General features: G+C 37.3%; 6 protein-coding genes, 1 long non-coding RNA gene and 1 pseudogene across 11 annotated transcripts; 5 read left to right on the top strand and 3 right to left on the bottom strand.

Annotated features, from left to right (window-relative positions):
• Positions 1–3,392: 3,392 nt before the first annotated feature.
• Positions 3,393–31,148, top strand: LOC122033607 (DNA-directed RNA polymerase 1B, mitochondrial-like). Its single transcript, XM_042592667.1, has 19 exons — positions 3,393–4,504; positions 6,851–7,066; positions 7,154–7,287; positions 7,372–7,438; positions 7,537–7,595; positions 7,733–7,850; positions 9,046–9,159; positions 9,268–9,399; positions 9,497–9,913; positions 22,152–22,202; positions 25,485–25,555; positions 28,460–28,544; positions 28,790–28,942; positions 29,043–29,117; positions 29,581–29,670; positions 29,767–29,814; positions 29,950–30,064; positions 30,169–30,272; positions 30,512–31,148. Exons 1-19 carry the CDS (start codon positions 3,632–3,634, stop codon positions 30,620–30,622), a joined length of 3,033 nt encoding a protein of 1,010 aa, XP_042448601.1. The 5' UTR covers positions 3,393–3,631; the 3' UTR covers positions 30,623–31,148.
• A 2,810-nt stretch (positions 31,149–33,958) lies between these two features.
• On the top strand, positions 33,959–36,479 carry LOC122034562 (protein C2-DOMAIN ABA-RELATED 11-like). Of its 2 annotated transcripts, none has more exons than XM_042593862.1 (4): positions 33,959–34,117; positions 34,537–34,659; positions 35,013–35,108; positions 36,075–36,479. In XM_042593862.1, exons 2-4 carry the CDS (start codon positions 34,537–34,539, stop codon positions 36,381–36,383), a joined length of 528 nt encoding a protein of 175 aa, XP_042449796.1. In that variant the 5' UTR covers positions 33,959–34,117; the 3' UTR covers positions 36,384–36,479. The 2 variants fall into 2 exon arrangements, with proteins under 2 accessions (XP_042449796.1, XP_042449795.1); XM_042593861.1 differs by having other exon boundaries at positions 34,515–34,659.
• Positions 36,480–45,263: 8,784 nt separating this feature from the next.
• LOC122034985 (eukaryotic translation initiation factor-like) lies at positions 45,264–50,968 on the top strand. Its single transcript, XM_042594343.1, has 9 exons — positions 45,264–45,655; positions 46,241–46,312; positions 46,627–46,722; positions 47,234–47,437; positions 48,204–48,298; positions 48,521–48,608; positions 48,692–49,042; positions 49,128–49,370; positions 49,513–50,968. The coding sequence occupies exons 1-9, from the start codon at positions 45,476–45,478 to the stop codon at positions 50,536–50,538; spliced, it is 2,355 nt and encodes a 784-aa protein (XP_042450277.1). The 5' UTR covers positions 45,264–45,475; the 3' UTR covers positions 50,539–50,968.
• Positions 50,969–51,153: 185 nt separating this feature from the next.
• LOC122034791 lies at positions 51,154–51,842 on the top strand. 3 transcript variants are annotated; one of them, XM_042594147.1, is made up of 2 exons: positions 51,154–51,328; positions 51,435–51,842. In XM_042594147.1, the coding sequence occupies exons 1-2, from the start codon at positions 51,160–51,162 to the stop codon at positions 51,644–51,646; spliced, it is 381 nt and encodes a 126-aa protein (XP_042450081.1). In that variant the 5' UTR covers positions 51,154–51,159; the 3' UTR covers positions 51,647–51,842. The 3 variants fall into 3 exon arrangements, with proteins under 3 accessions (XP_042450081.1, XP_042450080.1, XP_042450078.1); XM_042594146.1 differs by having other exon boundaries at positions 51,154–51,334; XM_042594144.1 differs by having other exon boundaries at positions 51,154–51,334; positions 51,423–51,842.
• A 1,661-nt stretch (positions 51,843–53,503) lies between these two features.
• Positions 53,504–55,289, bottom strand: LOC122035394 (annotated as a pseudogene).
• A 2,986-nt stretch (positions 55,290–58,275) lies between these two features.
• Positions 58,276–64,185, top strand: LOC122034962. The gene is made up of 4 exons (XR_006126845.1): positions 58,276–58,660; positions 58,755–58,915; positions 63,502–63,708; positions 63,864–64,185. It is a non-coding gene; the product is annotated as an uncharacterized LOC122034962 (long non-coding RNA).
• LOC122034961 (transcription factor IBH1-like 1) lies at positions 59,731–61,011 on the bottom strand. Of its 2 annotated transcripts, none has more exons than XM_042594316.1 (2): positions 60,258–61,011; positions 59,731–60,130 (listed from the first exon to the last, which is right to left on the bottom strand). In XM_042594316.1, exons 1-2 carry the CDS (start codon positions 60,806–60,808, stop codon positions 60,076–60,078), a joined length of 606 nt encoding a protein of 201 aa, XP_042450250.1. In that variant the 5' UTR covers positions 60,809–61,011; the 3' UTR covers positions 59,731–60,075. The 2 variants fall into 2 exon arrangements, with proteins under 2 accessions (XP_042450250.1, XP_042450248.1); XM_042594314.1 differs by having other exon boundaries at positions 59,731–60,083.
• Positions 64,186–75,343: 11,158 nt separating the features above from the next.
• LOC122034445 (D-3-phosphoglycerate dehydrogenase 1, chloroplastic-like) lies at positions 75,344–78,827 on the bottom strand. The gene is made up of 5 exons (XM_042593699.1): positions 78,161–78,827; positions 76,961–77,337; positions 76,568–76,678; positions 76,317–76,412; positions 75,344–76,239 (listed from the first exon to the last, which is right to left on the bottom strand). Exons 1-5 carry the CDS (start codon positions 78,762–78,764, stop codon positions 75,568–75,570), a joined length of 1,860 nt encoding a protein of 619 aa, XP_042449633.1. The 5' UTR covers positions 78,765–78,827; the 3' UTR covers positions 75,344–75,567.
• Positions 78,828–125,075: the final 46,248 nt, after the last annotated feature.

Below are 125,075 nucleotides of genomic sequence, written 5' to 3'. Positions count from 1 at the left end.
AAACGAATTCATTTGTAAACCTACAAAATAAAGCAATGATTATAATTCACAGAATTTAATTAGAGAACCATATAATCATCTAAATTAGAAAAGCATATAATTGTCTTGACTTATAAATTAATTACATCAACTATGTAATTCACATACTTTAGTTTCTCCAACACTTTTAACAGGTACGCCACATCTTGATCTTGTTTTTTTCTTCGAAGTCTTGCTTCTTCACAAACTATGCCCATCAACATAAAAGAATTTTAATTAGCGAATTAAATCAAACAAATTACTATAAATTTTGCAAATATCTACTTACATCAATGACTTGTTTCCTCATTTGGTTATGTGAGATAATCCTATCTGCATCATTCTTTGCCTCTTCTTCAGATTCATCTTCCTTCAATTCTACAATCTCTCTTTCGTCTTCCATATCATCCACCTTAATTTTTCCTTTCCACTTTTCCAGGACATCATGTCCCTTTAAACTTTTTTCCCCTCTCCTTCTCTTGAAACGTTCTCCGCAGGTTCACATATTTGTATATTTCTCCGCTGTCTCTTAGATAAAATTTGGAGCCACAGTGGACTATCAATTGAAGTATCCCTATAATCATAACGACTTCTGTCACGTCATCTCCTACTTCTAGTTGCAAAAGCTACTGCTTCACATTGAGGAACGTCTACAGACTCGCTATATTGAGATTGCATGCCTTTATTTTCTAATATTTTAAGTAACTCTTTCACCCTATCATTCAAATGCATGTTCTTCATTGTTAGCTCCTTAATTCTGTTTGCTTGAATAATACAATTACAACATTCCTGATTACTTTGCCTTCCTTCTTCCTTTACTTCAAACTGTGATGTCACCATTTCACGTGTAATGCCATCAACGTCAACAAGGTTCTCAACCAATGAATTCTCATATTCGGTAGGGATTAGGTCAATCTGAACCTGTCAAAATATTAAAACACATGTTTAATAAATTCCTTTTAACCAAACTAAAGTCACAGTAAATCAGTAATTAAAATTTACCTCTTCAGATGAGACTCGTTCGAACAAATCTCTCACCTTACTAATATGTGAAGGAATACTCCTCCACTTATTTATTCTTGCTCCTTCTATTTTGTATGATTTTTGGATTGGAACATGCTCCAAAAACCATGCCTGATTCACCATCACAAGTGTTAACTATTCATACATGTCCGCAAATTATTGTTAAATTTAACATCATTTTTAAACTTACTGCCAAAAGACCAGCAAAGCCCTTTAGGTAAGGGGGGTTGGTGTTAGAATGTGTTGTCTGAGTTGAAGAAAATATGCCCCTAATCTTAGGTAATTGTGGAGCCATAAATTTATGGATAGCTTCAACCCAGTTGAATCTAGCAAGATTCTCAAAATCATCTACTATATCTATAAGACATAACGGGACCTTATATGTACTAGAAGAAAATAAGACAAACAAATATATACAAAATATAGAATTTGTAAAATAATAAAACATCATCTTCTCCTTCAACGCGGTTGCCATAAAATCTAAGCAACTCCTCAATTCTTGATCTAGTAGCTTCTTTTTTGTTTGAGAAGTATGTTAGAAAGAGGCCACCGCATGCTTTATTTGAATTGATCGGAATCGAAGCTCCTCAGTCTGCAATACCAAGGAGCAATGAAACGTCTCTTCTTGTGAAGGCAACCGGAACGCCTGACCAAGTTAAATGATTAGTTGACATCTACAAACATATACATAAGTATTTGCCACACGCTGGGCCTGATACGATATCGTATCAGGCCCACGTTAGGCCTGATACGATATTGTATTAGGCCTAAAACCCCTCGTTTGCAATAAGAACCCACTATCACTGCCATTAGCTGACTAGATTATTCACCTTTGCAAAATATTTGATTTTACTATACAACTACTTCGTAATAAAATTACATTGTACCTGAGAATCTGAAGGTTTGAGTACTTGAATCCCAATTTTGAAATATATTGACCAAAATACCATGGATATGTTGCATATCTTGTATGTCCAAAAAAATGCTAAAGGGTGACTGTTTGATCACTGCTATGTGTCGGTCATGTAAAATCACATATCCATAATGCCTTCCTTTCTTTGTGGATGCTTGAAAAAACTTTTAAAGTGACCTAATACACTGTTCCAATGCAGTTTCTGACCAACATCCACTGAACCCTAAATTTTGAAAATTTAAATTTTTTTAAATCATACTCGTTGAGCTTTTCAAAATCATAGAGTTTTAGATTAACAAAGTTTCGAAAGGTGATACCTTTACAAATAATTGAAGTGGAGAGGACGATACACCGGATCCCTTTCTTTGCGCTATTATGAAAGAAGATTATTGACGGAAACCCTAAAACCCTACACCTGAGCCTCGCAAACGTTGGATCAGAAGGTCTAAATGCTAGATGCCGCTTGATCAAGGTACGAACACATTACTTAGGGTTTCACTAGGGGGACGATTTCGCCACAATATTGGAACTGAAATTGGAGACTTAGGCATGACCGAGTTGACAGACGGAGGGAGAAAAATGAACGCAACATTATTTTTAAGTCAAAATAATTCAAATTGTGGGTCGGATACCTGGAAATTCACAACGATGGAGGGGACGTTGGCGGGAGGGTTAAAATGGGAATTTCATTAATAAATTTAGCAATTTGGTAAAAACTAAACTACGATGCGCCTTTTGGTAAATCTAATATTCAAGACACGTCTTTTGATAAATTATCGTAGTATAAATCTTAAATGATTTATATATATATATATATATATATATATATATATATAATTTTTTGCTTATAAAATATTATCTTAAAAGAATCCAAAAAGAAATAAATTAATTTTGTAGATGTAAAAGTATGTTAGATAAATAAAAAATTGGCAAAAGAAAACAACACATAAACTTAGATAATTTTAAAAATGAATAGTCTCTCCTCATTCATTATTTACTTAGAATTACCGAAATAAAAATTTAGATTTTCTAAATATTTTTTTGTGTAGCCGAGATAGAGACAGTTATTTTCAACGGTGTCATATTATTTAATTTCCGACGTAAATATTATTTTAAATTATTTCGTATTCTTTATTTAGGTAAGATCGTTCAACTAAAATTGAACAAGTTTTTTTTTAATGTGTGAACTGTCGAAAGAAAATGACTCTAACTTTTTACTAAACGGTAAATTTTCCGTTTTACTAACATAGATTTAAAAGTGGAAATATATAAATGAGAAAAATTAAAACAAATTAATTTTACGTGAACATTATACGAAAAAACTTAATTTGAAAAATAAATTTAGTCTTCTTCTGTTCATTTGGCGTGATTCTGTAAATACCAATAATTTATGGAACGAAGCGAAAATATCTCTTCCTAAACTAAAACACCGAGCTGAGATGAGAGGGTTTAAGGGGCTTCGGTGCCCATGAAGGCGGCGCCGCCTCTGTTTTTCTTCCTTCTCCCCGACGAGCCACTTCCACCGCGCCGCCTCATCAGCCTCGCTTATGCTCCTCTTTCGTTCGCCGATCATCTCCTCTCCTCGCTCGGTATTGCACCCTCAGATTTGGGCACCTTCTGCGGACCCATAAAATTTTGAGAGGTCACGATTCCAATTCGTCGCCTCACAGAAGAGGTATGTGGCGTAACATTGCAAGAACGGGACTTCGATCCTCTCGAGACCCCAGATTCTTTGGTAGGCGGTCGGACACGCTCCCTTCTGTCTCGGGCTTTCTCGGTTCCTCTCCAAATTCAATTCTTCCTGATAAAAGTAAGTCCTTTAACTCGCCGGTTGCTGCTCGATTCTTGGACGCCGAGTTCCGACAGAGTGGAGAGGGTTTGCCGTATCTATTTCAAACGAATTCGTCAATTTTGGGGCCATGTGGGCTTATTTCGGATTCCAGGAGCTTCGCCAGCGTCGCGGAAGCTGTATCTTCCACTGATTTGGGTGAGACGGAGACTGTCTCTTCTACCGATGCTGATGAAGATGCCTCTACAAGTGAGGAGGTGGAGTGCTTGTTTGAGTTGAAGAATAGCGACATCAGACGAGGTAAGGGCAAGGAGGGCGGGGTTGGTTCTGAGATTAAGCTAAACCAGCAGTTTCAGTACGCACCAAGGAAGGTAGCAGGAATGGGTGCAGCCAGACATACAGCTCTGCGTCGGAGACAAATAAAGATAGAGACTGAAGCTTGGGAGCAGGCGGCAAAAGAGTATCAGGAACTCTTGATGGATATGTGTGACAGAAAGCTTGCCCCGAATTTGCCATACGTTAAGTCCTTGTTCTTGGGCTGGTTTGAGCCATTCAGAGATCAGGTAGCTTCAGAGCAGGAGAAGACTAAGGATATCAAATCTAGGCTACCACATGCTCCATTCTTCAATCATCTTCCTGCAGACATGATGGCAGTCATCACTATGCACAAGCTTATGAGTCTTCTAATGGTTAGCAGCGGAGGTGGGAGTGCTCCCATAGTTAAGGCTGCATGCAATGTTGGGGAGGCCATTGAGCAGGAGGTGCTAATATCTTCTTATGATCTATTTTCAAATTTCTATTTTAGTTTTTGTTTTGGTGTCCATGGACTATCATCTGGATTTATGTCGCACACACTAGGTTAGCTTTTATATATTTCTAGTAAATTCTTGTTCTAGTTTTTGATCTTTTAATTATTGAAGATTAATGACGGAAAATGAAAAACAACCGGACGTGGAATTGAAGCGAAAGTGTAGTGATATTGTTTGAGATTATGGGGTGTTGTATTGTAAAGAAAAAAGAGATTGGATCACATGCAAATTGTGTAAGAGACTTATTATGGGAGGAGTTTATCGGATGAAGCATCATATTGCGGGTATTGTATGACAAGTTGAAGCATGCCCTAAAACATCAGATAAAGACAAAAAAAAAAAGACTAAGAGCTTATCTTGAAAATAGCAAGAATTAGAAGCGAGAAAGGGTAGAAGAACTAAAAGAAGAGATGACGGAAGTAAATATAGGGGTTGATGTAGAGGATGATGATTGTCAAGTGGAGGGAGATGCTTCTAAAAAGAAGTCAAAGCACCTCGGGCCTATTGATAAGTGGATATCCGCAATCGCTTGTTGCCATGTTGGATTGAAACTTCGAATTTTAAACTTAGGCTTTTGGTAAAAGTAATGATATTACTTTTTTAGTATTAATATGGTGATAAATCTTTATTAATATCTTGTTAGTTGCATTTATATATTTATTTGTAGCTTATATAAATTGTACTGTATTGTATGAATCTTATTCATGCATAAAAATCATTTAATTACATACATTACATAAAGAATGATGACTATTTATAATATTATCTATAAAAAAGAGTAAAAAAAAAAAAAATTTAACTGCCAGCCAAGGCAAAACGCGATCCCTGCCACCGCCTAGCGCCTACCGCTATTTATAACACTGTTCCTTTGGAAAATCCTTTTCTGTCCAATTGATTTTAAAACATATTGAGCATCTTATTGAGTAGCAGAAAAATCATTAGAAAACCTTATAAATATAAGGGCATGGATTATTAGTATCACTGAGGGGGAGTGCTAGGAATTGTGCTTCTTATTAAGGTGCAGTTTGAATGAAGGTTTGTGTATGCATTTCTTGTAAGTTGGGGAATCTAGATATACTATATATCATGTAGAATACATTATAGTCATCTGAATTTAGACAAATTCAAATTAAAAGTGTATTTCAAAATGAGTAGTTAATTAAACACCCTTGAGTGTTCAATCATTTCAACTTTTCTGTCTCTAGAGGTTTACAGCTTCTACATAGCTCATTTCTGGCTGTCCTGTTTTGTATGTTCAAATCTGATCATAAGATCATATTTGGCTATTTCAAAAATATCTAACACAAACCTAGATTTGATCCTAAAAAGGTGGAGCTTGCAAGCATTATCACTTTTGACACAACAATTTTCTATTTTATTTTATTCAAAGAAAATATTTACATTTACTTGTCAACTATTAATTAAGCTTAGAAGAACTCAGACAAAAAAGGGTGGATCACCCATGACGAGGCATTGTTTTAGTGGATTTGTGTGGAATAAGCAGCCAACTGCCTTTGCTTTTCTTTCTTTAAGGAAATATTAGTTTTTGGTGCTCATAAATGAGACAGGAGCTTTTATCAGCGTAAAGTTTGATTTGAGATCGTACAAGTTGTTATATAACCTCCATAAGGATCTTAGCCAGCAATTCAAATTTATCTTATGAGGAATGTTGTTGATACCCTTCCCTTTAGAAAACTTGAATAAAATGTGCATCCATTCAAAAAATGCATAGGTCTTAATGGTATCAGAGAATGAAATACCTCCTTCCCTATCATCTTAGCCGACTTGTACTAGAGGAAAGTTTATCAAGACCAAGTACACAAATCTTCCAGTTTATCGCTGAATGAGAATTGTACCTCATTCCCATCAGCTTGTCCATTGGTCCCTTGTGTATCTAATTGAAGCTGCAGATGTTTTTAGTACTATTGACCACAGAAAATTCATCATGAAGTGCTAAAACCTTCAATTAGAATCGTAATGGGATTATTGATGCTGCTTCAAATTGTAATATTTCTGCCCTCTTAATGGTTTGATATTGTAGTTCTCAGAGGTTTTTGCCTTGTACTTTCTAGATTTCTTCATTTTTATTCTAGTTTGTTGTGGACAGCAATTAAATATTATAAAATTAGTTTTGGCATTTTGATAAGCTTTATGTTTCTACTTATCATTGAATTGTATACTTGAGATATGATGTGGTAATGCTACTATAACAACTTTTAGTTTCATTGGTTAATATGTAATTGATTGTGCTTGTTAAGCTGTGCTGGCCTCATTTGGGAACACTTCTGGATGGATCAGGTTAGAATTCACAGGTTTTTAGAGAAGATGAAAAAGAAGGATGACAAGGAAAAGACAACTGAAGAAGCGGAAGGTGATGACACCGTGTCAAAGGATCCAGAGTTTTTGTGGAAGAAGGTAAATATTTTGTTGAAGCAGCAGAGGCCTCATCAAATAGGGAGGATCCTCAAGTGCCAAGATGACTGGAAACCTTGGGGTCAAATAGCCCAGGCCAAGGTATAACCTTTTATTTTATATTTAGAAATTTTATATTGCATTAGCTGTATGATTTTAGCTTCATTTTACAAACTTTTTTTTGGTTAGGTTGGGAGTCGTTTGATTGAACTATTAATGGAGACAGCTTATGTACAACCTCCTGCTAGCCAGTCAGCAGACAATAATCTAGATATTCGACCTGCATTCAGACACACCCGTAAAGCTATTATAAAAGAAGAAACGTAAAACTCTTGATCTTCATTCTCCTTTTAAATTGGTTGAAAACCATTTATTTTCCCACACTGATATTAGTTCTTCATCTACAGGAAGCTCAGGCGAGTTTATGGGGTTATCGTATGTGATCCACTAGTTCGTCAAGGATTAGACAAGACAGTTAGTTTGTTTATTCACTCATCTCCCTTTTGTGATATTTACACTTATGATGTTTCTTACAAATGTTCATTTGCTCTAAAACAAATTCTGTTTAACAGCCAAGACACATGGTCATGCCTTACATGCCTATGTTGGTGCCTCCAGTAAATTGGACAGGGTATGTGCTTCCCGGTCAGACAGTTACTGACAATGCTTGAGTAAACTCTGTTGATGTAACTAATCATTTGTTCTTATCAATATAATAACATATTTTGAAAAAGAAATATTCCTAATGGCTTTATTTTGGGTTTTTAGGTATGCCAAAGGAGGACATTTATTTCTATCATCTTATATAATGAGAACACATGGTGCAAGACAACAAAGGGAGGCAATTAAAAGGGCTCCAAGACAGCAGATGCAAGCTGTTTTTGAGGTTTTATATCATGAAAACTTATTAAACTTGTACATTGCTTATGCAACCGTAAACTCAAGAATCTTTTCAAATATATATATAGATATAGATATAGATATAGATAGATAGATAGAGAGAGGAAATTTACCCTGCACACCCTTATCCTGCATACTCATAGGCGATTGAGTACAAATCTGGGCGCTCGGAAGCCTGTCCGGGCATCCCGATCCACTTTTGTCGATCGGGGCACCCGGATTTATACTCAGTCGCCCATGAGCGTGTAGGATAAGGGTGTGTAGGGTATCAAACCCATATAGCCTTGTCTATTGATGCTTATGTCTATTGGTGCTTAATGTCTGATCAAATACCACATCATCTTATATTTTCATGATTTTTTTTCTATTAACATTATTGTTTGCTTGGAACTCAACCTAATTCTTTTGGTTTTTCTAATTATTGATATATGCATCTGGAATCGTAAAGTTTCAATTATATGAGAAATGAGAAAAATTTTAAAAGGAGAAAAATCCACATCATAATAACTGCTGTACCCACTTTCTCTTCCATGGATAATTATCAAAAATTATAAAAACCATTTTAGCTGAAATTAAATAAACTATTTGTTCAATTTTTATTATTATAAATGAATTAAAATAATTAATTTATTTGGACATTATTATCTGCTTATAAAATATAAAGTGACAATAAATTTTCAACTTTTAAATTTTAATATTTTAAAAACATAAAGAAGAAAAATCCACAACATGATAACTGCTGCATCCACATCTTAATTTCTATGCAATATAAGAACTACGGATAAATTTATTTAAATTTTTTTATTTAATTATTCATGCATTGTGTGGGTCGAATTCTAGTTTAGTCTGAATATTGAAAGTGGTTAGTCCTTTTCGTTGTAACCTTATGGATTCAGTATTCTTTGATCCTTTGCCATTTTGAAGTGCTTTATATCTGTTGAACTACCTTACCTGGCTTTCACATTTGGAAATGCATTATTGGAACATGCTTGAGCTTCTCAAGATACTTGCAACATTTTGTTAATGTTCTGTATTGCTGCTAGCAAGAGCCTGCTTAGTGACATTTTTGTTTATCTGCACTACAGCTTGCATCTACTAAAGCAATTTTGGGATGGTTATTTTCTGTTGTCCAGGATAAGTTATTCTTTGAATTATCAGAGAACTAATCACACATATTTCAGGCTCTGGACACACTTGGTAGTACCAAATGGCGGATAAACAAAAGGGTACTTAGTATTGTAGAAAGAATATGGTCTAGTGGAGGATGTATTGCTGACTTGGTTGACCGTGAAGATGTGAGTTTATCTTTGATATGCAAACTTTAGTTCTAAAGCGTTAAGCTCTTGTCACTTATGACAATGTTACTTGTTTGAGTCTCATTTTTGATAATTTTCCAACTCCAGATCCCTCTTCCTGAGAAACCTGATACAGAAGATGAGACTGAACTTCGGAATTGGAAATGGAAAATCAGATCTATTAGGAAGGAAAATAATGAAAGACACTCTCGACGCTGTGATGTGGAACTTAAGCTCGCTGTAGGAAGATATATGTTGTATTATTATCATACTTCCATACATTCCTCTTACTAACATTTTTACCTAGATATAAGTTCACCTCCATTCTTGAAATCAGGTAGCGAGAAAGATGAAAGATGAGGAGGGATTCTACTATCCACACAACTTGGACTTTAGAGGGCGTGCTTATCCAATGCACCCCCACCTAAACCATCTTGGTTCTGATTTATGCCGAGGAATTTTAGAGTTTGCAGAAGGAAGACCACTTGGAAAATCTGGGTTACGCTGGTTAAAGATTCATTTAGCAAATTTATATGCTGGTGGAGTGGACAAGTTGTCTTATGATGGCCGATTAGCATTTACTGAAAGTCATCTGGAGGATATATTTGACTCTGCAGATAGACCACTTGAGGGTGAGCGTTGGTGGTTAGGTGCTGAAGGCCCATTGCAATGCCTAGCAGTTTGTATTAATCTTGCTGAGGCATTAAGAAGCTCTTCTCCTGAAACTACAATTTCACACATATCCGTACATCAGGTACATGAAAATTCTAGATTCATTTTCTTTGCTTAAAGGAGTGGTCTCAGTCTCTAATTAGGATTCATGCTTGTTTTGTATTAGTTCTTACATTTCAATTATCCTCATGAATTAGGATTCTATAATCAATGGGATGAACAAACCTATGGGAACTTAAGGTATGTTGGAAGCAAGGTTTAAAATCTCGACCTGTGCCGAGGTTTCGGTTCCAGACTGGAACGATATAGTTTCAATATTGTATCATGTCATGCTGATATTGTTTTGGTATTTTATATATATATATATATATATATATATATATATATATATATATATATATATATAGTAATTATTAGATAAATATGTTTATTGTATATAATTTAAAAATAAGTTGTATATTGATTTTATATAAATTCTCAATCATTGAACAACTTAATATTATTAGATAAAATAATTAAATATAATTTTCTTATAACTTGAATTAAAATTGATACATCATAATATGTTACCTTACTAATACCAAAGAAGTGACATGAATAAGATGGAAGCATTGGTTCTTGCAACATTCTGTTTAGGTTAACTCTGTAGTTCTCTAACACCCATGTTAAATAATCATCCCATGACATGCAATGTTGATATTGATTTCTCCACATGTCCATCAACGTGCCTCGATTAATCACCGGATGTTGGATTTGAACTGACACCACTGAAATCAGAACGGATACGGGTACAAACACAGGATAAGGATAAGCATACGTCCCTGAGCTCTGGTATGATGGATCACCATATGATGCATCAAAGTTATAATAAGAAGATTGCGAGTATGATGAACTTCGACTAGAATCAATCTCAGCTAAACTCTCCCGCATATTTTGATAATTATGAGCTTCCTTGTGTTTGTCACCCTTATATCGATATTGATATTGAATAACGCTACTTCTAGCTCCATGATCATAATTTTGAGTTGCATGTGTGTAATCTATTTCACATGTCCATGGGTCCGATCCTAGAGTAGGGGGAACATAATTTTTACTACTAGATGCATCACCACTGTCATCACTTCCTTGAGTACTTGCACTGTTATCAATATTACTATCCTCATTTCGAACTTCTTGTCGGACTATTGTGTCAAAAGGTAATGATGTTTCATCACTGTCAACATGTTCTTACTCATCAATTGCATCGAGTGAATTTTCTTTAATTCTCAATTAACCCATTCCAGTAAAAATAGGAGGTTTAACTTTTTCTTTCTTTTTAGTAAAAATTACAGGAGCTTTGCCATTGCTTTTGTCTTTATCTATGAACTTTGGTTGGATTTGGGGTTGGGATATTTGAGAACGTCGAGATCGAGATCTAGAAAATCAAAATTCTTGATCAAAAGCTTCATCATCATCTTCCTCATATATATCTCCTCTAGCTTGTATTTTTTCAATCTGTTGAGTAAGAAATTGAGATGGCTATAGTGGGTCTCCTGCTTCATCAAGTAATGGATTCTCAGTCTCAACAGTGCTCCACCAATCCATCATTGGTTCATTCTCAGTTTGGACAAATCCAATATAAAATGAGTCTACATCACCAGACTCTTGTTCTTCATTCTCTTATGCTATTGCTCTTAGTTGAAGATGCATATTATAATGAACTTAGACCATGTTTTCCAAGCGACGATAAAAAAGACGATTTCGTACTTTTGTATGAATGAGGCAGAAAGTTGATCAATTTTTTTTCACAACCACCTGAAGACGTTGTCTGCGAGAGAATTCGTACTGTAATGTTTTCAAATTTGAAGTTGATCCTTCATATTATAAGCATAACTCAGCTGTAAGATAAATAAGAACAAAATTAAAATAGTATTTATATTTGTTGACAATAATTAGTAATAATTTTTACTATATTTATCTGCATCTAATTTATGTCTGCATGACACTGCAATAGAATCGCTAAAAGAACCATACGCCTCTCGAAATAATTGACTTTTATTAATAGTCTCAGAATTGATTCTCTATTTGTATGTAGTCTTGATATTACATGTGGGCCACTAATAAATCCTCATTTGTGTCAAAATTATGACGGTATTGAAATGCCGGATTGAGATAATAACCTACGATAATTAAACATATATAATTTTTAATAACAATATTAAAAAATTCTTTATTATTAAAAAATACGTACGATCAAATGAATATATTTTCCCATTTGATCATCCTATCTTGAAGTGATTATATCAATGTAATGTTGATACTTGGTTGGTGATTGTAAACGCCTCTTAATTTTCTCTTTTGCTTCATGAATTAGGCGGTAAACATTGTCCATTTGTGGTTTCTTGTCCATATCGACTTTACGTAGAACAACGTACAATGGTGCTATTGTTATAAGAATATTTGCGATATAGTTCCAAAATCTGACAAATATAATAATTTTTTTGCACCTCTTTACCTTCGGCCATGTTAGAATATCAAGAGGCTTCCTCCTCAGAAGAGAACATGACCTTCAATCAGACTTTTTTTGATTCAACGATTTTAACAGGAGAAAGTGAGTGACAAACTTAGTTGCTCCTGGTTGTAGAATCTCTCCATCAATAAATTTTCGCATAAATCCATGAACCCAATGATAATTATGGAGGAATTTTGTTAAAGATTGACCTTTTTTCACTACCTTCTTCACTATATCGAGCTTATCGATATCTTCCATCATCAAATCAACAGTGTGCTGCGCATGATGTCCAAAATAATGTTTAATGCTTTTGCTCCAATAACTCTCCAACCCTCTTAAAGTTGATACCATTATCTGTAATCCCTGCTAGTGTATAAAATACGGTTCTGCGGCGCCGATGGTGTCGCCGAAAGCGTCCGGCGACCCTTCCGGCGCCGCCGGAGGCGTCCCGTGGGATCGCGGGCGATCTCGCGTACGCCCCTTTTTTTTTTTTTTTTTTTAATAATTATTTATTTTATTTAATAAATTTAAACAATTCCTAAGGAGGAGTGTGATATTCCGAAGAGGCTTTTACAAACCTAATTAAATTATCCTAATAAAATATATAAAAAATATATTTAAAATTAAAATAAATTAAATAAATTTTATTAATTAATATTCTGAAAAAATAATGTTTTAAATTTTATTTAAAAATTAAAAATATAATAATTCTTATTTATATTCTAATATATTTTTTATTATTTTAAATTTCATTTAATTTTTAAAAAAAATTCTAAATTTTTTTAAAAATTCTAATAAATTATATTTATATTCTGATTTTTTTTATTATTTAAAATATATATTATTTAATTATTAATTAATTAAATGAATAAATAGTTATTTTATTTATTTAATAATAATAATAATATTATTATTATTATTATTGTTATTATTATTATAGATACTTCCATTTTAATTTGAATTATTGTTATATCAATTCTATTTAAATAAATTTAATTTTAATTATTTTTTCTAACAATATTAAATTATTCAATAATTGAGAACTTATAATAAATCAATATACAACTTATTTTTATATATACCATAAACATATTTATCTTATAATTAGATAAATAAAAAATACCGAAACTATATCGGCACGGTACGATACCGAAACCGTATCGTTCCGGTCTGACCGAAACCTCGGCATGGGTCGAAATTTTAAACCTTGATCCCTGCACTATATGTTCTGCACCTATCTCTTGAACTACACTATCCATTAAATGATATATGTATGGTGCATCATGATAGTATATAGTTGCATCAATAGATTTATGAAATATCACATTTCTATTGCAATATAGTATAAAGTTAATAATGCTCTTCCGTGTAGTTCTTATCTAGCCATCACACATCAATGTAATCCCATATAAGCTCCATTGCTTCTTGCATGATAGGATCCAAGTCTTATCTCCTCCACTTGTTCATTTAAATATTGACCGATAATTTCATATCCAGTCAGATGTTTAATACCAGGACTAAATTTTTGGATGTTGGACACCATGTTATGGTAGTATGTGTTGTTTACTACATTAGAGGAAATATGATTAAAATAAAAAAAATTTAGCAATACTTTTACCGATTGATTTCTTCTCTTTTAAATATGCATCATCAATCCTAGTTTGTTTGCTAGTTTGGTTTGGGAATGCTAGTGGATCAATATGCACATCTTCGTCCAATAGAAGAAAAAAAATGACCAATACCACCTTGTGTTAAAGTAATACGAACACTTGCACTTCTTCCTAACATGTTGCATATTTTGCTCATAGTCATATTGAGTTCGAGAGGCACTGAGAGCTGCTTAAAAAGTCATCATTTGGAATTTCACCATGACCTTTAAATTCATCATAGATTGGTTCTTTAGAGTTTCAGCTATCAACAAGTTTATGTTGTTGTTGTTTTACTTTAATGTTGTTTTGCCATCAAGTTTCTCTTTCATTGCACGACGAACTTCTTGAGAAACTTTTGGAGAATTAGAAACATCCGGATATCCACTAGTAAGATGTTTTAGGTTTGTGATCCCAGCGCCGCATCCAATCATATCGCAATACAAACATTGTCAATGGAATTAATTTTCTAATATATGTGCGTGTCTCCAAGCTGGATCATGAGATTGTTGTTTTGGTGTCATTGCCTATGCATTATAAAAAAATTAAGAATAATACACATTTTCAGGTAATGGTCATCATTTTATAACGTCAATAATATATTTATCATTGTAAATTTACAAATTAAGTATATAAACTATAAAGATCAACTTCCTGAAATTTGAAACAATCTTCTAAAGATATTAATTCACTTTTCTCAATTTAGAATTATCAGAATTGCACAAAATTATAAGTGTTTTTATTAGGAATCATAAATTTGATGACATACCTCTATCAAAATTTCTAAAATAAAGGATTGTAATGTTTCCTAAACAAATCAAGTAAAGACATTATAGGACAAAAATATATATGACATATCAGTAGAAGTATTTTTTGACAAAAATATATATTTCGTATGTTCAAGAAGAAAGAATCATAAAAGTACAAAAATACAATATGTTAATATTCATGGATCCAAATTTTAAATTAATTCTAAGATAAATATTATCTATAATAAATATATAAATTAACATAAAGATATTAGTTTATATATAATAATTATACAATTTAATTAATTATTTATCATTTGTAAAAATATAAAATAATAAAATATCATAATATAAATTTAATTTATTAGATTTTTTATTTTTTTAAAGAATATTAGAATATAAATATGAATTATTATAATTTTTTAAAATTTTTAAATAAAATTTAAAATAATAATAAAATATTATAATATATATTTGATATTTTATAATTTTTTTGAATTTTTAAATGAAATTTAAATACTAAAAAAATATTAGAATATAAATAAATCAGATTTATTATAATTTTTTTAAAAAATTTAAATACAATTTAAAACATCAAAAATAAGTTTTCAGAATATTAATTAAAATTTTAATATTATATATATATATATATATTTTATTGAGATAATTTAATTAGGGTTTATGAAAACCTATTTGGAATATTACACCTACTTGGAATTGTTTAAATTAATTGAAACTAAAATTTAATTTATTTTCTTAAAACTAGGGCACGACAACGGTGGATCGCAGGGGTCCGACGGCGCTGAGGGCGTTGCGGGATGCCTCCGGTACTGCTAGAGGCGTCCGACGCCGCCGGCAATGCATCCGAGACGGGGATGCCGACGGATAGGGGAAATCATACCTCCAGAGTGGTCGCTTCTCTTGCCACCGCTGCTCGCCTCACCGCTCGCTCTCTGGTGCCTTTTTATAGGTTTTTTTTAACATTTTACTACTGGCGATCGATTAATCGCGACAAAAGGAATAAAATCAATTCCTTCTGTAATCGATCGTGTGACAAAAGGAATCTGTTGGTGCAGCGGGGCTAGCAAGAGGGGTGAATTGCTTGCAAAATAAAAATTAACCATTCTCGATCTTCCAACTCTGACTAGTAGCACAATTATAACAAAAGAAATTGAACAACTAAAAAATAGAAGAGGCTAAAAAATTAACTTGGTTACAACCTAAATGGTTGTTAATTCAAGGCAGTGAAGGACACTAGTAGATCTCTTTCGTTGCAGGCGGAGAAGCCTCTTACAGATGTTGACAACTCAGAAAATAGACTAGGAAAGATTACAAGAGTTGTAGTTACAGTTGTTATTTATTTCCTAGCTTCAGGGACCTTTTTATAGTTCCTGAAAAATCTTATCCGAGGGTGGAAGACGCCTTCAAGAGGGTTTAAGGCGCCTTCAATCAATTAAGTTTTATTCGTGCGAAGATAAAACTTTATCTTCGCTAACGGATGTCGAAAGGCGCCTTTAAGGGCTGAAAGGTGCCTTCGTACCTTCCAAGCCTTTGAAGGCGCCTTCAGTACTGTTCAGAGAAGGCGCCTTTAAAGCCTTTGAGTGCGCCTTCAGCAGTGTTCATCCGGAAATGGTTAACTTCCCTTGTTAATCATTTTTTGCTCCGTTCGCTTGGGTGATGCTCCGCCCATCCAAAGTTGAGTTCACCCGAACCTAACTCCGGCCTTCTCCTCGAGCCGATTGTTGGACCTCGTGGTTGTTTTGATGTGATCAACCAAGTTAAGTTAGATCCTGTTTTGGTTTGATCCCTATGTCTAAGTGTGTAGGAGCTTAGGAGTACAAGAAGTCGAGCGGAAGACGTGACTAGCGAGAAGGACGGCATGGGAGAGCCGACGGGTTCGATGAGTCCGATGGACGAGATGCTGCGGAAGAATACACTGGTGGACGAGAAGGACGTGTACAACGTTCGAGGGATGAGAAGCCGGAGCGGAAGCCTGCTCGAGGAGAAGGCCGGAAATTGAGTTCGGATGAGCCTTATTTCGGTTAGCCGCAATCACCCAGGTGATCGGAGCAGCAACGGAGCAGACAGAGGCTATAAAGGCTGCTGAAGGCGCCTTCTATGGGAATAGAAGGCGCCTCGAGGCGCGCCTGCGCCTCTGCCACCTTCAGGCGGAAGACGCCCTCCATAAGCATGGAGGGCGCCCTCCATGAGTATGGAAGGCGCCTTCGACCAGTCAAACTAGCCGTTCGCAGTGGATAAAGCTTTATCCACTGCGCTAGGGGCGCCTTCCAAGTCCTTTGGAGGCGCCCTCAAGCTTCAGATGAGATTTTCTAGGGGATATAAAAAGATCCTTGAACCTAGGAAATTCAGAACAATTGTTGTAATCAATTTCCTAGTCTTTTCTGAGCTTTTCATAGATTGTAAGAGGCTTCTCCGCCTACACGAAGGAGATATTTCTAGTGGAGTTTTGCAACCGCCTTGGATTAACAACCACCTAGGTTGTAACTAAGTTAAATATGTTAGCCTATTTTAATTGTATTAGTTGTTCATTTGAGTTTATATTTATTGTGATAGTGCTACTAATCTTAGTTGGAAAAACAGAGAAAGATTTTGTTTTTTTTTAACAAACGTTCGCCCTCTTACCGACCCCGTTGCGCCAACAAGTAGTATCGAGCCCAATCGCCTCGAAGGACTAATCGTGGATTGAAGCATAAAGACCAAGACGATGGTCGGTGCAAGCATTTACCCACCAAAATTCAAGGGAGATTTCGCACAATGAAAATGTCGAATGGAGGTATTCTTCAAAACAGATTTCGAAATTCTATTAATAATGAAATATGGTTTTATAGTTCCAAAAGACAAAGAAGAATATCGGTGGACGAAGAAGGAACAAACCGATTTCGTGGCGAACATTAAAGCAAAATTCCATCCGCTTAACGTTCTTCCGTCCCAGGAAGTCAATCGAATCGGCAGCTACGACTCTGCCAAAGAGCTCTGGGAGAAGTTCCTAGAACTTCACGAAGGCACCTCGGAAGCAAAGTTAGCAAGACGAGACATTCTCCGAACCCAGCTAACAAACCCGAGGATAAACAATGGAGAAAAGGTAGCGCGCACGAATCAAGGAACTGATTACTCGGTTAAACAATCTCGGAGAATCAGTAACAAACCGAGATTCAATCCGTTATGCGCTCAATGCCTTCCCGAGAACTTTAGAATGGGTGTTCTTATTGGATGCATACTACATCTCTAAGGATCTTGAGGTAAGTACGCTAGAGAATTTGTTTTCCACTTTTGAACTTCACAAATTGCAGATCCTAAAGAAATAGAAAAGATAAATCTCAATGTTGCTCTAAAAGCAAAGACGGAAGATCAAGACTCCGAAGCATCCATCGATGAAGTCGAAGCGACTCTTATAGTAAGAAAGTTCAATAAATTTATTAAATCTATAAATTTAAATCGTAGATGAGAAAACATCTTTGAAATAGAAGGATTGTCCGATGCTACAATTGCAACGAAGAAGGACACATTAAAGATGACTGCCCGAAACTGAAGAACAAAGACAAGGAAAAGAATAAGAAGCCAGCACAACCCAAACATAATCTCAAAACTACGTGGGACGAGCTGTCATCCTCCGAATATGAAATCGAAGCATACACTAGACTAGCCCTAACATCAATCCTTCAAGAAGAAGATGAGACTAACTCAGAGATGAGCATAAATGAAGGGGGAGGATCATCAGAAGAAAGCAACGATGAAGGGGGAGCATCAGAACTTAAGATAAGTGAGGTACGTGCTCTTTCACCCGAGCATTCATTTCAGTTCATTAAAGCACTTTCGAAAGATTTAGTAAAATTGGAAAAAGAGAATGTTGATTTAAAAGGACAGATAATTTAAAATCACAAAATGATAATTTAAAAATTCAAATCAAAAGCTCAAATGATCATGCATGCTTGAAATTGAGCAGTTGTCAAAAACCAAAGCATGGAAAGTATAGTAGATTAAATTGGTATATTAGATATCACTGACAACTTAGAAGAATTCCCAAAGGATATATACCCCCTAAATTTTTAATTAACCCAGTAGGAAGGAACCTATATCGGGTTCCAAAACCTTACTTAGATTAAACATTTTTTTTTGAATTTAAGACTTTCAGAAAAATTAAATGTTTAAATTCTTTAAAAGGCTTTGTTTAGAAGTGGTTGATGATCCAATAATCAAGAAGGCCTAGTACCTCGCCACAACCTGGAAGTCAATTACTGAATTGAATATTTAATTGTCAACTGATAAGCTTGTGAAATTAGATAAATAATGCTTTTAATATTTGCCAATTATTTGAAAACTTCATTACTTAGAAAATTTTTAATCTCAAAATTTTTAAAATTATTGTTTTACCCTAGTTTTTTGATGTGATCAAAGGGAGAGGAACAGATATGGGGAGTTACATTTTTTTATTAATTATGTTTTGTCATTTCTTTTACTTACAAATTATACTCAAATTTTCAATTTTTTATATTGCAACTTAATACTTAAAATGTTTTACAAACTTAAAAAGTTTGCAAATTTATTTATTTATTTTTTGTTTGTTTTACCCTAACTGGAACTTGGGTTGATGCACATCAAAAAGGGAGAGATTGTTGGACCCGTGGTTGTTTTGATGTGATCAACCAAGTTAAGTTAGGTCTTGTTTTGGTTTGATCCCTGTGTTTAAGTGTGCAGGAGCTTAGGAGCACAGGAAGTCGAGCGGAAGACGTGACTAGCGAGAAGGACGACATGGGAGATTGCCGACGGGCTCGGTGCTTCGAGAGACGAGATGCTTTGGAAGAATACACCGGTGGACGAGAAGGACGTGTGCGACGTTCGAGGGACGAAAAGTTGGAGCGAAAGTCCGCTTGAGGAGAAGGCCGGAAATCGGGTTCGGGTGAGCCCTATTTTGGTTGGCCGCAATCACCCAGACGATCGGAGCAGGAACGGAGCAGAGAGAGGCAGTAAAGGCTGCTAAAGGCGCCTTCTATGGGCCGAGGCGTGCCTCCGCCACCTTCAGGTGGAAGGCGCCCGCGCCCTCCATGAGTATGGAAGGCGCCTTCGGCCAGTCAAACTAGCCGTTCGTAGTGGATAAAGCTTTATCCACTGCGCTAGAGGCGCCTTCCAAGCCCTTTGGAGGCGCTCTCAAGCTTTGGATGAGATTTTCTAGGGGATATAAAAAGATCCTTGAACCTAGGAAATTCAGAACAATTGTTGTAATCAATTTCCTAGTCTTTTCTGAGTTTTTCATAGATTGTAAGAGGCTTCTCCGCCTACACGAAGGAGATATTTCTAGTGGAGTTTTGCAACCGTCTTGGATTAACAACCACCTAGGTTGTAACCAAGTTAAACCTGTTAGCCTCTTTTTATTGTATTAGTTGTTCATTTGAGTTTATAATTATTGTGATAGTGCTACTAATCTTAGTTGGAAAAACAGAGAAAGGTTTTATTATTTTTTTACAGACGTTGCGCCCTCTTACCGGCCCTGCTGCGCCAATGCAGATTTGCTCCCCGGCTTCTCGTCTCTTGGACGTCGCGCACGTTCTTCTCATCCACCGGTGTATTATTCCGTAGCACCTCGTTTTTCGGATGCACCAAGCCCGTCGACTCCCTTCCCGTGCCATCCTTCTTGTCAGCTGCGTCTTTCGCTCGACTTCTTGTGTTCCTAAGCTCCTGTACACGACTCAAGGATCAAATACAACAGGACTTAACTGAACTTAGTTGGCCATATCAAAACTACTCCGGGGTACTTACAGAATCAATTTGATTCCTTCTGTCGCTCGATTAATCTATTGCGACAACGCGCGTGCTGTTGCGGATGTGCGTGTATCACGAGCCGAAATCATAGCGTGTCGGGTGCCGATTTCGGCCGGGCGACGAAACGGTAAAAACCGTCTGTGCTGCTTGGCATGGAATGACATTCTTTTCCTTGGTTGGAAGGGAATAAAATGAAAGAATAAAAATATATAAAGCATAAAACATAAAAGAAAAGATGAATTGGAGGGAAGAGGCGTATGGATACCTTAAGTATGAAAGGAATTGATTTCTTGCTCCAACCATTCTTGTCATCCCTGATATCACAAGGAAAAAGATGATTTAATATGGACTTGCGAATTTCGACGGCCAACATTGTCTGATGGACAATTACTTGGTGTCAAACAGATTGCAATTGGTAGACCACTCACCACTCTATAATTAACAAAGCATGATTTGTATGGAGTAAATGCAAAGATAATGCTCCAGTTTTTCAGACAAATTTTGCTTTTCCTTGAGTGGACGATAGAGTCAAATGCTGAGATACTTTTGATTCACTTTTTAAAGGAGAGAGATTTAAATAGTTTGGTGGAATCCAAGGTTTAAAATTTCAACCCTTGTCGAGGTTTCGGTCTTGGACCGAAACGATATAGTTTCGGTACCGTATCGTGTCGTGCCAATATAATTTTGGTATTTTTTAAATATAAAATATATTAATTAAAAAATAAAATATTTAACATAAATATTAAAAAATAAAGTATATAAAAAATAATCTTTAAAAAAAGGAAAATAGATAATAAATAAATAAAAATTTTATGAGGGTTTAATAAAACCTATTTAGATTATCTTCATTATAACTAGGAGTTGATTAAAATAATTAACCTAAGTTTAATTAAACAAAATCCGAAATCCAACACCACTCACAAGCTCGCGCTACTTCGGCGGTGCTGCAGAGTTGCGCAACCCCTCAGCCATGGTCACAGGGATCGCGTAACTCCTCCGGGGCGACCACAATGGTCGTGTGACCCCTCTTTAGCAGTCATAGGGTCGCACAACGTCTCCGTGGCGGCAGTGAAAGGGTTATGCGATCCGTCTACTGTTGTTGTGAGGTCGACCAAGGCCTTCGCTGTGACCACGAGGTTGCGCAATACGTCGCAACTGCCGTGGGTATGGTGCGGGGTATGGGGTCACACAACACGTCGCAGCTATCGTGGGTCTGGTGCCGGGGTCGTGCCGGTGCCGGTCGTCGAGCGGAACGAGAAGTTTCGTTCGTTTCGACTGTCTCGGCACGACACTTTAAATCATGGTGGAATCAATTGATAGGAACATTTTGAGTTCTACAAAACATAGTGACTGAGTAACTTATTTTGGAATTAGTTACGACCATTTGGAGGGGGAAATAAGGCAAATAAATCCTCCAATGTTAATAGTGGTGTGCTGATATTTTGTTTGTGAAAATATACTTATTTGTGCATGGAAGTTGAGAATATCTTAGAGTTTTGTAATGTGTTTTTCTTTTTTTGGACAATTTTGTTATTCCATCTAACTATGCTATTGGTAATCCTGTGAATAATCTCTTTGGCTTTAACTTTATTTTGTTACTAAAAGTGGGTATTCTGTACAATCAATAATTAGTGACTGAAAGAATTCTTTTTTCAGGATGGATCATGTAATGGACTTCAACACTATGCCGCTTTAGGAAGAGATAAGGTAGACTCTCAATTTATCAATTACAATTCTATTCCTGTATTGGATTTGTGATTAAACTATTTTTTTATCAAGCCAGAATAAAAGTGCTAGAATAGATCTTTTGATAATTTTTATATATTTCTGCTGTGATTTTTTGTTAAGCTTACAAAAAAACACTTATTAAAATTGGAAGCCTTATTTTCATCATGTGTTAAATTTTGTTTGCATCTTCAATGTTCAGTTAGCTGTTGTATAGTGTGTTTGAATAGTTCAAATGTAAATTCTATTTCAGGACACATGTACTTGATGTTTGGTTCTGCTTGAGAGAGTTTATCTCTTTTGGTATCCCAAACTTGTGATGCCGTGGTTCAAGCCTAGATCACTGAATAATACCTTGTCCATTTCTTTTGAATATAATTCTCAGTTTCTTCATTACTTTGATAATAAAAATTGCATGAAAGAGAAAATAGATCAATAACTCCATTTGTGTGGGATAATTTCAATACCCCAATTCTGGTACTTTTATGATTAACATAAAGAAGGGAGAGAGACTAGATCTTTCTTTCACAACTAATCAGTCCAAATCATGCAAAAGCCCCCTTGTTTCAATTTCTCACTTTGCAATATGAAACTATTGAACCATGGCCTGCAAACCATTACCCACCAACTAGCTCTTCAACCTCACTAGCTGCCGTGGTTGCCAAAGGTTGCTGATATTGATATGGATCATTTTTACAAGATAGTTATTGAAAGGGAGATTCAACTTTTTCCAAGAAAGCATGTTTTTTTGAAAGTTCAACAGCTGAGTGGGAAAAGGAGATTAAAAGAAAATAGCTAAAAACACTGTTTTAAAAGTGGTTTAGGCAACCACCTAGGTTGAAATGGAAAGAGACCACTTTGCTCATTGCTTAGGTGGCCTATTTAGGAAATTGTTCCAAAAAGCATTCTGTCTTGGTGACCCAGACAGTCTATATGGCCTGCTTAGATGGCATGCAATCTAGGTGGGTTCTTAAAAAAAATGGTTTTTGTTATCTAATTGGTCCTCACTGTGTTAATGGCAGTTTAGGCCATCATCTAGGTTGAAATGGAAGGAGACCACTTTTCTCATTGTTTAAGCAGTCCTTTTAGGAAGTTGTTCCAAAAAGTTTTTCTGCCTTGGTGACGCAAACAGTCTATATGGCCTGCTTAGATGGCACACATTCCTGGTGGCTTATTTAAAAAATGGTTTAGTTATTTAATTGGTTCACTTGAACAAAACCATAATTACCTAATCACACCATATTCTTTTTTTCTGGTTGTGCTATATATCAATCTATGGTGTTATGTATCATAAGTATTGTTATCTTGTGGATTCACACACTAATATATTTACAACTTTGGACCAACCATTGCATGAAACACATTGATATTAATACGCCCAAAAGTACTAAAAAGGGAAAGTTTATTTAATAGGTGGGAGCTTGTTGGTGTATGTATCTGTATATGTCATTTGTTTATCTACCCTTCTTGATTTTAAAATATTATTTTAATGTTGATTGCCTAGGACTTCGCTAGGCTCCCACCTAATGTCTAGGCCCCTTGCAGTGGGTCAGACAACGTACCACTTGAAATTGTCTTCTTTTAGTATCTTGGCTAGAAATGTGTTATATTCCATCTACTTTTTAGTGGAAAGTATGAATTAGTTGAAAATTGGTTAAATTCGGTTAATTTTGAATCATTCAGCCTATTTGCTCATAGGGTTGGGCACAATTCTATCTTCTAGTTGGTTGGGAAATTTGAAAGGAATTCTAAATATTTTGGTTCCAATCAAGGTTTAAAATTTTGACTCGTGCTGAAGTTCAGTCCTAGATCGGAACAATATGGTTTTGGTATTGTGCTGTGCTTATACGGTTTCGGTATTTTTTTATTTATATATAGTAATTATACGATAAATATGTTTATTGTATATTGATTTTATATAAATTTTCAATTATTGAACAACTTAATATTGTTAGAAAAAATATTTAAATATAATTTTTTTAAAGAAAATTGATCTATCTATAATAATAAGTATATAAATTAACTACTTATTCATTTAATTAATTATTAATTAAATAATATATTTTAAATAGTAAAAAAATACAAAATAATAAAAAATTACCATAATATAAATCTAATTTATTAGAATTTTAAAAAAAATTTAAATGAAATTTAAAATAATACAAAATAATAATATATATATATATATTAGAATATAAATCATAATTATTATAATTTTTAAATTTTTGAATGAAATTTAAAAAAATTAAAAACAAATTTCCAGAATATTAATTAATAAAATTTATTTTAATTTTAAATATATTTTATTAGGATAATTTAATTAGGGTTTATAAAAGCTTGTTTGAAATATCACATATAGGAATTGTTTAAATTAATTAAATAGAAAATTTAATTTCGATCGGGAAAAGAAATGCTCCCGTGGGGGCGGGGGTGGGTGGGGGTGCTTCTGGCACCGCAGGAGGCATCCCGTTACTCCTTCGCTGTTGCCTGCGACACATCCGAGATTGGGACGCCTCTGGTGCCGGTTTCGCTTGTCCGACGGAATGGTAAAGCTGAAACCATTCCAAAATGATTTAGAACCAAATTGAGTCTTTGATTTTGTTTAGGTTCAATTTGACTTATACTGAAACGACAAGAACTGGATATATATAAAGGAAATTCAAATAAACACTTCCCTTAGATTCAGAGTCTGTTGCTTATAACAATGGTATTCAATCAAAATACAAGTTAATAATAAGAGATGCATATAAAAAGGGCAGCCCAGTGCACGAAGCTCCCGCTATGCAGGGTTCTGGGGAAGGATCCATTATACGCAGCCTTACCATGCTTTTTGCAAGAGACTGTTTTCAGGATTCGAAGCTCCCGCTATGCGGGGTCCCGGGGAAGGATCCATTGTACACAGCCTTACCCTGCTTTTTGCAAGAGGTTGTTTCCAGGATTCGAACCCGTGACCTTTTTGGTCACAAAGCAACAACTTTACCATTGCACCAAGGCTCCCCTTCAACAAAAAAAAAGCTAATCAAAATTGTGTCACATATTCACCAATACCACTTGATATAATTGAGACTTAGGTTTTTGCCCATCCAATTCGGATGCTAATATTGATTTGCCAAACCTTGTTAGCAACTCTTGTCATTGTTATGCAACCCGTGTCTATCTTGGTGATGATTGTCTATGCTGTCTGATTCTTTTCTTTTTATATAATGTAGCATTATTTTTAATTTTATTTTTCTAAAAATTAACTCAACTTCAAATTTAATTTAGTTGGGGGCTATTGCGGTAAACTTAGTTGATGGAGACAAGCCTGCAGATGTTTACTCAGGGATAGCTGCTAGGTACATTATTATGCTTCAATAGCTTGTTTTATTGTCTTTGATTCATTTATCTTGTCTCATTGTACTAGTCTTATTCTAATAAGATAACCAACATTTGGTTTCGTGAGTTCTTTCGTCAAACCTCCATGGATATCTTTCGTCAAAACTGATATTTTATAAATGTATATGTTCATAAGAAATTAATAGACCACTTTATTTCCTTAATCATCATGAATCATACAACTGCATCATGTCATTTTCTTGCTGCTATGTTTACAATCATGTCAAGTCATTGATTTCCATTTTCATTGCTTCATTATTTTCTTCAGGGTTGATTTTTTTGCGACTGAGTTGATTTTATGTGTGTTGCTTTTTTACTTATCCTGATGTTGATATTTCTTTTGTTCTTTAAAATTTATTCAATAATGTGTTATCAATTTGATATCAATACTTGAGGCTTGGGCAATATTAGGTTTGATTGATAAATTTTATCTGGGCATGTCTGAATATTTAGAAGCCAAGCAATTTATGGTTAGTTTACATGGATGGAAGGTCTGAGGGGGATGAGGAAAGTGGTACAGAAGATGTACGTAATGATTAAGTTCCATATGTAATTTTGTGAGGTTCTCTCTCCTCCTGACTTCCCATACAAGCAAACATAGCCTTAAACATTTCTCTTCTATGTTCTATCCCCGGCAATACTCTATATGAAGCGTCTCTATGGTACTCAATGCTGTATAATCTGCAGATGTTTCTGTGGTACTAGCTGTTAGAATGTCTTATTAGCATTTTTGTAATGGCCATTATAAGGCAGTAGCTCAATAAGATGTCCATAACTCAGACCAATGGAACTGAAACAATTGTGATTGTTCAGTCAAAGAACAATGTTCAATCTAGTGGTTAGATCTAAGGATTAGAATTTGGTAATGGAGTTGTGTAGAATGGAACATTGTCACAGCTCAAATGGCATCTGACCAGTGGGATGGAATCCATTTGTTGTCATGACAATTCCGTTGCTATCCTCATGTTGATCTGGGTGACAATGCATCACATTTACACGATGCGATCTAAAGCTAATTACCGGTATTGAGCATATGAATGGAAGTGTAACACACTCAAGTACATTTATTCAATCTAAAGGGGTATTCAGGTAAATACTGAGAAGATTAAAACAGAAATAAGGTAACCAACCAACTACTAAGAGAAACACTTAAATAATTAAAACAGAGATAAAACAAACAACAAATCCTCAACGAGTGATAAATTTCAAAAAAAAAAAAAGATCAAGTTCAGTTATGGAGCATGTCTAGTAGCAACCTAATATCTTGACACACTAAATACTCATTTTGTGTAAATTTTGAAGACTAGATAACAAGGATATTACCTAGGGAAATAGCTAGTAGGAATGCTATAGAATGTCATTGCATAATAGCAACAAAGTGAACATTGAGAAATCATATAGAAATTTTCAGCATAGGTAGTAAATCAAGCAAGGAGATAGATTCATATAACTGACCCCAAATGGTGGTACAGACTTGATGGTGGTGGTGGTAATCATAGTTTGTAGGATCGTGATCCTACATAGGCTCGATTTGGAGTCAGGATTGGATCAGTAGGATCGGATAGGTCATGATAGTAGGATTGGATGTTGATTTCGTTGATTCGAACACCAGGAAATAGACATCCAAAACTCGTAATTTTAGGAAAGGAATGAAAGAAAATATTCGTGATGATCAAAACTGCCGAACATCAAGTAAACACATGTTTTAAACAGTCTCAAACCCTAACGATGCAAAAGATGAAAATAACCCTAATACAATGACAAAAATTGTTAGGAAACTCTAAAAAGGCTTTCAACAATGCTTTTTGGGCCTAAGACTGGGACTCTGGGAGGTTATGTGCTACACCCGGTAATAAATGTAGATATTTGAACGAGCTTCGATTAAATATATTATGTGTCCTATGATTCAATCCAAGTCACAAGTTATGACCTCATAAAGTGTAGAATCGTAGGATTATAGAATTGTACCAATCCCACCGATTCTGTACAATCCCAGCGATCCGCTCCGATCCCACTACAAAATCCGATTCCAATCGATCTTGGATCGATTTAGTGCTTGATCCTACAATTTGGATTGTGATTTTGCAAACCATGGTGGTAATACATTGTTGATTAATATTGATTGATATGGGTTTTCCATTAGTTGATTGACATGCATATTTTTCCATGTGGAAACATGGAAATATGAATTGGATGTTGATAATTATACTTTACTGGCTATGTGCTAGTCAATATTTATCATATAAAGATTTATTTAATAATTTTTTAATACTGAACACATATGCACCACTATCCTGCCTAATTGATATGCAGAGGGTCGAGACACAATAATGCACATAAGCATTCTGACACCTTGGTATGGACATAAGAACCATTCTTCTCTGTTGATATGCATGATTATCCCCACCTGTGTTGAAATGGTTTAAGCATGTATCCAGCCACCATATTTTTCTACCTTTTTGTTTTTCCTTAAGTGGTTCTGTTAGTTGGATAACATAAGCACACTTTCCTAAGGGAAATTTATGCTGTATCAGCAACTTGACCTATTTTCTTCTGACCTGTGTGCACTGCACACAGAAAGGGTTGCCTGCAGCAGCAAAATCTATGCAGTTCTAGAATTTAGGAATTGTTTGGATCTTTGAGCTGAATTAGTTAGTAAGATGATTCACATATTTGAAGCTTATTTTGATTTCTTTGCATCTCTGAAAACTACTAATTAATTACAAATTCCACAAGCTGCTGTTTGAACTTATTAAATTTTACCACTACCCCTTTGACTGGAAAATCTTCAAGGATATTATCTAATTGAAATTGGTTTTGGTTAGCTTTTTGGAATGATGAAAGAGATCATTTATATAATGCAGGGTTCATGAAATCATGCAAAGAGATGCACAAGAAGATCCTGCTAAAAACCCAGATGCTTTAAGGGCAAAACTATTAGCTGCTCAGGTTTGTGCATTACCCGGGCTGCATCGTACTAATACTTAGCTGGTTCTAGTTTGAATTTTGCAGCAAGAACACCTTTGGTTGTTCACCTATAGATCGTTGATTCTAATTTGGATTGATATTTCTTTCTAATGCTGTGGATGCCATGTTTGCAAGTCCATGTGGAAATGGGGGCTTACTTTCTTGTTAACCATGCATTAAATTTTGATTGCTCCTTCGTAATTGCTTTTTCTTTGTTTTTTATTAAGGTCGACAGAAAATTAGTGAAGCAAACTGTCATGACATCTGTTTATGGTGTAACTTTTGTTGGAGCTCGAGAGCAAATTAAAAAAAGATTGAAAGAACGCGGTGTTATTGCTGATGATAATGAGCTATATATTTGTTCTTGTTATGCTGCCAAAGTAAGAAGTAATCCTTTTCTCAGTTTTTTCTTTCCGTTGAATGCTTTAGGTTTAGTTGAATGCTTTTTGTTTATCTGAGAGTCTATTATCATTTGTACAGACAACGTTGACTGCATTAGGGGAGATCTTTGAAGCAGCACATAGAATTATGAGCTGGCTTGGTGACTGCGCGAAGGTTTGTATCGGTTAATTAATCATGGACGCTGCAAAGATTGTAAGATGAAATTAAAAATCTAGTATAGTAACTGATTAAGACCTCCTTCTGGAAAGAAATGTTGAAAATGCTGTTAAATCATGAAGTGTGGTGGTGAGATTAGTTATCCACATTGCTTATGATAGTAATCCAGTTCACCATTATATCTATTAAAATTTCAAAAATATATCGAGACAGAAATAAATTTCACATATTCATTGAATTTACATAGCTTTTTGCATTTTCTGAATGAATTTCATCAGAATATTGTGTTTCCTTGAATGCTTAAATTTCCTATAAGTTGATATAATATTAGGTGTTAGCTTCTGATAATTAACACTGATGATTATTCAGATGCTTTTTCATATTAAGAACATCCACTAAAGTTCACTATATCATTAAGTGCTAAAAACTAGGTAATGAACTGAGTTATCTTGTCCTACAGATTATTGCTTCAGAAAACCATACAGTGAGGTGGACTACACCTCTTGGACTTCCTGTAGTTCAGCCATATCGTGCATTAGGACAGTATTGTGTAAGTCATATTTGAAGCCATTGATCCAAGATTCCACTTTGTTTTTCTTTGTTGGGTATTTACTAGTCTTCCATATATATTAACAATGTTGTGCAGGTTAAAACATCTCTTCAGATATTGACCTTGAAAGTGGAGACTGACAAGGTCTGCTTCTATAGTGTTCTATTCCTTTTCCCTTTTTCTTTTTCCTGTAGCTGAAGTCTTAGCATAATCTTCTTCTTTGATCCGTGATCAAGATTTTAGATGGTTAACTTTTGAACCTGCCTGTTGCTCCTATAGGTCATGGCGAAACGGCAAAAAACAGCATTTCCCCCTAACTTTGTTCACTCTCTTGATGGTTCTCACATGATGATGACTGCAGTTGCCTGCAGAAGAGCAGGATTAAATTTTGCAGGTGCATTCTTTTGTTATGGATGATAACTTTACATAATTAAATAAACACTGATCTCTACGGTAGCATGAAGTTACTGATTATACATCCTTTTCATTATGTTGCAGGAGTCCATGATTCGTACTGGACACATGCATGCAATGTCGACCAGATGAATGTAATTCTTCGTGAAAAGTTTGTGGAACTCTATCAGAAGCCAATATTGGAAAATGTAATACCTATTTCTATATGCCTTTATACTAACGTCAGAATAGCTTTAATGTAGCAGTTTTGCCTGGGTGCTACTGTCGGTACTGTCAAGCATCAAACACTCGAATGACCAATTGTTTTAAACTTCAAACTCACAAATTTTTTGATCACTTTGTTGGTTTCTTTTTATTAATGCCGATTGCTTAATCCTCTCCCTTTTGAGTTCAAACTGTTGACATGCCAGATGGTGCTTCTTTGCAGTTACTGGAGAGCTTTCAGCAATCCTTCCCGACATTAAATTTCCCACCGTTGCCCGAGCGGGGTGATTTCAACCTGAGAGATGTTCTGGATTCTACTTTTTTCTTCAACTAATGCGGCAGTTCCCTTCCAACTCTCCACTTTAATGTTCGTTGCATACAAACATGACTTCATCTCCGGTCGAGCAGGTCCATCTCTTTGCCTTTGGCGGAGCATGGCAAGGGCGTTGCTTCTTTGTGCAACTGAATCCATTATAGGAACTCAGGCAAGGTCTAAGTTTGATGAGGTTGAATGTTAGTCCCTGCCTATTTACCAGGAAAATTGGGGATCATCCAACTGATTGATTTATGTGAGCAAAATAAGCAGCAGATACGCCAAGTTGATCGTGAACAGCATGAATTCTTAGTCATACACCGAGCTAAGCTTGAGAATGAGCACGCCAGTTCAAGCAATGAAAATTTTGATAACACCTCACAATAAATGGCAGGATTGCTGGAGATCACATAGATCTCCACTAACTTTAGAAAGTTTTATTTCCAGAGGTTAATGTGAAATAAGATTTTATCTTTTCTTATATTTATGGAAAAGACTTGTTGGATATATTTATAGAGCTGATTCAAATTATATTTTCTTTCAACAAGTCCACCTGTGGCCAGCTTTTTCAAATTTTAGTGTTAGTATTGCTCTTCATTGACATCTAAGAACAGAAGGTGTTTGTGCCTTTGCCTCCACCAAAGGTAATGTCACCTTTGAGATGAATGAATGGCAGGCAGTCTTGTAGCTTGTAAGTCTCAACGAATTTTGTTCCACAGATTAGCAAAAGTCCAAGTATTGTCGGAAGTTTCATTTCCCTTTTCTAGGGTCCTAAGAGAATTAAATGTTTGTGAATAAATTTGAAAAGAATTTATTTATGTTCGTTTGAAAAGGAAATAATATGAATAAATTTGAATAATTATAACTTTTTGAATTAAATGAATAAGTTTGAATGTTTATGTGTTTAATATTGTTCATGAATATAAATTAAATGAATAAGTTTAATAATATTTAAAAAATAAGTTTAAACTATTATGTTTAATATTGTTCATGAATATAAATTATGAATTGTCTGTGAATAATATTTATAAATACAATTTCTACGTTATATTCATCAATAAAATTTTCTCAATATAATAAATAAATAAATTCTAAATTAATATGAATAAATAAATTTATATTATCAAATTTGATAGTAAATTAAATCAGTTTAAAAATATAAAAAAATTACATTCTCAAATAAATTTGAATTTAAAACTTGATAACATCTGAATAAACAAACCTAAAGCCAAGATTGAATTAACTCAAACTCATAAAATAGAAATCAAATCTTGAATAATTATTTTAATTGTTTAATTTATTTTAATGGACCTAGAGAACTCAAAATGACATTAAATCTGAAATTATATATTTGTCTAGTTTTCTTAATTTGACATAATACAACGAGAGTAGTGATTTTTTAAACATAGATTAAATTTTTTTTAATACATTCATATTAAAAAAAACACTACTTTCAATATAGTATATCAAATTAATATATTGAGCACATGAATATAATCAGAAGAATTAGATAAATACATAGAACCTAGTTTCAAGCTCTCTAGCTCTATTAGTCGATTTTGACAAGTTTTGGCCAAAATTGACTTATTGGACTTAGAGAGTTCAGAATTACCTGAAACCAGGTTTATATGTTCGTCTAGTTCTCCTAATTATATTTATGTCATCACACATCAATTTAATACACTGTATTGAGAGCAATAATTTTGTTAATACGAATAAAATTTTTTAAACATATTCGTATTAAAAAAATCACTACTCTCAATATAGTGTCTTTTTGGAGGAAATTAGACGAACACATAGGATATGATTCCATATCATTTTGAGTTCTCTGGGTTCAGCAGTCGATTTTGATCGAAATCGACTGATGAACCTAGAAAGCTCAGAACAATATGGAATGAGATCATGTGTGTTCGTCTAATTGTCCCCTCGGGACAGAACGATGGTTGAGAAATGAGATATTGCCACATGAGATTTTAGGATCGAAACTCGACGCTTCTGAGTATGCATTCTCTTATGTCTTGGTTATCTACACTAATATCTAGTAGTCACCATAATTTGTCTTCTTTGTCAGGGCCGTCTCAAGATTCTTTGAGGCCCTAGGCAAAAGAAATTAAAAAACAAAAATTTTTAATATATTTTTAATTTTCTTTAACATTTTTCATTTAGATTTGGGACCGAAAATAATAATTTTAAAAAATATTTTTAATATTAGTTATTAAAAAGAATTAAATATTATTTTTTAAAAAAAACTAATTTTTGATTTTTTTAAAAAAAAATTTAGTTTTCTGACGAATATTTTTATAATAATTTTATTTTTTATTAATAAAATTATTAAATTATTTAATCTTTTTAGTTAGAATGTCAAATAGACTTTATTAATTTTAATTTTAAAAAATTTATTTTTACTAATGCATTTACTTTGTATTTTATGATAAAAAAATCTCTAATTCATATTATTACCGAGAAATAAAAAGAAAGAGCGAGGAAGAAATATTATCGGCAAAGGAAGAGAAGGACGTTCTCTGCGAGTATCATCGGTTAGGAAGGAGAAATATGTAAAATCGCTGATAAAAAGGAAAAGGGCAAAATGCACTGATGAAAGAACTATTAGGAATTTTAAGAAATATTGAGGAGAAAAGAATTGGTTTTATAAGAATAGTATTACTAATTGTAAAATAAAATGGGAATAGAAGTATCATTAATGAATTAGCAAGACATTTATAATTAATTAATATTAATGATGCTAATTTAATTTTTCAATATCTTTAATTAATTAATCAATGGGCTCCAATAAAATTGGGGCCCTAGGCATATGCCTTAATGGCCTACGCTGGGGTGAACAAATTATCTTTTACTATATATATATATTCATCTAGTTCTCTTAATTATATTTATACTTTTAAATATCAATTTAATAAAAATAATAATTTAATCTAATTTAGATTTAGGACTAGAATTATTCCCAATGGAGGAATAAATTTATAGTTGATTGATATACTGTAATAATTGACCGGTAAGTTCGACACAGGGAGTAGGTAATGATAATTTTAGAACTTTTAATCCTCCTACCGTTTCCACTGTAAAGTCGGACTGTCGGAATAAACGTGATTTGCATTAGAAATCAACTGCACGTGATCTCGAAGCAAAAAAAAACAGAGACCTTCGACAAAGGCACACCACCGACGAAATCCGTCCACCAGCCTAACGCGCTTCCCGATCATCGCCCTGCCAGATCGCCCAAGTCATGAAGGTTCATGCGTGGGACCCGCCTGGTGAGTGATGAGGTAGCACCTGACTGCCGTCTTTTGGAGCACGAGGTTAATGCGTGAGAAGAAGGCATGGACCATGCTCCCTCCTGTGGGTCGCACGCTCGACCGCGTCCTCCGCGGCTGCCAGGGTTTTCCAATTAAACGCGGCGAGCTCCAGCCATAATAATCCAAGCAGCCATCGCCCGATCGATCGCCGCTCGCTTTCCTCGGCGCTCCTTCTTTCGCTCCTCCCTCCTCGACACTCGAGGTAGTAGTATTCCTCTTCTTTCGCTCGTTGAAGTTTATATTACACACCGATCGTTGAGTCCGGAGCTGGAGTTCGCTTGTTTAGGACGAATTTCATGGAATTTTGAGGATTTTATCGCTGATTTTCGCTCGTCAAATGGAGTTTTCTTCTACAACTCGTACATTTTTGGGGCAAAATAAGTTTCTTTACGCGAACGATCCAAGTGAGAAAAGAAAAGAAAAGAAAAACAGATTTTGCTTAATTTCTAGATTCTTCTCCGTTCACTTTTTTTTTTGTCTCTTGGGATTATTTGGGGGTTTTGCTGAATGTGTCTTTCTGCAAAGATTTATATGTGAGAGTTGATCGAGAATCGCCGTTCGTTTGGCATTTACTATGGTCGATTGTTATGCGTGGTCAGCTCTTCGTCGGATCTATCTCAGATGAGGGAAACCATGGAGCAAGGTGCTGGATTTCTCAAGGTGATCATTGTTGAAGGAAATGATCTGGCGATCAGGGATTTCAAAAGCAGCGATCCTTATGTCGTGGCGAAGTTAGGGAAACAGGCAAGTCAAGCGTGTTCTTCTCTCTCTTTCTAGGCTTTTTTGGCCACCATTTTAGCTATACATCACTTGAGAAAAGCTTCTTTGGCTTTTCTTGGTTCATTGTGTAGAACCATCAACTTTAATCTTCCTGAATCCTCAAAACTTGCAGTTTATGATACTGTGAAGGGTGCATATTATATGAAAACCCTAAAAAAGATATTTCTTTAATCCTCAAGCTTGTAGTCGATCTTGATCTTTCTCATTATCTAATGATTCTTTTCTAAATGAAACCCTGGTTAGCATAATGTTTTGGTTTAAGAAACATTTCTATTAGCTGTTCTTCCTATGAGTAATACCTTTAATATGTTCTTCAGACTGCAAAGACAAAGGTTATTAAATGCTGCCTTAATCCTGTTTGGAATGAAGAGTTGACATTCCGTGTAAAAGAGCCAGTTGATGTTTTAAGATTGGTAAGTAGGATATGCTACATTAAATATTTGCTGAATTTGGATTGCGGCTACTACCACTTGGTTTGATTGATTCATAGTTGACTCCCTACTGCTTATTTAAATTCATTTCTTGTGCCTTGGTTGGTATGATATTGACCAATTCCGGTCTTTCCTTGCTATAAACCAACCAACATGTTGCAAGCTCAGACAAAAGAATGGTCATTTAATTCTATCTGCAATGAGGTCAAGGGATATTAGACGATATGCTAGTCAAACAACGCCATGCCCAACTTGATGCATTAGAATCTGGAAACTTGTACTAGTTGGAATACTTCATAGTTGACTTACTTCTGTCTAGTTTAATTCATTTATTTTGTCTTAATTGGTGCGATTTGACCAATTCAGAACTCGTCGTAAACAAACCCAAGCTCAGATAAAATAATGAGCATTGATCTTTGAAATGATCTCTATCTGCAATGAAGTCAAGAATATTAGGTGATAATCCCAACTTGATACACTTAGTCTAGATTCCACAAACAATCAATGTTATTTTGCATTTGACAGACCATTGAACAGTTAAAAAGAACATGACTTGCATGATCATCAACATGCAGCTCTTAGTTATCTCTGACTTATATAGTCTCTGCACAAACAATCTCTAATCTGCATTGTGATCAACATGTTATCTTAAGAATGTTTTTACTAATTATTCCAAAAAAAAAAAATAACGATTCTATGACAAAACTAATTACCATGCAAGAGAAGCCATCGAAAGTCTTTCTGAACATGGTAAAGGTTTTGGCATTTGGATTGATACCCCTCCCATTTTGTTGAGATACGAACTTTAGAGTTTGCTATGTGGCTCACAAGATTAGAGATAGAGGAGACAGATTTACTCAATTTGTTCTTATCATTTTCTTTTAGAAATGTCTTGTGAAAGTCTGTTTTCTAGCACTGACTCAATTCGACTCATCGTGCTTCTCTCAGGAAGTTTTCGATTGGGACAGATTTAAGTTCGATGACAAGATGGGTCATACCTTCCTTGATCTTCGGCCGCTGGCCTCTTCTTCAAAGCTGAAACGAGCACTGAAGCTCACCACAGGAGAGACCAAGCTAAGAAAAGTGACCCCTGATTCCGATAACTGCCTCTTGTCGGACAGCTTTATCAAATGTGTAAATGGAGAGATCGTACTGGATGCACGGTTGAGGCTTCGCGATGTTGAATCTGGCGAGTTATCCGTGTTGGTTAAGTGGATTGATAGTCCAACTACTGCAGTTTCTGCTAAAAAATGTTAAATTATGGTATCTAATCTTCTGAGACAGAAGTAACACCATGTGAGTGCTGAAGACATTGTTTGTTAATCAGGGTTATTGAAATGACGCCTTTAACTAGCGTAGATTGTGCAGATACCATGGAGAATTTTGGAGAAAAACATGTTTTAACTTTTCATTATATTCTTATATGATTGAAATAATCAAGTCTCAGACAATTATCAACAGAGATGGGAATATCTAGCCAATCATGGAATAAGGTTTGCGACTGAGGATATCAACTTAAGACAAAGATGAAAATTGAATTTGTTAAAATCAAATTAATTAAAATTTTGTTCTGGCAATCGTATTGATTGTTTTATAATATTGAAATTGAACAAATCAAATTGATAAAAAAAATGATTAATTCTAACAATGAATTAATTGTTTTTTAAAAAAATATTTAGATTTTTTAATAAAAATTGAATCAGTTTAATAACAAAAATGAAAATATTTAATATTTATTAAAAAAAATATTGTTTAATAAAAAAATTAGTCTAATTGATTTAAAAATTATAGTTGAAATTGAATACTTAGCTGAAATAATCAATATTATTTTTAAAAATTGAATTTTTAAATAAACTGAATTTTCAATTATTTTGATTGAATCGAAATTTTGTTCATCCTAAAGATAATAGAATAAATACGATTAGAATGATATCTTTATAAAATGAATAGAGATGTTGGCTATCATACACGCCTTACAAAATGAAGATTATATCTTCTTGATCAATGCTTTCAAATATGAACTGACGATAAAAAATTTAAGTTTCTTTCGGAATGTATCTCTAACATGGATCAATGGAAATGAATCAAGAAGCTTGTGATATGATTATATAATCTTTATAAGAAAAGAACCCGTTTCACTTGGATTATCTCTAACATGAATAAAAAAAATGGATCAAGAAGCTTTAGAGATATGATTACGTGTTAGCACCAAGGGGAGCGACAAGAGGGAGGTGAATAGCTCGTTCGTTTCAATGAAAATGATTTGCAGCAGAATACTTGAAGCGAAGAACCCTTCAATGTTAACATAAGGATTTACTTGGTATCCACGGATCCACCTCTTTGAGATGACTAATACAAGGATCTGCCCCTCTCTCACACATACACTCTGAAAGTGCTCATTCTCGGATAGCTCATTCTCAGAGGGAGAGAAGCCTTGTACAAGCTCAAGAATAAGAATACAACTTGAAACAAGGAAACAAACACAAATACAAATCAAAACATAACTTAGCACTTTGAACCTTGATTTGTTTGAGCTTTTCTAGCTTTGGAATGTCTCTTCAAAGTGGGAAATGTAGCAGCACTTGTCTCATCCAAATCTCAAAAACTGGCGTGTAGAGCTCTATGGAGAATGGTCACGAAAAACCCTTTTCAAGGGTTACCTCGGACTCTTTAATCGCTTAAGCTTCTCCTTAAGAGATTACCATGTTAGCAACCTACTCAGAACCTGCAGAACAACTATATTTCCAACCTTAAGCGATTAGCCCAATCGCTTAAGAGGGGTGGAATTGATTAGCCTGATCGATTCAGCTCCTTTCTGCTCGATCGCGAGAAATACGATAAATGATTAAGCTTCCTTGCTTAATCACTTACCACAGGTTCTGTTTCGAATAGAAGGTTTCTTAAGCGATTACCTTAATAGCTTAAGGACTGCTGAATCGCTTACCCTGGGTAAGCGATTCAGCACCCTTTTGTTCTCGTGATTTTTAGACTTAAGTGATTAAGCCGGAGCTTAATCACTTAAGATTTGCCAAATCGATTGTCCCAATCGATTTGGCAACCCTAGCTCCTAAACCCGTGACCTAAGGGTCCTTGTCCAACATTCAGTCAACCATGACCTATTGGAACCTCATTACCTAGCATCCGGTTACCCTTGACCTATTGAGACTTCTCCACCAAGTGTCTAGTCAATCTTTTGACCCACTTAAACTTTTCTCCTCGTGCCAAATGTCTTGTCCTTCATGACCCATTTGAATTTCCAAACACCGGGTGTTTGGTCAACCTTTTATGGGTGCAATCAATCTAAGTTTAGTTTTGATGTGTGTGTCAAAGAGTTTAAGTTAGATTTCATATGTGTTTGAGTCGTACAGACTTGGTGAACCACACATGAGAAACTTGGTGCGGCTAAGTTTGGTAAAACTCATCCTATGACTCGAATCCTTGAGATCGGCGAAGGATGATGCATCTGAGGGACCGCCGGACAAGGAGCAAAGGAGTGGATTGAGGGAAGCAGATTTCAAGGAATGTGAAGGATGACACATAGAGGAGTTGGGGGCTCAAGTGCGTCTAAGAGACGAAGACTGAGAAAGAGGCTTCAAGAGCAACTCCGGAAAGGATGAGTATGAGTGATTATAAGAGACCAACCGACTGGTCTAGGATCACGAAGGCACAAAATATTTTTGTGCCCAATCGTTACGAAGACTAGTCGACTGATGGAGGTGCCAGTCGATTGGTAAAGAGTCGTTGAATAGAATCACAGATTTTGTGGAGTACCGTTGGCTATATCTAACGGCTACACCAGTCGACTAATGAATGGACCAGTCGACTGGTGCATGAAATAAGTTGTCTTGTAATTAACTCTTTCCACTTTATTTATAGGAAGTTTGGGGCATGAAGGAGGTAACTAATTCTTATTGAATACTCCTAAGTGTTTGCCCTTAAGCTTCCAAGTCTATTCTCTTCCTTCAAAACTTAAGTCTCCATCTTATAAAGAGGAAGAGAGCTTTGTGAGAGGTTCCACTCCACCGAGAAGGAGTAAACTTTAGCCAAAGTTTGTTGGGAAATTATTCACCAACGGATAGAGATTGTCCACCTTACGGATACGCCGTGGAGTAGGAGCTTTATCTTCGAATCACGTAAACGAATGTGTAGTATGGTTTGATTTCTTGTCTTTTGTAGTATTTAGATTAACTTCCTTTATATTGTTTATTTTTTCGCTACCTAACTAATCTTGTAGGAAGTTAACAACTTAGGATAAACGACTATTCAACCCCCCTTTTAGCCGGGCCACGATCCTCAAGGCCTTTGACCCACCTGGATTTTCTGATGTCTGGCTTTACTCACAAGAACTTCTCTTCACCTAGCTTCACTCACTAGGATTTTCCCACCTGACTTCACTCACCAGATTTTCTCACTACCTAACTTCACTTACTAGGACTTCCCAATTATTTGGCTTCACTTACTAGGACTTTCCAATTGCCTGCCTTCACTCATCATGACTCTCAATCTGTTTGACTTCACTCACTAGGATATTCTCACTGTTTGACTTCATTCACTGAGACTTTTCATACCAAGTGTTTGGTCAACATTGGCCCACTTGGTTTTTCTTTTTCTGCCAACCATGCCGTTAGTCTTGTCCTTGCCTAATCTCCAATTAAGACTTTCTTAGTTAAGTATTTGGTCAACCATGACCTACTTGACTACTCTCTCATATCAAACTGGTCAACCTTTGACCAGTGGAAAAATGCACCAACAATCTCCTAAATGATAATTGCACGTGTAATCTTCATATATTATCAAATATCAAAACTCAAGCTTGAATCAAACTGATCAACTTTGACTCAAGGATAATTGTACCAATAAAATTTACTATTTTATCTCATTTTTTTGACCAAATGGAATTTGATGCTACATAGACCATATAAAATAAAAAGAGAGATAAAAGAAAATTCAACCGCCAAGCTCTCCTGAGAAAGCATACTACAACATTCATCACCCGCTATTCCTTTAGGCTACGTTTAGTTAGGTGTAATGTAATCAAATTTGTAAATCTTAATTACATTACTACGTTTGATAATATAATGTATGTAATCTTTGATTACAAAGGTAATTACATTCTTTTGTTTGATATCCATTATTTTTTATAAGGAATGTAATTCATATTATTATAAAATTACAAAAATATCCTACTACTTCTACCGACGGCCGCCGCACCTCTGTCGGAGTTTGCGTCCAGTGACCGGTGACCGCCGGCCGGTGGCGACCGGTGGCGGCGACCGACGACTGACGTCGGCCGCCGACAACTGGCGACGGTGGTCGACGACCGGTGGCGGCGGTGGCCAGCGACCAACTACGGTAGCGACTGGCTGCGGTGGCGGCCGAGATGGTCGGCGATCGGCGGTGGCGACAGGCGGCAACCGGGCGGCGGGCGACGGGCGACGGGTGATCGATTGACTAGGGGTATATTCGGCATTCAAATTTTGGTTAAACAGTGACCTTGTAATGTAATCGGATTACATAATATTTATTTTGTAATGCAGATTACAAAACTTCACTACCTTTTGTAATCGAGATTACTGATAAAGCCTAAAATCTATATTAAATGTCACAAATAGGCTTATCAAATTAACAAAAATTAAGAACTCAATTAACTAAGTAAACTCGTGTAATATGGAGTCCCAAGTCGAATCTCATAAGGAAACTAATAGTAGAATGTTTGTTCTTAGACTAGAATTATTTTTTTTTCCTTTTGAAGTTTTCTCAATGTAAAATGGGATTGTTTAATATTGATTTAAATCCTAAGTTAAGAATTGAAATGCAATTAATGAATCTGATCTTCAGTAATGATTAAATGCTAACTAATGAAGACTAACATACTCTATAACTAAGAAGCTAAAAGGACTATGACAGAATTAAAATTGTAGAAATAACATATGCAGAAACTTGATACGAAACTGGAATTTGCAGGAAGGAAAGTTGCAAAAACAAAAATAAAGATTCTCAGCTAGAGAAACGAGAGGAACATAATTTAATTGCAGAAATGAGATCTAAAGGAATAAATCTATAACTATCAGTTCAGATTTCATGAAACAAGAAATTCGACAATGAAATCTTAAGAAAACTAAAATGCAGAAACAATAAACTGCATAATCAAAATCTAAACCATCTCTAATCAAATCTACTCTTTTAACAAGCCTCTCCTTGCCGTCACACAAGAATCCTTGATGAAACCTCACTTCGGACTTGACGAAAGAGCTCTCAACCACTGAATTTAGTTCAATCTCCTGCAGCACCAGAGAAAAACTTCCTGGAAAAGCTGATGAAGAAATGAACTGCAAGCATCGAAATTCTGCAGATCTGAAATCTGCATTCTCTGGATCGATGCTCTCTGATGGAGGGCGAGCCACTATCACCAAAGAATCCCTCCGATGATGGCTGAAACAGAGAAAGCACACGAACAGATCTGTGCTCCAGAGAGAAAGTCGCCGGCGCGAGCAGATGATCGAGACTTGGAAGCCAATGGATGGAAACTCCAACGCCAATGAAGCTCACTGAAAAGTAGATCTGGAAGAGGATGGGGCCGAAATCCTGAAGAAAACGCCGGGACGCGGAGCTAAGCGCGGAGGAATCGACGAAGAAACTGGAACACTGTAGCTTCTCATTTAAACAGATCTCAGATTTGAACCAACGGCTAAGATTGATTTGGAGCTAAATCAACGGTGAAAGTTTGCCTAAAATATGATCCAAAGGTGCTGATGTTGATCTAGGGTCTGGATCTACTCTCCTGTAGGTCGGATCGATCAGATCATCACTGGATGGCCCAGATCCGCCCAGTCTTAAATGAACGGTCCAAATTTATTCGGCTGGATCAATGGCTGGATGAACTCAGATCTGGATCAAAACTTCTGGATCTTCATAAATGGCTCAGATCTGCTCCCCATTAAGTTGGATCGGCCAGATCTTCAACGGATGATCCAGATCTCTCCTATTCTTGATGAACGGCCCAAATCAACTCAAAGCTTGATTTTCTCGTTTAAATTCCGATCCGAGCCCAATTTCAGTCCAAATAGACCCTTTGATGCCTACAAAATAAGAGTTAAATATTAGCATCAAATAACACCAAAAATAATATGATTTGCAATTAAATCCAAAATCTATGCATTGCACAAAAAATGTAATGTAACCATGATTTAAACTATGAAACCAACATCAAAATCATGCATAAATGAATCAAAATAATACAGTAAAATCATGGTTATCAATTACATTACATTACAGGTTTAAAATTAAAACAAACAAAATAATCAACCTTACAATGTAATCCTAATTATATTATAAGGCAGATTACACCCTACCAAACGTAACCTTAATGGAGAACTATAAAAATAAATTTTTCCTTTCAACTCTTCCTTCCAACAAACTCAAAGGAAAAGAGAATAATATTAAAGGAATTTCATTCTTCACCGATTGTGGGAATTCTGTTTTCTTGTGCACCTATAAACGAATTCAAGGTTTTTCTAAGGGAAAGGAATGAAAAAATATATCAAAAATTTGTTGTTGAATGTCATGTATATTAAAGAAAAAAAAAACAGTAGAAAATGTAGCAAGATTATTTAGGTCTTCTTCAAACCTTTTCATACTCTAACAAATATTGACAGATATGTCTATGAATTTTACATCAGGGTTACCAATATCACAAGGACAGTCATTGATTGCTTCTCAAAGTCTCAACGGGATAATAAGTTGACCAAAAGATGAAAGACTTATTATAATAGATAAGAGATTAATTCTCAGCGTGTATATGTTCTCAAAGAAAAAAATTTCTCCCATCCCTAGTTAACTTAACGACCGATTATAAGCTGACCCCTCCCTTCATATAACTTGAGAATAAACTATAAAAAATGTCTGAAATGATCATAATCATTTTTTACTATAATTAATTACCTCATAAAATATATCCATTTTTATCCGTTATTGCATCCTTAAATAGTTATCACCCACGTTGTCCAAATATTTATTGATCATATAATCAAGTTATTAGGGATGATAATTTTTCTCACTAGTTCGGAACCCTATAGGAAAAATCCGAAATGGAGATAGGGATCTCTGATTTATTCAGGGATGGGGACGGATTTGGGACGGGTATGAGAATATTGTCCCTATTCCCGAATCTGTCCTGATAATAATAATAATAATAATAATAATAATTTTTAAAAAATATTAATAATAATGCCATTAAATAATATTGATAATAATATTAATATTTTTTAAAATATTAATAGTAAAATTATTATTATTATTATTAATATTGATATTAATATTAATATTATCATTAATATTAATATTATCATTAATACTAATAGTAAAATTATAATAGTATAAAATTAATTTCGGGGATGAGAATCTGGATGAGAATTTGATCTTGTTGGTTCGGGTTTGGGATTTCTAGAATCTAAAAAGATAGGGATGGAAACGAGGATGAAATTTAGAGACGGGGATGAAGATGCAGGCCCGGCTGAAGGCATAGGTCAATAAGGCCTATGCCTAGGGCCCCAATTTTATTGGGGCCCATTAGTATTAAAAAATTTTAAAATATATTTAATAATTGACAGTTAATTTTAATTAGAACCCTATTCAGTATTGACACTTCGTGTTCAAGAATGCGCTTCGATTTCTGTGCACAGTGGTGCACACTGTACAGTCATTTATTCCATGAACTCACTTCAATTTCTGTGAATAGTAGTGCACACTGTACAACCATTTATTCCAACGGAAAAGAAACTTCAACTAATTATATATTAATTATAATCATTATATTCTCCTGGAATCCTATATAAAACTAACACTACATAATTTGATTTGGTCTCATCTTTGATCCTTTATAATCTGTATTTTTTTGTCCCTCATTGTTTCATCGGTGATTCTTTCAGTCTTAGAATACGACAAGACACCCTTGATAATATTTTTTTCAATCTTTTCTTAAATTTTTGAAATGTTCTTTATTTTTCTGTATAAATAATAAATTATGGATGAAATGGACTCAAATATCGTTGGAAAAATATATTATTAGCAATTGTATAATTTTTTTTTCTCATTTTTCCTCTATGCAAACAAATTGCATATATACACTTAAAAAATCATATATTTTTAATAATCCTTAAGTACACTTATCTGATTTATTATATATTCGTTAAGTACAGTTTATTATAAAATATAAACTACTTAAATTAATGGATTCAAATAAAATTTAATATTTTATATTTTTTTGTTATATTACTCAGCAATCAGTTTGAAATATCATCAACTTAAAATTACAAGGCGTAAATCAAATTTTATGAACTTAATTTTATTTTGATAAAATATTAGGCATTTATATTTTCTTTTTTATTATTATTTTAATATAAATATGTCTATGAAAATAATATGATTCTGAATATATGGAACGTATGAAAAAAAGGAAAATAAAAAAATTTATTCAATCTCAAAAATAGAAGAATTTATTTTACATAAAAATTTATTTTAAATTAATATTTTATTTTTTTTAAAAAAAATTTAAATCCACTATTGTCAATCCCAAATCTGAATGAAAAAGGATGAGAGAATTTTTTTAAAAAAAAAAATATTAAAAGCCTAATTTTTTTTTTCCTAGGGTCTCATAAAACCTTGAGACGACCCTGTGAAGATGACAAATCCATCTCACCACCCATTGTCATATGAACTATCAAAAAAATATTGTCACTAATCCATATTTATGAATAAATTTTGAAAAAAAAATTATTTTAATTACATGACACTAAATTTAATTTCAGTATATCCTGCTACAAATAGAGGTGAGGTGAGTAATTGATATTTAAAAAATTATTTACGTTGATAGGTGGGGTGGTGCCATCCTTCACTAAATATATTCAAATAACACTTTCAAAATATTTTTTTATATTTATTTATTTATTTATTATTATATATATATAAATACTTTTTCGTTATAAATAAATAATTATTTTCGTTAGATTTTTCCTCTTTTCCGTTAAAAAAAAATCCTTATATATATATATATATATATTAAAAAAAATCGTTAGATTTTTTCTCTTTTCCGTTAAAAAGTCCTTTGTATCTATATAAAGAGAGACTATGTAATCCTTAGGCACACACAATCAATACGATTGATTAATCAATCCGATCCCCCTCTCACCCTCCGACTCTCGTTATTTCTCCGATCAGGCGAATAGCTTGCCACCTCCTTTGCCTTTTCTTTTCTTTTCTTTCCCCATTGCGCTCTCATCGGCTCGCCTGCGTGATTGCATCGCGGTCCTCGGATTGTTTGTTCGTGAAAGAGAGACAAGAAACGATAGGAGATGATTCACGGAGATATGCAGCTGGATTCCACCGTGATCAGCTTGAGGCCCGGCGGCGGAAATCGAGTCGGCAGAATTTTCGCGAATCGGTTCGACTCTGCGGCCTCTGGAGCCATTGATTCCTCCAATCTCCCCGTCCTTCGCCCCCTTGGCGGCGCTGGCGAGGGCCTTTCGCTCACGGTAGGTGGGGAATGCTCCCCAGAGATATTGAGTTTTTTTTTTTTTCCGATAAAGGTCGCGTCTTTGAATTGCCTGCTTTGATTTTCGAGATGGGTTCTCTTGTCAAATAATGTGCTCCTAGAAATATCGAACAGGGAGAAAAAGGAAGGCAAACTAATATTGGTTGCAATTTAAAACAAGTAATTTAAATCCTTTCAGATGTGATTGTTTCCAGCGTTATCCATAAAAACCACAGCCTCTAGTTTATTAACTTCATATTAAGGCCTACTGTAAGAAGTTCTGTTTTTTCCCCCAGCATGAGGCATGATATTGATTGTTTGATCTATTCCTTTTTGGCTAACTGCATATGTAGTTTGTTTGCCTCGTAATTAACTCATTGCGACATGTTTATGGAAGATTCTTGCGTCTACTGCCACCGATACCATCTGTATTTTGTTGAACGAGTTGGGCTTACATGATTATTATGCTATATAAATTTGACAACTGTAATTTTGGTTTTCCATGAATCAAATCGTCATTGCTTTTGCTTCAAGAGATGTGTGCTTGCTTTACATGTTTCCTTAAAATGTATATCTGTTTTGACAGATTGGAGATTCAAGATTTGAAAGCCGTGAATGCATTCGTTACACTACTCAGCAACTTCTACAACTTCGTGAGGTACACATCCAAATATTTAATTGTTTTGATCTCTTTATTATATCATATTATAATCTCTTCAAGTTGACTGGATTCTGTTTTTTATGCCATTTTAGTCTCTGATATTTTTAGTGCATATATTTTTTACACTTTAGCTAATTGAGGTGACTATTCTTAGGTAAACTAGCTTCCTCTTAAGTGATTTATACAATATGGTTTATCATTCTTTGATAATCATCAGTCCAACTCAGTGACATGTTGTTTTTTGATCAATTATGAATTGTAAAAAATGATCTTTTTTTTCAGGACTTTAAATAAGTATTTTTGTTTGACAGGCTGCTCGGATCACAGATGATATTTTGAAACTTAAGCAGGAGATAGAGGCAGAATTTTTTCCTGAAGGTCGAACTTGGGGTCATCGTGATGCTAATGTATGATAATTTTTTCTATATATATTCTTTTGCTGTCACAACTTAACTCTGAACTATTATGCATCTTAAGACGTTTCCCTTGCCAAAATCACTAGAGTTATTGAACTGATGTGGAATTCCAATCATGTAGGCTGGTTTTGCAAGTGCATATTAGGTTACAGGTGCTCTAGACCCATAAGTAGATAATACTTCTTTCCTTTGAAAAAATGATTGGGTGAACATGTTCAGCCAGTTTACTTCTGTCCTAATCAAAGTGTATGACCATGTAACTCTGTTCCTGAGGAAAGACTCTCCAAAGTTCATTTGGAAGAAGTTTGAACTCTCCTTGTGATTCTTATTATAGCTAATATAAAATGTGGAGCTAATTGAGGCTCTCATAAACTGTTTGGTCTTTTTTTCCGTTGTTGGGCAATCTTAGGTAATACAGAAAATAGATCATTTTCCGCTCCAGTTTTGTTTTTGTATGCTTCATTCACCTCTACTAATTTTTTTGTATGTCTTTGCACTCCAGCTGGTAAGTCAATCACAGAATCACAATTTTGAGCTGGACAGTCGGGATTGGCGTGATCGTTCTAGGCAATCTACTACACATATAAATGAAAGGTCTTGGGATACACTACGCGAGCATAAAGAATCAATTACATTGAACTCCAGACACCAAGAAATAAGCCAATTCAATAAGCAGGGTTCTCAATATGCTTCTTCTACTGCAATGGTGATATGTCAAATCAACTCAATAGAAATTTTACTACTTTCATGTCCTTCTCCTAACCCAGTAACATACATTCATACAGTTAGAATGATTTTTCTGCTTTTTGAGTTTAATATTATTGAATTACATCAAGTTTAAAAATTGTACTGTTGCCCCTTGTTGTTCTAATGTAGGTTGAACTTGAATGTCTGAACCATATAAGATTCCCACCCCTACCACCCATGAGAGAATAAGGATATCTTTATATCTTCCTAATGTGCCTAGTCCTTCTACATTTGCATAATTTTGCTAATGCGGTTTAAAATTAGAAGGTTAAATTTGGAAATTTGAAATATGAAAGTTTGTATTATTTTTTTGTTCTAACTTTTATTTTGAAGTAGTTAAGACAAAGTAAGGAAAATTATATTAATAGGATAAGTTATTTTACAATTGATATATGTTTTCCAAGCAATTAGGGGATATATTTTTCATTATTAAGTTTTTAGATGAATTTTGGAGCCTTTTTTTTTATATAAAAAAAAACCTTAAGCCTTTGTTTGTTTAATCTTCCAACCAATAAAATTAGTTTGAGTTCTCTCTAAAGTCTATTTTCTCCATGTGATTGTTCATCCTTCTTGCTACATCACTTGCTTTTAAATTACTTCCACAATTCCCATATTGAAATTGGTTGTACCGCCTTAGTTGTATTCTTTTATACCGTTTCTTATCTTGCAATTTAAATATTTTTGTTTGTATGCTGACATTATCCCTTCCACTGGCAATATATTAGGCGGGACCTACTACTTTACTCAAGGCTGAAGTCCCATGGTCTGCTCGAAGAGGCAATCTCAGTGACAAGGATCGGGTTTTAAAAACAGTCAAAGGGTAATTAAACTAATCACTAGTAGTTGCAAATTTTATTAATTTTCATGATTTATTTCTTCTAGATAAGAAAGTAGTATATCATTTGCATCACAGAAGTACTCTTCCATTTCATTGAGGCTGATTTTTCTATGCATTTTGTTTTATGATATATTTATATTATGAAGTTCACAAATTGTATTCTTTATAAAGTTTTCGGTTTAAAAATTATGATTTTTGTTGCAGTATACTGAACAAGCTAACGCCAGAAAAATTCGATGTTCTCAAAGGCCAATTGATTGATGCTGGAATTACGACACCAGATATTCTCATGGTTTTTATCTTGCAACTTGCTCTTAATCTCTACTTTGTGTTTAAAACTTCTGTAAATTTCATTCAATGAACACCTTTCTGCAGGATGTCATTACTCTCATTTTTGAGAAAGCTGTATTTGAGCCAACATTCTGTCCTATGTATGCTCGACTGTGTTTTGATTTGAATGAAAAGCTTGATACATTCCCTCCTGAAGAAGGAGGTGGGAAGGAGATCACATTCAAGCGTGTGCTCTTAAATAATTGCCAAGAGGCATTTGAAGGCGCTGACAACCTGAGGGCTGAAGTGAGAAAATTGACTGGGCCTGACCAAGAAATGGAACGCAAGGATAAAGAGAGAATGCTGAAGCTCCGTACGCTTGGTAACATTCGTCTGATTGGTGAGCTTTTAAAGCAGAAAATGTTGCCTGAGAAAATAATTCATCATATAGCTCAGGTAGTTTATGCTAATCCTATTTCTTGTTTATAATTGAGATGTACTCTTTCAAGGAAACTTTCTTAGAGAGTTACACTGTGTACAGGAGCTTCTGGGGCAAGATGGGAAAACCTGTCCAGCTGAGGAAAATGTTGAGGCAATTTGTCAGTTATTTAATACAATAGGTAAACAGCTAGATGAGAGCCCAAAGTCTCGTCGATTTAATGATGCCTATTTCAACCGGCTGAAAGAACTAACTAGAAATCCACAACTTGCACCACGGCTAAGATTTGTGGTTCGTGACGTGCTCGACCTTCGTGTAAACAGTTGGATCCCTCGTCGTGAAGAGGTAAGATTTACCTGGTACCCTTCATTGAGTTTAAAGTTCCACTTGCAATTTAATCTAAGTCTATATGATTGCATAACTAGGATTTATATATTGTTTGGAGATTCTAGTCTTCCTGAGAAATGGTTGTTTTCCTGATTTTCAGGTCAAGGCCAAAACCATAAGTGAAATTCATTCAGAAGCAGAAAAAAATCTTGGGTTACGTCCTGGTGCAACTGCAAGTTTGAGAAATAACCGTGAGAGTGGTGCTTTAGGAGGTACGGGTCTTACTGGGTTTCCTAACAACATACGTGGAACTGGTGGTATGATGCCTGGTATGCCTGGAATGAGAAAGATGCCTGGAATGCCTGGTTTAGACAAGGATCACTGGGAAGTTCCACGCAGCACGTCCATGCAAAGAGGTAAAGCTAACCGTGGCCATGGTCCATTGGTGGCTAATTCACCTTCCATCAACTCTAAGTTCTTACCTCAAGGTAGCGGTAGCACTATCTCCGGAATGACTAGTACATTTTTGAAGGGCAGTGGCATGCCACCTTCTACTTCTCCCCTTGTCTCAGGCAAATCAGATTCCCGAGATCAAAGAGTAGTGTCCACAAGGCCTGTTGTTCAAATATCACATCCAATGCTTCAAGAAAAGCCATTATCAACATCAAAATTCAATCCTAATGAGCTACGAAAGAAAACAGTTGCTCTTCTGGAAGAGTATTTTCACATCAAGATTCTAGATGAGGCACTTCAATGCGTCAAGGAATTGAAGAGTCCAGAATACCATCCTGAAGTTGTTAAGGAAGCCATAAACATAGCTCTGGACAAAGGCCCTTCATGTTTGGATCCACTAGTGAAGCTTTTGGAGTACTTGATACATAAGAAAGTGCTTACTCCAAGGAATTTGGGGACAGGTTGTTTACTTTACGGGGAAACTCTGGATGATGTCGGCATTGATTTGCCAAAAGCCCCTTCCCATTTTGGTGAAGTTATTGGTCAACTGCTTCTGTTCAGCAGAGTAGACTTCAAAGTAGTGGAAGAAACTCTCAAGAAAGTAGGAGATTCCAGTTTTCAGTCTGCAATTTTTGACGCTGTGCTGAAAACTCTTAAATCAAGCCCTAGTGGCCAGGTCATATTAAATGCACAAGCAGCAGGCATGAAGGTTTGCGAGGAATTGTTAGAATGACCAGCGATACCCCTTCTCGTGTGTTACCACATTCAGCCAACATTGAAACAACTCTGGTTGCATGGTGAGGTTGCATACATCAATCATCCTATGCTGACTGACATTGGCAATATACTCGTAACTTGTCCCTATTCAAAGACGAAAACCATGAAGGCTGCTCCAGCTCAAGCAGTTATGTGCCTCTCTATTAATAAGTGGCTACGTACAAATCCATTTTTCCTTCTCTTTATGTATTCCATCTTTACATATAAGATTGAGAAACATACAGTGCATTTTATTCTGTGTGGTTCTGTGAGCAGCTACAAAGCTTAAAACTTGTACATTATTGTGAAATCTTGTAACACGTCTGAAGATTAACAAATGTCATGGCTTTGATCCATGGAATATTAGTTATGACTTGTTTAGTTATTAACAAATGACTTCCACAGTATGTTTTTTCTTTTCCATTTTATGTTTTACTTCTCCAACTTTTGAGGCTTATTGGGGAAAAAAGGACATGATTCTTTTTGCAAATTGAACGTGTCTGCTTAAGCATATAGTTATTCTCCACTAATGAAGCATCATAATACTGTTTCAGAGAAGATCTGAACAGCAGCCTTTAAGTCGCCCTTAGTATTCCACATGCTTACTGCAAACAATTCAGCACCTAGAATGAAGCTTAAGCTTCTCCTCTTTGGTCTCCTTGTGTTTGTTCAAGTCAAGTGGATTGTGGCTGCTACTGATGACACCCATGGAGGGAAGGATCAGCTTCACCAGATGAGGCATCTCTTGGAAGACCAATCATTTCATAGTAAAGGTTTTTCTTTTGTTCATGAAATAGATCAACTCAACTCAAGCTTTTTATAAGTTCACAAGCTTATTTGTATCCAAATCTATCGAGTCAGTTTTCTTTCCAGGCTTAGATGATAAGAAAACTGAGAAATTTACAAGGGAGGACTCCGAACTTAACGACCAGAAATGGCGAATCGACTCAAAAAGGAGTGGCTTGACCAGAACGCCCAGATCTCATAACAGCTCTACATCCATGAAACAACGTGACTATTATCATTATTCTCTTTTGCCACTGGATGCCTTCGCTTGCCTTCTGCTTCTGCTTGCCTTAACTTGAATAAGAGCTGTTTTGAAGCATCTGTATCATCACTTTTGTGTCGCCAGCCAATCAAACAGTATTGAAGTTTGGTTTGTGTTGCTTGTTCATAATGGTTAAAGGCTGTATATATATATTTTGATTGTATATTTCAAATATGAAGAAACGATCTTTCTTCATGTTTCGATGATTAAAGTTGATGTACGTTGCTTGGTGATACAGGGAATTACGAGTAGACCGAGGTATGATGTGACAGTCAAAGTCAAGATGAGATAAGGTGATGGTCAAATCAAGGGGAGGTGGCAGCTAGTGGGTTACTCTCAATAGGACTATTGCTCCTCTCCAAGCGCTAAGACTTTCGGTACGAGGATGACCGGCCAAAGAGTTAGTCGAATTCGAGGGACCTAGTGATTTACTCGTGCTAAGACACCTAGTATATATCTGGTCAGCCATTAATCGAGCGGGTTTAATAGATGGCCGCCCTGCCATAAACTCGATTGGACTTATATTCGGTTGGATTCAGGGGGCTTAGCTTCCCATTCCCAGAGCATAGCTCTTAGCATATGGTTGGTTGGCCCTGCAGCTGGTCAAATCACAGAGACTTGTAACTCCACTCATTGCCAAGACACACAAAGTGAGTCTGATCGACCTTAACGTGCTAGTCGAGCATACGAGATACAGTCCCCACTGCTACAGTATGATTCTCAGTATACAACCGGTTAGTCATAATGTCGGTCGGGTTTATACAGCTCAACATTCCTGTCTCCTAAATGAGTGCAAGACAGATACCAGACAATTCTCATTACAAATATGACCGGATAAAAGTATCGATCGGATCTTGCTCGACTTAGTTCCTCATCTTTTAGAGACAAGTAACCCCACATATGGACGGTCGGTCATAGAACCGGCCGGGCCTATGAGACTTGGCTTGCTTGCTACAATATCGGAGTTTAGCATCACACAATAGATAGCCGATCGGCCTATTGGTTGAACGACACGTTAATTATGTATCGATCTGTCAATATAATATGAAGTAGATTGGCTAAAGGTTCGACCAAGATATATTTAGAAGATAACATTGTCAGAGAATTATAACTACTTGTCAAAGAATAATAATTATTTGTCAAAGAATATTCTTCAGTTACAACATATACATTCAATGGAACCTTCTTACGAAAGTGACTATACAACTTCTATCATTATTATGGAGGTTATACGACTATTTATATATATACGTGTAACGGAAGATTTCTCAGAGAATAACTGTTTATATACAGTTATACGACTATATAACTGTTTATATATATTTTTCATTATCCGACATCTTCTGACATCGAATATTCTTTACAGGTCTATTGCGAAGATTATGAGAGGTGATATACAAGAGATTTTCTTCATTGGCGGAGCTACGCAATACATTCCAAGTCAACTTGACCACATGCACTCACATTTTTTTACGGTTCATCTTCTTCATATTTAGCTCGGCGACTATACTGATTTACAGGTCAGAGGACCTATGCCAAGGATCACTTTCCTGATTTTTACCGCAACATTATATTGACTTTTTTTGAATGTGCGCAAAAAGGAGTCAAATGAAACACCAAGTGTCATCATCTTTCCCTAACCCTAGCGAAGTTTACTCTAAATCAACAACAGTGCCACCTCTCTCGGCATGTCATCTCCGCAGCTTTCATACTGGATCACTTTTGGAATGCCATGCAATCCATTTGAAGACGAGGATTTGGAAAGGTTAACAGAGGAAAGCTATGAATAGGAACACAGGATCAAAATAAACCTCCATCTGTAGGGGATCTTTATTTACGATACATTATATTTGTCGATGGTCAACTTCTCAAATTGGCAATTTCCATGGCGAACTGTGCGTAGGACTCTATTGAATTCCTTTTATTCGAAATAAAGGATCTCCCGAACCAGCCAAAGGTGGCCGATCGAAGTTCTCTGTTCTTACACGATTCTGAACAGCGATAAGCTTAATTGACTATGGCTAATGCAGACAAGATCGGCCAGAAGAACTTTTCCCGGCGACGATGATTCATTGGCCGCAAGCCTCTTCTGCGAATCCAATCCTGGAAGACAGCGTATCATACACCACCCTTTGATTCTTCTGCTGGTAATTCCCGATGATCCCAATTTGACCCTCGTACTGCAGGCTGGCCATCGCCAGGCAAACCTGTGAAGCATCCTTCTTGACGAAGTAGAAGATGCCGGTGACGTCCACCGTCATTTCGCCGCCGCCCTCGAACTCCATCCTCACCCTGGGAACTGCCACCTCCTCCAAGCCAGACAAGTCGAAGCAAGTATCCAGTATGGAGAAGCTCGGCGCCGGAGGATGACCGGAGAACTGTTTCACGAACTCGGCTTTGAATGCCCGGTAGACCGACGGCGGGAGTCGGGTTATCACGGTTCCCGAATCGATGAGGATCTTTCCGGTGGAGAAGCCGGCCTCCTGGAGCGGCACGCCGCCGACCGTCATGCCGGTGAGGTTGAGGAAGTAGAAGGGAGTTAGGAAGCATTCTCGTGTAGGAGATTGGGGTGGAGTTCTTGTAAGCCGCAGGGTCATCTCCGAGGACTAAAGAGCCGTAGGAGCTGAGCAGCCTCGTGGGGAGGCAGTAAGAGAAGACTCCGCCGAACTGAGCGGTGGTTTGGTGCACCAGAGAGAGTGGGGTTCTTCCGAGCCCCATGATCCCGGCAGTCCCGCCGAAGAGCCCCCGGTTCTTGAAACCGCATCCGAACACGAAATTCTCTATGATTGTCCCACCGACGTCGATCCTTTCGAGCGCCAGCAAGCCGCGGGAGTAGGAGCCGTCGCCGTAGTCGACGAAGTAATTGCAGCGGTGGGCGCCGCAGACGCCGGCGTTCCCCGTGGCCTCCTGCAGGGAGAGGCAGGCGGTGGAGTTGCAGGGGATGTTCTGGTAGGAAGTGGAGGCGGATGGGTCGAAGAGGGGGTCTCGCTGCGCGTAGCAGGAGGTGCATGGCTTGCATTGGACCCAGGTGAGGTCGCTGCCAGTGTCGACGATGACGGTGGCGTTCTTTCCGGCGACCGCGACGGTGACCACGTAGTTCAGAGTCTGAAACTTGATTCCTGAAAAGAGAGGGACTTGCGCTCCGGACGAGTCCTCCGCCTTCTCGGAGATTACATTTCTGATTCTGGATTGAATCGACGAGACTCGAGCTTCGTCGGCGATCAGAATCTTTGGCCCAGGAATCTTTTGTCGCCTCAATTCCAGTTCTACTGCACCGGTATCTGCTAATCGAAGTTAGAGAATTGAACGTTGAACGACAAAAATTAAGGCGCCAATTGAACGTGCATGAGGAAGAATGGGAGCTAACTTTTCCCGGGAGTGGAAGCAAATCGGCGAGGACGGCTGTTCCTTCCCCATCGCAGCTCCTGCACGGATAGTGATTGTTTAACTTCCAAGCAATCGGCGAAGACGAAAACAGAGACGACGCCGACGACGATAAGAAGGCGAAGACGGTGGCTGGTCAGCACCACCATTGCAGGAGGTATGAAGGTGAAGATGAGAATGGGGAATCGACGGCGTTGGAGTTTACCTTGGGAGTTGGCAAGAGAACAAAGGAGGAAAGGTTGGCTGCTTGGATCGATTAGCTCAGAGTATGGAAATGAGTGGAGCCGAGCCTCACGGGTTGCGGAAACAATAATCTTGGAAGCACTTGAAGTATTTTAAAATTTTTTTTACTTAGAACTATATCTGACTTTAATTCTGAGAGGGTCGCTGGAATCTATGCAAGTTTTCCACCGAGTTTCTCTTTAACTTGCTCCAACAACGGCGAGGAACTGTCTCTTGATAATTATTTCATACTAACTTGATTTGAAAATACACATTGCTATGATATCCAAAACGTATATCACGTAGCGATTTCTAATTAGTCGATTAATGATATTATATAGCAATCAAGTTGATCTATTTGTAAATTTACTGTCTTTTATTTGTTATCTGCCTAATCATTTACTTTGTTTGATTTGTAATCAGTGGCTGCAGGATCATAGTTCTCTATTGATAAAGGATATATAGTTCTCTGGTGGTAAATGGTTAAGTGGCTATCTTAAAGGCCTTTCGAGAAGGCTCCACATACTCTAAACTATGATAAATCATAGGGTTTATTTAGCCTTAGCTAAGTAGTCTTCCTAAACGGGGGCATGACATAATCCAAAATCAAATCATGCCTCTTTGATGATAAGTCCGTACCAACTCGATTACATCTACGGAGGCATTACATAGTTCTCAAAAGCATTTAAAATTGTGTTAATTTCAAAAATTTATATTTTTCTATGAAATCTATATTTAAAAGCATGATTATATTCAATGTAAGAAATACCATGAACTTGGTAAAATTCGTTATTCCTGGTTGAGATCGTTGACGAATAAGTGATTGATGAGATATCTTCGATGTTGACTCGGTTATTGAACGCCAAGGAGGGTTGATCGTCGGGAGAGCTCGCTAAGTTAGAAAGAGAGGAAAAGAGATTAGAATGGAGACTAAGGATGTACCGACTCAGCCACTTCGACTTTCAATTCAACATCCAATAAAGGAAAAATGGAGAAGATAAATAATAATGGATTAATGATCATGTATATGGGATGATCTAAATGTACCTTTACTTGCAGATGAAATAATATTTCTTTTAATGACCGTCATATCACAATAAAAAAAATATCATATTAATATATCGTCATAGTATCATCGCCGTATTATATCGTCACATCATCCACTTACTTTTACAACCCTTGTGGGGAGGATTACACTGGCTCATAGAATATTGAGATAATTGAGTCTAAGCGGCCGATTCAATGTGGGGAGGAATAAAAGGGCATAATTAGAAATGACTATGTGATTTGATAAATATAAAAAGTTGTGTATAATTTTGAGTACTAATAAAAACACTAAATCAACACTAAATTGCCCTTGAAAATATAAATCTAATAGCTAATTGGCCCTAATTCTTTTCTCAATTAATTCATACTCAACAGGGCTGGGCCTTGGCCCATAGTTGTGTCTGGCTTGATTTTGGTTTCGGGTGAGTAGAAATTCAGAAAAATCGAATTAATCGAATCGAACTAACTGAATTTAAAAATTTAGTTCGGTTAATTCGGTTTTTGTTTTTTGTTTTTAAATTTGGTTCAATTTTTTATTAATTTGGTTCGATTTCGATTTTGAATTTTGTAATTCGGTTAAATCGAATAAACCGAATAAGAATATTATTTTAATTAAATTTTATTTTAAAATATAATTAATTAAATAAAATCTTTTTTTAAAGATAGAACCAAATAGGATTTTAAAATTCGGTTAATTCAGTCAATTCGGTCGAAAACCGAATTAACCGATATCTTATCGGTTCGTTTGATACGGTTTCATAGGGAAATTCGGTCGGTTCAGTTGGTTGAAAAGAAATTCGGTTTATTCAGTTTTCGATCTATTCGGTTGGGTCTGTTCGATTTTGATCGAATGCTCACCCCTACTTTGGTCGAGTCATGCTTGACTTGACTTTATTGCTAGAAAGTGCCCAATTTCCCGCTGTGGGCTGACTTGAACCATGGTTAAGTCATGCTTTACGATACTTTGGTCGCAACACGAATGTAGTCATCCGTAATTTATCTTCTCTATATTGATTTAGGGACGGATTAACGGAAATATTAAAACTAGGGATGATAATTTTCTCCATGAATTCGGGGCCTCACGGAAAAAACCTAAAACTGGGACGGGGATCCTCGATTTATTTAGAGATGGAGACGGGTTCGAAATTTTTTTTCTGGAATGTGGCAGATTTGGGGCGGATATGGGGATATTGCCCCCATATATACCCGAACTCGCCCATAATAATAATATAATATTTAAAATATTATATTATTAATAATATAATATTAATAATAAAATTAATAATAATATTATTAATAATAAAATAATAATATTTTAAAAATATTATTTTTTAAAAATTAATAATAAAAAATAATAATAAAATTATATTATTATTTTTTTTCCGGGATGTGGTAGATTTGGGGCGGGTATGGGGATATTTTTTAAAATTTTAAAAAATATTAATAATAAAATTATTATTAATATTGATATTAGTAAAATAATAATAATATAAAATTAATTTGGAGATGAAAATTGGAAGCGGGATGAGTGTGGGGATGGAGATTTGATTACTGGTTTGGATTCGGAAATTATTCGAACCCGAAAAAGTGAGGATGGGGATAGGGATAAGAGCGAGGATGAAATTCGAGAGCGGAGATGGAGATAACAAACTCGCCCCCACCCGTCTCATTGCCCTCCATAACTGGGGCGAGCGAATTGCACGGAGAATTTAGGGATATTTTTTACCAAATTTAAGATATAAATATTCATATTTATATAAAATGTAAAAAAAATATAATTATAAATATCAAAATTTTAATTAATAATTCTTTATAGATTTTTTAGTTCAATTGTAATTAACTTCGACTTAATGCAAGTGTTTAGAATATATTTGTAAATGTCATATAATTTTAGCGAACTAATTAATTTCTTATGATTAAAAGTTAATAAGATTTAATTATTATATATTAAAATTTAAATTATTGCCTTTTGTTCTTCCACTAATCATTTTCACAACTCTTTTATCTTCCATTCTTACTCGATTTCATTTGGCTTCTTCTACTTCTTCATCTCGATCGTTCTCCGCTAGATCGAAGTTGTCATCGGATGAAGAAGAACGAACGAAGCTCGACTTCTGCAGCTTACATGTGGCGAGATCAAGCAAACCCCGAAGTACCTTAATGGCAGACTTCGTTCCGACTTCGGTGACAACAATTGCGAAATTAGGGTTTGATAGTAAAAGAAGAGGAAGGGTCGTGGAATAGTAATGGGGGAAGCAGCGCTGGCGTCCAACACTCGCGGTGGGGGCCCTGTCTGGGCCACGATAAACTTCCATAGTGCAGCACAGCGCGGTCGGCCATGGCGGAGGCAGATTACCCCATCTAGGGTTTACTCTCTGCTGCGCCCTGTCACCGTACGGTGCGTTCCTTTGCCCCCACATAAACGTCCTTTTCTCCTCGCCTCACCGTTTCCCCTACCTTTTTTTTCAATGGAGATGTTTTGTAAATTGTAGATTTCCCCCGCATTCTTGACGAGAATCCCGCAAAGTTCCCATTTTGCACCCTTTCCAACGCATTGATCTTTGTCTCCTCGCTTCGTTATTCTCCGTTGAAGATTTCATTAACTTGGTTCGGAGAGGACATTGATGAATGAGAACGCCCTGATGTTAGCTGGGTAATAATCTATTTCTGCCATGTTAGAATGTAGCTTGATTCGAGTATGGTAGTGTGAAATTCGTGAGTTCAGTTAATATGCAACTCTGTAAAGATCATATTAGACGACAGCCAGACTAGGGTATTTTTCCATTTGTGCTACTTTTTTTGCAGGTGGTCTCAACTGATCAAGTTTTTCTAGTAGATATTTTGTTCCTTTTTTTCGTGTGTGGACCATCTAGTCTTTGTCTGGTCTAACTTTCTGAAATATGGGTCGTCTTCACATTTGGAAATTTTGTTTCTAAATGTTATCTTTTGATTTCTAGTTGAAAAATTGTCTGAGTGACACAGAATTAGGATGTTGACATACATTAGGTAGTAGGTTAGGCAATATTTATAACTTCTCCATCCGTTCTTTTCTCCACTCATAAATTAGTTGGCCATTATCCAACATTGGAGGAGCCTTGGTGAACATTAGGCAAAGTAAGTTTGCCAACTTGACGTCAAAGTAGTATTTTTTGAGTGTAAATATCATCTGAAAGGCGCATAAAGACTTGCCTATGCATACTTGTATCTTGAGCTAGTTGCCATTTTTCTACACAAAGGCAACAGTATCAACTATAGTTAGGAGTTGTTTCCCTTTCTGTTCCACACCTGTACCAGACTGATATAACTGTGGAAGATGTCAAACTGGGAAATTGCAATAAGTTTTCTAGTTTGTTCTCGCTTGTATTTGTTCTTCATGTTTGATCGATGACAAATGCAAGTGTGAGATGTAGATGACCTGCAGATCTGTCTCATGTAAGATTTGTTATTGTTCTCCTTGCAAAAGGCTAATTTCTTTCAAATGTTGTTGTGTCCGGGAGATGGTTTCCCATTTATCACTAGGATTCATATTGAATTTAGCTAGTGACACCTACTCCCAGAAATAAACTCCAACTTAATCCTCTCTTTAATTACACTTCTACACTGCTATACGACCTCAAACATTGGACAAGTTGGCCTTCATATGACATTTAACATTTTGCAGCAAAGTTTGAATACAGAACAAAGGATGGCCAATCCTAGCTATCTAAGTTTCCTTCTTGACAGAAAACATGCTTGCATGTGGACTTTAGGCTTTGTGAGGCCTTCAAAGATGACCTCCGGCTGTGAAATCTAAGCCTCCTTGTCCCCAAGCTTTCATTTGCCTGCAAGTGATGGCTGCTTTACTTGCATTGTGGATTCTGTGGGGGCTCTAGTTTTGCAGGTGATAATAGATGAGATAGAGAGATCATATGATGCAGAACAGTTAAAAAAAAATCCATGGCTTCATCACAAAAGAGATGAAGATTGTAGCGGAGGAGTAATGGTTCATCACTTACTTGATATTCAATGAGGCTTTGGAAGTTTTCAGAAGACGTCGCATTACATCAACCTGTGCTTTAAGAGACATAGCATAGTCCAAAGTTTCATCTAGTAAGGAGAACCCATCCATAGACTCACCTCCAGGTACAAGCTTTTTAAGCACTTGGATCCTCTTCTTGGCCAATGCCTTTGCAAGGATGCTTTTACAGATATGCTGTGCTCTTCCTGCCTTCTTCCTCCTCGAACACATCCTTAAGCACCTTCTGAGTATCTTCTTCGATCTAGGAATCTTCAACGAGTTGCCGCATGGCTTGCGTAAGTTATCATACTCCCTTCCTAGGAGACTTTTGAGTATTTCCTTGTTCTTCTCATTCTTGGAGAGGTTTGTGATGAGACCCTGAGACCATCTGGTTCTGCCTCTAGCAAAGGCTATTGCAGCGTCAGCTGAGAGCTTGATGGCATTTTTCCTCTCATGGAAGCTCATGCTATTGGATGAAGCATCAGATAGCAGAAACCCCCGGAGCATTTGTTTGAGAAAAACTAACTTGAATGAGCTTGTGAGTTGCATGTTGGCTGCTTGCAAATTCGAGAGTGGAAAAGCAATGTAAAACTTGACACTGAGTTAAAGGCTCTCTTCGCTTATATCGAGAGAGGAAGAGAGACAATGTGTGTCTCCAAGTAGGATTTCCATAGAAGCATAACATGTGACATTATTTCTTGAGGATCCTATACCTTTTTATCCCTCTGGCTTCTCATCTAACTGAGATACATGTTGGTATATCTAATAGAATGAAGAGAAAAGGATAAATAAGATGGTTTTTTGTCTAAGAGCTTCACATGCTAACATTATTTTAAGATGTCTAGTAACTCAACTTTTCTGTTTTCAAGTGCAAAAAGGAAGATACAATCTGTTATATCTGCTGTATTGATGGATGGGGAAAAGTAAGACAAAGTAAATCGTTGTGAGTTTTACATGCTAACTCTGTGTTGTCTAATGAGAAACAGAAAAGGTGAAACTCCAGTGGCGTATTTAGGTAGAGAAGTTGAATTTGCTACCACAGGTTCAGAAATTAAAAAAAAAAAAGGTTGAAAAAGTGGAGTTTAAATGAGCCTGTCATGGGAAGAAGATATGATTAAAACAATTTCATTTGTGAGCAATAGAAAGAGGGGCCTACTTGGCAGAGACAGGCCACATGCATGCACATGGCTGTTAAGACCCACAGTTGCAAACAAAGTCTGTGAGCTCCTAAAGATTAGCTAGCTATGCAGATATTCACATCAGGAAGAAAAAAAATAGTTAAGCATGATGTAGAATTCTTAATCCATATTCATCATTATTAAGGGTTATTTTGTCTTCTTAGTACATAATTACTTTTCTGACATGGCTAGGTGAATGTGGTCAATGCTACAATGGCTCAGGCTGATATAACAATGTCAGAGAATGCTAATGGAAGTTCAGATCATATAGAGGCATAGGATTAGCAGTTATGTTTAGCAAAACACTGAAGCATTTCTCTCAAAAACTCAACAAGCAACCCTAAGCTAATCCGACCTTCTGCAATAGTGACTGGTACAAAAATGATGCAGCAGAGCCATTTGTGTCTGTTATTGTGGTCTGATACAATAATGCCAGTGGACTCACATGTGGAATCATGACTCCAAATGTCATATGAAATTGTCATCTCTCTCTGTTGCGTATGCACCTCATATTGAATTAGGGTCTTTACTGGATATTCTTCATATCCAGAGACTAAACAACTGCAAGAATAAACAGATTGTTAGTGCGAAATTAATCAGTGAGCAAGGTTTTACAGGAATTTAGCTTTCACTATTTAGGAAACTTGGGCTACTGTTTATAAGGATGTTCAGAATAAATTTGGTGACCAAACCATCATGCCTCTGGATGGTGTTTGTTTCCTTGAGACACCGAATCCATCATCTGTTTTGATTGATCAATTAGATTGATCTCCACGTGGATGTGACATGGAAGAGTTGTTCAGTTCATGACAAGTCTGTAAATGTAGTATCCATATTGATTGACCCCTCCATTACATAATTATCATAGGGAGGTGACAAAAATTAACTGATCACACGTCTAATGACATTAAACACCAGAAATAGGTGTGAAGTAGTAACTTAATTCTAGCTACTTAATTTGTCAGAGAGACTCTGTGTTAAGAGCTGAAGGCCCAGCCAAGGGATTGTTCTTTGGTATCTTGAAGGGGGGATGCACCATTTGGTTTCACAACTTGGATACTGCAGGATCCGCGAAACATGGTGATGAATGTGGTGCACTCTTTTCAGCCTATCTCAGATGGCTTTGCCAAAAGCAAGATATTTCCCACATGGTATCCACATGGGAGCTTCTACTCTCTAGGCCTCCACATGATTCCCTCTTTCATTATGTTTCCAAGTACAGCTTTTCACTATTCAAGCTTTTAAATTTCCCCTAGGGCTGGAAATGGCCTTCAATGCTGCTAGTCATGCTTCTCGTTCACATACCGCTGGGGTCATGTAACCATCAGCTAGAGAACCTCAGTCTCTTTGAGAATTAATTATTGTGAAAGACAAGTTTTGTCAGTGTAAACGTTATGGTCACAGTGTTGTAGAACTCACACAAATTAGTTTAGTTGATAAATTAATCTTTTCTGAGACACTGAAAGATTATATAAATCCTACATCAAAATTCCTAAGATAGTTATGTTTCTTGCCTGTTATTAACGTGCATTTGTTTAAGCATTAATTGAGTGTTATGGTAATTTGGTTGATAGACAGATATCACCAGAAAATGATCATTTTAACAAGTTGTATTTATTTCTTGAATTCATACAATAAATTTGTCTTGAACATAAACTGATGAAACTGACTGGAAATCTGCAAATTTATTTTTCTTTTCAGAACATTATATGGAAGTAACATTATTATAGTTCACAAATTTAATGCTCTGCCATCAATTCGAAATCAGAATTAAATGGTCTTAATTTTGGGTGATAAGGTTACATTGTTAGGATGTAAAGCAGGGTGGTCAGAATCCTAGGAAGAAGACAACCTTATCCCTGTGTTTATAGAAATGGACATTATCCCCTATGGTCCACACTAGTTTTTATATTATTTTGATATAGATTCTTGCTAGATTTTTTTTGCAATAATCTGCTCCCTGCTGTTGGGATCGTGACGATAAATTATGCCTTGTATCTACTAAGATTAATTCTCAGTTGAACAGTATTAATTTGTCATTTACCTTGTTCGAAACTATATTAGCTGTTGGGAAAAAAAAATGACCCTCTCCGGCAAATTCCCTGATAGTTGCTTTTCACAAAGCTTCCGTCAGAAAGCCAAAAGCCATGATTTGCATCACATGAACATGATGCAGTTGCAGTGAACATCACAGCACTTCTGTACAGAATTAGGAGAGTATGGTGGCATGTGAAATAGTTCATTATAGCAGAAAATGCAGTTGAATGATAGGTACGTCATCCAACCTTGAACCATGGTCTTCGACTATGAGGATTATTGGAAACTTTCTCTTTATTTTTTCCACTTTACCTTTTTTTTTCTTCCTGTGTGGGACTCAGCACAGATGGACTGCTAACCACAGTGCTTGTTTTGTTTTGTAATGACAGGGTTTTGGTTTGTCAATGGAGGTGGGCATTGTGGCTGTCCTTGAAATAAGTTTTGAATTGGGAAGGAAATGGATAAGTGAGGCACCATGGAAGAAGATAAACTCGATCCAAAATCTCACAAGATGTGCCCTAAACAATGGTCAGCTCTTTCCTAGGACACTAGGGGGAAAAATGCACATGCCCCCATCCATCCTTATTTCCTGGAATCCAACTAAAATTTCAGAAAGGTGTCAAATGCCAACTGCCAAGATATGATATTGTAAGACAAATATGAAAAGGCAATGAAGGAAATTTAAAACAGCAAGATATTTGCGATGTAATGAGAGAGATTATTTCCTTGATCATTTATATTTGGATAATTCAACTCACTTTGGCAGAATGATCATTCTACTAGACTAGCGGAGCATATATTACTTATACCAAGTGATTCAATATCGCTGGTCCTACGATCACATTTAGACAGGTAAATTATGGGGGTATTTTATCCTAGCACAGTGATTTTTGTTGGGTTTTTTGGACCGCGAGAATCACTTTTCACGTCGCGGAAATCCCGAAACCCCCAGCCATGGATCCGTGCGAAGTAAAAACTTTCGAAAAATTTACGAATACGAGTTTCTAAACCTCGATCTACAGTAGATCTACAAAGAAAAAAGGTTATACCCTTGATGCGAAGCCCTTTGCAATCCCGCTCGTCCTCGGTTCGCTGGATTTCGAAAGTGTCAAAGTAGACACTTCTCTATGTGTATCCACACAAGCAAGAGATGGAGAAAAATCTCTAAGGATGTGCTAGCAACATTAGAGATCAGTAATGGAGGAGAGGGAGAGCAAGAAGAAAGCTAGAAAGGAAGAATATGAGAGTTACAACAAAAAATGAAACTCTCCACATGAAATCAAAGTGGCCGGCCACTTTAGTGGAGGTTGTAACCTCCATGGGATACCAAGAGTCACAACTCTTGGTAACTCCCGTGAGGTGGCATCTCACTTAAGTAACCATGATGATGTGGAGCATTATCATTGGCCCACTCAATGCCAACTCACCAATGAGGTGACATAAAGTCAAGTCAAACTTGACTCTTCATCTTCCTCTCAAGTTAAGTCAAACTTGACCACTTCTCTCCCATGGTTGATCAAATCTAACTATTGGTTCAAGTCAATTTTAATTTAATGAATCTCTATTCATTGAATTAAATTGATTCAATGAGTCTAAGTCCAAATTAGACTCACTTAACACATGAACCAAATTGAGTCCAACTCAATTAGCATAATTTGGATTACTCTTAATCCAATTTGGTTCATCACATGAACCTAATCCTTTAGGTTCATCAAATGAACTTAATCTCCATCTAATTGCTCTTTGTGTATGACCCTATAGATTCTTATAACGTTGGCAATGCTCCTAAACTCATTTAGAAGCATAAGTAATGAGCGATATCTAGCAACACATCATTACTACCCAAGTTATAAGAATGTTGAGATCCAACATCACCTTGTGACTACTAATTGTGACTCCACACAATATATGACAAGTGTCCTTCTATCAAAGACATCTAGATTGATCAATGTGAGGCATAGACCGTGTCATCCTCTAATCAATCTAAATCTTGAACTCCAAGTAGACTCACTAAATCAAATGAGCTCAATATCTCATATTGACTCATTTGGGCATGACCATGCACTTCATGGTCTCACTCTATCAAGAATATCGATGTCGCTCCCGTCATATAGGAGGGATAGATCCCATCTACATCACTCACATCCCTCTGCATAATTCGTTACATACCCAGTAATCGCCTTTATAGTCCACCCAGTTACGGGAAACGTTTGACGAAACCAAAGTACATAACTCCTTATGTAGGGATCCATGGTGACTTCAGGTCTAAGGACTAGTAGTCATACTAATAGCTGCATGAGAAAGTATATGATACTCATATAATGATCCATGATACTTTCTCATGGCGGGTCATTCAGTATACATTCTCTAATGCATACCCATGTGTCAACTTGATATCTCTATATCCATGACTTGTGAGATCAAGTCATCGAGTTGACCTACATGCTAGTCTTATTGCATTAACATTGTCCCTGAATGTTAATACTCGACTAGGAATGATTAAGGGTAGTGTTCCCTATATCATCTCACTATCGGTTCAACTAACCGATTGATATAGGTAAGAACCCTCTACTCAAGGACGCTATTATACTTAGTTTATTTGACACCAATACAAATAAATATAATAACCAAAAAATCAAATGCCTTTATTTATATAAGAATATGATACAACAAGTCCATAATACAATCATCAAATGATTGGCTCTAGGGCTCTAACTAACAATCTCCCACTAGCACTAGTGCCAATCAGTGTAGGTTCTAAGCCCCAATGACCTAGTGTGACCATCATGCTTCCTCTGTGCCAAAGCCTTGGTCAAGGGATCTGCGATGTTAGCCTCTGTAGGTACTCTGCATATCTTCACATCTCCTCTCTCGATAATCTCTCGAATGAGATGGAAGCGCCGTAGTATGTGTTTGGTCCACTGGTGTGAGCGAGGTTCCTTCGCCTGTGCTATAGCTCTATTGTTGTCACAATAGAGCTCAATAAGGTTAGCGATACTGGGAATCACCCCAAGTTTAGTGATGAACTTGCGGATCCAAACTGTTGGAGGATCGGTGGCCGGCTTGAAGGGGGGTTGGATAGCTAGGCCACCCCCAAATCGATTTCTTCTCTACAATACGTTAGTTTGCGCAAGCGGAAATATAGAAACTAAAATAAAGAAACACAAACAAGAATACAAATGCTAACACGCTCGATGTAACGTGGTTCGGAGATTGCTTGCTCCTACTCCACGACGTGTCCTTGAGGTGGACGAGCCCTTGATCCTTTGGTGGATCAGTCCCCGGCAATCTCCGGCTAAAGCTTCTCCTTCTCGGTGGAGCAAACCTCTCACAAGATCACTCTTCCTCTTTACAAGATGGAGTTAGAATTAGGAGGAAGAGAATTGTCTTGGGAGCTTTGGGCAAGATTCAGAAGGTTTACAATGAGTATCAGTCACCTCCTCAATGCCCCAAAGCTCTCCTTAAATAAGAGGAAAGAGTTGATCATCAATCAACTCAAACCCTGACACCAGTCGACTGGTCCATGCACCAGTCGACTGGTGCTAGCCGTTAGGCAACACCAACGGCTCTCTTTAGAGCCCGTTTTCTGCCAACGGTCATGTACCAGTCGACTGGTCTTAGGACCAGTCGACTGGTCCCCTTAGTCGACAAGCACAGAATGCTTCTGTGCATTCTGTGAAGCTGGATCAGTCGACTGGTCCCATGACCAGTCGACTGGTCCCAGTACATTCACTCCTCTCATCCTTTCCGGAGTTGCCTTTGAAGTCCTCTTCCTCGGCCTTCGTCCCTCAGATGCACCCGAGCCCGCGGCTCCTCTCCGTGCCATCCTTCACGCTGCCTTGAAGTCCACTTCCTTCGGCCCCACTCCATTGCTCCTCGTCCGCGCGGTCCCTCGGATGTCTTCCACACCATCCTTCATCGACTCAACGATCCGAGCCCTTGGATGAGCTTTCCACACTTGGCCGCACCAAGTTCTCATGTGTTCCACAAGGTCCTGCAAGACTCAAACACATATCAAATACATATGAAAGCCTAACTTAAACTCTTTGACACACACATCAAAACCTAGGTCGATTGCACCAACACAAACTGCCTCCTTTGTTGCCTCTGATGCAGCAATGTACTCAGCCTCTGTCGTAGAATCAGCTACTGTGTCCTGCTTCGAACTCTTCCAGCTCACAGCACCACCATTTATGCAAAATACGAACCCTGACTGCGATCGATAATCATCCTGGTCGGTCTGGAAGCTGGCATCACTGTAACCCTTTACAGCTAGCTCATCATTGTCTCCATATATCAAGAAATATTCTTTAATCCTTCTTAAGTAGTTAAGAATATTCTTGACCGCTATCCAGTGACTTTCACCTGGATCTGACTAGTATCTACTCGTCATGCTCAAAGCATACGAGACATCAGATCGAGTACATAGCATAGCGTACATGATAGATCCTATGGCTGAGGCATAAGGGATCTGATCCATGCTGTCTCTCTCTTCTCTAGAAGAGAGACCTTGAGTCTTCGAAAGACTCACACCATGTGACATCCGCAGAAATCCCTTCTTGGAGTTCTGTATGGCAAACCGAAGGAGTACCTTGTCAATATATATACTCTGACTTAGGCCAAACAATCTCTTAGATATATCTCTATAGATCTGTATCCCTAGAATACAGGATGCCTCACCTAAGTCCTTCATTGAGAAACATGTCCCTAGCCAAGTCTTGACAGACTGTAGCAAAGGGATGTCCTTCCCAATGAGTAGTATGTCATCCACATATAATATGAGGAAGACAACTATATCCCCTACAACCTTCTTGTAGACACAAGGCTCATCTTCGTTCTTGGTGAAACCAAACTGTTTGATTGCATCATCGAATCGAAGATTCCAGCTCCGAGAAGCTTGCTTTAGTCCATAAATGGACCTATGTAGCTTGTATACTCTGCTAGTATGCTGTGGATCTACAAAACCCTCAGGTTGTATTATGTACACATCCTCGAGTAGGTTTCCATTCAGAAACGCGGTTTTGACATCCATCTGCCATATCTCATAGTCATGGTATGCTGCAATAGCAAGCATGATCCGAATGGACTTAAACATCGCTACTGGAGAAAAGGTTTCATCGTAGTCAATATCATGAATCTGCTTGAAACCTTTAGCTACCAAGCGACCCTTATAGATAAGTCCATCCATGTCAGTTTTTCTCTTAAAGACTCACTTACACCCAATGGGTTTTACCCCTTCAGGTGGATCAACTAAAGTCCATACTTGGTTGGTGTACATGGATTCCATCTCGGATCTCATGGCCTCTAGCCATTTCTCGGAATCTGGTCTCATCACAGCTTCCTGATAGGTGGTAGGCTCATCCTCTATGAGCACAAGGTCATCATGGTCAGACAAGAGAAATGAGTATCTCTCAGGCTGATGACGTATCCTATCAGACCTGCGAAGAGGTATGTCTACTTGAACTGGTTGTTGTTCCTCAACTCATTATGGAACAACATCATCCACAACACTTTGTGATTCCAGTTCAACTTCCATCGAGGCTTCAGTGCTATGGTCCGCATCTTGAACTTCTTCAAGATCGAACGTACTTCCACTAGTCTTTCTAGAAACAAAGTCCCTTTCTAGAAAGACCCCAGTCTTTGCAACAACTACCTTGTGCTGACTGAGAATGTAGAAGTAATATCCCTTAGTTTTCTTGAGATATCCAATAAAGTAGCACTTGTCGGATTTGGGTCCTAATTTGTCTGAGACTTGACGTCTAACGTAAGCCTCATAACCCCAAATCCTCATGAAAGACACCTAGGCATCTATCCCAGTCCATATCCTATATGGTGTCTTTATCACGGCCTTGGATGGAACTCGGTTGAGTATAAAAGCTGCCGTGTCTAGAGCATAGCCCCAAAGGTATGTCGGAAGATCTGTGTGACTCATCATAGATCGTATCATATCTAATAGGGTATGATTCCTCCTTTCGGATACACCATTCCACTTGGTGTTCCAGGAGGAGTGAGTTGGGATAAAATCCCACACTCAATTAGATAGTCACGAAACTCATGGCTAAGGTATTCTCCACCTCGATCTGATCGAAGTATCTTAATACTCTTGTCAAGCTGGTTCTGTACTTCATTCTTGAATTCTTTGAACTTTTCAAAGGATTATGTGTCATCAAGTACACATAACCATATCTACTGAAGTCATCAGTAAATATGATGAAGTACCTATAACCGCCTCTAGCAGCGACATTGAAAGGGCCACATACATCACTATGTATAAGACCTAACAAATCAGTCGCTCTTTCGCTGTGCCCACTAAAGGGAGTCTTGGTCATCTTGCCTAGTAGGCATGACTCGCACGTCTCATAAGATTCAAAATCAAATGAGTCCAGCAAACCATCCTTATGGAGCTGGGATAAGCGCTTGTCATTTATATGACCTAAGCGACAGTGCCAGAGATAGGTTTAGTTCAGGTCATTTGACTTGAACCTCTTGGTATTTATGTTATAGATAGGGCTTTCAAGGTCTAGAATGTAGAGTCCGTTCATCAGAGGTGCACTACAATAGAACATATCTTTTAAATAAACAAAACAACATTTGTCCTTAATTATAAAAGAGAAACCTTTCTTGTCCAAATAAGAAATTGAAATTATGTTCTTAGTTAATGCAGGCACATAACAACAATCATCCAACTCTAATACAAGCCCAGAGGGAAGAGATAGATAGTAAGTTCCTACAGCAACAGCAACAACCCGTGCTCCATTGCCTACTCGTAGGTCTATCTCGCCCTTTGTCAATGCTCTGCTATTTTTCAGCGCTTGTACATTAGTACAAATGTGAGAATTACATCCGGTATCTAATATCCACGATGAAGAAATAGAGAGGTTGACTTCTATAACATTTATATCTGAAGTAGAAATCTTATTTCTCTTCTTCTTAAAATCTTCCAGGTATCCTGTGAAGTTCCTCTTCCAGTGCCCTGCTTGTCCTTGATACAGTTGGCGAAGATGTTCAACCATATCAGAAGTGCCCATTAACTCGTGTTGCTTCTGAAGCTCAGAGTTCATGGTCGCGAGCATAAGACAGGACACATCTAATGCGTCATCTTGATGCTTCTTGTAAGCATCTCGGTCAGCTCGCATGGCAGTGGCAGGAGGAGCCTCCGGAATGGACTGCTCCAGAACGTACAGTTTACGTTCTTGGGTGAGAACTATTCTCAAGTTCCTGTACCAGTCCAGGAAATTTGCTCCGTTGAGCTTGTCCTTCTCAAGGATAGAACGCAAGGAGAAAGATTTCGTATTCGACGTTATGGTTATCTACAACAGAAAAATGCAGAAAATAAATATCATATTCTTTTAAATCATTTAATTAGGCCTTTAACTAAATGATGCTCCCACTGAATTCTATAATTCATGTGGGACAAGATCCACATCATACTAACCCTTGAGTTAGCTTTGGCTAATACGCCCAAGATTTAGTATGATCGGTAGGTAACGATTTACCAATTACATCTCTATGCAACTCTTGTTTATAGGATCATTACCCGCAGTTATATTAAAACTTGAGTTAGCTTTGGCTAATATGCCCAAGAATTAATATAAATGTGATTTATGTCCTATCTTTCCAACCGTTGGAAGAATGCCTATAGTTGTACTCGATCCAACCGAGTTAACTAGGAATACTCAATCTAATTGAGTTTGTACTCGCCCATGCGTTGATAAGCGGGACCAAGATTGTCCCTCCGTATCCTACTAAGATAATATGTGTTGCTCTGCTTTGGCAGATTCAACAACACATGTGATCGAGGTAGTGATAGGTATCACGGCACGGTAGACATTTGAGTTGACGCGATTTAGATCTAATCTAATCGACGATGTGTATCATATACTTGATTTAGATCTAATCTAATCGTAGAGGAGGTGCATCATGTGCGCGACTTAGATCTAATCTAATCGTCGAAATGTATCATATACGCGATTGATCGAATCGAATCGTTAAGGCGCTAATTAACTACTTTACTAGCATGCATCAAATACACACACACAAGCAATTAATTATACTATTTGTGATTAGTCATGGCCCTACTACTATCTTCTCAAGCCAATGAGAAGATCGGATGGTCAACCTAGGGTCCACAGCTTCTCAAGCTCCTCCCTTTGACCACCTTGTGTTGCTCGTGCCCTCCTCGTAACTCCGTCTCGAGTGGACCTTCCACAACTCCAATTTTGTATATTACAATTTTGAAACTCGAGTTACATTCGAGTCTAAACTAATTTACAAAAAGAATAAATAGAGAAAGGTACGACGCGCAGGTCACGTATCAAAAATACAGCACACACAATCACATGACGGCACGTAGGCCGTATTATGAATTACAACACAAAATATACCAATCCAATTGGATCTTTTGGGCCATAACTATCACAAATTATACATAATTCTAAATTATGTATTTTCTATAATTTTCTGCAATTTTAATACCAATTTTTATAATTTTTACAAGTAAAAATTTCTGGCGGTCCCGTTTAGCGGTTTTCGGCGCAATCGCGGAACGAATCCCCTTGCGGGGCCAGGGGCAGCGCCCCTACCCGCGATCTAACCATCGCGAGGGTTCCTTAGCGATCCTACAGCGCCTTAGCCCGCTGTCCCAAAAAGTTTTGCGGTGAAACCTTGGCGTTTCAGAAAAATCTTCTCGGTAGTCGAAGCCTACAAGTGTCGAAACACTTGTGCTTCGCTTCTACGAGAAAATTACTCATAAAAATCCATAAAAACTTAAATTTACAGAAAATCACAGAAGCTATATTTTTCATAAAAATCAAAAATAAACTCGTACAAGTCTTCTCACGTGGCTCTGATACCACTGTTGGGTTCTTCGGGCCGCGAAAACCGCTTTTCGCGTCGCGGAAACCCCGAAACCCCCAGCCACGGATCCGTGCGAAGTAAAAACTTTCGAAAAACTTACGAGTACGAGTTTCTAAACCTCGATCTACAGTAGATCTACAAAGAAGAAAGGTTATATCCTTGATGCGAAGCCCTTCGCAATCCCGCTCGTCCTCGGTTCGCCGGATCTCGAAAGTGTCAAAGTAGACACTTCTCTATGTGTATCCACACAAGCAAGAGATGGAGAAAAATCTCTAAGGATGTGCTAGCAACCTTAGAGATCAGTAATGGAGTAGAGGGAGAGCAAGAAGAAAGTTAGAGAGGAAGAAGATGGGAGTTACAACAAAAAATAAAACTCTCCACATGAAATCAAAGTGGCCGACCACTTTAGTGGAGGTTGTAACCTCCATGGGATACCAAGAGTCACAACTCTTGGTAACTCCCATGAGGTGGCATCTCACTTAAGTAACCATGATGATGTGGAGCATTATCATTGGCCTACTCAATGCCAACTCACCAATGAGGTGACATAAAGTCAAGTCAAACTTGACTCTTCATCTTCCTCTCAAGTTAAGTCAAACTTGACCACTTCTCTCCCATGGTTGATCAAATCTAACTATTGGTTCAAGTCAATTTTAATTTAATGAATCTCTAATCATTGAATTAAATTGATTCAATGAGTCTAAGTCCAAATTAGACTCACTTAACACATGAACCAAATTGAGTCCAACTCAATTAGCATAATTTGGATTACTCTTAATCCAATTTGGTTCATCACATGAACCAAATCCTTTAGGTTCATCAAATGAACTTAATCTCCATCTAATTGCCCTTTGTGTGTGACCCTATAGGTTCTTATAACGTTGGCAATGCTCCTAAACCCATTTAGAAGCATAAGTAATGAGCGGTATCTAGCAACACATCATTACTACCCAAGTTATAAGAATGTTGAGATCCAACATCACCTTGTGACTACTAATTATGACTCCTCACAATATATGACAAGTGTCCTTCTATCCAAGACATCTAGATTGATCAATGTGAGGCATAGACCGTGTCATCCTCTAATCAATCTAAATCTTGAACTCCAAGTAGACTCACTAAATCAAATGAGCTCAATATCTCATATTGACTCATTTGGGCATGACCATGCACTTCGTGGTCTCACTCTATCAAGAATATCGATGTCGCTCCCGTCATATAGGAGGGATAGATCTCATTTACATCACTCACATCCCTCTGCATAATTCGTTACATACCCAGTAATCGCTTTTATAGTCCACCCAGTTACGGGTAACGTTTGACGAAACCAAAGTACATAATTCCTTATGTAGGGATCCATGGTGACTTCAGGTCTAAGGACTAGTAGTCATATTAATAGCCACATGAGAAAGTATATGACACTCATATAACGATCCATGATACTTTCTCATGGCGGGTCATTCAGTATACATTCTCTAATGCATACCCATATGTCAACTTAATATCTCTATATCCATGACTTGTGAGATCAAGTCATCAAGTTGACCTACATGCTAGTCTTATTGCATTAACATTATCCCTGAATGTTAATACTCGACTAGGAATGATTAAGAGTAGTGTTCCCTATATCATCTCACTATCGGTTCAACTAACCGATTGATATAGGTAAGAACCCTCTACTCAAGGACGCTATTATACTTAGTTTATTTGGCACCAATACAAGTAAGTATAATAACCAAAAATCAAATGCCTTTATTTATATAAGAATATGATACAATAAGTCCATAATACAATCATCAAATGATTGGCTCTAGGGCTCTAACTAACAATTTTTTGTATGGGGAGGTTACATACCCAATGAGGTATTTTATATCCATTAAAAATTGACCCAAATACCTATTAGAGTAAATATTGATATAGGTACCAACTGCGTCAAACCATGAGGACATTATTTTGGTATATTAGTGTAGCAAAAGGTGATTACGCTCATCTTAGCTGCCCCTCATAGTCCATCTCCAAGTTATATAAAATGAGATAAATCACGGGGTTAATTTATAGCCGATCATCAAATGACTAAAGGGCGTGAGGAGTTTTTTATTAAGGGTATGCGTTCGTCATGAATTAACCCTTTGTCCTATTTTGACATTCTACGAGACTAGTGAGGAGCATTCTAGTAGACTAGTGATTTCATTCTAGAGGTTGAATGGATTGAATGTCATCCAATTTGGCTAGGCCAGACTAATATGAGTAAGACTAGTAAAATTAATTGAACAAAAGACATCTTAGACCTATTATATAAAGGGAGGTAAATTACGATGTCAATTTATAGTCAACTATCAAGTGGTTAGAGGGTGACAAGTATTTTTTTTCCTTAAAGGCATGTGTTCGTCGGGAATTGATCCCTCGTCCTATTTTAACATTTTAGTAGACTAGTGATTTCATTATAGCAGGTTGAATGGATTGAATGTCGACCAATTTAACTAGGACAAACTGACTTGAGTAAGACTAGTAAAATCAATTGAATAAAAAGACATACTAGAGTTGTTAACTTCACGTATGATGGGCTAGCAAAACTAACAATATCTCAATTAGTTCTATTGTTGTTTTTTTTCATTTTTTTTTCTATGCATCAACCTAAAGTTAGAATAAAATCAGTTTTTAGTTGTGGCAGTGGCAACTAAAAGAAGTTTTAATCAAATTGAATACATTGGTGAAACAATGTAATTATTCAAACTAAATCCAATTAGTTTAGGCTGCTGCAATCTGCACGGCCGATGAAACAAGAAAAAACTATATTCAAAGAAGACAGATGAAAAAGATCATATATATTACATTTCTCCTGAAGATAGTTTTTTGTAGAACGAGTTTAAAGAGCTGCTAGTTGAGTGATTATATCCAGAAAGTTGAATTGTGAAATTGATTTAGCAGTGAGATAGCACAATCTTTCCTAATAACTTAACAACACATCTAAGATAATCTGAAGGAAGCATCTGCTCCAAGTGCTGAATCCAAATTCCAGGGTGGGAAAATTCCAACTAATATCGTATGTAGTAACAAATGTTACATAAACTTCTCATGCTTGAAAATGCAAAGGCATGCAGACTATTACGATGATCATTTGACCAAAATTGAATCCATCATATTCATACAACAAAAAAGAAATGTGGCTACAGGATGAAACAACCTACAGCTTTCTTGTTGGGGGAATCAAACCATACGGTATATCTCATATGGCATCTATAGCTTCAGGAACACGAACTCTTCAATGGTTGGTATTTCACCAATCTTCTTTAGAGTTTCCTTATCTGGCTCCTCATCGACACCAATCGCCATTATGGCCTGCTTCCTTGGTGCTGTCCGACCAACGCTCATAAAACTAATATTCACGTTCTGCTCTCCAAGAATTCTTCCAACTCGTCCAATATTACCAGGCTGGTCGACGTTCCTGCACAATATTACATTCCCTTCGAGGCTCGCATCTACACTGAATGATCCAACAAGGGTGAGATGTGGTATGCCATCCTTGACCCTTCCTTCCACTGTTATATCACCAGCATCAGACAAGGCACTGGCGAACTTGGACTCGACATGAGACAGGTGGATCTGGATTGAGTCTAGAGGAATCTCAGGGGAGCTGTCAAGGAAAATCCTCTCCTCGCTGATGCGAAGACCTCTCTGCTTAGCGGTATAATCTGCATTGACAATGTTGATGAACACACTCGATATGGGTTCAATGATTCCTTTGGTGACCATAGCACGAAGAACCCTTGTATCCAGGTCATCAGGATCTCGAGCAGATGTATACACAACCTTAACCCCCTTGATACCACTTCCACCAGCAACTAGTTGGACGGCTAATCTGCCAAGCTTTTCAGCCAGGATAACATAAGGGGACAGCTCAGAAAGAATCTGTCATAAACAAAAATATATCAGGTCGGCCGGTAAGGCAGAACAAATTTATACAGACCAAATATAGAATAATTTACCTCAGAAGGAACCATGGGAGCATTCACAGCAGTGGCAGCAAGTTCACCTTTCAGTGCCCCAATAACAGCCTCTGCGATCTCTACAGCTACACCTTCCTAATAATTGTGACCACAATGTTTATCAAAGGACCCATAATTTGTGCTGTATCAAGTACATTAATCTAGCATGCTTTTTATGCAACCATGCTACTAGTAATCAACATTAAAGTTTCTTTTACTAGATAAAATGAGATTGAATTGGAAACGCAGACCTGAGCTTCCACAGTGCTAGCTCCGAGATGAGGAGTGGCAATAACATTTTCATGCATCATCAACTTACTGTCTTTTGGTGGAGGCTCGACAGTGAATACATCAAGTGCTGCCTGTTTCAGTTACAACTAGCAAAGTCAATATTAGTTTCCAAACTTAAACAAAGGTATGACTTATTATGATCCCTTTAAAGGAGATTAAAGGTATAATAAACAAGTTTAGTATCACCACAGAAGTAAAAGCAGTGAATGTATTAAATCTGCAGCTTGACTAAAAATGTTCATGTGAGTTCAAGCATATGAGAATGCCAAACTGATAACTAGGTTACATCCTACAGAGTCTAGATTAGAGTTAAAGGAGAGACTCTCAGCTAGAAGATACCAGTGGAAACCTACCTGAGCAACTGTACCATTATCAAGTGCTCTGACCAAGGCATCTTCATCAATAACCCCACCCCTGGCAACATTAATGATTCTCACTCCTTTTTTTACTTTTGCAAATGTTTCATCATTGAAACTTTTTGCAGTAGTTGGAGTCAGTGGCATGTGAAGTGATAAAATATCTGCTGTAAAGATGGCTTCATCAAATGATACAAGCTCCACTCCAACAGCACGGGCTCTATCAGCAGGTGCATAAGGATCGTGAGCAATCACATGCATCCCGAGTCCTTTTGCACGTCTGGCAACTTCTGAACCAACTTTCCCAAATCCCATCACTGCCAGTGTCTTTCCTACCAGTGAGACACCAACATATTTGTTGCGTTGCCACTTACCTGAATATCACAAGCACAAACACATGCTAATGCATACAAGAAATTGCAAATAAAAAGTGCTAGTTTAAATTCAGTCAAAGGTAATAACACTTGACAGGTTCTTAATACATAAGAACTGGTTGATGGACGTAGAAAGTTCGGAATGATATGAAACAAAATCTATGTACTTGTCTAGTTTTCTTAATTTTGTTCATGCTCGATTGTTTTTACCGAATCGATTGCTATACTGTAACAATTGATTCGGCCAGCAAAAGAGAACAAGCGAAGGGGCAAAATCAGTATCAGATAGGCGATTTGGGTAATATGAAACTTAGATTAAGTGGTTCAGTAATTTGCCGAAAAATAAAACATTAGAAACACAGGAGGATCCCACATGTATTGACTCAGATAATAAAGGATGAAAATAAAGTGGTAGGTAAGGAGTTGCTCTGTTTCTCTAAATATGAGTAACAAGTGCTTTAAATTCAAAATCAAATATGAAATATTTACCAGCTAAACAATGAAATATTCACGTTTCCAATGATCAAGTCTGAGAACTCGGAAGAACAAAGTGTTGACTACCTACTAAAGAAACAAAACATGCGCCATTGATCTTTGAAACATATATATGTGTGTGTCATAGTGATCCTAGTTTTAGGAGAAATCAGAAAGATAAGAGGTTAAACAAGAATCAGGCTACCAGCTAAGTTGAAACAAAATGCACCTAGTTAAATTAGAAATATCGAATTCCAATATTCTTCTAAGTAGGGATGAACTAGTTGCAGAATATGAACAAAGAGGCGGAGGAGGAAGAGGAGGTGAAAAATCAAAAGGCTCAAATTACCAGCTTTCATGGAAGCGTCAGCCTGGGCGACGTTTCTTGCCATGGCAGCGAGCAGCGCGATTCCGTGCTCGGCTGCCGCCACCGTGTTCGCGGTCGGCGCATTGACGACGAGGCACCCGCTCTCGGTGGCAGCTTGCAGATCCACATTGTCAATGCCCACCCCGGCCCTGCCGACAACCTTGAGCCGCCCGTTGGAAGCTTCGAACACTTCCCGCGTGACCTTAGTCCCGCTCCTCACGATCAGCGCGTCACATAGAGAGATCTTGGCGCAGAGCTCCTCCGGCGGCAGGTTGTAGGAGCAGTCAACGTTGGCGAACTCCCGGAGTAGAGCCAGCCCGGCCTCCCCGAGCTTCTCGGCGACAAGAATGGTGGGCCTCGCCGCAGCCTCAATTCGAAGCCCCCTACCAACGCTCCGGATGCCGAGAGCGGGGATCTTGGGGTTGACGGGATCCGCGAGGTGGACGCCGAGGAAGGGGGTTTGAGAACGACAGGACCGGAAGGAGAGGCACGAGGCAGAGGAGGAAGAGGATAAGGGAGGGAGGGAAGAGATGTCTGCCGATGTGGCGGAAGGACGGAGGAGGGATTTGGCGACAGCGGCAGCCATAACGGCGAGTTATCGGCGAAGAGTTTGTGGGGAGTGGGTGGAGCTGTCGGAATCCCTTGGAATGGTGCCATAGGCGTGGTCGTAGGGTATATATAAAGACGAAAATAGAAAGAGAATATATATATTTTTTAAAAACATATCAAGGGCATTCAAGTAATTTCAACACGTTTTTAATAATAATAATAATAATTAGACGGCCCACTTTTTTTATTAGTACAGTTGTCGGAAGTTGGAATATTTAAGGGTGAGTTCGATTTGTACCGTTTTTATTTTTATTTTTTAGAAAATGTGTATTTTTTAGAAAATAGAAAATGATTTTTTGTCATTCTCTGTTTTTCTAGAAAATAATAGCCAATTTTTTAGAAAACGTGCGCGGAAAATGTAAATCAAACACCGTTTTTCAAAAAAGACACGTTTTCCAGAAAATAAAAATGGAAAATACGCGTACCAAACATCCCCTTATGTTAGTATAATTCTTTATACTGCATCACACCTTACGGGAAAATTATTTTTTTTAAAAAAATATCTACTTTTTGTTTTTCGATTTTTCACTGGCCTGACTGTTTCGAGTTTCAAAATTCTAAAAGACATGTTTCGGCCAACATCCCTAAGTCCGATTTGATTCAATTTGTGAAATTTTTGGATGATAAGGAGTTTCTCCGTTATTTATTTTAATTTTTTTTGAAAATATTATAATATTATATTAACTTTTTGTTAGAATATAATTTTAATTTTCAGTAAATTAAGTCCACGTTAAATTTGATCTAAATCAGATCAGACCTGAAATATTTGAATCAGCATTATTATGGATTTGGTCTGATTTAGATCAACCTTAATATAGATTTGATTTTGTGGAGATCAAGATGAGATTCTAGTTAAAAGTTAGTATAATATTGTAATATTTTTCAAAAAGTCAAAATAAATAATATAGAATATCGTTTGACTCTCTACCTTCTTAGAAACTAATGAGACTTAAAATAGGTCTAATCAATATGTCTAGATTTATTAGTAGTTTTCGATCAAAATCTATTGATCAACCTACACAAATTTGATTGAACTCATTTTTAGATTTTATGGATTTTTGATATTGTAAAAAATCTAACGATACCTTTTATTACTTATTTCGGTCTCATTCATGATAAAGGTATGATAAACATAGAGTTAAATATCAGACAGCGGAAATGATAAGCATGGAGTTAGGGATGACAATGGGTCGGGTTCGAGTCGGATTCTATATCCTCTGTACCCATACCCATCGGGTATAGGATATCCGATGGATATACCCATACCCATTAAAGGATCGGATATTTTCTATACGTATAATTTTTCTTCTTTCTATCGAATTATTATCTTTCAACAAAAATATATTAAAATTAACATTCTATTAAAATATATATATAATTAAAAAAATAGATTAAACATCTATATAATCTCCTACTAATATTAAAAAAAATAATAAGTTGATTTTAGAAAAAGAAAATTTTCTTTATTATATGTATATATATTATTTAATCAGGTATTCGGGTCAGGTATCGGATATTGATAGTCCTTTCATACCCTCCTCCATTAGTCGAATGTCAGATTCTCCATCGAATTCGGATGAAATTATCATCCCTATATGGAGTTCAATATCACAAAGTGGAAAGAGAGTATGAAAATAATATGATGAAATTACATGCATTTAAAAATGTGACTTAATATATTAGAAATCAACATATAAAAAGTTAATATTAACGGAAGGGGTAGAATGAAAAGACCACCTAAATTAGTGCACATTTGTACTGATTTGAAAATTTAAAAAATTTACATGCGTCGATAAATTTTAGTTTTTATTAGTACGCTCCTCCGAAGCTGGAATATTTATCTTAGTATAATTCTATTTACTCGCAAGGAAAAATTATAAAATTATTTTTTAATTAAAATAAAACTATTAAGTTTTTTTATTAAATCAATTAAATTTGTATTAAAAATTTAAATAATTATTAAAATTATTTTTTAAAAAACAATTTTATGATTTATTCTATTTTAAGGTTGGAAAAAATCAATTAATTCGATTTTAATAAATTCAATTCTATTTTAATCTATTACTCATCCTTATCTAAACATAGTCCACTCCTACGGTAATAAATATTATTCTTAAAAGCTACTCACATTTTATTTTGTTACATTTCTTGCAGTCTATTGATTTAATGAGATTCTCTAAAGCTTTAAGAATTCAAACTGTGCAATCTACAAGGAAGACATCTTGTATTAATGCTAAAGGTGATAATATTCCTTCTAAATACCCCTTCATTACACCTTGAGCGATCTCGTATGTGTTCCTGAGACGATAAACATTTGACATTTTTAAGACGATGAATATATGACATCTTTAATAAGAAAGACATCTTAAAATAATAAATAGTAAATAGTTCGTGAAAAATATATTGTTGTGAAATACTTTAGAATTTTAGTTAGTTAAAAAGATTTTAAAAAATTACCTCTAGAGTTAGAATTTAAACCGCGTTGAAGTCATTCAGTATTAAAGTCTTAAAAAGTTATTAGATGATTTTAAATAAAATAATCGGATGAATCTAAACTTATAAAATTTCTACAAGCGCCCTCTTGACTTTTAGAATGATTATTATTTTTTTTTCCCATTTGAGTGTTTTAAATTTATCTAATAATTTTAATCAAAACTATTATATTTCATATACTAATTAAGATTTTCACAAATAAATACTTTATGATGTTTGATAAGTTTAGATTTATATAACAATTTCAGTACGAATTATTATAAAAATATTTGGATGAACAAATGAAATTAGATGGACGTGTTTACGATGTATTTAGAAGAGATTTAAGATTCTTATATTTGAATAAAAAAATATTTGGGTAAAATAAACACTAGTAAAACAATGTTGAAATGGTGTCCACCAATAATGTCATTGCCCCAATAATTGAAGTTGTCAGGTTGATAGGCCTATGTAAAAACACCATCAAATTTGGAGACCCCCAATTGTAGAGGATGACATATATTAAGACAAGGAATTAATTTTTAGTAGGCGTATGTTCTTAAAAAAAAAAAAATTACTCTCACAGATCTCTAGCCATTTGACAATTGACTATAAGTCAATCCTATAATTTATCTCTCTTCACATAATCTAAGGATGAACTATGAGGAGCACTTGAAATAAGTATAATAATATTTTGTTACAATATAAAAACACCATCAAACTTGAAGATCGAAATGCAAAAATAAATTTTTTTAATTATAGGGCACTTTATTTTGATTTTTTATCAATCCTACTATTATCTTTTGTCTAAATATTCTATCTAAACCTTAGTCAGTCAGGCATGTTGTAGCAGCTATAATTTTATAGTTGTTATAATGCATACTTAATTTATTTAATATTAATAGGAATTTGTGTTGTAATAGTTACGATTTCATAGCTGCTATAATATGAATTTCTATCATTCAAATTGTAACAACTACAAAATCATAGCTATTATAATGTTGATTTAATCTACTCATCTAATATTCATGCTGTAACTACGAACAACAATAGCTCTACAGCAAGTTCCTATTGGCCTAAGATCTAGAACCAAACTTGTGAAGGAAACAATCAAGAAACAGAGAAGAACATAATAGAGTAACGTGTAGCAAGCAAAGGAATTTTTATTAAGGTTGGAGAACTCAAAACTAACTTGAATTACACCCATGAAGCAAAAAAAAAAAAAAAAAAAAAACAGAGAAAAATCTATCTTGAAAAACTAAGTCCATTTTCTAGGAAGACAGCCTAATAATATCTGCTACTTAATTGACAACTAATAATAACCATTTCCAATAAAATAAAAAAAAAATCAGCTTTAATAACTTAACACTCCTCCTATAAAGTGATTTTTGAAACCAATTCAAGTCTTTTACAGAAGGACTCAAATGCAGCTCTGAAGAGTATCTTTGTGAAGATATTAGCAACATTCTCCTGACTCCATACTCTAATGTTGAGATTTTTATGTTAAGAATCATTTCTTGAATAAAGTGATGCTCCAACTTGATATGTTTTGTTCTTGCATGACATACGAGATTTGTTGCTAGCTTTATAGCACTCTGGTTGTCCCCAAAGATCACAGTTGGCTTGACAATTGGTAAATGTAAGTCTTCAATGAATCTCTGAAGCCAAACATCTTCTTGTGTAGCAAGAGTAGTTGCCTTGTATTCAGCCTCAGTATTTGAAAGAGAAATAGAAGCCTGTTTTTTACTGCACCAAGAAACTATAGTACCACCACAAAAGAAAACATAGCCCGAAGTAAACTTTTGATCATCTAAGCCATCACCAAATTCTGTATTTGTATGCCCAATCAATGAAAATCAGCATTCTTCTTAAAGAGAAGTCTCATATCTTGAGTTGCATTAATATACTTCAAAATCTTCTTTGCAACTTCTAAATGACCCCTCCATGGAGAAGAAAGAAATCTGCTGATAAGTTCAACAGAAAAAGAGATATCCGACCTTTTAATGGTTAGATACAACAGACTATCAACAAGTGCACAATATGACCGAGCATCTAGGAGAAAAGTGATAGTATAATAGGTTGATAAATCTCAACACAAATCTTATGCATTCTATTCAATTCTTAAGAAATTATAAATTGGATAGATAAAATTACGGAAACGTACCAAAATCCATAGTATGTAGTCGATTTTGTGTAAGATTTTCAATTTACAAATTTTTCTTAATATCCAGAGAGTTTTGTCGATGAGAAAATAAAACAAAAGCATCGTTTGCAAATTAGGACCGTAACCCTTATTTATAGAAACATAAGTTTGTCTATTTCTAATTTGACCCCTCAACAAAATAAAATTACACATGGTATCCATATTAATGTTGGTGCGGGAAGCATCCGACGATCAACCGTTGTTTTGATAATGGCAAAGGAATTCAAAGTTAAGTTGTTGTGTGATCTAATGCACTTGATTGAGTGTTTCAGGAAAGTCCTAGCTGCGGTTAGGCAGGTGGAAAACCCTAGGGGGTGGTAACCCTAGGTCATAGGGGGTGGTAACCCTATGCGGAAAGTCTTGGCGGGTCGAAAGCTTCAGGCAAAAGTCCTAGGGGGGTAACCCTAGGTGGAAAGTCCTGGTGTCGTGAACTAGGTTAAAGGCTGGACCAGCCGGAAAGTGGAAGTCCAGCAGAAAGTCCGGAAGCTTCGAACGCTGAGCAAAACTCCAGTCGATCTGGAGGATCGCACTGGCAACAGGTAAATCTCCTGAGTGGAGTAGGTGAGGACGCGTTCTCCGTAGAGGGAATAGTAGGCGTCGGGTCGACCTAGGGTTTCCGGTTGGAAATACGAAGTCAGACCCGGACAGTCCAACGACTGTCAAGTTTATCTATCATATTATTTTCTATGCTAACTTTATTTTGCAGGGTTTGTGTTTGGGACTAACATAACTTGCAGGAACAAAGGAGTAACTCAGACCTCGGATGAACAGTGTTCGAGGCGCCTCCATGGGGCTTGGAGGCGCCTCGGGTGCTAGCCGAAGCCAGCTGTCCAGAAACGCTGGAGGTGCCCTATATGGACTTGAAGGCGCCTTGGAGCTGGGGTTCAAGGCGCCTTGGACTAGCCTTTAAGGCGCCTTGAGGAGGATAAGCACAGAAGGAGTCTGCGCTGATCTACGCGGCTGAATCGGCTCGTTGGAGGCGCCTCGGACAGCCTTGGAGGCGCCTCCAGCACTGTTTATAAGGGGACTTCGAACAACAGCTCAAGATAACTTCTTCCAAGCGATCTTTGTGCTACAAGCTGCTTACGAGACGATCCCGAAGTGCTGCAACGAGATCCCGACGACCCAGAGCTTCAACTTTCAGTATTTCGTTGTCGGTATAAAGTTTGTTTACTGCTTTTACATTGTACTTAGTTTGTAATATCAACTTTCAAGCTTATAGTTGTTGCCCACCGGAAGCGATCAACGATCGCGGGCCTTGGAGTAGGAGTCGCCATAGGCTCTGAACTAAGTAACTCCTTGTGTCCTTCTGTGTTGCTTTATTTTCTTTTCATTATTCCGCTGCATTTAATTACTCGAACGATTTACGATTTCAAAACGTACGAATTAGCCACGAGCGCTATTCACCCCCCTTCTAGCGCTTTCGATCTAACAATTGGTATCAGAGCGGGGTCGCGTTGATCTGGTGCAACCACCAATCACGCAATCTTTTTTCGTGGTATTTTTAGTTTTACAGAGTCAATTAGAATTAGCTTAATAGCTATTTTCTAATTATTTTTTTCGAATCGATTTTTGCTCGAGACTGGTGCAACACCACTTGAGTTCGCAAATTATTAACTTTACTTCCCGCACTGCTAATCCAAGACATAGTCTTGGGATATTCCTATTTTTTGTTGTTGCATATCGCTAATGGCCCAACAAGAAGGGTTCAACACTGTTCACCCCCCACTTTTCTCTAGAGAAGACTTCGAATATTGGAAGGGGCGAATGGAAACCTTTCTCAAGACACAGTTTGACACGTGGATGATTATCAAGACTGGACTACAACTGCCATCGGACGAAGACGGCAATCCGACACCCTGTGAAAAATGGGAACCAACCCTAATCAAGAAGGTGGAAGCTGATGCCAGAGCAACCTGCACCCTCCAGTGCGGACTGACCAAGGAGGAACTCAACAGAGTTGGACCATTCTCCAGTGCAAAAGAACTTTGGGAGAAGCTGATCGAACTCCACGATGGCACCTACGACACTAAGGTAAGCAAGAGAGATCTCTTGTTCAATAAATTATATAATTTGAAAATGCAGGAAGACGAGACGGCCAACCAACTTCATGCTCGTATACAAGACATCCTAAATTCCCTCCACGCGATCGGGCAAAAGGTCGAGAACAGGGACATCATAAGGTACGCACTTAATGCTTTTTCGAGGAGCACATTGTGGGCATCAATGGTAGATGCCTACAAAGTCTCCAAGGATTTATCTTCAATTAGATTAGACGAATTATTTTCTGAATTTGAACTTCATGAGCAGACTAATACACAGCCACCCGAGAAAGGTGTAGCTTTACTTGCAGGTACCAGTAGAACATGCGAACCAAGATCACGACGAAGAACCGAGCAAGAGTCGGAACCAGAACCAGACTCAGATGATGAAGACGACGAACTAACAACCGAACTCGTGAACTTGGAAAAGAAGCTTTACAAGAAAAAGAAGGACTTCAACAAGAAAGACCTAAAGAAGGCAGCCCAATCAAAGGAGGGTCAATCGAGCTCAAAGGTCAAATTTGAGGTGACCTGCTATGGATGCAACCAGAAGGGGCATATCAAGGCCAACTGCCCCAATCAAAAGGATGCAAAGAAGCAAAGAAAGAAGAAGGTACTAAAAGCAACCTTTGAAGAATCTTCAGAAGAGGATACCGACGACGAGCTCGAACAGACGAGCCTTGTTGCCCTGATGGCCCGAGGCCAGATCAATGTGTCCGAGAGTGAGTCGGAAGCAGAATCAGAAAGAAGCCACGGATCCGTATCCGTTTCCGAAGGGCCCGATCCCTCTATAAGTATCCCTCGGCTTAACAACCTAGCTAATTATTTGTTATGAAAATTAACTAAGTCTAATCTTAGAATTAAGTCACTTCTAAAGGAAGTAGCTGTCCTTAAAGAAGTGACTAACTCCGAATCTTTGACTGAACCAGTTCAGACTGGAAACTCGACTCAAGTCCAAAAACTTGAGGAAGAGAATTCTAGCCTGAAAACTCAGGTCAAGGATCTGGAGAAAACATTAGAACAATTCTCTTTGGGTTCCAAGAACCTTGACCTACTTCTTGGAACACAAAGGGTAATTTACAATAGAACTGGACTAGGATTTAAATCGAAAAAGAAATATAAATCATATTTATCACTTATACAAAGAACAAATAGAAAAATGGTCCAAGCATGTGTCCCCAAGTCTAACCTGATCAATCAAGTTGGACTTGGACAATATTGGGTCCCTAAGGATCAAATACATTACCTCGATAAACCATATCGAGGCTATGATCCAGGGGGAGCTAGAAGAAAAATAATAAAAATAAAACTAGATTCAAATTAAATTAAAAATAAAATAAAATTCAATTAAATTAAATTTAAATCCAAATTAAATTAAATTAAAATTAAATTCAAATAAAATCAAACTAAATTCAAACTAAATCAAAATCCAAAGGAAGGCTCTAGAATAGCTGGCACCTCCGAAATTAGTTCACCCGATAAGGGTAAACAAGAGTAGATTACCCGGCCAGGTAATTAAGGTTAGGTTAAAATGGGCTAGGTTTAACTTGACCCACGGTACTGGTGAAGTATTGGATGATAGTACGTTGGGGAAACTTAGTCATCGCATGTCTAGGAAGATATGACTTCGACCTGGTGCATTTGGCTAAGTGGAACTGACCGAAGCTACCCTTTATGGATCCTAACCAGTTAGACCAAGCTTTTGTACTAAGTTCAATGAGTAGGACTATTTGGAAAACCTTGAAGGCATGGTTACTTTAATGATGTCCTTGTGACTCACCATAGCCCAGAAGTTTATCCAAAGAATGCCTACTTGTTGAACCCAAAGCTAAACCTAAATCTAACACAAAGTTAAACTAAACCCTAAAATTGAATCATAATTCATCTCACAACAATTATAAGATTCCCTGATTGAAAATTTAGATCAGGTGAGATGACTAAGGAATAAAAATTAATTTAATTCAAAATTAAACTCATAATTAAAATTAATTCAAAATTAAATTCGTAATTAAAATTAATTCAAAATTAAACTCGTAATTAAAATTAATTCAAAATTAAACTCATAATTAAAATTAATTCAAAATTAAATTCGTAATTAAAACTTTTTCAAATTTAATTAACTTAAACTTATTTTTCGAAACTAAAATTAATTAACTTAGATTATCTCTTCAAAATTAATTAACTTAGATTATCTTTTCAAATTAATTAACTTAAATTAGCTTTTCAAAATTAATTAATTTAAATTATTTTTCAAAATTTAATTAACTTAAATTACTTTTCAAAATTTAATTAACTTAGATTATTTTTCAAAAATTAATTAACTTAAATTATCTTTTTAATTTAATTAACTTAAATTATTTTTCAAATTAATAAACTTAGATTATTTTTCAAAAATTAATTAACTTAAATTATCTTTTTAATTTAATTAACTTAAATTATTTTTTCAAAACTAAAAATTTAATTAACTTAAACTTATTTTTCGAAACTAAAATTAATTAACTTAGATTATCTTTTCAAAATTAATTAATTTAGATTATCTTTTCAAATTAATTAACTTAGATTATCTTTTCAAAAATTAATTAACTTAAATTATTTTTCAAAATTAATTAACTTAAATTATCTTTTCAAAAATTAATTAAATTAAATTATTTTTTCAAAATTAATTAACTTAAATTATTTTTTTAATTAATTAACTTAAATTATTTTTTTAAAAATTAATTAACTTAAATTATTTTTTCAAAATTAATTAACTTAAATTATCTTTTCAAAATTAATTAACTTAAAATTATATCTTTCAAATTAATTAACTTAAATAATTTTTTCAAAATTAATTAAATTAAAATTATTATATAAAAAAAACCTAATGTTTAAAACAAATCAACTTAATAAAAATAGGGACACGCATGCGCCCAGTGGAGGCACCTCCCACAAGAGGGAGGCGCCCTTAATCACGGCGGGAAATTTCCGGCCGCCTTAACCAAAGGCGCCTCGGATGGTCTCCGAGGCGCCTCTAACCTCGCAATGGAGGCGCCTTAAAACCTGTATAGGGCGCCTCCAACTCGAGATTTCAGAAACGAACAGAAGCTTGTCTGTTCATTCTTTGTCTCCGCAAATCCCTCTCCTAAGTGTGCGATTTCATCCTCAAAGGCGCCTTCGACCCACCTTTTTCCTCCTCTACTCCTAGCAATGTCTCCTAGGTACATCTCAATCCTTCCTATTGTCCTTATTTGTAGTCACTATGTTTTTTTTTATATATATTGTCAAAAATAGGAAGCGTCGCATTGTGGATCCTACACCGGTTAGGGCCCCTTCCACGGACCCTAGATTCAAAATTAATTAATTTAAATTATTTTTCAAAATTTAATTAACTTAAATTACCTTTCAAAATTTAATTAACTTAGATTATTTTTCAAAAATTAATTAACTTAAATTATCTTTTTAATTTAATTAACTTAAATTATTTTTCAAATTAATAAACTTAGATTATTTTTCAAAAATTAATTAACTTAAATTATCTTTTTAATTTAATTAACTTAAATTTTTTTTTTTCAAAACTAAAAATTTAATTAACTTAAACTTATTTTTCGAAACTAAAATTAATTAACTTAGATTATCTTTTCAAAATTAATTAATTTAGATTATCTTTTCAAATTAATTAACTTAGATTATCTTTTCAAAAATTAATTAACTTAAATTATTTTTCAAAATTAATTAACTTAAATTATTTTTCAAAATTAATTAACTTAAATTATTTTTTTCAAAATTAATTAACTTAAATTATCTTTTCAAAAATTAATTAACTTAAATTATTTTTTAAATTAATTAACTTAATTTATTTTTTCAAAATTAATTAACTTGAATTATTTTTTTAATTAATTAACTTAAATTATTTTTTTAAAATTAATTAACTTAAATTATTTTTTCAAAATTAATTAACTTAAATTATCTTTTCAAAATTAATTAACTTAAAATTATATCTTTCAAATTAATTAACTTAAATTATTTTTTCAAAATTAATTAAATTAAAATTATTATATAAAAAAAACCTAATGGTTAAAACAAATAAACTTAATAAAAATAGGGACACGCATTGTGGGAGGCGCCCTTAATCACGGCGGGAAATTTCCAGCCGCCCTAACCAAAGGCGCCTCGGATGGTCTCCGAGGCGCCTCTAACCTCGCAATGGAGGCGCCTTAAAACCTGTATAAGGCGCCTCCAACTCGAGATTTCATAAACGAACAGAAGCTTGTCTGTTCGTTCTTTGTCTCCGCAAATCCCTCTCCTAAGCGTGCGATTTCATCCTCAAAGGCGCCTTCGACCCACCTTTTTCCTCCTCTACTCCTAGCAATGCCTCCTAGGTACATCTCAATCCTTCCTATTGTTCTTATTTGTAGTCACTATGTATTATATATATATATATTGTCAAAAATAGGAAGCGTCGCATTGTGGATCCTACACCGGTTAGGGCCCCTTCCACGGACCCTAGATTCCCCTCGGAGCAACATAGGATAGATTTTGCTAGGTTCACCTTTGAGTCCATTAAACCTAGGTATATTGGTAGGGAATATTTTGCCCAATTTTGTCTCCCCGCAGTCCAGATGATAAACTACTATCATCTAGATAAACTGATTGACTGCACCACTACAGTGAATCAAGACTTATGTGCCCAGTTCTATCACAACCTTGAAAAGGTGGATGATAGCACCTATTCCACCAGAGTTGGTGGCACTGACCTTCAGTTTACTCCCTCCCTGCTTCGCACTAGCTTAGAGCTTAGGGAGTCTCAGTGTACATTTTTATGTTACCCGAGTAGGGAGCTACCTTTCGGTGATCCCTATTCCCACATTACCTTAGATGACATCTACATGCATTTTTTTGGGGAGGAGAGACCCTTTGGCCTGACTGAGTTCAGGTCTACTCTTCTTCGAGTTCAGGACTATGTTATGTACAGAGTCCTGACAGCATGCATCCTACCCATCACATCTCGAGACGTCTTGAAGATGCAATCATCCCACTCATTCTTTTTGTACGCTCTTAGCCAGCGCCTAGATATAGACATTGCACTGCATATGTTTCATAACATTATTCAGGCATCTAGTACAGTCACGACTGGAGTGATCCATATGCCCTACTGCCATATCCTGACCCAGATTTTCTCCTCCTCTAGGATAGACACTACCAGAGGGACACTCATACCACTTACTATATATGATGAGTTAGGTCAGCGTAGTCTTAGATTAGCGGATGCAGAGGTCACTACCGAGGGGATTCTGGCCTGGAAGGGCCGACCACCGCCAGTCGCTGCTCTTGGTGCTCTAGAGGCCGAGAACGTACCAGGTGAGGGTGAGGAGTGGCCCGACTTCCTGGCAGAGGAGTTTTTCGCATATCCTTCCACCTCTGCCGGACCCTCCACATCAGCCGGGCCTCCGACTTCGGCTCCTCCTTCCATCGAGGACAGACTTACTCTGCTCGAGATCCAGTTCATTCATGTAACGCCCGAAAAATTCTCGAAACTGCATTATAAATATTCTATGATTTTTCTGGGATTTTTAGATATTTTCCCGAAATTTTCCGAGTAGCGGAAGCAGCAAAAATAATTAGAACCGCAAAATAGCTTAGGCGGGAATTGAACCCGAGACCTATGGTTTACGGATAATTCTAGTAACCAGTTGAACCCAGCAGGGCCGTGCTGAAAGGAAAGGGAAACATTTATATTTGAGTTTAAGTTGGGCCGAAATACCCACTTAATATAAATAGGGAATTAATTAGGTGAAGGGTTATTTTGGTTCGGCAACTTCTCCTCCTCCCAAACCCTCACCGCCGACCCTCTCCCTTCTCTTCCCTTTCTCTCTCGGCGCCAACCCTAGGGTTCCTTCCCTAGGGCCCCAAGGTCATCTTCCGGCGACAACTCCGGCACGAGGACACTCTTCTTCGTGAGAGGAACGCTTAGACGCGAGAAGATCGTCGAGAAGTCATCTCCACCGGAATTCTAGCGAATAGTATTGTAAGGAAATTAGCTTACGAGGTAAGAAACCCCTCACCTGCAGTATAAATAGCTCCGTTTGGTTTTCTATGCATTAGTTTAGTTATATGCAGATTTTTCGGACACATAGGGTGTATTTAACCCTCCTCGCAGGTTTAGGGATTTAGTGAGTACCTTTGGATGGGCCGGACACGTCTTTCCCCCTTCAGTTGGAGGTTTTAGATGTTGTCGGGTGCCTAGAGGTAGTCTCCCTAATAGAGGGGAGAGTTTAAGCACACTAGATGTTCGATTAAATGATTAGCTCAGTAAAATGCAACTTAGGTATTTTTAATAGCTCAGTAAATGCAATAGAAGCATTTAAAATAGCTTAGTTAGCCTTACTACAACTTACATGGGACTACGGTCCAATGGGTGGGCTCCCACAGTCGCCTCTAGGTTTAGATAACCTAGCTCTAGGTTCAGATAACCTAGAAATAGCAAAATAAGCAATTAGTAGTTATGTTCAGTATTTTATTTTCAGTGGCACTGTACAGGATTAGATATCCACTGGGCTGGGCTCCCATAGTCGGTCTCTAGGTTTAGATAACCTAGTAAACCTTACTAAATTCGAGATTTGCAACCCCGGGTCTAGTTAAGGATGCGCGCATAACATGTACAGTTGTCGGGCCCACTAGCAGTGTGATTATGTACTTTAATCTATTACATTATTAGTTTTCAAAACTCATAAAATCAGTTATGTTAGTTGAGTTTGATTCCAGCTTCAGGTTAGCTTCAGTTAGCTTAGTTCTCTATTATTGTTCTATGTGTTTAGCCTGCTATGCCATGCTTCAGCTTATATGTTCAATTCGATATACATGTTTGGATGATTGTATGCCATGCCATCTTTTACATGTTCAGCATATGTTTTAAATAGCATGTTTTAAAAACATTATTAGCACCGTATGCATATTTTTGTGAGGTAGATGGTTTCTTACTAAGCTTAAAGCTTACAGATACTATTTTCCCTTATACTGCAGATAAAGGTAAAGGGAAGATGGACTAGCAGAGGAAGCTAGAGGTCAATTCAGAGATGGTGTGTGTGGCAGAAACATGGAATAAAAGATCCTTAGGGGATCTAGCAAGCTTAAACAATTGAACCTTTAGTATTTCTATTTTCACGCATTTTTAATTGTTAAATGCTACGAACTAGTAAACCATGCGTTATATCCAGTTTAGAATGCTAGCTTTATGTCATTAGAATATATTCTATGGATTGTATAAGTGAAATGTGAGATTTTGGCACGAACAAGTGCTGAAATCAGAGTTTCAGTGCGAAATCAGAAACTCCGATCGATCCACGGATCGATCAGAGTTGAGTTGTGCCACTGGATCGGTCAGCTGACCGATCCAGTCGCGAACAGAGAGTTTAAGGATCGGTCAGCCGACCGATCCAAATACAAACAGAGGGTGCAGCAACTCACTGATCGGTCAGCCGACCGATCCAGAGCCTTCTTCCGTGCCAGTATCAAGCTGGATCGATCACGGGATCGATCCGACAGCCCAATCGATCCATGGATCGATTGAAATGCCTGATTACAGCTAGCAGAACCTCCGAAAGGCATAGAATATCTCCCCTAGCATGTGTACGACTCCTAGGTACACCTAGAATATTAAGTTCAGTTTACAGTAATTAGTTTAGTAAAAATTTTAATTAATCCAGATTTTCCGCAATAGTAATTTAGCACATCATTACGTAACGATCGACTTCGCAGCCTAATCAGTAGGAGGCGGGTCGTTACAATTCAGACGTGACGGGCTGTGCTAGATAGCCATCGTTTCTTCCGATCTCTCCGATCCGAGATAGCAGCAGAGTTCGCGTCTCTCCGAGGTGAGATACGGCGCCAGGGACAGCCTCAGTCGGCACCCGAGCAGCCTCTTGCACCACCTCCAGCTGATGATCCCGCTCTTGATGATCCTACCTTTTGAGACTATCACTTGCTGTATCTTAGACAGACACCTATTTGTCTTCTCAGATTGTATTAGTATTTGGTTAACTTCTACTTACTCATGTTTATTAGTTTTTAGTTGTTTACTGAAATAGGTATGTGCTGGGTAGAATAGTTTCTGATTTTCAAATCAGCTTCATATAGTTTTCAAAATCATTGTATGTTCTAAATTCTAGGAAAATATTGTTTTTAAAATTCCAATTTTACTAGATTTTCAAAAATATGGAATTAGCTTAGGCTTTACCCTAGAAATCTTGCTCCCCTAGAATTCAGCCAGAGCATCTCACAAACACTTAGGCTTACCTTGTTTGTGTTTGAAAAATATAGAACGGAGTGAGATGCATAGGGTACAGCCTGGACTCAAGAATGCTTATATCTGTGCATCAATATGAGTCTGGGCGTTAAACACCTAGTCAACAGTAATCAAGTCAAGTCTTCCAACACTAGTCAAATCTAACTGGATCTAGTGACTTAACTTGATTAACCAAGTGAAAGCTATTGCCCTCTAGGTAATCAGCTAGTAGCTAACTGGTTAGACATATGGCCGCGAACTCAAGTGCTTGATTTTTAAACCTTTTTGTTGGTATGAACATTAGGGCTCTGATACCTTACTTAAAGCGAAATTAACTAATTAACAATCAATCTAACCCAACTCATGCTTGGACATTAAGGATTAAAGCTCCTCCCTAGCCCTCAAAAGCTTTAAATTAATTATTTGACTAAAAGAGTTTTCAAAACCTTAAACTTTCGAATTATTTTTTTTTACTTTTTGAAATTTGGGCTAAGTATTTTTAGACTAAGATTTCAAAATTCTGGCCATTTTAAAAAAGCTAAAGTATTTTGAAAATTTAACTAAGTACTTTTCAAAGTCAACTTTTTAGCTTTTTGAAAATAAAATTGCTCTTTAGACATTGATTTCACTTAGCTAAAGAATGTTATACAAAACCAAGTGTTACCAAAATACCTTGTCCCTTATTAAAAGCCTAATGTTTCAAAATCCTAACTAAATTGCTTAAAACTAAAAATGTTTTTTTCTATAAAAGAAAACTCTTTCTCCGCAAAATTAATTGATAAGGTTTTTAACCAAACTTCGAACTCAAACTGTTTTAACTTAGTGAATTTGAAGTTGCTTTTAGAAAGTTCAGATTTTTTTCTCTCTCCTAAAATTCTAAGATTTTTTTCAAACATGCTTAGTTTTTGATGAATGGCAAAGGGGGAGAATAGGGAAATTCAAAAGAAAGGTTAATAAAAAATTTTAAGAATGCCTTTATTAAGGGGGAGTCTGACAAAGTTTAAGTGTTTAGCTTAACCATGCGTGCATTTAAAATCTATTAAGCTTGCTTACTTAAACTTTATGTATCTATTTTACTTAGCTTTGAATTTCAGTTGTCATAATCAAAAAGGGGGAGATTGTTGGTGCGGGAAGCATCCGACGATTGACTGTTGTTTTGATAATGACAAAGAAATTCAAAGTTAAGTCGTTGTGTGATCTAATGCACTTGATTGAGTGTTTCAAGAAAGTCCTAGCTACGGTTAGGCAGGTGGAAAACCCTAGGGGGTGGTAACTCTAGGTCATAGGGGGTGGTAACCCTATGCGGAAAGTCTTGGCGGGTCGAGAGCTTCAGGCAAAAGTCCTAGGGGGGGTAACCCTAGGTGGAAAGTCCTGGTGTCGTGAACCAGGTGAAAGACTGGATCAGCCGAAAAGCGGAAGTCCAGTAGAAAGTCCGGAAGTTTCGAACGCTGAGCAAAACTCCAGTCAATCTGGAGGATCACACTGGCAACAGGTAAATCTCCTGAGTGGAGTAGGTGAGGACGCGCTCCCCGTAGAGGGAACAGTAGGCGTCGGGTCGACCTAGGGTTTCCGGTTGGAAATCTGAAGTCAGACCCGGACAATCTGACGACTGTCAAGTTTATCTATCATATTATTTTCTGTGCTAACTTTGTTTTACAGGATTTGTGTTTGGGACTAACACAACTTGTAGGAACAAAGGAGTAACTCATACCTCGGATGAACAGTGTCCGAGGCGCCTCCATGGGGCTTGGAGGCGCCTCGGGTGCTAGTCGAAGCCAGCTGTCCAGAAACGCTGGAGGCGCCCTATATGGACTTGAAGGCGCCTTGGAGCTGGGGTTCAAGGCGCCTTGGACTGGCCTTTAAGGCGCCTTGAGGAGGATAAGCGTAGAAGGAGTCTGCGCTGATCTACGCGGCTGAATCGGCTCGTTGGAGGCGCCTCGGACAGCCTTGGAGGCGCCTCCAGCACTGTTTATAAGGGGACTTCGAACAGCAGCTCAAGATAACTTCTTCCAAGCGATCTTTGTGCTACAAGATGCTTACGAGACGATCCCGAAGTGCTGCAACGAGATCCCGACGACCCAGAGCTTCAGCTTTCAGTATTTCGTTGTCGGTATAAAGTTTGTTTACTGCTTTTACATTGTACTTAGTTTGTAATATCAACTTTCGAGCTTATAGTTGTTGCCCACTGGAAGCGATCAACGATCGCGGGCCTTGGAGTAGGAGTCGCCACAGACTCCGAACTAAGTAACTCCTCGTGTCCTTCAGTGTTGCTTTATTTTCTTTTCATTATTCCACTGCATTTAATTACTCGAACGATTTACGACTTCGAAACGTACGAATTAGCCACGAGCGCTATTCACCCCCCTCTAGCGCTTTTGATCCAACAATTAATATATTCATAACAATTAAACCCTTAAGTCATATTCCTTAATCATAAATTTAATCACATTAAATTATGACTTATTTAATTGATGACATTAGATATTTATAATTACAATTATGATCCCAAAATTCTAACAATCTATCACTGGACCATATATGTAAACTTATAAATGTTAACCTTAATGAGCTCATAACTTTTGTCATCATAGCCGTAGAGCTTCCTTAAAAATCTCGTCCATTAATCATATAGACATAGGATCAATGTAGTATTTGTTGTATCTATCACAACTAAACCATCAATAGTCACGTACAATAATATAATCAAATGACATAGATCAATTATGAATATGCGGCATAAAATTACATGCAAGGTGATCTATTCATGTCAATTTTCAACTGGTCCTCCTTATAACTAAAGTGAGATCAAAACTTTAACTTACGTTATATAAAGTGTAATGAAGTAAACATTAAACTTTATATCTGATCAGATAATATCCAAATACATAAGTTTCAACAGCATAACCAAACATATATAGAAACTATATAGTACAAACTCCCACTAGATCTACATTTCACCAAATTGAATAACACTCATATGAGTGGTATGCTCATAGAAGACATTGGGTGGTAAACCCTTTGTAAAAGGATCTGCTATCATGAAGTTTGTGCTTATGTGTTCTATAGAAATTTGACAACTTTATACTCTTTTTTTCACAACAAGTAACTTAATATCGCTGTGCTTCGATTTTGTCGAGCTCCTATTCTTATTAGAATACAATATAGTTTATCAATTGTCACAAAATAACTTCAGTAGTCATTCAACCCTTTCCAAAATATGCAACCCAGTGATAATTTTTCAGCCATATTCCATGATTAGATGCCTTGTAACATGCTATAAACTCTGCTGCCATTGTGGAAGAAGCTGTCAGTGCCTGTTTGATACTTCTCCAAGAAATAGCTCCGCCGGCCAATAGAAAAATATAGCCTGAAGTGGATCTCATGCTACCTTGGCACCCCGCAAAATCAGAGTTAAAATATCCCATGATCTCAAGGGTATCTGACCTCTTATATGTGAGCATGTAATCAATTGTTCTCTTTAAATATCTCATTACTTTCTTTGCTGCTTTCCAATAATCCATTCTTGGGTTGCTTAAATATCTGCCCAATACTCCAACAATGTACGCAATATCCGGACGCATACAAACTTGAGCATACATAAGACTTCTTATAGCTGAAGAATAGGGAATCTTTTGTATTTCCTGAGTCACGAAGCTTCTTTTAGGGCATTACTTAAGACTAAACTTATCTCCTTTAGCTACCGGGGTGTTACCTGGTTTGCAATCTTGCATGCCAAATCTTTTAAGCACCTTATCGATATAGTTCTTTTGCGATGATCCAAGAATACCTCAAGAATGATCTCAGTGTATTTGGATTCCTAATACAAAAGATGTGTTACCAAGATCTTTCATTTCAAAATATCTAGATAGAAATTTTTTGGTATCGTTTAACATACCTATATCGTTTGTAGCAAGCAAAATGTCATCAACATATAAAACTAGGACGATATGCTTACTCCCACTAAATTTATGATGCACACAATCATCTACCACATTCATCTCAAAACCAAATGAGATTATTATTTGATGAAATTTGTGGTACCATTGACGAGATGCATGTTTTAACCCATAGATGGATTTCTTAAGTTTGCAAACCATACTCTTTGGATCTCCCGATCAAAGTATTCTGGTTGCACCATATAGATTGTTTCCTCAATGTCTCCATTGAGAAAAGTTGTCTTGACATCCATCTGATGGAGTTCCATATCGAAGTGTGCAACAAGTGCCATGATCATCCTTAAAGAGTCCTTCGTTGAAACAGGAGAAAAGGTCTTCTTAAAGTCAATCTCATATTTTTGAGTATAGCCTTTAGTTACATGACATGCTTTATACCTTTCCACATTACTGTTTCAATTCCGTTTGATTTTAAAAATCCACTTACAACTAATGAGTTTCACATCTTCTGGTAATAGGACAAGTTCCCAAACTTTATTATCTTGCATTGACTTCTACTCCTCATTCATTGCCTCAATTCACTTTTGAGAATTCGAATCTTGCATGGTTTGACGAAAGTTTATTGGATCATCCTCCGCCATACTATCATTTTCCTCATGTTCTTGAAGTAGTATTATGTAATCATCCAAAATAGCACTCCTCCTTTCTTTAGTGGACCTTCATAAAGGCACTTGTTCTACATACACTGGCTCTTGAGGTTGTTGAGTTTGTTCTTCTAGGAGTTGATTAACAATGTCCTATTGTTCTTGTATTGCATCTTGATCACTTACAGGAATAAAATCCTGATCATTATCAGAAGCAATCATAGGAATATAAACTATTTCCTCTTGAAGAGTAGTGGGAATATATTTCTCCTCAAAGACAAGGTTTGTTACTTTATTCTTCCCCCCAAACTCAATATCCTCAAAGAACGTTGCGGCTCTCATCTCAAATATGGTTTTTTTTTTACTTTGGGATTATAAAACTTATAGCTCCGTGATCACTTATAATATCTAATAAAGTATCTACTTATAGTTCTAGAGTCCAGTTTCTTTTCATGTGACCTATACGGTCTAGCTTCAGCTGGACATCCATAAATATGAAAATATTTGAGACTTGGCTTTCACCTTGTGAAGGAAACAACCAAGAAACAGAGGAGAACATAACAGAGTAACGTGCAACAAGCAGAGGAACTTTTACTAATGTTGAAGAACTCAAAACTAACTTGAATTACACCCATGAAGTATAAAAAGAGAACGAGTCTATCTTCAAAAACTTAAGTCCACTTTCTGGGAAGAGAGCCTAATAATATCTACTACCTAATTTACAACTAATAATAACCATTTCCAACAAAATAAAAAATCAGCTTTAATAACTTAACAGTAATAGCTACAAAATCGTAGTTGTTACAATATAGATTGACTTGCTCATAAAATATTCATGTTGTAGCAGTTGTAGCTACTATAACATATCTGACTGATTCAAAAAATTAAATAAGAGATTTAGATAAAAGATAACAGTACTAAACAATATTGGAGGGTAGTTGAATACTTATACATGGTTGAATAATGAGATGGATAGTGTTGGTGCAGTGGGATTGGTAAGAGAGGCGTGAATTGCCTGTAAAATAAAATGACCCATTCTCGTTCTTTTGATTTGATTAGAGTAGCACAACTAAAATAATCAAAATAATAAAACTGAACAATTAATGAAAAAGAGGTAAAATAATTTACTTGGTTACAACCCAGGTGTTGTTAATCCAAGACGATAAAAAGAAAGCTCCACGAATGAATCTCCTTTGTTGAAGGCGGAGAAGCCTCTTATACTCTTTTTAAGCTCAGAATATACTAGGAAATTGAATACAAGATTTATAGTTCAGTTGTTGATTATTTCTTAACTCTAATGGTCTTTTTATAGCCCTTGGAAAACTCTATCTGACGATGGAAGGCGCCTTTAAGATGATCCAAGGCGCCTTCCATCAGATAAATTTTATTTATAGAAGATAAAATTCGGGCATTGGAAGGCACCTTCTGGAAGACGTCTTTACACTGTTCATCGAAGACACATTCCAAGCCATGGGAGGTGCCTTCTAGAAGGCAGATCATCTCCTTAGCTGATCTCTTTGTGTGAGTGATTCTTTGGATAACCGGAGTTGAGCTCGCCTGAACTCAACTCCGACCTTTTTCTCGAGCAGCCTTCCTCCCCTTCTTCTCGTCCCTCGGGCCACCGCTCACGTCTTTTTCCTTCGTCGGTGTACTCTTCCGCATCATCTTGTCTTTTAGATGCACCGAACTCGTTGACTCCCTTCCCGTGCTATCCTTCTCGCTAGCTACGTCTTCCACTCGACTTCTTGTGTTCCTAAGTTCCTGCACACTTAGACACAAGAATCAAATATAATAAGACCTAACTTTACCTGGTTGATCATATCAAAATTATCACGGGATACTTACAATATCTCCCTTTTTGATGTGCATCAACCCAAATTAAAATTAGGGTTAAATCAAAATGAAATAACATAGTAAATTACAATTATTCAAAAAATTATAATGCAATGAATTAAGTAAGTTAATAAAGATAAAATAAGTACAAGGATAAAAATTATCCTAACTCTCCCTTAATCCTTCGTAACTTTTATTTATTTCTCCCCTTTTGATTACATAAAAAAAATCATAAAAAATAAAATAAAAAGTTATAAAAATTTGAAATAATTTTTTAAGGATACACAACAAAATTTACCAGTAGGATAATATTTTTCATAAATAATTTTCAAACATATTCTATTTTTAATAATTAAGTTACTATTTTGATAAAAATAATAATTTTAAAATTACTTTTGAATTTAAAAAAATCCTGAAATTTTTTATCAAATTTAATTAAAATAAGGTATACTAATATAAAATTTTTTATAGAGATATATTATTTATTCTATTAGAAATGATTTATTTCAGTAGAACAATCAAATTTTTTATGATAAATCTTAAAAATATTTTTTGAGTTTGAAAATTCTTATAAAATTTTATAAATATGGAAAACAGATTATAAAATACTGAAAAATTCAAAATTCCTAAATTTCTATTTTCTTGAATTTTCAATATTAAAATTATCTTTTCAGTAAATAATTTATAATAATTCAGATAAAATTTAAAAAATGTTGAAAAATTTTATTATGATAGAAGACATCATATTTTATCAAAGAAAAATAAAAGTTTTGAAAAATAAGTCTATAAAATATTTTTAATTTTCAGAATACTATTTTCGTTAATAAATTCATAGAAAATACTTTGTTAGTCAAAAAATTATAAAATAAATATTTCCTCTTATAGAGAATATTATATTTTATCATAATTGTTTAAAAAAACTAAATTTTTGACATAATTTTAAATTTTAAAATATGATTTTTGTTAATAATTTTATAGAAAATAACTTAACAAAAAAATTCTTAAAATTTTTTTTATTCGTAGATCATATTTCCATTTAGCACAGAATTTTTTTTTAGCAAAAACTGAGATAGGAAGATTAACGAAATAATTAATTTTATAAAAATGATTAAATTAATTAAATTAACATGCATTGATAAAATTTTGAGCAAAGAATATAAATAGAAAAAATTACTCAAAAAATATTTTTCTATTTAAAATAATTTTTATCATAATAAATTAAAAAAATTTAATCTAAAAAGGATTTTGGAACCCAATGTAAGTTCCTTCCTACTGAATTTACTACAAATTTCAGTAGTACATAATTCCTTGAGATTTTCTTTATCTATCCCTAGTGATTTCTAATTTACCAGTTAATTCTACTCTACTTTCTAAATTTTAATTTTTAAAAGTCGTTTGAACATGCATAGTCATTTTCAATTTGTACTTTTAATTTTTTACTTTTTATTTTTAAATTAGCAAACATATCTAGTGGACATGAATTTGCTAAGTTTAATTTTAGTCTAGTATTATCTTTTTGTAGTTATACTATATTCTTAGATAACATCTTGATAAATTTAAAAGATTTCTTGGGAGATAGTGCACGTACCTCACTTACCTCGTATTCTGATGCTCCCCCTTCATCACAACTTTCTTCAGAAGATCCTCGCCCTTCATCGATGCTCATATTTGAGTTGCTTTCTTCTTCTCCTTGGTGGTCTGTCAATAGGGCTAGTCCGACATATTCTTCAACTTCTGATTCTGATGATAACTCGTCCCATGTTACTTTTAAGTTTTTGTGCCTTGATTTGGCTAGCTCTTTCTTCTTCTTCTTCGTCTTCAGCTTTGGACAATCATCCTTGATATGCCCTTCTTTGTTACAGTTGTAGCATCGGAGCTTCCTTTTACTCTAAGAATGTTTCTTAGACCGCGCTTTATTAAATTTATTAGATTTAATAAACTTACTAAATTTTCTTACCATTAGGACCGTTTCGTCTTCATCGATTGATGCTTCAGAGTCTGGATCGTCCGTTCTTGTCTTCAGGGCAATGTTCTGAATGAGCTCCTTTTTCAATTTTGCACATCTAGATTCATGAAGTTATAAAGTGGAAAATAAACTCTCTAAAGTACTTACCTCTAGATTTTTTGAAATATAATAGGAGTCTACTATAGATGTCCAATCTTATGCCCTAGAAAAAAATATTTAATGCATACCTTAAAGAATCTCGATTTGTTATCCATTCTCCAAGATTCATAAGTTCGGTGATTAACTCCTTTAGCTTAGCGTACAGTTGCTACTGACTATCCTTCTTTCATCCAGAGGTTGGTCAGTTGGTTCTGGAGCAGATCTCGTTTTGTGAGCTTGGCTTCAGACGTACCTTCGTGTAGCTCCAGAAACTTCTCCCAAAGTTCCTTTGCTGATTCACAGGTGTCGATTCTGCTGACTTCTTGCGGAGGTAGCATGCTCAGCAGATGGAATTCGGCTCGTCCATTTTCTACGAAGTCTGCTTGTTCCTTCTTAGTCTAGAAATATTCTCCTTTTTCTTCTCCATGCATGTTAGTCTTTGGGGGCTACAAAACCATATTTAATTATGAAAAGAATTTCAAAATCAATTTTGAAAAATACCTCCATGCGTTTTTTCCATAACTCAAATTCTCTCTCAAACTTCGACTGGTAGATGCTCGGTCCAACCATCGTCTTGGTACTTCAGTCGATAGTTAGTCATTCTGAGGCGTTCTAGCTCTGATACCACTTGCTGGTGCAGCGGGGCCTGCAAAAGGGGGAGAATTGCCTGTAAAATAAAATAACTCCTTCTCATTCTTTTGATTTGATTAGACTAGCACAACTAAAATAATCAAAATAACAAAATTAAACAATTAATGAAAAAGAGGCAAAGCAATTTACTTGGTTATAATATAGGAGATTGTTAATCTAAGACAATCAAGAAAGCTCCACTAATGAATCTCCTTTATCGTAAGCAGAGAAGTTTCTTACACTTTTTTAAGCTCAGAAAATACTAGGAAATTGAATATAGGATTTGTAGTTTAATTGTTGATTATTTCCTAATTCCAAGGGTCTTTTTATAGTCCCTAGAAAACTCTATCCGAGGCTGAAATGCTCCTTCAAGATAGTCCAAGATACCTTCCATCAGATAAGTTTTATCCATCGAAGATAAAACTGTATCTTTACTAACGGTCAGTGGAAAGTGTCTTCTATGGGTTGGAAGACGTCTTGTACTATTCATCGAAGACGCCTTCCAAACCAAGGAAGACACCTTCCATAAGGCATATAAGTTCCTTAGCTGATCTCTTTGCATGGATGATTCTCCGACTAACCAGAGTTCAGCTCACCCGAATCCAACTCTGACCTTCTCCTCGAGCAACATTCCTCCCCAGTTTCTCCTCCCTCGGATCGTCGCGTGCATCCTTCTTATCCGTCGGTGTACTCTTCCATAGCACCTTGCTTCGATGCACCGAACCCGTCGACTCCTTTCCGTGTCATCCTTTTCGTTAACTATGTCTTTCGCTTGACTTCTTGTGTTCTTAAGTTCCTGCATATTTAGACACAAGGATCAAATATAACATGATCTAACTTTACTTAGTTAATTACATTAAAACTACCATGAGATATTTAGAGATAGGGGCATAGCTATAATTCAAAATTACCTAGGGTTGGTGTTGACTACTTCGAGTTGACTAGTTGGGAAGGACCAATGAATTTGTGGTGAAATTGAAAAATAAAATAAAGATTAAAAGTTATTATTATTATTATTTTTAGAAAGTGTGGTTAGATTCCATCCTCATACTAGGCGGCTATAAAAGAAATTTAAAGTGGCTCCTCCTTTAATATTGGAAAAAAAAAGTTTTTTTAAAAAATTTTTTTTAGTCAAGATTGAATGGGGGTAGATATCTAACAACCATGATAAGGCTAAAGATTTTTAAATATACGTTCAGACTGACTGTCCAATTTCCATTATTACTGGAGAAAAAGATGGCAAGCGGTCCCGTATCAATATCACTTTCCATTCCTAATAACAAAGCATCTTAAAATCAACTTCAAAGATCCGAAAACAAAAACATGGAAAAAGCTGCCAGTCACTGAAAATCTTGGAAACCAAACTTATGAGATTGTGCGATTGAAAATGACAATACTGTTTTGGGTGCCACGTACAGTTCACACAATCTCCAACGACTTTCATTAGATCAACCGTTGAAACAATGTGTGATTGGTATTCTGTTGCCTTGGAGTTTTCCTTCCAATGTGTTAGGTGGCCTTGTCCGTTTCACTGAAAGTGCCATGGGCAGCCACCAACCATGATGCATTGGAGAACGGTGCTCATTTGCATGCCATTAGGAAAAAAAAAAAAACGAATTCCTCTCACTTTGTTAGTCGGTCATAAATTAATCTCATAATTTATAAAAATTCAGCTCACTTTTGTAGTTGTGACAAGTATAATTATTTTCGAAAATGTTAAATAGTTAAAATCTGATAAGTTAATCTCACTTTTGTAGTTGTGACAAGTATAATTATTTTCGACAATGTTAAATAGTTAAAATCTGATAAGTTAAAATATTTATTTTAATTTTTAGGATCGTTATTAAAGATGTCTGATGTGGATATGCTGTAAGGATAGGAGAGTAAATAATAGAAAGGAGAGGGGCATGTTGATCATTTCATTGTAGCAGCCTTATTAGGGCACTGTTGACGCCACAAGCATGGGGGGTACTTTTTTCGTTCGTGCTTTTGTCGCCGCCAACTTTCCTCCCTCCTGCTCTCCCGTGTGACGCCATCGTCGAAGAAACCTGCTACCGCCCTTCTCCTCCTTGCCGGCGCCGACGCCAGCCACCGCCACTGCTCCTCTCTCGCTCCTCCTCGCGACTCCACCATCGGGCTGATTCGCCGCTACTGCTCCTCTTCTCCTTCTCCTCGCGCCGCCGGCCACAACACCGCCTCCTTCCTCTTCCTTCTCCTCGCACCGCCGGCCATAGCACCACCTCCTTCCTCTTCCTTCTTCTCCACACTCGCTGTCGAGGTTGCATTTCCCCCTCCATGTCACGTCCAAGATTGCCACAGCTCAGGCACAGAGGCTACCTTGGAGAGTTTCCGTCGCATCCCCTCCCTAGTGCTGACACCCCCTCTGCTCCCGGCCTACGCGCGCCGCCTCTCTCTCACGCTCTCTCGCTTTCGCCGCTGATGGGGGGCAGTCTCGGACTCTGACCGCCTCCAAGGTTGGCCGTCCTTTCTTCCTCGCACCGTCTCCATTGCCAACGTCGCACTCCAGCCACCCACCGTGACTCCGACGACAACCTCGGTGCCGCTTTGCGACCCTCGGCACTGATCTGGCCTCTAAGCCCCCGCCGCCGTAGGTCCGGATAGCACTGATACTACCGTCTCTACTTCCATTATGTTCCGGCCTTCGCGCCGATTTGGCCTGTATGCTGTGTTCTGACCTTTGTAACGATCTGACTTGTGCATTGTGCTCTAACCTATGTGCTGCTCCTGTCTATGTGTCATGTCTCGATCTGCATGCCAATGTCTTATCTTGACCTACGTGCCGGAGTCATATGTCGGTCTACGTGCCGATGTCGTATCCCGGTCTGCGTGCCGCTATTATATCCCGACCTGTAGCCCGTCCTATGGCTCTGTACCGCATTCGGCTCAGCGTCGGTAGATCCAATTCCTCGTCCGGCATAATCATCCACTCTTCCAGGTCCCGACCACTTGAGCAGCGTCCCATCCGAGAGCGCCCCCCGGGCCAGGGTACGTCTTCGTACTCGTCTCTCATTTATTTTATTATTATATTTTTAGCTTGTTACTTATATGTCCGTTGGATCCACCTTGAGTCTCAGGGTACCAGGGACCGGGGGGACCCGGTCACTGGCTGCAGGTAGCGTTGACCAGAGGACTTCTGAAGACTTGGTCAACACAGAAGTTATCTCAACATACCCCCCTCCGGGACATCGCGACTTTGTCAACATTCCATCCACCTCACTCGATGGTCCGTCTGACTCAAATTCCGAACAGGATCAATTTGGCGCCGTCTGTGGGAACACATCCACCTGTTCTAGGACGTGAAGATGGACGACGTCGGGAGGTTCTCTGCAATTATCACAGTTCCGGAGGATCTCGACGAACATATTACCTTCTGCCCTCACTCCACCGGTATTCGGGAGTCGAGGGATCGAGTGGAGTTTCAGTTGGCCGACATGTTAGTTTTTCCATTATGTTTTTTCCCTGGCTCCACGGGTATTCGGGAGTCAAGGGACCGAGACAAACCCTTAGCCGGTTGGCACGGCTCCCCGATCAGGTACGTTACCAGCTTTGCTCCCTTTTTATGGTTATAGGAGTTGCTATAGCTCCCTGATAAGAGAGTAAGATCCTAGTACTTGATCAAAGACTAGGGCCTTCGATTTTTGATCGGACACTAGGGGCCCAGCTCCCCACTCATACACTAGGGACACAGCTCCCCGCTCTTACACTAGGGACACAGCTCCCCGATCATTGACTCACAGTACGACTTCCCGATCAGGATCTAGGGGCCTCACTCTTTGATTACAGGCTAGGGGCCTTACTCTCCAATCAGGGACCAAGGGCCCAACTCCCCGATCAGGTGTACTACAGGCTCTGCACCCTTCACCATGAGGGTATGCATCCTCTTACTGCTACATGCTCTGCACCCTTCACCATGAGGGTATGTATCCACTTACTGCTACAAGCTCTGCACCCTTCACTATGGGGTTCTGCATTCTTTTACTATTATAGACACTTCACTCTATTATTACTATATACTCTGTATTCTCCACTTGTTTTGCGTGCTTTTTACATCTACAGCCTCTGCTCCCTTCACCCGCAGTGCTATACTTCTATTGCTACAGACTCTGCTCCCTTATATGGCTAGGGGCTTCACTCCCTTTGACGGTCGGGGCTCAGATTATTCTTCTCCCTAACTCCGCGGATATTTGGGAGTCAAGGGATCGACACTATTTCTCTTACTAGCTGTACGGACATTTGGGATTCGAGCCAGCCGGTTGACATCACTTTGCCATCAGGTATGATAAAGGCTCTGCCCTCTCATATTGCTATGGGCTCTGTTTCTATGGATTTCAAGGCTTATCCTCCCCCGGTCGGGGTCGAGTTATTGCCACTGGTCTTGGACCAGAGTATCACCACCGGTCTCGGATCGGAGTATCGCTAACGATCTCTCGAGTGAGCTTCCAGACCAACTCTCGGTCGAGCTTCCAGACTAATTCCTGGTCAGATCTCCAGATCAAGTCTTGGTCAGACCTCTAGATCAAGTCCGGGTCAGACCTCCAGATCAATTATTGGTCAGACCTCCAAATCAATTCCTGATTAGGCCTCCAGAGTGTTTCTTGGTCAGACATTCAGATTGTTTCCGGGTCAGACCTCCAGATTGCTTCTTGGTCAGACCTCCAGATCAATTCCTGATTAGGCCTCCCGAATGCTTCTTGGTCAGGTCTTCGGATTGATCCCTGGTCAGGTCTCCAGATCAAGTCCTACTCAGACTTCCAGACTCTCGCCCCAATGCGAGTTATAAGTGAGCATGCTCTCACGCCTCCAGACTCTCACCTCAGTGCGAGTTATAAGTGAGCATGCTCTCACGCCCAATGACCGGCAGGTCGGGTCCCAGACTCTCGCCCTAGTGCGAGTTATAAGTGAGCATACTCTCACGCCTCCAGACTCTTGCCTCAGTGCGAGTTATAAGTGAGCATGCTCTCACGCCCAACGACCGGCAGGTCGGGTCTCAGACTCTCACCTCAATGCGAGTTATAAGTGAGCATGCTCTCACGCTTCCAGACTCTCGCCTCAGTGCGAGTTATAAGTGAGCATGCTCTTACGGCCAACGACCAGCAAGTCGGGTCCCAGACTCTCGCCCAGTGCGAGTTATAAGTGAGCATGCTCTCACGCCCAACGACCTTCTCGGTCGGTGTCCCAAACTCTCGCCCCAGTGCGAGTTATAAGTGAGCATGCTCTCACGCCTGACAACCTCTCGGTCGGCACTCACACCTCACTCGCCGCTTTGCCCGACACTCATCACACTTGCTTCACTTGTCACTCTGCCCGACACTCATCATTCGCATTTCGCTCACCATTGTTGCCCGATCGTCACTTACTGTTCACTTGCCGCCGTACCCGGCACTCTCAGTTCGTGTTTCCACTCACCACTGTTGCTCGGTCGGCACTCACATCTCACTCGCCGCTCTGTCCGGCACTCATCACACTTGCTTCACTTGTCACTATGTCCGACACTCACCATTCACATTTCGCTCACCATTGTTGCTCGATCGACACTTATTGTTCACTTGCCGCCCTGCCCGACACTCTCAGTTCGCGTTTTTGCTCACCACTGTTGCTCGGTCGGCACTTACTGCTAACTTGTCATTCTGCCCGACACTCATCATTCGTATTTCGCTGACTATTGTTGTTCGCTGCTGCTCGGTCGATACCCACTTTCCTCCTTGGTTGGAATTCGCATAATCGCCTGATTGTTTTACTCCCGTTCGCGCTCCATCCACAGGCTCTACTCGTGCTTGCGCCTGACCCACATGCTTGGCTCTCGGTCGCTTTCAGTCTCTCGGGATCTGTGCCTGGCTTGGCTCACAGAGCCTTCGCTCTCATTCGCGCTCGATCCACGGGCTCTTCTCCTATTTTCATTTGGTCTCAGGCTCCGTGTCCACCTAGTGCACAAGCTTCTCACCCACTTATCATTCTTTCGATCACACGACTGACCTTCTCTTAGTCGACCAACCAGTATCGCTTAGCCATCTACTTGAGCGTTCGCTTTGCACCTCTCGACATTGTTCGATTGCCTGGTCGTGATTGATTGTTGATCGGTCGACATCTTATCGATTACGCGTTTGATATCGCTCATCGTCTTTCGACTCGCTCAACATTTTTCGATTTCTAGATCAGCATTGTTCGATTGCTCGGTCGTGATTTTACTGTCGCTGGGTCGATATATTCCCGGTCGCGCTCACAATTTTACGCGTCGATCCGTCTCTCTATTGCCTAGTCGCGATTTATTGTCGCTCGATTGTCACTTTTTCTCGGTCGCGCTCACGGCTTTACACGTCGATCTGTCTCTCTATTGTCAAGTCGAGATTTACTGTCACTCGGTCAACACTTTCTCGGTCACGCACACGGCTTTACTCGTCCATAAGTCTCTCTATTACCTGGTCACGATTTCACTGTCACGGGGTCGGTACCTTTTTGTCTGCACTCACGACCTTGCTCGTCCATCAGACTCTCTATTGCCTGGTTGCGATTTATTATCACTCAGACGACATTTTTGCAGTCGCACGCTTGACATTACGCGTCCATCGTCTTCCGGCCCGCTCGACAGTCGCCCTATCACCTGAGTATCATTCAGATGATCGATCAAATTCTAGGTTGTTTGCCGTTCTATTCGACACTCATGGCCTGGTCGACATTCATAGCTTGCGACTCACTCGTCGTTCCACCTTGCACTCGTCGTCCGCGTCTCATACCTGCTGCCCGTGTTTCGATTATCGCTTTGTCTCGCATTCGTCTCCCGATCGGCCCTTGTTTTTTACTTGTCATTTGCATAATCGCCCGATCACTCTGCTAAGTGTCGCTCGAGCATCTTCTCGATATCACTCGGTCTCCCTCAACATCTGATCGATCACTTGCTTGGCATGCCCTCCGCACTATTTATCATCACTCGCTCAATACTATTTGAGTCACTTGCGCGGCGTCGTCACAGCTACTTATTCGACGGGATAAGACGAGCCGAGCGATCTGATTCCGTGCTCGGCAACGATTCTGTTTTGGGCTTGGTTTAGTTAGTCGGACTTGCGCCTCGTTCGACTAGACTTGAGGGGGAGGCTTGTGATGTGGATATGCTGTAAGGGTAGGGGAGCAAATAATAGAAAGGAGAGGGGCATGTTGGTCATTCCACTGTAGCAACCCTATTAGGGAATTGTTCACGCCGCAAGCAAAGGAGGGGGGGGGTTCTTTTTTCGTTCGTGCTTTTGTCGCCGCCAACTTTCCTCCCACTTGCTCCCCTGCGTGACGCCGCCGGCGGAGAAACCTGCTACCGCCCTTCTCCTCCTTGCCGGTGCTGACGTTGGCCACCACCACTGCTCCTCCTCGTGACTCCACCATCGGGCCGATTGGCCGCTACTGCTCCTCTTCTCCTCGCGCCGCCAGCCACAGCACCACTTCCTTCCTCTTCCTTCTCCTCGCGCCGCCAGCCACAGCACCGCCTCCTTCCTCTTCCATCTTCTCCACACTCGCTGTCGAGGCTGCCTTTCTCTCTCCATGTCGCGACCAAGATTGCCACGGCACAGGCACAGAGGCTACCTTGGAGAGTTTCCGTCGCATCCCCTCCCTAGTGCTTGTTGGTTAGTCCTAGGAAAACGTACCGGTTCCACTGTACAAAAATTTTATACAAGTGTCGAATCTTTCCATAAATAACATATTGTGTTCTTTAGAAGTTAAATTAGAAATCGCAGACGGAATTTAACATCATTGATTCCAAATTTAACTTATCTGTTCTTAATGATTTAGATTTGAATCGCAAGCGGAATTTAACACTATTGATTCAAATCCACCTATGTTATTAATTTCATTAAATATTAATTCTCAAAATTGGCTTCCAGGACTGCATGGCGAGGCATATGACCTTCTTAGATATGGGAGCAACCACCACCGCCTAGACAATGCCTTTTAAGGAAAACTAATATTTAATTTCCTTAAATAACTCTAGGTTAACCAAAAAGAACAATCGAATCACAAATTTGAAAACAAAGAAAACACAAACTCGAAAAACTAATTCGAAAAACTAGATCTAATGCCTCTTGTGTTTAGAATTCTTACAAAAAGAAATAACTAGCATGATGCGGAAAATAATTGCTAGTTATACCTTCTCTTTGTATGCTTATGACCTCGAAATCTTCTGCCGTATTCCTCGCCTCGCCTTGGACCTCGTGTAGGTGACAATCCTCCAAGATGAACACCACCCAAAAGCTTTCTTCCTCTTCCTCTAAAATTCGGCTACCACCACCGCCAAAGGAGAAGAGAGCAAAGGGAAAGGGAGAAGAGAGAGGGCCGACCACACCAAGAGAGTCTCCACCAAGAGAATAAGAGTTGTGTCCCATGAAGCCTCCTCACCCCTTCTTTTATATTACTTGCCCAAGGTAAATAAGGGAAGAAATTTTATAAAAATTAAAATCTTCATCTAGTTTTTTCTTTTCCCTTTTATTTCTCCTTTTCTTTCCTCTTGATTGAATCAATCACCAATCAATGATTTAATTTGATTGGTTTTATTAACTCTATTAGCCGGCTCCTTGCTTGGGCACCAAGCAAGGTGGTCGGCCAACTCATCAAGGGAATAATAATTTTTTTTATAAAATTTTACAAGCTCTCTTTCCTAAAGTAGGAGTTAAAAAAGGAAAGTTTTAAAAATTAAAACCATGTTTTAAAATTTAAAACTTCTCTTATAAAATTTCCTTTTTTAACATGGTGATAGAAAATTTAAATTTTAAAACTTCTCTTCCTTTTTTTTCTAAACCATGAGGATGGTTAAAAAAGGAAAGTTTTAAAACTTTTAAACTTTCTTTTAAAACATGTGGCCTAATTCAAATAAGGAAAGTTTTTAAAAAATTTAAAATATCTCTTTTAAAACTTGTAGTTTTCTACAAAGAGAAGATTTTTTAAAAAATCAAAACACCCCTCCTTGTTTGAATTATTGTGGCCGACCCCTACATGCTTGAGCACCAAGCAAAGGGCCGACCCCTATAGAAGAGGATAAGGCCGACCCTTGCTTGGTCACCAAGAATTGGACCGACCCCCTTCTTGGACACCAAGATGGGCTTATATTTAGATGGACTTGATGCTTTAATGAGGCTACGACAGGGACCTAGAGGAGAAAATGGTTTTGGCTTTCCGATGAGCTTGAGTATCCCGTATTCGTCCCGAACACACAACTCAAGTTCATCGATAATAACTCATTCCACTAGAGAGTTATTATCGCACTACCGCACCAATCCAAAATTACATTATAGGCTCCTTCTTATCATGAGTGTGTTAGTCTCCCTGTGTTTAAGATAACGAATGCCCACTAATTAAGTAAGTTACTGACAACTCACTTAATTAATATCTAGCTCCAAGAGTAGTACCACTCAACTTCATTGTCAAGTCGGACTAAGTCCACCTGCAGGATTTAACATGACAATCTTTATGAGCTCCTCTTGGGGACATTCTCAACCTAGATTACTAGGACACAGATTCCTTCTATAATCAATAACACACACTATAAGTAATATCATTTCCCAACTTATCGGGCATATTGATTTATCGAGCTAAACCTCACCCTTTGATAAGTCAAAGAAATAAATATTAAATATATGTGCTTGTTATTATATTAGGATTAAGAGCACACACTTCCATAATAACTAAGGTCTAGTTCTTTTATTAAGTCAGTACAAAAAGAACTTACCTAAAATGATCCTACTCAATACACTTAGAGTGTACCAGTGTAATTTATTAATCAAGATAAACTAATACTTAATTACACTACGACTATTCCGATGGTTTGTTCCTTTGAATCTTAGTCGTGAGCAACTGTTTATAATTTATAAAGAATCAACAACATGATCTTCTGTGTGTGACACCACACACCATGTTGTCTAATATATAAATTAATTAAACAATTATATTTAACAAATAAATGTAGATATTGACCAGTGTGATTCTTTTATTTCAAAAATAAATGTTTACAAAAGCTAGGCTTTTAGTATATACTCTAACAATCTCCCACTTATACTTAAAGACTAAGCTGGCAAATCTATTGTCATACATCTGATTCCCATCCCCTCCATATGTCGATCAAAAGCTTTCACCGGAAAGGCCTTAGTGAAAGGATCTGCCAGGTTATCTGCTGATGCAATCTTGGCGACAATAACTTCTCCTCGCTTGACGATGTCTCGTATCAGGTGGTACTTGCGTTCTATATGTTTACTTGCCTGATGCAATCACATCTAAGTTCATTAGAAAGTTCCTGAGCCATACCACTTCTTTGGCTGCCTCAGAGGCTGTCACATACTCAGCTTCCATGGTTGAGTCCGAGACGCATTTCTACTTAACACTCCTCCATGTAATGGCTCCACCTCTTAGAGTAAACACATAGCCTGATGTAGACTTACTATTGTCCATATCTGATTGGAAGTCCGAATCCGTGTAACTCACAGGGAGCAAATCGTCTGCTTGGTAAACTAGCATATAATCTCTAGTCCTTCTCAGGTACTTCAATATATGCTTTACAGCAGTCCAATGTCCTTGTCCAGGGTTACTCTGATATCTGCTAACCATGCCCATGTCAAAACAAATATCAGGTCTCGTACATAGCATTACATACATAAGGCTTCCTACAGTCGAAACATAAGGGACTGCCTTCATATCCTCCATCTCCTTTGATGTCTTCGGAGACATCTCTTTAGATAAGGCTACTCCATTCCTAAAAGGTAAGAAACCTTTCTTGGAGTTCTGCATGCTAAAACGAGCAAGAAGTGTATCTATATATGACGCTTGGGATAGACACAACATTCTTTTCTTGCGATCCCTTATAACTTTGATCCCAAGAATGTGTGCACATTCTCCTAAGTCCTTCATATCAAATTGTTTGGACAACCATACCCTTACGTCCGATAATACCTTGACATTGTTGCCAATTAACAAAATATCATCTACGTATAGTACAAGAAATACCACCACGTTTCCGTTACACTTCTTGTATACACAAGACTCATCCGGACACTGAATAAAGCTATATGACTATATTATTTCATTAAACCGGATGTTCCAAGATCTTGAAGCTTGCTTTAGTCCATAAATGGACCGATTGAGCTTGCACACTAGATGCTCTTTGCCCTTTTCAATGAACCCTTCTGGTTGCTTCATATGGATGCTTTCTTCAAGACTTCCATTAAGGAAAGCTGCCTTGATATCCATTTGTCAAATCTCATAATCCATATGAGCGGTAATGGATAAGAGTATCCGGATAGACTTAAGCATGGCTACCAGCGAAAAAGTCTCCTCATAATCGATTCCCTCTTTCTGAGTGTACCCTTTCGCAGCAAGCCTTGCTTTGAAGGTTTCTACCTTCCCGTCTGTCCCTCTTTTCCTTTTGTAGATCCACTTGCATCTAACGACTTTTACACCATCAGGTGGTTCTACAAGCTCCCAGACCTTATTAGAATACATAGATTCTATTTATGAATTCATTGGCTTTTGCCAAGATACTGCATCTATATCTTGGAGTGCTTCGTCATATGTCCGGGGATCAGGTTCATGTTTGCCCAGGATCAAGTCTGAAGACTCTCCCAAAAATATGAATATCTCAGGTTGTCTTACAACTCTCCCACTACGACGAGGCACTGTCGGTGGTTGTGTATCATGTGTGACACGTGTTGTAGTCTCTTGTGGTACATCATTTTGTATTGTTGGTACTAAAGTAGACGTTGTTAGGACCAAAAGTAGCTAGAGGGGGGGGTGAATAGCTCGTCGCATTCGCTCGTTGCTCGGCGTTGCTTGTTTCTTCAAAGATGTGCAGCGGAAATACAAAGAAACAATCACACAACGCTAACACGGTTGGTTTACTTGGTATGCACCTCACAAGAGGTGACTAATCCAAGGATCCACACCAACACACACACCCTCCACTAAATAAAACTCTCCTTTATGGTAACTACCAAGGGCGGAGAAGCCCTACAAGACTCAATACAAGAAGAGAGGGAAAGGATACAAGAAATACAAGCTTACAAGCTTACAATGAGTATAAACCCTAACCCTAGCTTCTCTTCTTGGCTTTGATCCGCCTCTTGACTTGGAGAACTTCCAAGATCCTTCAAGAACTGGCGATCTGAGCTTTGTGAGTGCTGTGGAGGAGCTGACGAGAGATCTGGAGTGAATCGGAGAAGCAATGCTGAAGGAATCGTGCGCCTGCGGCCTTTATCGACGCCAACGGTCAGATCCCGATCGATTCGAATGTTCCCAATCGATCGGGGAGGCTTTGGATCGATCCACGGATCGATCCGGCCAGCTCGATAACGCCGGATCGATCCATGGATCGATCCGAGCTCTCTCCAGGCCCCAATCGATCCACCGATCGATTGGGACATCCGATCGATCCACGGATCGATCCGGGCTCGCTCGCTAGGAAAGGCTTGGATCGATCCATCGATCGATCCAGAGATTGGTTTTGCCCAAAACCAAGTCCCAAGCCTACTAAACCAACACCCGGTCAACCTCGACTGTTGGTACACCATGCCTAGCATCCGGTCACCCTTCGACCGCTAGGACTTCCCACCAAGTGTCCGGGTCAATCCTTTGACCCACTTGGACTTTTCTATTCATGCCAAGTATCCGGTCACTCCTTCGACCTACTTGGACTTCCATCGATGTCCGGTCAATCTTTGACCCCATCAGATTTCCTCGTGCCAAGTATCCAACAATCCTTTGACCTACTTGGACCTCCCAACACCAGATGTCCGATCATCCTTGATCCATCTGGATTTTCCCTTGCCTGGTTTCACTCACCAGGACTTTCACCTAGCTTCACTCACTAGAGTTTTCCATCTGCCTAGCTTCACTCACTAGGGCTTTCACCTGGCTTCACTCACTAGGGTTTTCCATCTGCCTAGCTTCACTCACTAGGGCTTTCACCTGGCTTCACTCACCAGGGTTTTCCATCTGCCTAGCTTCACTCACTAGGGCTTTCACCTGACTTCACTCACCAGGACTTTCATTCTACCTAACATCCCAGTTAGGACTTCCCAGTCAAGTATCCGGTCAACCTTGACCTACTTGACTCTTCTTCAATCAATTTCTTATTGTCAAACATCTAAACTCAAACCAAGACTCAGCTTGGTCAACCAGGTCAACCTTGACCTGAGGGATGTTGCACCAACAGACGTGTCCTCTCTAAGTTCTTCCAGAACAATTTTGCTACTGGTCTTGTGGTCCATTATATAGTCTTCTTCTAAAAACTGGGCATTGGTGCTAACAATGACCTTCTGGTCTTTAGGACTATAAAATAAACCACCTTTCGTTCCTCTGGGATAACCCACAAACACGCGCACTTCTGTACGAGATTCTAACTTATCAACATCCGGATTTAGCACATGTGCTGGACTACCCCAAATCCAAATATGTCTTCGGCTGGGCTTTCGCCCATTCCACAATTCTATGGGAGTAGAGGATACTGATTTAGAAGGTACTAAGTTCAGAATGTGCACTGTCGTTTCCAGAGTGTATCCCCAAAACGAATTTGGTAATTCTGAATAACTCATCATCGATCTAACCATCTCCATGAGAGTCCTATTCCTTCGTTTTGTCACACCATTCTGTTGGGGTGTACCAGGTGCAGACAACTGGGATTGAATCCCGACCTCTGATAAGTAATTCCTAAACTCTCCTAAGAGGTATTCGCCACCACGATCAGACCGTAGTGTCTTGATACTTTTACCAAGACGTTTCTCCACATCAGCCTTGTACTCTTTGAATTTATCAAAGCACTCAGACTTGCAGCGCATCAGGTAAATGTATCCGTATCTTGAATAATCGTCTATAAAATAGACAAAATATTCAAAACCACCTCTTGCCTGGATAAACATAGGACCACACAAATCAGAATGAACCAGTTCTAACGCTTCTTTGGCTCTATACCCCTTGGCCTTAAAAGGTCTTTTGGTCATCTTATCTTCCAAGCAAGATTCACAGGTTAAAAAATTTTCCAACTCCAATGGACCCAAGAGTTCATCAGCTATGAGTCTTTGAATCCTATTTAAGTTAATATGACCAAGCCTTAGATGCCAAAGATACGTTTGGTTCATCTCCGAAGGTTCTTTTCTCTTATTAGAGTTAGAAGATGTGTTATTAATTTTCATATTTTACTTGGTGAAGAAATTAGATTTAAAGTATATAAATTGTCAACCAATGCACCAGAACAGATAATCACCTTATTTCTCTTTATAACCATATTGTTACTAAAAGAAACAGAATATCCATCCACATATAGTTTAGAAACTGAAATTAAATTATTTTTAAAACTGGGTACATAAAGACAATTTCTTAAAAATCAAACTTCTATTCCTATCAAAAGATAAGTAGACGTCTCCCACTGCAACAACCGCCACCTTAGTAGCATTGCACATGTAGACGGTTATCTCTCCTTCAAATAGTCGTCGGGTTTCCTAGAACCCTTGCAAAGAATTGCATACATGATCAGTGACTCCCGCATTTACACACCAGGTGCTGGTAGATAACACCGCTAAACATGTTTCAACTACTAGAGCATGAGATATACCTTTATTGTTCTGATTGCTACGAGGACAGTCCGCCTTCCAATGTCCAGACTGCTTGCAGATGAAGAACTTGCCCTTCGGCTTCTTTATTCCAGCCTTTTGTCCTGTACTCTGAGGTTTATTCACTCTCTTTGCTGAAAAGACCTGTTTTTCTTCTTCTTGCCTTTCGACTTAGAAGTAGAACCATTTTCAGCATAGTGAATCTGAGAACTGTGACGAAATATACCTTCTGCTGCCTGTAGTTCTGTCAGAAGTTCCGCCAGCGTATATTCTCTTTTGTTTATGTTATAGTTTAGGCAGAACTGCTCAAAACTTCTGGGTAGCGTTTGGAGAATTATATCAACCTGGGTTTCCCCATCGATTTCTCCTCCAAAGACTTGTATTTCGTTCAGATAAGCCATCATTTTGAGGATATGATCCCTTACAGGTGTCCCCTCAGACATGGTGGCTGTCATTAGCTTTCTCATTGCCTCTTGCCTAGCAGTCCGACTCTGATGCCCAAAGAGTTCTTTGAGATTGTTCATTATATCATAAGCTGTTGGTAAATCTTGATGCTAATGTTGCAATACATTTGTCATTGAAGCCAAAATGTAACACCGCGCTATCTCATCTACTTTTACACATTTCTTATGATACTCAATCTCCTCTGGGGTAGAGTCATCGTTAGGTGCATCACGGCAAGCCTCAGTCAGTACAAACTTATAGCTCTCAGCAGTAAGAACAATGTCCAGGTTCCTTTTCCAATCAATATTGTTGGGATCAATAAGTTTATTTTCTTTCAGTATAATGACCAATGGGTTGAAAGTCATCCTAAGAATCACAAAAATAAACTTTGGTCAAGACTCTAAATTTAGAATAATATTGATTCATCAAACAATACTATTTTAAATTAACCAACACCTCAAATCACCGTGAATTTTGCATGCCACGATAGTGTGGACGTATACAAAATCAAACATTTGTAAGAGGAGGTTTTACCCATTAATTTTATTCTTGTCAACCTAACTTTATGACAAATAAAATTAATAGTTGGTTTTCCTTCGGTCACATAAATAATAGCAGTGACTCCGATGGGGAGGATACTATTAGACGTGCGTAAGTGTACACCATTACTTAACACTTAGTCCATTAATAAGATTGTGCCCCTTCCGATGGAGAAGATCACACACTCTTAATTAATTTCCTATAGTTATCCAAAATGGAAGTTTGATCTAGTGATCCACAAACAAACTCATCCTATATGGAGGAAGGCACTCAAAGCCAACGTGCAAGTTTGTTTGCATCACTTACAAACCAGTAATAGAGACTATGGAATTTATTAAAATTCCTCTCCCACTTGGTTATTTAAAAATTGAGGATTTTAACCTATGCTAGCATACATCACATGCACATAAACATTATAATAAATAAAAGCAATAAATTTGGAAATTAATTTTCCAACTATTATGGTCTTTTCCATCACTGTCTTCAGTATGCTCCAATCCTAGCTGTTGCCATCTTTAGCCACCGCCATCGGGTCGAGTTGTCACATCTATGTTGCTTCTTATTCCGCTGTGCCTCTGGTCCTCCAATAGCACCATGCCTTGCAAAGATACGATCCGCGACAAATATAGAATTTTACATATATCGATCTTATATTCCATAAAAGAATGTACATGAATTCTAGATCGAACAAAAAATAAAATTCTAAAAATAATACAGCTCCTGTTGTATTTAATACATACAATCATGCACACAAAATAATGCCCTTGACATGTTCAAGGGTCCAATCATACACAATATCTAAATGCCATAATAGTTGGAGCCTGCAACCACAAAGTTAGCAAATCATACTATTATCCTGCCTAAATTATGTATGACATGTGCATAATTAATCTGAAAACCAAAACACACAGAGGCAAACCCTAGCTCTGATACCAATTGTTGGTTAGTCCTAGGAAAATATACCGGTTCCACTGTACAAAAATTTTGTACAAGTGTCGAACCTTTCCTTAAATAACGTATTGTGTTCTTTAGAAGTTAAATTAGGAATCGCAGACGGAACTTAACATCATTGATTCCAAATTTAACTTATCTGTTCTTAATGGTTTAGATTTGAATCGCAAGCGGAACTTAACACTATTGATTCAAATCCACCTATGTTATTAATTCCATTAAATATTAATTTTCAAAATTGGCTTCCAGGACTGCATGGCGAGGCACATGACCTTCTTGAATATGGGAGCAACCACCACCGCCTAGACAAAGCCTTTTAAGGAAAGCTAATATTTAATTTCCTTAAATAACTCTAGGTTAACCAAAAAGAACAATCGAATCACAAATTCGAAAACAAAGAAAACACAAACTCAAAAAACTAATTCGAAAAACTAAATCTAATGCCTCTTGTGTTTGGAATTCTTACAAAAAGAAATAACTAGCATGATGCGGAAAATAATTGCTAATTATACTTTCTCTTTGTATGCTAATGACCTCGAGATCTTATGTCGTATTCCTCGCCTCGCCTTGGACATCGTGTGGGCGACGATCCTCTAAGATGAACACCACCCAAAAGCTTTCTTCCTCTTCCTCTAAAATCCGGCCACCACCACCACCAAAGGAGAAGAGAGCAAAGGGAAAGGGAGAAGAGAGAGGGCCGGCCACACCAAGAGAGTCTCCACCAAGAGAATAAGAGTTGTGTCCCATGAAGCCTCCTCATCCCTTCTTTTATATTACTTGCCCAAGGCAAATAAGGGAAGAATTTTTATAAAAATTAAAATCTTCATCTAGTTTTTTCTTTTCCCTTTTCTTTTTCCTTTTCTTTCCTCTTGATTGAATCAATCACCAATCAATGATTTAATTTGATTGGTTTTATTAACTCTATTGGTCGGCCTCTTGCTTGGGCACCAATCAAGGTGGCCGGCCACCTCATCAAGGGAATAATAATTTTTTTTTTATAAAATTTTACAAGATCTTGTAAAATTTTACAAGCTCTCTTTCCTAAAGTAGGAGTTAAAAAAGGAAAGTTTTAAAAATTAAAACTATGTTTTAAAATTTAAAACTTCTCTTATAAAATTTCCTTTTTTAACATGATGATAGAAAATTCAAATTTTAAAACTTCTCTTCCTTTTTTTTTTCTAAACCATGAGGATGGTTAAAAAAATGAAAGTTTTAAAACTTTTAAACTTTTTTTTAAAACATGTGGCCAAATTCAAATAAGGAAAGTTTTTTAAAAAATTTAAAATCTTTTTTTTAAAACTTGTAGTTTTCTACTAAGAGAATATTTTTTTAAAAATTCAAAACACCCCTCCTTATTTGAATTATTGTGGTCGACCCCTACATGCTTGGGCACCAAGCAAAGGACCGACCCCTATTGAAGAGGATGTGGTTGGCCCTTGCTTGGTCACCAAGCATTGGATCGACCCCCCTTCTTGGACACCAAGATGGACTTATATTTATATGGACTTGAGGCTTTAATGAGGGTACGACAGGGACCTAGAGGAGAAATTGGTTTTGGTCTTCCGATGAGCTTGAGTATCCCGTATTCGCCCCGAACACACAACTCAAGTTCATCGATAATAACTCATTCCACTAGAGAGTTATTATCGCACTACCGCACTAATCCCAAATTACATTATGAGCTCCTTCTTATCATGAGTGTGTTAGTCTCCCTGTGTTTAAGATAACGAATGTCCACTAATTATGTAAGTTACTGACAACTCACTTAATTAATATCTAGCTCCAAGAGTAGTACCACTCAACTTCATTGTCATATCTGACTAAGTCCACTTGCAGGGTTTAACATGACAATCCTTATGAACTCCTCTTGGGGACATTCTCAACCTAGATTACTAGGACACAGATTCCTTCTATAATCAACAACATACACTATAAGTAATATCATTTTCCAACTTATCGGACATATTGATTTATCGAGCTAAACCTCACCTTTTGATATGTCAAAGAAATAAATATTAAATATATGTGCTTGTTATTATATTATGATTAAGAGCACACACTTCCATAATAACTAAGGTCTAGTTCTTTTATTAAGTCAGTACAAAAAGAACTTACCTAAAATGATCATACTCAATACACTTAGAGTGTACCAGTGTAATTTATTAATCAAGATAAACTAATACTTAATTACACTACGACTATTCCGATGGTTTGTTCCTTTGCATCTTAGTCGTGAGCAACTGTTTATAATTTATAAAGAATTGACAACATGATCTTCTGTGTGTGACACTACACACCATGTTGTGTACTATATAAATTAATTGAACAATTACATTTAACAAATAAATGTAGATATTGACCAATGTGATTCTTTTATTTCAAAAATAAATGTTTACAAAAGCTAGGCTTTTAGTATACACTCTAACAATGTAATTTATTAATCAAGATAAACTAATACTTAATTACACTACGACTATTCCGATGGTTTGTTCCTTTGCATCTTAGTCATGAGCAACTGTTTATAATTTATAAAGAATTGACAACATAATCTTCTGTGTGTGACACTACACACCATGTTGTGTACTATATAAATTAATTGAATAATTACATTTAACAAATAAATGTAGATATTGACCAATGTGATTCTTTTATTTCAAAAATAAATGTTTCTCTTCCAAGGCTGGCCACCCTTTCTTCCTCGCACCGTCTCCATTGCCGACGCCGCACTCCAGCCTTCCACTGTGACTCTGGCGACAACCCTGGTGCCGCTTTGCGACCCTCGGCACTAATATGGCCTCTAAACCCCTGCTGTCGTAGGTCCGGATAGCACCGATACTACCGTCTCTACTTCCATTATGTTCCGGCCTTCGTGCCGATTTGGCCTGTATGTTGTGTTCTGACCTTCGTACCGATCTGACTTGTGTATTGTGCTCCAACCTATGTGTTGCTCCTGTCTATGTGTCATGTCTCGATCTGCATGCTAATGTCTTATCTCGGGTTGCGTGCCGGAGTCATATGTCGGCCTGCGTGCCGATGTCATATCTCGGTTTATGTGCCGCTATTATATCCCGACCTGCAACCCATCCTATGGCTCCGTACCGCATTCGACTCCGCGTCGTCAGATCCAGCTCCTCGTTCGACACAGTCATCCACTCTTCCAGGTCCCGACCACTCGAGCAGTGTCCCATCCGAGGGCGCCCCCCGGGCTAGGGTACGTTTTCGTACTCGTCTCTCATTTATTTCATTATTATATTATTAGTCTGTTACTTATATGTCCGTTGGATCCGTCTCGAGCCTCGGGGTACCAGGGACCGGGGGGACCCGGTCACTGGCTGCAGGTAGTGTTGACCAGAGGACTTTCTGAAGACTTGGTGAATACAGAAATCATCTCAGCATACCTTCCTCCAAGACATCGCGACTTCGTCAACATTCCATCCACCTCACCCGATGGTCTGTCTGACTCAGATTTCGGACAGGATCAATGTCTTAATAATATCATATTTTATAAGTCAATTATATATTTTTTTTATTTAATTTAATATTTAATTTTAAAAATAATATCTAATTAATTTTTAATAATAATTAATTAATTTTTAAGCTAGATAAAATTACTTCTTAACTATAATCGAGGATGGTGCTCATTCGTCGAGTAAATGGGCAAAAAGTACTCATTTGCACGTTAATGTTTTAGTTTTATTTTTTAATGATTCAATACAAAAGAATGAATAGATACATGATTGGTCTGCTTGGAGGGGATTGACGGGTGCTGTGATTAACGTATTCATTTTTTACCGTCAATAATTGATCTGCATGAAATTGAATAAATATTAAAGTGTGGAAGGAGATTAGTTGAGGTAGCTGAGGTAGGGAGACGTGCCAACTGAAAGACATGGATAGGTGAGTGAGATGGGGATGACACTGCAATAATATTAGCCGAATGAGCGGTAAAAAAGGTTTTTTCTTTCGAAAAATTAATAGATTTTTTTTAAAATATTTAAATGACATAGTTTTAAAATTATTAAATCATATATTCAATTATGTTTTATCTAAACAAGTCGATTATCTGATGCAATTGATTTAGAATATTTTTTTTATAATGAACAATAATTTTAATAGATTAATTACTATATTATAGCAATCAATTACATTTAAAAAAAATAATTAAAAAATTTTCTATGATGAAGGATTTATCGTTCTCAGTAAGGTATATTGAATTGATATTTGAGAATTAATCAAGAGTACAAGATGAACATGTGAGATCTAATTTTTTATGTCATTCCGTGTTTTCTAAGTTTATCAGTTGATTTTGATGAAAACTAATTAATGGACTTAGAGAGTTTAGAATGACATAGAATCAAATCCTATGTATTCATCTTGTTCTCTTGATTATATTTATATTTTTAAATATTAATTTAATATATTATATTAAGAATAATAATTTTTAAAATATAAATTAAATTTTTAATCGATTGCTAGATACTGTAATGTAGAGATTCAGGATATTATTATTTTGATGAACAATGTCCAAATTAATAGCTTTAGTATAGCAATCAATTCATGGAGATAAAAATAAAATAAAATATATTATTTGATACTTTTAAAATTAGAATACTTAGATATTTTGAAAACTTTCCTAGATACTCTTGAAATTTTGCAAGAACGGGCGGAATGATTAGGGCTGTAAACAAGTTGAGCTGAGCCGAGCTTTGAGGTGTTCAAGCTTGTTTGATAAGATAACCGAGCCGAACCGAGTCGAGCTTAAAATTAACCAAGCTTTTGAAATGAGTGTTCAAGCTTGACTTGATTTATTTTTTATGAGCTTGAGCTTGTTTGAAGCTTGGCTTGAGCTTGGTTCATTTAGATGTTATCAAGCTCTCAATTCAAACTTGGCTTGAGCTTGGTTCGAGCTTGGCTTGAGCTTGGTTCGAGCTTGGCTTGAGCTTGGTTTGAGCTTAGCTTGATCTTGGTTTGTTTAGATGTTATCAGTCTCTCAATTCAAGTTTGTTTGATTGTTTGAAACTTTTAATTGTTTGATTGGTTATTAAGATTGATAATTTATGTCACGCCCCGGAGGAGTCTCTGTCCGAAGAAATTTCGGCAGCATCTCCCCTGTACGGCGGACAATCTGAAACTTTTCTACAAGCACTATATACCTCAGCCACATGCGGCTGGAATAATAACAATAAAAGTAAACAAACACCATGCAGTTAATATCAAATTCAGCCTCTGGCTGAGACAACCACGCAGTTAAAAATAAAGCAGCCCACTCGGCTGTACCAAAACCAAAACACAAAACTGCTAGCCGGCTAGGCTTACACAACCAACAACAAATACGAAATACCACATAACAACATCAACACTCCAAAAATAAAACCGGAGTACAGAGCTAACAAACTGATACATAAAACAAAACAAAACATACGTGAAACCGATAAGTTTTCTGATGTGACGTGGGGAAGACAAGATGCTCAAGCGACACCATAAATAACTCGCACCTGAAAAGATAGTGTCAACGGGGTGAGTTCAACAACTCAAATAATACCAACATGAGTAGTAAGATATATCTAACAAAACAAAACATGGAATACAACTTCCTAATCATATATATAGGGAATACGAAACCGAAAGGTAACCGAGGAAGTCAGACTCACCAGAACTCCTATCCGCATAAAAGGGTCGCAAAC

The sequence above is a fragment of the Zingiber officinale genome, chromosome 11B, assembly GCF_018446385.1.
Source record: "Zingiber officinale cultivar Zhangliang chromosome 11B, Zo_v1.1, whole genome shotgun sequence".
Taxonomy (NCBI): Eukaryota; Viridiplantae; Streptophyta; class Magnoliopsida; order Zingiberales; family Zingiberaceae; genus Zingiber; species Zingiber officinale.
This window is presented reverse-complemented; position numbering and strand designations above follow the sequence as displayed.

Bases quoted from the DNA above. Each gene is read 5' to 3' on its own strand.
- LOC122034791 (XM_042594144.1), top strand. From the start codon at position 51,160: ATGCTTACTGCAAACAATTCAGCACCTAGAATGAAGCTTAAGCTTCTC. The intron at 51,335-51,422 runs GTTTTTCTTTTG...CTATCGAGTCAG, and splicing joins CCAATCATTTCATAGTAAAG to TTTTCTTTCCAGGCTTAGAT.
- LOC122034961 (XM_042594314.1), bottom strand. From the start codon at position 60,808: ATGCAACTCACAAGCTCATTCAAGTTAGTTTTTCTCAAACAAATGCTC. The intron at 60,084-60,257 runs GTAAGTGATGAA...CATCACTTGCAG, and splicing joins AAAGCCTCATTGAATATCAA to GCAAATGAAAGCTTGGGGAC.
- LOC122034445 (XM_042593699.1), bottom strand. From the start codon at position 78,764: ATGGCTGCCGCTGTCGCCAAATCCCTCCTCCGTCCTTCCGCCACATCG. The intron at 76,679-76,960 runs GTAGGTTTCCAC...TAACTGAAACAG, and splicing joins ATAATGGTACAGTTGCTCAG to GCAGCACTTGATGTATTCAC. The intron at 76,240-76,316 runs GTAAATTATTCT...TGTTTATGACAG, and splicing joins CTCCCATGGTTCCTTCTGAG to ATTCTTTCTGAGCTGTCCCC.
- LOC122033607 (XM_042592667.1), top strand. From the start codon at position 3,632: ATGTGGCGTAACATTGCAAGAACGGGACTTCGATCCTCTCGAGACCCC. The intron at 4,505-6,850 runs GTGCTAATATCT...TGGATGGATCAG, and splicing joins GGGAGGCCATTGAGCAGGAG to GTTAGAATTCACAGGTTTTT. The intron at 7,851-9,045 runs GTTTTATATCAT...CACATATTTCAG, and splicing joins AGATGCAAGCTGTTTTTGAG to GCTCTGGACACACTTGGTAG.
- LOC122034985 (XM_042594343.1), top strand. From the start codon at position 45,476: ATGATTCACGGAGATATGCAGCTGGATTCCACCGTGATCAGCTTGAGG. The intron at 46,723-47,233 runs GTATGATAATTT...TTTGCACTCCAG, and splicing joins GGGGTCATCGTGATGCTAAT to CTGGTAAGTCAATCACAGAA. The intron at 48,609-48,691 runs GTTTTTATCTTG...ACCTTTCTGCAG, and splicing joins CGACACCAGATATTCTCATG to GATGTCATTACTCTCATTTT.
- LOC122034562 (XM_042593862.1), top strand. From the start codon at position 34,537: ATGAGGGAAACCATGGAGCAAGGTGCTGGATTTCTCAAGGTGATCATT. The intron at 34,660-35,012 runs GCAAGTCAAGCG...TATGTTCTTCAG, and splicing joins TGGCGAAGTTAGGGAAACAG to ACTGCAAAGACAAAGGTTAT. The intron at 35,109-36,074 runs GTAAGTAGGATA...TGCTTCTCTCAG, and splicing joins CAGTTGATGTTTTAAGATTG to GAAGTTTTCGATTGGGACAG.